Source organism: Myotis yumanensis, unplaced genomic scaffold (assembly GCF_028538775.1).
Source record: "Myotis yumanensis isolate MYYU_CA2020_CCGP unplaced genomic scaffold, mMyoYum1.0.hap1 SCAF_13, whole genome shotgun sequence".
NCBI lineage: Eukaryota > Metazoa > Chordata > Mammalia > Chiroptera > Vespertilionidae > Myotis > Myotis yumanensis.
In genome coordinates this window covers 11,004,977-11,149,155 of record NW_027223764.1, presented here as the reverse complement: position 1 = coordinate 11,149,155, position 144,179 = coordinate 11,004,977, and the positions used below count along the sequence as shown (strand labels likewise).

Sequence of the window (144,179 nt, the reverse complement as noted above, 5' to 3'; positions counted from 1 at the left end):
AAAGTCAACACACCAGTGAACGAGGCTAAAGAAACTACAACTCAGGAGAGAAAACTTGAGAACTGGCAAGTGCTAGCAAGAAAGAACAGGGAAGAAATATTCATGAGGCTATTAGGGAAACAGATAAGTAGCTATCTCCTATTAGGGATGGTACTTCAAAGCTGAGTGGCATCAAAGGAGAGCGATGAATAGGATCAATGAAAGCTGTGGGTTTCAATTATTTATCAGCATAGTGAAAAATGAAATTTTGGGGATTCAATGCCTTCAGTATATTCTAAATAAACTGCTCCTGCCCAACTAATTAGTAAATTAAAAGACTGGGTGTTAATTATTCGCCTTTATACTGCTTTACCTAGTCACAGTACAACCGAGGGGTGATTATCTCCTACTTGTTAATTGGCTATTAACAGCAGGAAGTAATTGCCTTGGAAATTATTCCCTGGAAAGTACTTACGGTCTAATGTTGAGAAATGTATCTGTACACACGTTTGCATATGAGCCAGGGTATAGCTAAAAGATGCTGATACCTCCTCATACTAAAAGGCATCAGTCTTTCTCATCTAATTGCTCACATCCATTCTTCTGAAACCAGGTGCAAGACTGCTCCATGGTCAGAGAGGCTTCCGTAAGCAGGGCCAAAACATGGTCACTGTTATCTGATTTAACTCCATTTAGTTTATTAGCTACTCAAGTCTATTGTTTACATTTGTATTAGAAGGTTCATGACTGATTTTTATTAAGGGAAAAAATACATGGGCACGCATTCATCTTAATGCACACTTCGATGAGATTGTGCAGATCTAGACACCCACACTTTTAATCACATGGTGCCATTTCCAGAAGGTTCCATGATACCACTTCCCTTCTAGACCCATTCCCCAGAAGCTACCACTAGTTTCCATTTTGACAGTTTTACCTGATCTTGAACTTGATATAAATAAAGTCATGCAATATGTATTATTTCACATCTAATTGCTTGTATCTATAAGACTATGACTACTTTTTGATTTAGTCCTTTTGGAGAAATAGCCAAAGAAGAGTTAGCATTTCCATTAGAAATAGGACTAACGCAGGGAAGCTTATGCTTTGCTTTGGGGACCTTGGGCTCTGAGAAGCATGCATATGTTGACTCCTGAAGCCGGGGTGGGGGGACAGTGGCACTGCCCTGGCTGAGTGTCTGGTAGCTCAAGGGGATTGTGAGACTGGCCTGACAATAGAATCCTTGTCTTTGCTTAGACCCAATGTCATCAGTGAATCCCTAAACACAGGACGCATGGTTTTACCTTCAGAGCTGCCTTTGAAATTCCTGGCATTCCCCACAGCTATGTCTCAAACTTTAGTGAGCATCAGAATCACCCGGAGAAGTGGATAAACCACCGATTATGGGGTCCAAGTCCCAGAGTGTTTGATTCCATGGGTCAGGAGCTTATATTTCTAACAAGCTCTCTCGGTAATGCTGGAGACTATGCTTAAAGGCCCACTGCTCTAGAGCATCACTCAGGACTGAGGAAACTGTTACTTATGTTCCCAAAGACTTACGGGACCTTTGGTCCTGTCCAAAACACCCAAGAAGATATGTGGCCAAGCCAAAAGGTCCTTGATATTTGGTTCTGGCCAAACTGTCCACACTTAGAAAATGTCCCTTGGACTTAAAGAGCCTTAATGTTTATTGCTACTTTTTGTTTGCAGAATACAGAAAAATACTATCATGTTTTATTGGATCAATAATGGTATTGTGACTGTATCGTCAATAATAACCCTCCTTGCCTTGGTAGACTAGCTGGTAATGGAGCACAGGGTTAGGTAAATGGCTCAAGGTTCAAATCATGTGCAAGAGCAGGTCTTACATTGACTATGAACCAAATGTCACTGTGGATGTTGTGGAAGGACTAAGTGTCCGCTCACCTACTGAAGATATCATCTACCACAGCAAGCTCACTCTTCAGGAGAAACAAAGCCAGACGTTATTCAAAGCCATGAAAAAAGATTTCATGTAGTAGCTACTGAAGAGGGGAAAGAAATGAGCTCCATTCTGATTTGCACAGAGGCAACTGGGTATTTTAAGGAGAGACTGAGGGAGTAGGGAGAGGCAGCTTGTAGGGGCTCCAGTAGAGTCAGAAAACTAAAAAATTACAAAAAGCTGGTCAGTGTGCACGTGGGTAGGCCAGTTGTGTCTGCTAGCTGGCAATTATCTTAGGATTATGTCCTCCCACAGAGGCCGAGACAGAGGCCCAGTCCTCCCAGATGATTATAGTGACAAGAAATGGCTTTCAGATCCTTGAGAAAGACACTCCTGAGTTGTAGAAGATGCATGCATATCACAAAGGGACAGAGAAGGAGTCACAATTGTAAGTAAATGTGGTCTAAAACAGGAAGTGAGGGCCTGTCATCGGGTGTTGGCTGGCCACATGGTCCCTGTTGCCAAGTAGCCTGAAAGCTGCCATAGCCAATATGTAAATAAATATCCTGGACTATATTTCAATAAAACTTTATTTTACAAAACAAGATGGCAGGCTGGATTTAGCCCAAAGGATACAGTTTGCCCACCTCTGATTTATAGGGTAGGGATAATGATATTAACAACTTGGATATTTCTTGCTGCTTAATAAAACAGAAAGCAGAATGGCTTAAAATAATAGAAATTATTTTTCACAATTCAACAAGTCAGAAATTCAGTCTGGGTTCAAACTGGCAGTTCTTCTCCTCCAGGTGGCCTCAGCTGAGATCACTCAGCTGCATTTAGCCAGCAGCTAGACTGGGGGGAGGAGGGGGGTGTACATATCCCCTCTAGCCTAGTGTCCCTCCATGTGGCCAATCTCTCTCTCTCTCCATTGGTATCTCATCACTCATTTGTCCAGCCTGAGCTTCTTTTTTTTATTTTATATATTTTTATTAAGAGGAAGGGAGAGAGAGATAGAAATATTAATGATGAAAGAGAATTATTGATCGGCTGCCTCCTACACACCCCCTACTAAGGATCAAGCTGTACCCAGGCATGTGCCCTGACCAGGAACCAAACCATGACCTCCTGGCTCATAGGTCGACACTCAACCACTGAGCTATGCCAGCTGGGCCAGCCTGAGCTTCTTGACATGGTGACTGGCTTTCCCAGAGAGAACATGGACACTGACAGCTTCTTACAGGACAAGGCCTGGAAATGGCACAGCATTGTTCTGCCACATTCTCTTAGCCAAAGCAATTCACAAGGCCATATTAGGTTCAAGAGCAGGAATAAGAGCCACATATGTGTGAGACGGGGGAAGAGTTTTTGGCAGCCATCTTTTGAGAGGATGCAGCTGGCTGAGAGGTTAAAAGGAGCTCATAAGAGGCAAAATCTTTAGCACATACAATGGGTCAGTACCACTCCACTAACACGGCAGAGTCCCAGTGGTGGGCAAGCTCCTGAGTCACCCTCATTCTTACCAAGATGACAGCAGCAATTTCTGGTCTCCCTGCTTCCACGTTGTTTCTACTTTCCCCACTGAGTCTGTGAAAAAATCGAGTCAGGTGATGCCACACTCACTTCAAACCTTCTAGGGCTTCCCATGATACTTAAAATAAAGAGCAAACTTCTTTCCTTGCCCTGATTTCACCCTGGCCCTCTCCACAGACCCATTTCCTCTACTTTTCCCATCACTCACCCTACTCTGGCTGCCCTGATCTCTACAGTTCCATGAAATGACAACCATGCTCCTGCCTCGGGGCTTTTGCACTTGCTGTGTCCCTTTGGGGGGGTACCCTTTCTTCACAAATACAGGTGGCTCAATCCCTTAATCCTCTCAGGTGGCTGTTCAAATATTACCTCATCAGAGAAGCCTTCCTGGCCCATTCTATCTCTGTAAAAGGGGATGTGCCATCAGTCTCCAGCCACTTAACCTCGGGTTACTATTTCATCACAGTTATTATCACAGCCTGACCTACTATGTATGTATTAATTGATTTGTTATTGTCTCTCCCACTTGCAATAAGCTTCAGGTGGACAGGGATTTTGTGTGTTCACCTTTGAACCTTCAGCACCTAGTGATTAGCATGTAGAATGAGCTCAATATATGTTTGAGTCAGAGAGGAAAGGAAGGAAGTGAGGGAGGAAGGAGGACGGAGGAAGCTTTGAATGTGTACCACCGCCTTAGGTTCTACATCAGTTGATTGCATATATTTCTAGAAACTTGACTAAAGAATGTGGTGACTTTCATCAGGCAATTTCCTTCATCTCCTCGCATGGTATGATTCATTTATAGACACCTTCTTTATTGGGCTGCAAATTCTGCTTCACTTCGACCCCAGGCAGGCTTGCGAGAACTGAATGTATTCTTAAAAGCTACTCTGTGCCAGTTCCACCAAATGCAGTGTTTCAAAGAGTACTTCTGGCCACTTGTCTTGTTTTCCCGTTTCTAGGATTAGTTATGGTCAAGATGAAAGCAATCTGCTAATAAATCTTTTCAAAGGCACTTTAATTGAGATGCTCATGTTCAGATTTTTTAGCCTCAAAACAAAATGCTCAAGGGAAGTCATGTTAGAGGAGCTGAAATAAGATCTAGGGCTTTGTTTTTAATAAACACACTGCCAACAGCCAGGCAGTGGTGAAATGAAGATTTTTGTTTAACGAAGTGGGAGATAGAGAGAGAAGGCTAAAAGCATGATTTGGTATCTGTCAGAACTTGAATTCTGGCCTCAGTATTTCCGAGGTCTGTGGCCTTAACTATGCTGCTTAAGCTTTGTTTTTTAACATATAAAATAGGGATCATAACTGTCAACCTCATAGGATTGTAAACAAGTTCATGAATATGAAATACTTAGCACAGTGCCCGTCAGTATTTGGGGTCTAGTTAACATGGAGCCACATTACTATCGTTAAAACCAGACCATCTAAAACCCTAAGGTGACATTTTCTAATAAACTGCATGGTCCATGTTTAGGATAAGAGAGCTGGTTTCCAACCAATTAGATGAATGGGAAGGCAATGCAGGGGAAAGTTGCTGGGACCATCCAAAATTGGGAAGATGTGTAAGTATGAATGAAACCTTTGTGGAAAGAACCAGCTCCTCCACAACACAGCACAGCATTGCTACCGTGCAAGGAAGTGGCAGAACTGGGGGAAACTGGAGGAAGATCCTTTTGATAGAGAATCTCACAGAGGTTCCAGAAACCAGAGACCACAGCATTCCCACCCTCCCCAGGAGCCATGACCATCCCTGATCTGAAGCTTTGTGAACAGAAGACAAACTCAGCAGACAGTGTCGAAGTCAGAAAATCAAGGCTCTCTGCGAACTTGGGCCAAGCTTTAACTTTCAAAGGAAACTGTCTATCACAGCTCATCGGAAACGTTGGGCCAATGGCTTACTCTACAGAAGCTGGCCTGAGATGAGAGGAAACAAGGCCTTCTCTCATTCTTGAACCCAAAACAAGCCTTTTCACATTTCAGAACAAAACCTAATCTAAGTTGATGGGCAAAGAAGCTGGCAACGGCACACCAGGCCTTTTCTTTTCCACCATTAACTTTGAGTTCCCCAAGGAGGCTCTCTCTACCAAAGCTCGAGAGGAAAATCTCCATTGTCTTTGACTCTGAGTATAAAACAAAGCTGGAGAGCCAGTTCCTGACTTCTCTTTTCAACTGTTGATTCACTGTAATGATGAGTTCAGACACCCTCAGGCAAACAGGAAATGAGGATATATTGTCAGGGTTTTAAATTGTTATTTGCCCCCTAGAGCAATAAGTACACAGCAAGGGACTCCAGTGAAAGCAAGAACATGGCAAAGCACACTAAACCTAGAATCAGAAAACACCCTTCATTTTCTAGCAACATACTCACAATTGAGCCTTTGAAAGTTCACAGCCCTGAATCTTCTAATTCTATTTTTTTTTTTTTTTTACTTTTCAATGAAGATTTTTTTAAGTGACTGCTAAATATAGAATTTTATGCCTTTTACATAAATAAAAACATAAAAAGTGGTCCTTTGTAAAGACTACATGACCAAATAAAGGCTAGGGTGGGCTTACTTCTCAAGGCAGAGGCAGTGGGTCAAAAATGAATGAACCAGGCCTGAAAGTACGGTTAGACTCCCTCTTGGTAGAGGTGGCTATTCCAGGCTAAAAACCAGGGGCTGCATCCAGGCCATGGTGTGTGGTTCACCATTAATAAGTACAGCACATGAGGCTAAATTATAGATGGTGGGGGACTTGAGTGTCAGGCCAAAGAATCCAGGCTGGCCAGCATGGGTGCCCACGAAGGGCTTGAGGAGGAAAGTGATAGCAAGATCTCCATGTCAATAACCACACCAAATTGCTACCATTCATGACTTCTTACTATTTACCAGCCCTGTGCTATATCGTATCATTAAACCCTACAGCAACATTCTGAGTTGGATTCTCTCATTGTCCCCAAATTTAAAGAGGAAAAAAACTAAAGCAAATTGTTTAATTTGCCTAAGGTCATACAACTGGTTAGAGGTGAGGCTTCAGTTTGGACCCACATCTCTCTGACTCCCCAGCCAGGTTCTTAACCACACACCCATTACGGGGCACTGGCACAAGAGAATCTCACAGAGGTTCCTGAAACCAGAGACCACAGCATTCCCACCTTCCCCAGGAGCCATGACCATCCCGGATCTAAAGCATTGTGAACAGAAGACAAACTCACCAGTAGGATGATCAGCAGAGTAAAGCTCATTTAACATTCCAGAAGAAAGGAGAAAGTATCCTGGTAGAAATTGGCCAGAAGTACAGGATGAATGGGGAGTAGATGCTGAGGGTGAGGAAGTCTGTGGATTCTATTCCAAGAGTCAATAGACAGGACTTAGGGATCAAACTAGAGCAGGAAAGAACAGGATCTGGAGATGGAGTTGACAGAACCAAAGACAAAGGACCCTTGGCGGGAGAGCAGGAGCAGAGGGCAAAAGAGAACCAGAGCTTCTCACAGGAAGTGGGAAAGGCTGGACTGTGGGAGAAGAGTGGTCAATCAAGGAAGGAAGGTGTGTGTCTACACATGAGGTTTCCATAATCATCCCCTCTCTTCAAAGGCAAGATGAATGATGGAAACAGTATGCATCTGAAGTATAAAGCCTCTGGTGTAAACTGAGGTCCACCACACGCCATCTGATGTCATCTAGATCATCCTTCCATTCCTGACTCTCACTGTCCTCATCTGTAAACAAGTGTGGTGACCCATCTCCCAGAGGGCTTATGTAAACATTAAATGAAATGATGCATAAAAAGCACTGGCCCAGGGTTAGGTTTTAATAAGTCTTCAATAAATATTCATCCCTTCCCTTCTTCCTCTTTAAATTAAGAAATCAGAATTCTTTAATGAAGTAGAATTGGGAACATGTTATTTTAAAAGTTAATGGCAAAATTTCTTTTAAGCGGAAACTATTATTTAGGAAAACCTTTTTTATATTGATTTGAGAGACAGAGAAACATTGATTTGTTGTCCCACTTATTTATGCATTCATTGGTTGATTCCTGTATGTGCTCTGACTGAGGCAACATCGATGTATCAGGACGACGCTCTAATCTACTGAGCTACCCGGCCAAGGTGAAAACGATCTTGCAGGGCCACTCTGGATGTGAAAAGATGGGTTCTAGGCATGATATGGAAGATAAAGGAGGTAAAAAGTAGTTAGATCAGCAGACTAAAGTTTATTTAACATTCCAAAAGAAAGGAGAGAGTATCCTGGTAGAAATTGACATGAATTGGTCCTCAAGAAAAGGAAGGAGGGCCCAGCAAAATTCAGGGAGACTAGAAAATTGAGCAGGAAAGACAGCCTGTGAGATGTTCCTGGCAGTGAGAAAGGACTAAGGGAAATTTACAAACCAGAAAAAACTAATAAATTATTCAAGTTTTCTTTCAGGGCTGTGTGCTGACTCCTCCTCAGTAAAAGTCTACTGTATCTGCTATCATGAGTTGGGGATGATTTAGCAAAATTTTTAAAAGGGTTTGTGGCACATGTAGGTATACATAGGAGAAAACAGAAATGAAAGTCAAACGAGGTAAACCTAGGTCAAGATCAAGAATTATTCAGTGACAACCATAAATTGGAAAGAGAAATGAGAAAGAAATCATAAGCCTCCTAGTGTTCATAAAAATATTAAAATTGAACCTGGGCTTTCACCACATATGAGAGTGGAAGGCAAGACTTTTTTTATTTGTTTTTAAATGTCCAAAGACAGGATGACCCCATAAGTTCTCAGGACGTGGATTCCTAGACAGCTCATACTTGAATTATTTATGTAACCCATATATCAACTGTGGCTCCTTGTCTCTCAACGATCAAATTGAACTTGACTTGAACTCTACTTCCTGAGCATGAGAGTCCAAAAAGCAACTGCACCCCTTTCTGTGAATTCCGAGCCTAATTTCCTCAGGGTCTCTCTATCCCTGCTCCTTTGTCAACACCTCCCATCTCTGTTTTTCTCCCTATTTATTCTTATGAAAATGTCCTCTTGAGCTGAGCATCTCTGAGTCTAACCACTTCACTGCATAGTGATGTTCCCACCATACTAAGACTATTGTTCACAAATGCTCCCCCTCACTGCCTCAGCTCTGAGATGTGAGGCCACCTTGCTTCTCTATGGAGACCAGGTTCCCAAGATGTCCTGCCCCAGCTGATGTAAGCAAGAATTTATACTTTTAGGACACCCTGTATAAAAGTTTGATTTAAGAGTACTATTATATTTGGATTTATCTACTTATTTATTTTTGTTTGGGTTTTTTTTTAGTTTGACACAGAGAATCAGGCCAGGAGAACATGCTAATAAGAAGTGGAACCATGAGAATAGCTCTTATGATTCCAAAAATTTTCTCCCAAGCCCATCTGAGACTTCTCAGCGTCTCTCTCTCTCTCTCTCTCTCTCTCTCTCTCTCTCTCACACACACACACACACACACACACACACACACACACACACACACAAGCCCACTAGTTTGTCCCTAACTGAAACACGGGACAGCCAGGGCTACTGGACGTGTGTGCATCACTCTGACCAATGGCACCAGCCTGAGCTCTCCAGTTATGTGGTCAGCAGAGGTGACATCCAGGACAAAGGCAAGACAATGGACGCAAAAGAAGACTCAGGAGCAAATTCATGTTTGTTCCTCTCTGCTCATGGTCATCTTATTCCCCGACTGTGAGTTGCTATGTGCTTGGCCAGCCCTTCTCCTGACATAATTCAAAGGGTTATCTGTTGCCTGTAGAATGAGTAGGGCTTGAAGAGAACTCACAGTCCTCCACTTCCCACTTCCGGTCACACTCATAGAATCTATAGTCTGCCTCTGCCTCTTCCAGGCCACGTGGTTCTGGGTGAGCCTTGCCTTTTGAGGTTGTTTTCTCATCAATAAAAGCTGGGAGTTGGTGGGAGACACCTAAAGTTCATCCCAGTTTTAACATCTTAGGACCATGATCTCAATGTTCACAAGCCAAATGTTGAAACTTCTGTGTCCCCAGATGGGAGGAAGCACTCTGTTACAATTACTTAGTAATTTGTCTAGAAATTTCTCAAAGAAAGGAGGCATTAAATTCTTCTTGGATCAAGTATTCCCAACACAAATGCACGTGTGTGCACACACACCTGCCCTTTGGTACTCAGTTTTGCATTTCAAATATGTACCCTTTTGAGGTTCTTAAGGTTTTGTCTCCTTCATATATATATGTGTGTGTGTGTGTGTGTGTGTGTGTGTGTGTGTGTGTGTGTGTGTGTATATATATATATATATATATATATATATAAATAAACATATATATATATGAAATTCCTCAACTTCTGAGATAACAGTGACACTTACTAGCATTTTCTATGTGCCAGGGGGGGCACTGTCCTACATGCTTTTCATATATTAACTCAGTAATGCTCACAGCAGACCTATGAGAAAGGCATCTCCCCAAATGGATCCTGGCAAAATGCTTGATGGACAATCAAGATGGACAGAGATGCCCTTGACCATGCTGCAGAGAGTCGTCTAGCTCTGTTTTGGCTGCTTGGGGTGCCTCCCTCTGGAAAAGGGAGGCTGGGAAGAGAGCCTGAGCTCTGCATTCTTGCAACCCCACGCTTCCCACACTGCCACCCACCTCTGCACCTAACATCACCTCCAACCAGTTGCAGGCTGCCACTCTGGCTTAGGAGCACCTGCCTCTGAGCTGATCTGTCCTCTGGGTGCATATCTGTCAGTTACAAAGGTTGAGAGCAGAGCTCAGGGGATTGCAAGCAGGAAGCTGGACCTCATGGGCCGCACCAGAGAGAGCACGCAGAGCTCACAACTGCGATCACATAGAGAGGTTAGATAAGGCTAAAGGGAAACAAATCACCACTTCCCTAGCAATGCCTCTTTGCACTTCCTTTTTCATAAGCTTATTAGATAGTTTATCTGTTTCCACTGCCTTAACTCTTTTTCATCTCATCTATCCCATCTCCCAAACTTTCCACAGGAAAGAAGGGTGTCTTCATTGTTTTCCTTAGAATAAATAAACCTTCCCATCTCAGTGACTCATTCCCATCATTACCAGAAGCATTTCTTAAGTGTCTCATGGTGATTTGCCCCCAGAATTAGGAGAATTCTAGAGACCAGACGGTAGCCTCTTACATTTACAGGTAGAATTAAGTGTTTATATGTGTATGTTCCTATCACTTTGTTCCTCCCGCCTCTGGGAGGCTTTTTTCAAACTTCCTCCCATTTTCCGAGCAGACTTATTCCTTCTCTCTGCTATATACATACCCCCATTATTTATGGCAAATATTTGTTTGCACATCTGTTTCCCCTCAAGTTAGATTTCCCGGTAGCAGGAACTATTTGTAAAATACATCTTTGAAATCCTAGGCCTTGGCATAGTTTATGACACTTAGAAGGTACTCAGTAAATGTTTATGAATGAATGAATGAATGAATGAATGTCTATCCTTTACATAATTCTGTAATACACATTATGTCAACAGAAGTGCCTGAACAGTTTCCACTGTTCCAGATGACACTAGTGTGCCCCATCCCTTGTATCCAAGATTTAGGGACCTTTCTTTCCTTCAAGTCATTTTTTGTGTGTGCAATGTCTTTACTTTTCACCATGGTTGTCAATGGTTTATTGGGCATAGTGCTTATCCTGCTGCTGATGAAGTCATCACTGCCTGCATAGTACATTTTACAGATGGTGCAAGGCTATGTTTTCCCCAAAGTATGCCCCCTTCCCACCTGATCCTTTCCAACACCAAAATACTTCTCCAACCAAGTTGGAATTGACATAAGAATTTCCAGAGCAGAGATTGCTAGAAGCTCTCTCATCCATCCACCCAACATACACAAACACACAATTTCAGAGGACCACTCTTGCAAGACCAGAAGTCACTTTCTTGAAAGTCACTTTTATTTATCATGAATTAAATGCACAGATTGGTTTTGTAGGTCTTGACAAACAGAGACCCACTGTGGACAAATGGTGAGCCCAAAGAGCCCTTTGTAGAGAGAAACAGGACCCCTATCTTGGAAGTGAACCTGACCTTGATCCCAGAGCATTTTGTCATTTCCATCTCTGCTCAGATTTTTCACACATTTCCCAGGGTTCCTTTAGTTGCCTCCAGAGCCTGAAATCAAATCTGCCTGCCACACAAGAGGGGCACAGCTACCTCACCCTCTGATGTCTGCAGCAAATCACATTGCAATCTCTTCTGAAAGGGTCTTCCAGGCTTCTCAGAATTGTGCACAGAGTCTTGTCTTTCTGTGTTGAAAAAAACCCATTTCAAGCGAAAGCAGGTACTGTGCCTAAAGACTGAAATGGTTTCACATCTCATCTTACTGGAAACAAGTGAAAGAGTTGTAGATCTCCCTTGTAAAATGCCCAATTCAACGCCTTTCTCTGCTTTCAAGGGCAGCCTCATAGGATTCTTCATGTGTGGATCATATTTCCTGCCATGAGGAGGCCCCCACATCTAGCCAGGCCCCTTCACAATAGATGAGTTGCGTTTTTATGTTTTGAATGAATTGGCACACGTATTTTTCAAAATGCCCAATATGCTACACACGATTCCCATTTTACAGATGAATAAACTAAGGTTTTGATACTCCCCTCCCTGCAAGGTTCTACAAATAGTTAGAGCAGAACCAAGTCTTGAATGCAGGCTGTGCACCCCAGCATCAGTATTCTTTCTTTCCACTGCTCCACACCCAGAGGTTTGGCATCCAGGATCTCCCTGAAGATCATGACTTGTTCCTTTTCTGGCAAATTCTCTCCTTACTGCCAGATGACACCTTAAGCAACTAGGATGTCAGGTCAGTTTTGACATATGTTATTTCCCTTAGGAACAAGCCTCTAGGATCTGATTAGCCACTAAGTTCTCACCAAGGGTCGGGTATTTGTCCAGACCCTGTGCTTCTAGCAGAAAGAAAGATAAATTCCTCTCTTAACAGAGCTTCTACTCGGCCTCCTGTTAGATGGACCTCATTCATAACATCAGGACTAAAGAGTAGACTTGCAATCATTTTCTTTATTTAATATACACTAACTTACATAGCAATGTCTAGGTGCTCCATGCTATGATAAGCACTTCACAAATAGCAGTCCATTTAATTATTATGACAACCCCATGAAGCAGATGCTGTTGTTGTTTTCATTTTATAGATGAGGCAACTGGGTTGTAGAGCAGAGAATAACTCACCCCGAATGACAGCTTTAAGGGGCAGGACCAGGCTGCTAAGTCGTGCATTAACCTCTTTGCTGTGCTGCCTGTGACAGCTGGGGGCTGATCAGAGAGCATTCTGAACAGCACAGCTTCAGAGTAGCATTCCTGCCAGCCATGACTGTCACCATCAGAATTTGAATGTGGACAGCACTTTGCATGACTTGATGTGATGGAAAGTCACTGCCATGACTGATGTTGCCCAAGCTTGTGGCCAGCGGCTCATCTTACTCAGCATTTGCTAAAAGTCAGGTGCTATGCCAAGAATTCTTTGTGGAAACTCCAATTTAATACTAACAATCTCTGTAGGAATATTTGTCTGGATGAATACACCACCTCCATTGCAGTGCCTGGGACCATGTAGTAAAGTCTGACGGTGATGTGTGAGCAGAAGTGATGGGTGTGACTTCCAGGGGATAAAATAGAGGGCATGCGCCCTTTCCCTCCTCTTTCCCTTCACCTGTGGCAGAAATGCAAACTCAGTGGCTGGTCATTTGATCGTGGAAATGAAGGCAAGGTTGACAGAGGAACAAGATGGTAGAAGCTCATTTTTCAGTGTTGCCAAGCCACCATATCTGGATCCCCTACCCCGTACTGTCACCTGAGAGACAACTGTAATACTCATCTTGTTTAACCCACTGTATTTGGGACCAGCAGTCAAGCCTGTGTTTTCAAAACTGTGCCAAAGATCTCTCAGCCACAAGCAGAGGAGCTAGGACTTAGACTCAGGTTGTTTCCTATTTACCTTGACCTAGAAATCTTTCTGTCCCATATTGGACAGTTATTTGTGCTGACAGGGTCAACGTTATAGTCATGGCATGATTCATACCTTAGAAGAGAAGGGCACACAGAGGTGGCATCCTTTCTTTCTAGCCCACTACCCTCCTCCTTTCCGTACTTGGCTCTCTCATGCCCTGTCCTTACCACCAGCTGTGCTAGGAAGGGGCAGTTCTCTAAGCTAAGATTGTACCTAGCTAGGTTACTGGCATCTGTGAAGGGTTAAGAGGCCCTAGCAGGGCTTGATTTCAAACACCACTATAAGGTACAGGTTCTCCAAGAATCTGAAATTTTCCAAACTTTGGGTGAGACACTTCGCATAAATCTTCGTGGAAATTTGCAAGTTTTAATTTTGAGTTTGAGCATTGCTTCTATTACATGCAAGCAAAATAAAAGACAAATAATTGTATCCTAGAGCTGCCCCAAGATACTTCAAAGGTTAAAAAAAATGAAAATAAAAACTGATGAATGAATGAGAAAATGTTTGTGACATGATGTAAAAAGATCAAACCCAAAATAACTAAATTCATGGTGAGGGTGATGACTCAGTTTCAACTAGCCAACATCACCCAACATATTAAATACAAATAAAACTAAAAACTCAATAAAATTCAACTAAAATAAAATGCAATCCTTTAATGTGTACTACAGCTTTCTAGGAGCTATAAAAGGGTTTATACAAAGTTTTGTTTTTACATGTATTTAACTAGCTGTATTGTGAAAATAATTAAGTCAGCATTGGAGGTCATCAAGTTTGAGAAATCTAATATTTCAGGTCAACCATGTAACACAGCAGCTGTGACTGTTCTCGTTGTTGCCTTGGAAATGTCTACATCACATGACCGAACGTTAGCCTTGGAACATCAATATCCTCCTCCCAGAGATACTCAGCAGACATACATCCGCCTCATTGCTAAATGGAAGCATTCAAGTCACTGCTCTTGGACCACTCGTGGGCAGTGCCCATCTGTGGCTTTCCAGACTTTCTCGTTCCAAGTAATTTGACATGAGAATAAACATCTTGTTTCATCCTTTTCAGTTAGGTATGAAATTGTTTCCTCTGGTAATTAACATGTGGGACATAAAAGGAAATTAACTGATGACTCGCAAACATCGATTCACCGCATTCAATCAATCTTCCTTCCAGAAAGCAAGCTATTGCCATTACCTTGGGACTCATTTTTGCTGGTGTTTGGTGACTCTGTTTGAATGGATTAGGCCAATTAAATGAATTCAAGAACACAATCCTACCAAGCCTACAAATCTATGCTAATCAAATTGAAGTCACAGATTGGTTTCCCAGGCCTGAAACGAATAAGAAATAGGTGGAACAAGAACTAAAAAAAATGATACAAAGTGGCTAGAATCTCAGATAAATCTGAAAAAGGCATATTGCCTGGCCAGCATAGCTCAGTGGGTAAGCATCAACCTATGAATCAGGAGGTCACGGTTCAATTCCCGGTCAGGACAAATGTCCAGATTGCGGACTCAATTCCCAGTGTGGGGTGTGTAGGAGGCAGCCAATCAATGACTTTCCTTTCTCTCATCATTGGTGTTTCTGTCTCTCTCTCCCTCTCCCTTCCTCTTTGAAACCAATAAAAATATATTGTTTTAAATGAAACAAACATACTGACTTTCTTCTCTGCGTCCCCTATATACCAGCATAGCTATACTACATTACACACACACACATACTGCATTTCTAGTATAGAAAGTAAGCCATTCACAAGCTGGTTTAATATATTTTCTGTAAAGTTTTATATAAAAGCAAAACACTTGTTTCAAAAGCAATATAAAGCCATTAAAAACAACAATAAGCAAAAATAGATAGGCAAGATATTAAATTTTTAAGTACCCATGATTTTAACCATCCAGAGCAAACAGCTGCCAGCACTGCAGTGTGCATAAGCACCAAGAATGAAGAAATGATCTGGAAAAATATACCCCAACCAGAGCATAGCACACGTTGGTGCATCTCCTGGGAGAGGAAGCCACAGGACCAGCCCTGGTGTCCCCACACACAGCCAGGTTTACTCAGGACCTGGGCATGGGGGAGCATTAAGTAATTTCACTTAAAGCATGATGCTTACATTGAAAACAATGCTTATAATAAGAGGTGGGACTCATTTCTAAAGGAATAAATTCATTCAATAAGAATAAAAAGTTTGACAAGCACTACACTGTTTTCATGTGGGTAGACAAATTATGGGTATTCTATAGTTTCTTCTTTGGGCACCTTTGTGTTTGCTAATTTTTTTTAAAAAAAAATCCTGAAATGAGTCAGTACCACATTTATAGAGAAAAATAATAAAACAGTAACTCTATCAAAAAGTAAAATTAATGACCCTTGCCCTCTCCCATCACCTGTTGACAGATTGGGACTAGCTCATGTTGAGGTTGGTTAGCAGCCAGGATTCACCATGAACTTGACCCTTGCTCCCACAGTCCACACACTATCCACAGGCAGAATTCCTGATAACCGTGGGTCTCTCCTCACCAGCATCAGGAATCTGGGGCAGCTTTCTGAGGCCCACTTGTCCATCAGGTTTGGCCCAAAGAATCCCATCAGACTGTGTCGGAAAATATAATAAAAACAGGGCTGTTTGCCACAAATCACATGGTTGTAACTGTATGTTGTAATTTCCCTGAGAAGGGAAAGACATTTATTGAATGTGTACCATGTGTTCTATTACTTTCTCACTTTGTTCTCACCACAATCCTGCTGCACCTGTCCTATTGTTCAGATGGGGGAAATTAAAGCTCAGAGAGGTTAAGAAACGTGCCCACAGTCACACAGCTAAGGCAGGAACAGGATTGACATCCAGGTATGTCTGACTCCAGACCTGGGGTCCCTGTACTATCCCCACAGGAGAGCCTTGTCCCAGAGATGAGTATTCCCCCACCTGCCTTCTCTTTCACTTGTCCTGTCTCCCTCTTCCCTGTTCATTTTAAAAAGCAGCTTGCCCTTGCCTTTCTCCCCAAGATGTGTTTTTTTTTTTACCAACATCTTTTAAGCAAGTGTGGGTGTCCTCAAAGATTTCCAATATCAATGAAGTAAGGAGGTGTCTTCTCACCTTTCACTGTTCTGATTTCCAATAAATGCTTCTGGTTTATTGAGACAAGACCAAAACAATAGCCTAGCCGGCATGGCTCAGTGGTTGAGCATGGACTTATGAACCAGGAGGTCACTGTTCCATTCCAAGTCAAGGCGCATGCTAAGGTTGCAGGCTTGACCCTCAGTAGATGGTGTGCAGGAGGCAGCCAATCAATGATTCTCTCTCATCATTAATATTTCTATCTTTCCCTCCCTCCCTCTTCCTTCCTCTCTGAAATCAATTTTTAAAAACTGTTAAAAAAAAAAAAAAAAAGAATAGACACCCATATTCACTCAAAACCTCAGATTCAATTCCATAATCACCTCGTCACTAGGGTCTCCTCTCCCCCCCCCCCCCCAACAATGATACATCTACTTGCTTTTTAATTTTCAAATCCCATTCTATTTCAGTTCATCATTTTTTCTTTGCCTCCATCTATCTTCAGAATTTGTCTCCCGCCCATTGAATTGCTTTAAAAAATATTCATTTTTAATCTGCCCTGTAACTGTCCTCTTAAGATAGCAACCAATAATTGCATTCTTTTGTTAAATGTGATCTGCTACTTAGAATAAGCTTCTGATCAGACAGGGTCCTCAGAACATTATAACTAATCTACAGACAATGTAATAGCAGAAACGGCGACGCTCTCATTTCTAAATGCTGTTTCATTAATAAGATTCGCATCTCAAGTCCGTGACATTCTCAGCTCTACTTTACAGGCTAAACAAATAAAATTCTAAATCATGCTGAAGACAGGGGCAGCTTTAAACATGAGCATCTGTTGGAAATATGAGATGTTCATCAGGCAGCCCTGAGATCCTGGCAAGTGACATTTTACATCTTTTTTATTTATTTATTTTATTTTATGTAAATAGAGTCAGTAAACAATACTATATCCTAAATGCGCATCAGAAGGCATGGGTTTGGCCCTACCAGGTTTGGCTCAGTGGCTAGAGCATCGGCCTGCAGAATGAAGGGTCCCTGGTTTGATTCCGGCCGAGGGCACCTGCCTCAGTTGCGGGCTCGATCCCCGGTGGGGGGGTGCAGGAAGCAGCTGATCAATGATTCTCTCTCATCATTGATGTTTCTATCAATCTCTCTCTCTTCCTCTCTGAAATCAATAAAAATATATTTTTTTTAAAAAAAGAAGAAGAAGGCATGGGTTTGCACCATTAGGCAAAGCCCATAAGGAGTTTGTTTTTCCTGGCAGGACAAATAAAACGCATGTCTTCTTCCTAATTTGATGCCTTATGGAAATAACACACCTGAAAAGTATCTCTTGCTTAAACAGAACACAAGATGTTTGTTCTAGATCCTTCTTTACATTTTTTTTTTAATCAGAGGTAAAAGGGCGGGGGGAAACTACCAAGAGGGAGTATAGGAAAAGGGGAAATGGCCAGAAATCAGCCTATATTTCAAAGGTAGAGAAAGTCATTTCAGGGACTGGGGGAAGCGACCCTGCTGATTCTGGTCCCATCACTTGGAAATCACCTGGGGTCGTCGGACTCTACCATGCAGGTATCCAGGTAAATTAGGGAGCTTGCCACTTCAAGGGTGGTTCAGGATGCCTATTTGCAGGGCTGGGCTAGGGCCAGTGTCCTATAGCATCTCATGCTGGCTCCCAAGAGTTACTGGTTGAATTTTTATGAATTTTGAGAATTGGTTGACATCCCATTGCTAGCTTAAAGTCAGCCATGAGGGTGGAGGTAGGGGGATATTTACAAAGAAAGCAGCAAATACAACAAACCAGGACTTTTTCCCTCCAGGGAACCCATTGTCCAGCCTTCACCTGCACACCATGGCTTCTTTCTCAGTCTCCCTGTGGCTGACCTTGGCATATGCCCAGGCCTGGGAGCATTACCAAAGCACATTCACAGTGAAAGAAGAAAAGTAGTTGCCACCTTCCAGAAGCTTCCCGCTAACTGAGACACAAAGCTGAATAAACAAACACAGGGCACACCTCGATGCTTTCTAGAGGAGTCAGGCTAAAGCAGGCCCGCCCAGCAGACTTCTCCTGGGAACCAGAGTTTTCTAATTCCTCAGCCCTTGCCTGTCCCCACTCTGCCCGGAAACAAAAGGGTTGGCCCTCAGAGAGGCAGCATGTTCTGAGGTCCCAAGACATCATTCTCACCCACTAGGGAGTTTCTCACAGGCCCCACACTCTAGGCCAGGGGTGGGCAACCCCTGGCACGTGTGCCAAACATGGCACGCCAGTAACTTTTGCTGGCACGCGAAACCCTCTCATAATCTTCCATTTACAATTTTTTTCTTAATATCAACTTTTTTATTTTTCAGATAAATTCAGTGTAGGTGTATCTTAGATAAATAAATAATTTTACATAACATGTATACATTAAAAAATAAATGTATTTTTCATCATCATATACTGTGTTTTTGTCGCTCGAATGAATTTTATTATTTCTTCAAGGTTCTTCACATACTTAAGAGATATCAAGTAGGCGTAACATGTTCTCAAAAAATTAGGGTTGGCACGCAGAAGAATTTTGAGTCAGAGATTTTGCTGGTTTTGGCATGCACTCACAAAAAGGTTGCCTACCTCTTCCCTAGGCCCTGGTTTTTCTGTTAGATCCTGGTCTTCTCTGCACCCTCTGCAAAGCAGACTCTGGCCTCCTTGGGCCACTCACCAACCATGCCAGTCCCATTCATGGCATGCCCAGAGGAGTGGCCACGCGAAGGAAGTGAGCAACAGGAACCCACCCCTTTTGGCCACCACTGTATACTCAATACCTAGCACAGTGCTGGGTATTTAGTAGGTGCACAGTACTCTTTGACTAAATAAATAAACTCAATAGGTAAATCTCTGATATTCTACTCATTGCTCACATCAGAAAATCTTGGTTAGGAAGAGTAATTTAAGAAACTCAAGACATCAAGAAACTTGGATTCTAGATGAGTCTTGGCAATTAACTTGCTTGTATGTAAGTCCCCTGATTTCTTTGGACTTTCATCTCTTTCATCTGGTTTCTAGTTTTTTTATACTGGCTCCCCCGCTAAATAGCAGACAGATCTTGGCAAACTGTTTAACCTTTCTGAGCCTCAATTTCTCCATCTTTAAATAACGATAACACAACCTTTTAGACTCTCATGTGGAGGTTAAAAGATATGTGCAGCATATAGAGGAATGAACATATAGAATGTAGCATCTAGAATGAGTTTATAGCTTCCCTTTCTCTTCTCTAGGCTGAAGAGTTCATGATTCCACTAGACCCATGGTCGGCAAACTGCGGCTCGCGAGCCACATGCGGCTCTTTGGCCCCTTGAGTGTGGCTCTTCCTAAGCCTTAGGAGTACCCTAATTAAGTTAACAATGCACCTACCGATATAGTTTAAGTTTAAAAATTTTGGCTCTCAAAAAAAATTTCAATCATTGTACTGTTGATATTTGGCTCTGTTGACTAATGAGTTTGCCAACCACTGCACTAGACCAAATCAAATATTTCTGTGAATAAGCAGGATGAATTGGGCTTCAAAATGTTTCCCTGGATAGTGACTTGGGACAGGCTGACATGGAAACCTATTTCTTTATTCCACTTCAAATACTACTCATAAGAACATAAGGATCTTCCTCTAAACTTAAAAAGAAAAACTCAAGTTTAAACTCTAGGTCCCCACCTGACAGCCTCTTGCATCAGATAGGATGCCTTTAGCTGCAAATAACAGACAACCCACATGAACATCACTAACACGATAGAGATGTATTAACTCCCCAATAAATGTCTAGTAGTAAGGCCATCACAGAGTTGGCTAATTTTGCAGATAACACAATACAACAGCCAGATTTCTCATCTCTTCTTACAGCAGGTTCTCTTAGGAAAAGCGGGACTAATTTTACTCCTGGTCCAAGATGGTGCTGCAGTTCCATGCATCTTGGGACCACTTCTTCTGCACACATCTCTTTTGAAGAGCAAATAAATTTCCCCAAGAGTCTCCCAGCAAAATTATCCTTTTGTCTCATTGACCAGCACTTATACCAATCATTATCAAGAAAATGGGACCATTATTATTGGCTTAGGCCTATCCAAATTTATCCAAGTCGCTTGATGGAGGGTGGAACAAAACCAGAGCTCTACCAGTATGAAACACGGGGACAATAGGTGTTGGATTGGCAATACATACCATCTGGTGAACAATACCCACTTCTAACCTCCCCCACAACACACACACACACACACACACACACACAGCTGCTACACGGACTATCTAAATCATGTGATAGTTTGACCTAGTATTATTGTTATCAACAAAAGCAGAGATGAAATTGATACTTGTTGAGCATCTACTATGTGCTGACCCATAAGCTAAAGCTATTTACAATCCTAATTTCCATAAAACCCTATGAAACAGGGTTGACACCCATTTTATGAATGACAAAACTGAGTCATACAGTGGCCAAAGCAGAAAGATTTGACTGACTCCAAATATCATAATCTTTCTACTATACCAGACTATCTCATGAATGAGAAGCTAGGAGTGATGAGTACAGTTTCTTTGGACCAATTGCCATAGAAAGGGCAGGTGCTCAGCTCCCGGCTCACTTGCCCTAAGCTGACTCTGAATCCTGCCAATATATTGAGTTATTTTTTTACAGTAAGGGTTAAAAGCTTCGTGAGCCACATATTGCTTCTGCCCTTTCTTCTCTGGTTGCTATTTTGGAGTTTTCTTCTATCCATGCCATTTTTAATATATTCTTCTGTCTTGCTAATGATAGGAAACTTGCTGCTCCATGGTTCCATAAAACATTATCTCATTATCCCATTTTGCCTCTCACTGCAAAGCACTTTGTACACTGAAAGTGGTGTAAGAAAAAAAATTAATTTAATTTAATTAATGGAGAGTGTCATGACTGCTCCGTTATGACTCCGATGCATTTGTAACGGGGGTTGTATGCATCCAAGCTTGTCTTTTATTCTGTCGTTTTTCCTCCCACCTGCACCCACCAACCTTTCCCAGGAAGGATGAAGTAATTCTAAGTAGCCTGCTTTAAAGAATGATTGTCCCCCGCAACCTGGAAAACCCCAAATGTAAAACATGACTTTATACGGCCAATCAACAAACTGCAGAGCCATCAGCTGCTTCTGCCATCTCCCTAAGAGATATAAATGCCTGGCTGAATACATCACGTTATAATTCATAATAATGCACAAGATTACCCATGTGAATAACAAGCTCTCCTAGTCCTTCAGTATTCAAAACAATGTTTCATAAAGTTGTTAACCCTTCCAAAGTGTTCACTTCCCCTTTCCTACAAAGTCTACTCATTTTTCCAGATGTTTCTCAAGTGCCGCCTTTCAAAAGAAGTCTTCTCCATTGATTCAAGCCCACGGCATTCTCCTGCCTCTAAGCTCATTTATTCATGGGTTCACAAAGTACTGACTGAGCAGTGAGAAATGCACAGCTCCGGTCTAGGCAATGAAGGTACCACCGAGAAAAAGACAAGTTGGTCCCTTCCCTCCTGGAGCACATTGTACCTGTACCACACAATTCACTCTCAACTAATGGTTCCCACCACCAAAAAGGAAAAAATTAAAATGGCTCTGGAGAAGGTAGATGTCCCTTGACCAGTTTAACATAGTCTAAGACTTACAATACTAATCTTATTTTAATTTCTATATGTGAAACCATTCCCATATTAGGTCATGCTGGCACCCCTATAAGGTTGCCCTAGATATTTGCACTCCATTTTTTTATATTCCTTCAGGTGACCTTGCATTTCCTAATTCAGTTAGCTCTAGGTCTCAGCTTTCCTAGATCCCCCGATTCTCTGCTTTGACTTCATGACTGAACACCATCTCAGGTCAAATATCCATTGAGTAGCTGCTATGCATCAGGTATTGTGCTTAGTGTCCTATGGACACAATGTCTAATTTTCACAACACCTTACAAAGGTGATGATGCTATTTCTGTTTTATAGAGGAGGAGACTGAGGCTCATCAAAATAAGGAATTTATCCCCAGGTCAGTCCACTCCTAGGTGGCAGCATCAGGATTTGAACCCATATCTGTGGTGCTAGCCATCTATTATTCCTCATAACCTCAATCTCTGCCTACTTATTCACATGCACAAGAAAAATAATCCCCCTATAACCTTCTCATAAGATAGCTATGATTATCAGTTGAGATTTTTTAATAGAAGGGGTGCTAATAACTCCTTCCTCCTACCTTCTGAGTTCTAACCAGTAGAGATAAATAGCCAAAGCCAAATGGATATCAATGGTTCAGCTTTGTTAACCACCATCTGATAACTAGGTCCCCTAGTAAAGAGGCATTGCAGAATGTGACTTGGACCCAAGGCCAAAAGGGTGATTCCCACTAATGCCCCTCCCTAAATCTAGGTAGGGATCTGGCTATGGCAAACTCTGCAAATATATCTGAGTTTATGTCAAAGGCAACATCAGCCTTTCTCTAAAACCCAGACAGCAGAAGAATGAGAACCTGAGAGAATTAGAGATGGACGTGGTTACCTGTTCAATGCAGGGACTATGCACTCTGAGGGAAAATTTTTTCTCTACAATCAGCTGGACACTCATTCTCCCTTCAGGAAATGAATGGGGAGTAGAGAACATTCCCCCTTCAGTACTTTCCTGTCATTTGGAAGGAAGCAGAAACCTGCTCCAATAGAACCATGAGTAGAGAAAATTAGAGTTCCTCACAATCAAAGATGGAAATGCCATAAGAATGCCATAATGGCTGTCATTTTCATATCACTTTTTCATGACCACTCCTATTACACTTTATACAGTTTTATATTTTATTGCTAAATAATTAGCTATTTTTTTATCTGACTCTCCTATCAGACTAAATTTCTTCACAAAAATATTTTTTTTATTTAACTTGAAATACCCATGTCTAATACCAACCCTATAGCATAGTAGGCATGAAATAAGTGCCTGTTCAGTCAATAAGTGAATGGATCGGATTGGTATATGAACACCAAAATTCCATGGAATGAATCATCTTTCAATTATAAAGCATATCCATAGTGAAGCATCATTTTGCATTTTTTTCATCTTCTCTGTTTACCTGTCTGCAAACAGGTTAAACTAGATCCATAACTGTGTCCTTAAATCATTTTTTAATTCCCTATCTATGTGATGGGTTCCTGGCTCACAAAATTTGCTATTTATTTAATTATGCCTTTAGTCAAAAAAGAAAAGGAATTTAAGAGAACATACAATATAGTAAAATAAAAATCTATTAAAATTAAGTAAGAAAAATGAGGCAAAGCCACCAATGATTTTTTTTCCTTTACATATAATATTTTTATGGGGAGTGTTCATCTCTCTACTTTAGTGTCAAAATAGCATGGCGAACAACTTTTCAAGAACATTTCACAATTTATTCATAAACAACCCAACAACTTCTCAAAATAAGCTCAGGCAATGTTGACAGAGGCTGGTAGTAAGGTAACATAATTCAGCCTTGGTAGCTATTAGCAAGTCTAGCAGACTTCACAGGGATTCTCTGAAGACACCAGACAGAGATGTTCTTAAAAATAAAACAGCTTTTAGTCTGAAAGCATTAAAAAAAAAAGAAGAGGAGGAAGAGAAGCCAAAGGTCAAGGCTGCAGTGGGTCGATAAAAGCACTGTTCTCTTGAAGATACCCTCTTCCCTCAAGAGGCACTTCCTGTTCCAGATTTCCACGGAAGAACAGATGTCTTGGCAGTTATTAATGAACTTAGAGAGTCTGTGTGGGTTGGTTTATTTGTTTTCTTTGCCAACAGGTCCAGAACTGGAACTCATAATGATGCTACTTAGATCACACCCCAGTGGGCAATCCCAGTTGAGAAACCCGGAAATGTAAAAGAAGCCAGATGAGGCTTCTGACGCAAAGAGAGGCCTGAATATTGTGTTTGCTACAGATTGTTTTCATAGTACACGAAGGAAGAAGAAAGAATCAAATCCCATAAAATCTTTTCAACTTTTATTGAACTTCCTAAAAAGTTGACTAAGAACAAGGTATCACTAGGGCATTAAACACACACACACACACACACACACACACACACACACACACACACAACAGCTAGGAAACATTTTGGAATTTGCTTGCTTCTACCACTTATTTTTTGGAAAATGAGAGAAGGCAATTCAACTGCAGCCAGGACAATGATGTCAGCACCCTTAGGAAGCCCTGATTTGTGGATTTCCTTTTGAAACACTAAGCAACACGTTCTGTTCAAGAGAGCAAGGGGCAAAATTCTACTTATTGTCTTCTGCTCATGGAATACTCTGCCTTCTCCAGCTGTGATACTTCTTCACAACAATCAGGCAGCATCTAAAGTCCATTCAGCTCATTACATCAGTGGCCCTCAACAAAACAAATGGCTGGAGCACTGCAATGGGAAGTTCACTGAACCTGGAGCCAAAGTCCTGGGAGCCAGTCCACAGGTCACAATGACCTAGACCAGTGATGGCGAACCTTTTGAGCTCAGCGTGTCAGCATTTTGAAAAACCCTAACTTAACTCTGGTGCCGTGTCACATATAGAAATTTTTTGATCTTTGCAACCATAGTAAAACAAAGACTTATATTTTGAAATTTATTTTATATATTTTAAATGCCATTTAACAAAGAAAAATCAACCAAAAAAATGAGTTCGCGTGTCACCTCTGACACGCGTGTCATAGGTTCGCCATCACTGTCCTAGACCCTCATTTCCTCATCTTTTAAATAAATTAAACATTTCTATGTATGACCAAAAAAACATTGACAAGGTCAAATAGGATGATGTATGACAATGATCCTCAACTTGGCTACTTTGTCCCTCAGGGGACATTTAGCAATGTCCAAAGACATTTTCAGTTGTCACAACTGGTGGGTGGAGAGGTCAGGGATGCTGCTAACCTTCTGCAATGCACAAAACAGCCCCAACCACAAAGAATTATTCGGCCTCAAAATGTCAATCGATATCACAATGGAAAAACCCTGATGTATGTCAAGGACTATAAAGGCACAATGATTTTATTGGTTAGCATTGCATTAAGCCAAAGTAACAGGAGTGGGTGAGATAGTAAAATATTTGTTTTTATCACACAATAAGTAGTTAGGATGTAAGCAGGTCAAGACCCATGCAGTTGCTCAAGAGAGTCATCAAAGACTCATTTATCTCTATATTCCTGCTCTACTACTTTAGCATCTGGCTTTTGCCCACGTGGTTGTGAGATAGCTGCTATAGTTCAAGTCATTGCATCCACATTCAAAATAGGCACCCAAGTAAGGGAGGTATGTGAAGGATCTGTGCCTATTCTGGGAATCAGCAAGAACCTTCAGCTCATCTCTCATTGGTCAGAATTATATCACATGGCACCCCTTAAGTGCAAGGGAGTCTGGGTACGCCTTTTATTTGGGTAGATTACCTACTCAAACAAAGTCTATTGGTAATAGAGAAAGCAAGATTAGCTGTTGAGTAGGCAACTGAAATGTCTGCTGCAAAAATTATCATCTCCATCTTCATCATCATAATGGAGAAGGAAGCTAATGAGATGGTTAAAACAGCAGGAGTTGGTCAAGAAGATGTAGATTCATATTCCTAGTTCCACTATTCCCTCTCTGTTTAGTGCAGTGGTTCTCAACCTTCCTAATGCCGCGACCCTTAATATAGTTCCTCATGTTGTGGTGACCCCCAACCATAAAATTATTTTTGTTGCTACTTCATAACTGTAATTTTGCTACTGTTATGAATCGTAATGTAAATATCTGATATGCAGGATGTATTTTCATTGTTACAAATTGAACATAATTAAAGCATAGTGATTAATCACAAAAACAATATGTCATGATATATGTGTTTTCCAATGGTCCTAGGTGACCCCTGTGAAAGGGTTGTTCGCCCCCCAAAGGGGTCGCAACCCACAGGTTGAGAACCGCGGGTCTAGTGAGTTGTTTAATTTCCAATCCCTGGGTACCACTCCTAGAAAATAGAGGTAACAAAAAGACATATATGAATAGAGTATTTTAAAGATTTAATAATTAATGTAAAATGTTCTCATTCATTGATAAATGGTGTGTATCTACCATCATCATTTAAGCACAGTGATTGGCTAACTCTGAGACACCAAATCACTCTTTAGTTTCCAATCTCTCTCTGTACTGCAATCTGAGGGACCCAATCTTGTCTTCCCTCTGAATTGTGGAGACCCAGCATTCAGGTCATAAAATAAATTTTAAAAGGGAGCAATACTTTAGTTATTAACTCAAAGAAATCAATACACAAATAAAATGGGAAATATCTGTAATATATATAAAGCCAGCCACCAGAACGCTGGAATGACTGGAATGACTGGTTGCTATGATGCCCACTGCAACAGCCAGCGAACTGGACTGATCCGGGCTGGGGCTAGCCGGCCAACCTCCCATGGCCCCTCCCCCTTGCCAGCCCCACTCCCAATTGGCCAACCCCCTCTTGGCCCCTCCCCCATGGCCGGCCTGGCCCAGATTGGACCCCGATCAGGGCAGGCTGGCCGGCCAACCTCCCGCTGTCTCCTCCTCCTGACAGGCCTGGCCCCGATCCTCCCTGATTGGGGCCGGACCGGCCAGACACCTGTGCATGAATTCATGCACTGGACCTCTAGTTAACAATAAAAAATATATTTTTTAAAAAGTACACAAATGACATCAGTGTTGCAGAGGTTAGACTTGGTACTTGTGTGATCTAACAGTCTGACCTATTGAATGTTCTGTCTGTGTTTGCAAAAATGTCAATGCAGGAATATTGTCAGAGGGACAATACATTGTCTCATAGTTTACCTAAGTGAAGCTCTTCATGTTTCATCATTAGCACTTCATTAACTGTATCTATTTACCAAATTATTGTTCACAAGAACATTTGGATTGATTAACATTTACAGTTTATTTTAAACTCAAACTAGAAGCAATTATCAAGAACTGTATAAAACCAACCCCAAGTTGAGTCATCATTAGGAACTTACAAGCATCGGAAGACTCAAGACTGGAATATGTGCAAAGGGGAGGCAGCAGATCTTTCAAAAGCATGCTGGAAGAGCAATGTTTCCAAAATATGACTCCCTCTCACAAGAGCCTACAATGGCTTTCTGTAATCCACAAAATCAAGCAACAGCTCTTTTTTCTATACCTTGGTTCTATCCCAACCACTAGGAATACTTGCAGGGGCTGGAGCCATTCATTCTTTTGTGTTCCTGTGATTGTGTCCTGCATTAACGAGTATATCTTGTTTACGAATCCACCAACAGAGCCCCTGATGTCATTTCTCATTACCTCAGGATGTTCTCCAATCACTCAAATCCCTTTCCTTTCTCCTCTGCACAACCTGGCCAGTTCCTACCTCTGTGTCTTTACTTCTAAAGCTGCCCTGCCTTAAATGCCCTCTCCTTTCACTCTAATTCCTACCAATTTATCAAGACCCAGCAAAAGGACCACTTGGCTCTACCATTAACCTTCATTCCCTCATTTCCCTCTCATTAATCTGTTTCTTCTCTGTCCTCTCATAGCACCAGTAGCTACAATACATGATTAAGCACTCGATGACTTGCCAACTTACAGTATAGGGCTGTCTAATTGTTTCAGCACATATGTTCTGTCTGTGAGTAGATTATAAAGGCTTCAAGGCTATAGCCCAAATAGTCTACATCTTTGCTAGTCCCAGAGAGAGGAGCATGGTCTGCATTATAGGCGCTCAAACATTTCCTCCTCCAATGCTAACCTAGGAAATCCAATCAATAAATACTTATTGTGCACCTGCTGGAGACAAAGCCCTTCTCCCTGACCATTTCATTTCCTTGTTTACAGAAAAGCACCACAAGTGAAAATTCAAATGAGCCTGAGATTAGGAAGACTTGGCCAATATTAATGCTCATGAATATTTAGCAGGGATGGCTCATTCACTGGGCTTAGAGCGGTCTCCCTTATAGTCACAGAGCTCAAATAACTGCTGGCATTTAATTGTGCTCATCCAGTAGTAACTAAGCTGCAGAGTTGTGTGAGCTGACAAGTTCAATATGATGGAGAGTAATGGTTTTCGAACCGAGCCTCAGACAATTCTTGGGTCCTTCCAAGGCAATTTAGAGGCTGCCTGGGGGACATAGGGGAGACTAGCAAGTGGTGATGTGATCCTCCATCCCCAAATCAACTCGGGCAGCTCTGTTCAGAAAGCTTCATATATTGGGCTTTGCTTGAGAAAAATGTTCTGTTACTAAGAATATGTTTAAAAAAGAAGAAAATCCCTGTAGACAAAAGACGGCTTGGAATCAGAAGACAAGATCTTTCCCAGGCTCAGCCAATTATTGCCCGTGGGAAACTAGACACACTGTAATTTTTTTCTGAACCTTCAGGTAGAAATATGGCTTCCACCAAACACACTGGGCTGTTGTGAGGACTAAATGAGGCAACAGAGTATGAAAGCCCAAGGCACAGAGAAGGCACTTAAAAATATTTTACAGGAGAAGAGAGCAACCTCATTATCATCTAGGGTGTGGACATTTGCTGCAATTCTGGTCTTCAGACCAGGTGGGGAATAAGAGACCCCATAAATGCACTCAGAGCAGGGGGCACACCATGGTCAGGCTCACCTGGCAACTCTTCCAGCCTCCAAATCCCTGGACCAGAAATACGCTGCCATGGTCAGACATCCATTTTCTGTTTCCATGGCACTATGGCCTTTTCCATCACTCTACGTCAGTAATTGATTATGTGTACAATTGTTTAATGTCTATCTCTGGTGAGTTCACATCTGTCTTGTTCAGGGCCAGACTCTGACATCTGTACATACCTAGTATTGAATAGCCCTGAATGTGTCTTGCTGAAAAGCACTAAATAATTCAAGTCAGGATACCCCTATGGTGACACTGGCGACCTAAAAAGTATATAAGACAGGATTCCCTGACATTAAAAGGCTTTCTAGCTCCTGAGAATGACACAGATGGATGTGGTTGCTATTGTTAAAATCCATGCCATCCAGAGGAATAAAAGCAGATTTCTATCTATAGCTGTTATCTCATGAAATGAAAAATCGCTGGACTGATTTTCCACAAATTTGTAGGGCCTTTCTGGGACAATCTGACTTAAAACACAGGCTATACCTATACATGAAATTCACTCTGAATTTCATAGCCGAAATGGAGATGCAATAAAAGGACTTTTCATCCAGAAATATAAGCCATAAATATTAAGATGCTGTGGAAAGAGAAATGTCCTAAATAAAGGTCGCCTGGGTGAATGCCCTGAATTGCACATGGTGCTATATAAATGAGCTGCTTCTCACAAAGGCAGCTCTGCTCGCTGAGTCATGATGAGTCCTATCAGGAATTGATTATTTCATGATGGTTATTGCTTCTCAAGCAAGGCCAGATATCAGAACTAGCTATGACTCTTCCTCATAGCTACAGTTGAGCACCATCTATCTATCTCTCATTCTCAGAACACCCCTCCGGGCTAGGTATTATTGTGCCTATTGTATGGTTGAGTTAAATCAGGATCTGAGAAGTTTGTTGTCCCAATGACAACTCAGGAAGTAGTTCAGTTGGTAGTTGAACCCCAAACTCTCTGACTCCAAAGCCCTAGGTCTTGTATTAGGTCATTTTTGCTTCTGGGAAACGAGGGAACTGGAACCTGAGACTTTGCAATTTTGCACCAGACACATTCCAGGCACTGGAGCATTACCTATGGGATCTAGAGCTGGAGGCCTAAGAGTCCAGATCTGGGCTTTGATAGCTTCAATTACTGCATGGGAGCCAAGATTGGCAATAAATACGTAAGTAAATAAGCAATGCCTCTCCTAGGAAAGCACATCAGTGACCAATCGTTACAAGTTTTGAAGGAACTCAAGACATATTCTACAATAAGTAAAAAAAAAAAAAAAATAGCTCTTCTGGAGTAAAGAGATGACTGGAGGAAGCCATGGAATTTCTGTAGAACTCAATCTGTCTGCTTCTGGCCCAAAGCACACTCCTCTCTCCCTCTGACCTTCCCCCCATCCTCAGAAGGAACCACGATCCTGAATTGTTGCAAATGTTTCCTGTGCTTTTTAAGTTTCAGCACTTATATTTGCCAAGAAATCCATGTTTTTCTGACAGATTGAAGCCTTGGCAAATTTTATGCAGAAGGAAAAAGTGAGGCCCAGGTAGATGGTTTTAGAGGAGTAGCCTTTACTGTCATGGTTAAAATAGACTATTTTCAGTCACACATGTTTTCAATGGTACATTTACCCACACCCTTTATTAGGAAGTGACAGGAGAACGTTCTCACCCAGATAAAACAATTAGCAAACAGCAAGACATGGCAGTTAGAACTTCCAATACATAAGCCAGGAAGAGGGAATCGCTGAAACAGTGAAGGAAATTCCAAAATGATGGAATCTGTACATACGTGTGTGTGCATGTGTGACTTGTCAGTTGGATTATACATATTTACAATAAGGAGAACACTGGCTATTGAGCTAACAAAAAAATTTAACTACTGAGAGATAAAGTGGAGGGGAAATCTCATGGTGAGACAGTAATTCGCTATCTTCATTAGTAGGAAGTCAATAGATAATATCTAATATTGACAAATCAAAAAATAACAGTGTATATGCATGAAAGTGGTTGGGGGTGAAACCAGTAGAGAACTAAAGAAGAAAGAAGTGGGACATGGGACTGCCTCTTTGTTATAAATCTTGCACCCAAAAGGTGGAATTGGCTAATCTGCAGTGCCCTGAGTTCCTAATTGGGTGTTCTGGACACTATTTTGTAAAATGAGTTGAATTTGAATTCTAAATGTCTTACAGGGATCCCTCTTGCTCAAATATAAACCCTCTTGCCTCATCTTTTATGGGAGGAAACAGCTTGTTCTTCCATAGTTGTGCTCAGGGCTGAAATCACACATAGCCCACATTGGAGCTGATTGGACTCCCACATGATTATTTACAAGTTCCAGTTTTCAGGGTCCCCGCTGGAGCAGAGGTTGGAAGTAGGTTTGTATCATAAAAGGAAATAAAACCCATGTAGAGTTGCCTTCGTGGAGCAGACCTGAATAATTAAGAAAGTTAAGCTACTTCTTTGAAAAATAAATCAAAAACTCCTTTTTCTGTCTCATTCAGCCCTCAGTCCTCAAAGGGACCCTGTGGAATTTCCTTGACCATTATGAAGGAGGGAATACTCGCAGGACCAAAAGAGGTTCATGTCCTGGCTAATTTTATTTCAAATGGAAAATTTTCTCTTTAATGATGGAACACAGGAATGCTGGCATCTCGCAGCTCTCGGCCTCTCGCCTGCCCATGTCCTCACTGCAGCGTAGTGCTTCATTCTTTCCCCACCTGCAGGTCCACTGACCTCCACGTGATGTCTTTCATCTCCCTACCTGTCCCCCTCACCTGTTCCCACTTCTCTTTCCAAGGTGGGCACCCCTGGAAAGCACAGAGATTCTCTCCTACCCTGCAAACTGATTCCCTTGGGGAACAGTTGGTTTGATTGGGGTATAGAGTAGGCTTTGTAAGGAGGCAAGAGAATGGATGTGCGGGGCATGCACGCATGCTCTCACACTCGGGTACCCAGCTTTCATCTTGATAATGAAGATGCATGCAGTAGACGGGAACAAGTATTTCACTGATGTTCCCTTTGGTAGTGATGGAGGTGCTCAAAACGCCAACCCCAATGTGCAGGGGTCTGGACTAACTGGGAGTGTGGGTGGCCTCCTATAGGAAGGAGGGAGTCCTCAGCAAAGCCCTGGTGGCTGAGACACATGCCTGCTACCCTCAGACCCCTTGAAAGTCCCCCCAAAATAACAGAAATCCAGCATCTGGTTTCAGGAACCTTTGGCTTAATTTTAAAGCATAGAGAACTTCTTCCAGCACAATTCTGGCTCAGATGCAGGAAAACACACAGCATGAAACGTGTGGAGCATTGTCCTTATTTCCTCTTCGAATGTATAAAAAACAACCTTATGGACACCTAGGCTTCTGGCATAAATCATCTCTCGCCCCACTCCATACCCTCATCCAGCCGCCTCTCCAAAAGATAAACTATGTGTCACCAGAATGCATTTTATTAGCCTATGACGGCTAATTAAATCACCGAATTTCGACACTGTACTTTCCAAGGTTTGATGGGTTTCAAAAATATTGATTGTATGAGGCTAAATGACCCAAAAATATTAGCCTTCTTAGGAGAGTTCATCCCAATGACGCCTGTGGGAGATACATCAGCATCCAGACTGGGAGCTTGGACAGAGAATGCTCACCAGACCTTGCAGATTCTACTCAGCAACTGTTTCTTGGGTGAGTGCACTGTGCTGGACACTCAGGCTTCAGAGAAAACTGGTACAAACCTCACTCAGGGTCACCTCAGAGCAACCACTGTCTTGTAACAAACCTATACGCCAGAGAAAAATGAAATAAAGACTCCTAAAAGTCTCAGAGCCCAGGGGCATGACAAGGAGAGAGCAAGCAGCTCAGCCTGGCAGAGGGAGCCTGGGGCATGGAAGGCTGCTCTCGTCATCATAACAGCCTTGGCAATCCATGATACTTCCAAGAACTCGGGTGTGAAGAGAAGGTGTGCCAGGCAAGGCATGATGGAGGCAAAGGCGCCGGGATGAGTGAACTTGACCCACAGGGAAAGGCAAGCTCTCTGAAGCAGACCGCTCCATAAGAGTCAACGAGTGAGGTTACATCGTTGGTAGGGTCTCAGCAGCTTAGTAACTCCAGGAGGCTGGGAAAAAGGCGGATGAGTCTGGAATTAGAGAGCCTCCCATGCCAGGATTAGACACAGGAGCTTCTCTGAAGCTAATGGAGGCCACACAGGTTTGTGAGTTGAGCTGCATCCTAGGGTGGGCTGTTTAGAAGGTCGCAGCCCCAGAGGAAGGAGGAACTGAAGGCAGAGGCAAGAAAAGGAAGAACTAGAGCTCAGCTTGCAGGCCATGATAGGAGGGAAAGCAAACTCCACCCTCCATTCCTTAAGGAACAAGGAAGTAAAGAGCTTTACTAACTAGACCTGGGATGGGCATTGATCAAATGCTAGCTGTTCAACCCCCTCATTTTACAGATTAAGAAGTCAAAGGTCACATGAACTGCCAGAGGCAGCACAGGACCAGGATTATGTTCTCCAGGTTCCCAAACCCCACATTTCTCAAAGGAGTGCCAGGAGAGCTCATGGGCACCTTCTTCTGGCCCTCACTTTTAGGGAAAGAAAAGACATGAGGCCCTCACAGGATGGGGTTTTAGGCTAAACCCTCTCTGGCACCAATGTCCTAAGAGCTTAGAGCAGCAGATGGAGCTCAGTGTGGTCTTCAGAACAACAGCAGCAACAGCATCACCAAGGATCGTGTTAGAAATGCAAGTTCTCAGGCATCACCCAGACCTACTGAGTCAAATATTCTATGAGTGGGGCCCCTTCATCTGTGTCTTAACAAGCCTGGCAAGAAAACTGCTGCCTATTAAGGGGACTGCACTGGGAGCATTAAAAAATCAGATGCTTACTCCCCAGTCCAAAGGGTTTGATTGGGCCTGACCTAGATGGGACCTGGGCATCTGTATTTTAAAAGTTCCCAAGGTGCCCAGTTGGAGTGGCTCAGTTGGTTGAGCATCATCCTGTGCGCTGAAAGCTTGCCAGTTCGATTCCTGGTCAGGGTACATACCTGGGTTGTGGGTTTGACCCCTAGTCGGGGAGCATATGGAAGGCAACTGATCAATGTTTGATATCTCTCCCTCCCCCCACCCCCCCCCCCCACCCCCATCTAAGCATGTACTTGGGTGAGGATTTAAAAAATAAAAGTCCCCAAGGTGATTCTAACAGTGAGCTACAATTGAGAGGCACGGCCTTGGGGTGCAAAGTCCTGCTGTTTCGCTTCCAGACAGAGCTACACTTGCTTTCTCCTCCCCTCCTCGCCCCCTTGTCTTGCTTCCCTGCACGTGGGTGGCTCCTTCCGCACTTAATCTGTATGTTCAGCCTCTGCAGGACTGACTGGGCAGGCCTGTCAAAAGCTTATGTTCAAAGGCTCCCTGAACATCAAGCTTCTTGTTACTCACAGTGTTTTTGCATTAGTTACGCTTGTTAATATCATCATCAAATCAAATCAGGAGATTTCACAGGCTTGCCGTGAAATTGTATCCGGACGTCTGCAGCTCTAGCTGAAGTCCTAATTAGGCGAAGTCACATATGCTATCTGTGAGGAATGCATGCACTTTGCAAGGAAAGGACCTGCCGGTGCTAAAATAGAAAGAAGAGGCAGGAAGAACCAACAGACTAAGACACTGGAACCTGGGCTCTGTCCACGCACCGTGTTCCTGCTGTTCATGGAAGTCCACTTAAAACCACCTGTTTGGGTTGGACCCAAATCTAATCAATCAGGGCCAACGGACCTATTGGGACTGAAACTATGTCTCATCTGTCCCTTCAAAACAGTGGTTCTTATCATGAGGATATTTTTAATGACAAAATACTCCTCAGAGCCCCACCTACTGATAATTACACTTTTAACTTTGTTGGGTTGAGAAAATCCACAAAGAAAACTACACTGAATTTATTACCCTTATAAACAAATTCGTATAACTGTTGGATTGAGGAAATCCACAAAGAAAACTACTCTGAATTAATGACTCTTATAAATAAATTTGTATTGTCCTTATCTCATGACTCTGAAGGTTCCCACCTGTGTACTCAACATTTAATTACTCAGCCTAGGAGCAATGCTTGAGGCCTAATGGATTGCAGGGTCTCACTCAGGGTCACCTCAGAGTAACCACTGTCTTGTAAGCAGGGACCCCTTCACAGGAGTAGAGACGATGGGAAATGAGCAGCTGTTTCCTGTCAGCTTTTTGTACATAAATGTCACAATTCTCTTGCATCTACCACCAACCCCAGACCTAGAGCTGTTCGACCATCACCGGGCTGCCCTGTGGTGTCTAGAAAACCTTGATTACTGTCTACATTTTTCTGAACCACTCCTTCTTGAAAAATAAATCTGATCTATTTGAATTAATTGCAATTCCTTGAGAGAAAGAACCAAATAATTCAAGGTTGGCTCTTTTTTAGGGGGTAGGGTGGGGATGACTTGAGCCTCCATCTGCAAGTCTAGGTCACGCCATCACTCTCCCAACCCATTACCAGCCCCCTAAGGACCTCCCCGCCTCTTCCAGTCTCATGTCCTCCTCAAATCAGAATGAACATTCTAAAATGCAAGTCTGATATCATGCTTTCCAGTTCCCTACCAGCCTTGGGAAAATCCAAATTCTTGAACTTAATATAAAAGGTGCTTCATGAGCTGGCTCCTCCTCATCTCTCATCCTCTGCTTAGGACATTGTCTTGTGGCACAAGCTGGATCCTACCTAACCACTCTCGGTTCCCTGCGTTTATCACCGTCAGCTTTCCCCCACCCCCCTTTACCTGGCCAAATCTTGCTCCTTTTCATGCCTCATCCAAGCCATCTGCTCCCCAAGGAAGGGCCCTGACCACTATTGGTCTGGATTAGGTTTCCCTCCTAGATGCTCCCATTGCTCTTTATCATTCCCCAATCATAGCACTTAATCATATCATGTTGTATGTGCTTACTTTCAATGGATCCTAGAATGTATGATAGAGTACGAAGAAAGGAAAAATTGACTCAAGTAAGTTGTGCTCATGCATGAGGTGTAGACACTACTGTCCCCAGATAACTGTCTCCTTCTTGGCTGGCTCTTTGGGATGTGTCTACAACAAATGCCGAAGACACCAGGACACACAAAGGCACTTCCATCCCATTCCCTCAGCTCACCCAGTTCCCATTCTTCCCGTCATTTGGGCAGGATATGACCAGCCTGGCCAGTCTTCAGGGATCGAGGAACTTGAGCTGTCCCAGATGTCAGGAGAAGTTAAAGGAATGTTTGGTTATGGTTCTCCTTTAAGGGTTTGGGACCCGGAGGCCTCCCATGAATTCCTAGAACCCAACAGCTTCCACCAAGGGGGGAGAACAATCTTTGCAGAATAACACAGATCTCATATTGGCATGAAAGGGAAAAGACTGGATGAGTCTGTGACATTGGCCCTTTCCAGGATCCTTCTTGATATTAAAACAGAACATTTCTATGGACAGTCCAAAATAGCACACGTTGAAGAGAACCATCGTCCTCTGGCAATCTAAATAAAGCCTTGATAACTGTGCGATCCCCTCATTATGCTTGATTCACGGTGCTTCAGGAAGATTCACATGCCATTTTCAGAAGCTCTGAATCACCTAAAGCTGTGGTCAGCAAACCGCGGCTCTTTGGCCCCTCGAGTGTGGCTCTTCCACAAAATACCACGTGTGGGCGCGCACGTACAGTGCGACTGAAACTTCGTGGCCCATGCACAGAAGTCTGTATTTTGTGGAAGAGCCGGTATTTTGTGGAAGAGCCACACTGAAGGGGCCAAAGAGCCGCGGTTTGCCGAGCCGCAGTTTGCCGACCACTGAAAAGGAATGTCCCAGACAACAAACATGTCTTCCTTTATTTTCAAACAAAGAAAAAAATGTATAGAACTGTTTCCATTGGAAAATAAAATGTGCTTATTATACATATTCAAAAATATAGATAAGCATTCATAAAAAATAAATGCAACTCAAATTTCAACACCCAGAAGTACTAGTGTTACTTTTTAAAAAAAAACAACAAGCCAAGATGAACTTGGTTCATTTCCTCCAAACATGGGCTCTCTGCAACCTTTTCAGAAGCAATCTGAACCCCACACTGGAGATGTGCCCTGTCGGGAGAATCGAACCTGAAACCCTTCAGTGCACAGGATGATGCCCAGCCAACTGACCCACACCAGCCAGGGCTGATATGAGGACATTTAATTCGAGAGTTTTCTTAAGCCTTCCAGCTGCTCCAAAGGTCTTTTGCTGCTTACTTCCTGTGTCTTAGCTGCATCTGGATAGTCCGCCTCCCCAGGTTCGTGACCTTCAGCTAAGTGAAGCCGCATTGTTTTAGAGTATCTGTAAACTGCTCTTTAGTGATGTCAGCCAAGGGGAAAGATGCCATCCTGAGATAAACACCTTGCCTAGAAGAGGCCATGCAATAGACAAGTGAAACTGACCTTTCCTGTGCATTGCCCAAAGTCCTCTAGGAACCGTGTGCACTCCAGCCCTAGAGAGGCTACAGCCCATCTATTTTCTGTCAAATTGGATTTACAGAGCTCGTCCTGTAAGCCCAGGACCGTGCTAGGGACTATAGAGAGGATAAGCCACGCTTTTGTTTTTCCTCTGGGAGCATTTATAGTCTCTTTTAATGACAAGATGTTTATATTAAAAGCTCTGAACCCCCAAACTTCAATTCCCCACCCTACTGATGTTCACACACACTTGCGTTCACAAACAAACCTGACCCACCTTCTGGAGAAGCAGATGAGTCAGTTCAGCGGCTCCCTGAAAATAATTCAAGGGCTTGGAAAATGACGAATTGTGTGCAGAAATGGGTCCTCGGGGCTACAGAACCAAGGCATGAGGAAGCGAAGCAAAGCTGGAGAGCATCCTTCTTCCTCTAAAGATAAGGATGACATTGTCAGGTCAGGATGCAGACACACAGCTGAGTAAAGCCGGGAGCTCCCGGGGCCATCGGACAGCGTGGTGATGATACCACCTCCTGCCACAAAGGTGCTCAGAGGCTCTTTACAAACTCTTTAAAGGTTTTTTTATTTTTAATCCCTGCTGTCTCCATGCAAGTGGGGACTGGTATTCCCATCTCTGTAGTAGAGATCATGAGAGTCCAACAAGACTGGAAGCAAAAACTGGACACGCCACCAACATGCACATTTTGACCCAGCCCCCTCTTCTTCCTCCAAACTCTGGCTCTACTTCACACTTATCGCCTGCGCCAGCCAAGACAGTCGGTGCTCACCACATTCTCCATGTGCCCCAATTCCAGCAAATAAACGATTGTTTCGCTTGATGCTGAAAGCTCAGCTTCTGTACAGCAAGTGAGAGCGTGTCTGGGCTGCAAGAGCCAATAGCCTGGACCTGACACATCCCCACTCCCACCCCCACCCCGCTGCCCTAGGGGCCCCCACCTCCGGGAACTGGGACAGACTCGCCTCCAGAGCTAAGACCTGCCTCTGTCTTCCTATTTCCTAGAGCTGGGAGGAAAGGCCTGACGTTCGTCCACCCGCCTGCCTATAGCTCGTCTTTCTCACAGAGGCACACAGTGGGAGGCTGAAACTCTCCCTGCTGTCACTGGTCACCACACCCTGCAAAGGAGTTGCAGACCCAGCCTTACCACAAATCTGTCCTTCAGAATAATGACTGGTGCCCATTACCACACATGCACAAGGCCCTGAGCCAAGAGCTTCACAAGCTCTGCAATCACATTATTACAGCTGAGGGAACAGGGACAGAGACATGCAGCGACCTGCCCATGATCACATCGCTAATGTTTCAGTCATTGCAGAGTTACAGGAACTCCTGAAAATGTAAGCTAGGCTCAGGTAGGTATTGCTTTCTCCCCCGTGGCTACGTTCCTTCTGCTTTTGCCATCAACGGCAGATTGATGTTTCTGGATGTTTCTAGGCATCAGTTTCTGCATGTCGCTTGTCTGTAGTCCAGCAGGTTGGCTCTGGCCAATCCATAGGTTAGAAGCAGAGTTCATAGTGAAACCAGAGTATATAAAACTCTTGAGTCGTAGCCTTGGCATTCACACAACATCACTCTTCCCATGTGCTGCTGACTGGAGCAGGTCAAAGGCTAGCCCATATTCATGGGGTAGGAAAACAGATTCTACCCCCTAAAGGGAGAAGCAAAGATCCATTGCAGAGGCATGGACTGGAGGAAGGCCATGAATCTCCCTCAGCTGAAAGTAATGGCACTGATGGGAGCCTGGCAGCGTGGACTCGAGCCCTGAACTCCGTCCACCACATAGTCAAGTAGCTCCTCCCACGCCCGGAGATCTAGGGTCTGTGGTTCTGGTTTGACTCCCCAAGGATTTTCCATCCAAGTTAAACTTCCAGGTGTTAGGCAAACATATGTTCATTGATGCATTAATAAACAATAATTTACACCTCAGGGAGCTTCTGAGCAGTGACATATTCAGTAGGGTGATGGCTATGGGGTCAGAGTTCCTTACAACCAGCACTTATCAAAAACAACAACGGTAATAAGCATTGGGAAAGGACTGGTATAGACCTAAACACAAACCCCAAAGGCCACGGGAAGGAGCATGCTCTGCTTTCACCACACGGGGGCAGCACAGAGTCCCCTCCTCAAGCATCAATTGCTCTCCTGCTTCTTGACTGCTTTGGTCCCTAGTTGGTGGCACAGAACACCAATGTCCACCTGCAAGATCGTTCCCAAGAAGGCCTTGTCCATTTGGCCTTCCCTCCTTCAACAAGGAGGCAGCCTGGGATAAAGCAGTGTTCCTCTCAGCAACTCCATTCTGCCCATCTGAGTCCTGGTGACTGCTGAGGTGAACTTCCCCCTCGGTCTAAACACATTCTCTTGCAGAGACCTACATTGTCCCAAAGGTCAAGTTCACAGGGATTCATGTGGCCACACGGTCATCAATAATTCCACAGGCCTCTGCATATTTCTCCCTTAAACCTTGTACAGTTTATAGCTACATCTGCACATGATGATTTTGTCAATATCTCCCTGCTATTTCTACAAGGGTCTATGTCTGTGTGTCTCCCTCATTGTATCCTAGCTAACATATAACATTCAAGAAAATAATATTGAGAGCTTACCACGTGTCAGGTGCTGTGCTGGGTCCTAAGGCTATACGGTAGGCTGGGACCCATCCCTAATGTCAAGTTGCTCATAGCCAACTTCAGATGATCCTGTCCTCATAATTAGCCAAGGACGTGGATGCTGACTCAGAGAGTCCTTCTCTGGTCTCCCTGCACCGGCCTCAGAGGGGCCTCTAGGTCTGGCCCCAGCACTAACGCCAAAGACAGCAGGGCCCTGGGAGAAAGGAGCGCTTGGAAGTCATCACACTAGGCGAGAGCCAAGATTAATAAAACACATTGAATTGCTCTCCTAAATGATAACATTTTTGATTCTCAAGTGGGAGAGAAATTGGACGTTAAGAGTCTCATTTGTCCTCTTCTGTTTTGAGCTGTGAGGCGGCTTCCAGATCCTCATAATCAAAGGGCACCGTCCACTTCCCACACAAATATGGTCTCAGGAAACCGAACCATCAAGATAAAGATTTACATATTTGTCTTTGAAATTGAGAATTTTAAAACTTCCTCTTCAAAAACAAGAATTGTCATGAATTAGTATAAAGAATTAGAAACCTCCCTAGCTGGTTTGGCTCAGTGGCTAGAGTGTCGGCCTATGGACTGAAGGGTCCCATGTTCAATTCTAGTCAAGGGCACATGCCCAGGTTGCAGGCTCAATCCTCAATAGAAGGCTTGCAGTAGGCAGCCAATCAATGATTCTCTCTCATCATTGATGTTTCTATTTCTCTCTCCCTCTGCTTTCCTCTCTAAAATAAATAAAAATATATTTTTAAACTATTTTTTAAAAAAAGAATTAGAGACCTAACACATGATTAGTTATTAACTTGGGGGGGGGGGGGGAGATATTCTACCATTATTATAACTAACACTGCATTTTTTCTTTAGTTAATATCTCTAGTTCTCTCTCTATATATATTTCTCTCTTTCTCCATATATGTCCATTTTATTGAAATATAATTCACACCTTGTCTCGGTCTTCAGTTAGTTGGAATGTTATCCCATACACCAAAAGGTTGTGGGTTCAATTCCCAGTCATTACTCCAAGCTGCAACTCATGCCTAGACTCCCTCAGTCACCTTGATCCCACCCCAATGACCTTCTAACAATTCCTGGAATATACTAATCTCATCACTTCCTCAGAGTTCATTCACATACTGTTCCCTCCAGCTAATAATGTGATCTTCACATGATTGGCTCCTTTCCATTTTTCAGAACTTTGACGGCATGTCCTTAGAGGACTCTTCTTGACCTCTATTGAAAGCAATATTGTCCTTTAATATTGTCCCTCTAACCATCCTACTTGTTTTCTCCTCCTTCTCCCCTTCTCCCTGCCTCCTTCTTCCTCTTCTCCATCAACATAACTAACATTCATTGGTTATTTCTTCTGTGTTGGATGGAACTCTATAGTCACTTCAGGGTTTATCTCATTTAATCCAATACCAACTCTTGGTACCAGTCGGGAATCTTGATTTCACACAATAGAAATCAAGCCCATTTAAGCAGAAAATACATGTATTGAAAGGGTACAGGGTAACTCACAAAATCATGGGGACACCTGGAACCAGGCAAGACTGAATGAGCAGAACCCCAGCCAGGACCCGGCTAAGAACAACCCTCACTACTGCTGGACATGGGCCACCACTGTGGGCAGCCCTGGACCTGGATACACTCCCGCTGCCTCAGTTAACTCGGAGTGTTCTTGCACCTTTGAGGCACTTCCTCACTCAGGTCAAAGTCTTGGACGAAGCATCCATTCTCCAACCTCAGACCAAGGCCCTTCCCAAGCTGCCCCGGGGCGGGATGTCATCTGACTACATCAGCTTCCATGACTGGTGATAAGGCTGCCCAGTGAGATGCACGGTGGGTGGTTCCCACAGCATTCGAGGGAGCTTCCGATGCTGCCCAGCCCTAAGAGTGGTGAGTCCCCACACTCGTTGAGTCAGTCAGAACATTCAAGTCACAGTTTTTAAAAGTCCTTGCCAATACCAATGCCACCTCACTCAAAAACAAATATTGAAAGACCATCCCTTTGAAGAGGGGGCAAATTATGAGACCAAATTATGAACCCACACTTTTCTGTTTCCTTCTGCTGATGAGGGTGAGGGGAGAAGTGTCCCCGATGGATGCCTGCAGCTAGAGTTTCCCAGGAATTTGTGGTTTCTGGCCGCAGAGCCAGATGCTGAGCCTTACTAATATTATTTTTTAATTAAATTAAATATTTACTGTTGAAAATATTACATGTGTCCCTTTTCCCCCCATTGACTGCTTCTAGCCCACGCCCACTTCCCACCCCAGGCCTTCACCACCCTATTGTCTGTGTCCATGGGTTATGCATATATGCACACAAGTTCTTTGGTTAATCTCGTCCCACTCACCCACCCTGCCCCACCTTCCCTCTGAGATTCCACAGTCTGTTCCATGCTTCCATGTCTCTGGATCTATTTTGTTCACTAGATTCCACATATGAGATCCTATGGTACTTGTCTTTCTCTGACTGGCTTATTTCGCTTAGCATAATGCTCTCCAGGTCTTCCTAGTCCTGCTCCACGAAGTGTGGTCCCGGATCCAGCAGCAGCATCACCGGGGAGCTTGTTAGTCACACGGGCCCCACTGCAGCCCTCCTGGATCAGAACCTGCATGTTAGCAAGAGCCCCAGTGACTCCCGTCCACATGAAAATTTAACATGGGCTGTTCTTGCACGGTGATTCTCACACTAGCTCGCACATTGGAATCACAAACTACTGATGCCTTATCCCAGGGCCAGAGATTTTGTTGTAACTGTTGCTAAGTGTGGTCTGGTCATCAAAGTTTTTGAAAAGTTCCCCAGACAACTCTTTTCATTAAAAGCCAAGGTCAAGAACTACTTAGGAAGGTACGATTAAATCCAATGCAGTATACCCTTGGACTAAACAGATGTTCTTATGAAAACTGTGTCAACCCACGGAGTCATTTCTCAACCTCTCCCTGCTCCGGACCCGCTAACGGTCCACTCCTAGAGAAGTAACTTTAGGAGCCAAAGGGCACTGCTTGGACCTGCCCCTCTGAGCTCCTCACTCTAGCTCTGGGTGGTTTAATTTTTTCCCTAAAGCATCCAATTCACAAAGGCAGTCAAAAGGACCCCAGAGATCATGGGGTCCAACCCCCTCATCTTACAGATGAGGAAACTGAGGCACACGGAGAGGAACTGAGTCTTCCAGCATAACTGAGGGTCGGAACTCCAACCTTCCGATTTCCAGGCAGTGCATTTCGGCCACACACTCTGCCTCTCCAGTGAAGATGAGCAGAGGATGTTTGATGCGCACATGGTCAAAAGTTCATCACCAGCGTGGTTATTAATAACAATGAGATTAAAAGCTTCAAGGCCAACTCAGTGCCGGTGGCTCCCAGGAAAGCCATCTTTTCGGTCTGTTCTCATCTAATTATGGGTAGGTACAGTAATTGGAAACAGGCGATATCCGATGGGCAGGGTTGCAGGAAATGGAAACCTCTCATACAGTTCTGCCTGGGAAAAGTCAGCCCCCACTATCCCCTGCAGCTGGGACGCGCTCAGATTTGCCCAGGGGAAAAGGAATAAAGGGAGTGGGAAAAACGGGCTTAAAAGACAAGATCACCAAGGTCTGGGAGAATTATGGTCCCCCCAGGAAAGCCATGTGCTGGGCTCCTGTGCTGGGGGGCGGGGGGCGGGGGTTGGGACTCTGGGCTGTGTCAGCTTCCTGGGGACTGTTACTATGTCAGGGGTAATGCACACCCCTGCTGGCTGTGGTTTGTGATCTTGAAATTACACTGACTAGGTACTAGGTGCTGAACTAAGTACTGCTGATATGGCCCCACTGACTCCTGGCATCCATTCCATGAGGTAGGTGCGCCCCCTCTCCTTTGAATAGAGGAAGAAACTGAGGCTTAAAGTGCCTGGATCTCTTGTCCACAGTCCCACAGAGGAGGAGGAGCCAGGATCGGGGTTCAAGTCCATTGGAGGCCAGAGCTCTCGCATCCATTATGCTCCACGGTCTGTCCCTTGTGGTTGCACAGCCTCCGTTCCTCGTCCAGACCAGCCTGGTCCTCGCAGGGGGAGGGAAGCAGGAGCACCAGGCTCCCGGGAGCTGAGGGGCAGACTGAGCAGAGGACAATGGACGTGGAAGGGAGAAAAGGACACACACGGAGTGAGCAGGAACGGTTGTGTCTCTCCAATGCTCTCCGAGCGCCAGCCATGTGGGTTCAACAGACCCAGGAGCTGCCAACCCAGGCATCTGCCGCAGGCCATGGTCGCTGCCATGAGGCCGAGGGACCACCGCCACCGTCTGCGCCATCTGGCCTTCCGGTGGCAGAGATCGGCCGTCCTCGGCTGTGTGTGAGCTGAACAAGTCTCCAGTGGGTACCACTTAACAGGCCCGTGGCTCGGCGTTTCCGAGCTGGATTACTCGCAGCCCCAGGCTCGGGAGCCAGGCTTTGGGCAGAGTTGCAGGTGGTTTCCCGTGGCTGCCATCAGCCGAGTTAGGAGGACCGATCTTCTGCAGCCGGTCATTTTCCCACCTGTGCCCACCAGCAGGGCTGCCAGCGCTGGGGGGCTGATTTCCAATCCATCTCTTTCTCCCTGCCCCTGTCTCTCTCTCTCTCTGCATTTTTATTCCAAAGCCAACTTTCTCATCAGTTCAAAACTCCATACTCCATTTTGTTCCCTTTTCTATTTTTTAAAATATATTTCTTTATTGATTTCAGAGAGGAAGGGAGAGGGAGAAATGGAAACATCGATGAGAGAGAATCATTGATCGGCTGCCTCCTGCACGCCCCCTACTGAAGATCAAGCCCACAACCCAGGTATGTGCCCTTGGCCAGAATTGAACCTGGGACCCTTCAGTCGGCAGGCTGACACTCTATCCACTGAGCCAAGCCGGCTAGGGCATTGTTCCCTTTTTAAAAAATATATATATTGTTTTTATTTATTTCAGAGAGGAAGGGAGAGGGAGAGGGAGATAGAAACATCAATGATGAGAGAGGAGCATTGATTGGCTGCCTCCCGCATGCCCCCCACTGGGAATAGAGGTCAGGCATGTGCCCTGACTGGAATTGAACCTGGGACCCTTCAGTCCAAAGGCAGATGCTCTATCCACTGAGTCAAACCATCTAAGGCCATTTTGTTCCCATTTTTAAGTCCAATGGGGTTGGGAGATAAACAGAAGACCCTGTGCCCAGGTGTGACTGCCAGGACATGAAGTGACAAAAATACACAGAAAACATTCATCTGTCCCACCCTCCTGCGGGCGGGGGCGGGGGGGGGGGGCGTGTCCCTGTGTGTTTGGGACATTACTCAATTAGACCCACGCATGCAGGCCCCACCTGCGTCCCTGGAAGGAGTCGGAATTTTATCCCAAGGGCAATGGAAAGCCATCGACAGTTTCAGCAGAGAACTGATATGATTGGAGAGACTTCCATCTAAAAAGCATCACCCCTTGCCCAGCCAATATGGCTCAGTGGTTGAGCATCAACCTATGAACCAGAAGGTCAGGGTTCGATTCCAGTCAGGGCACATGCCCGAGTTGTGGGCTCAATCCCCAGTAGGGGGTGTGCAGGAGGCAGCTGATCAATGATTCTCTCTGATCATTGATGTTTCTCTCTCTCTCTCCCTTCCTCTCTGAAATCAATAAAAATGTATATCAACAAAATAAAAAGCATCACCCCTCTTAAAGTTGTTTGTGAAACGTGGACTATATGGGAGTCAAGGTGTCGGGGACCAGTAAAAGGCTTCTTTGAGGAGCCGGGAGGTGGAGGGGCCTGGGCTGAGAGGGTGGCCACGGCGATGGTGAGCAGAGGGGCATTCAGATGCGCAAGGGAGAAAGCCCCCAGGCCTCGGAGGTGGGTTGCAGGAGGAGGAGAGATATTGCACGAGGACAACTGTCAGGTTCCCCACCTGAGCAGGTGGGTGGGGATGGGCTCCAGGTCCTCCCAGCTCTGAGATGCTACACGTCTGTAAGTGAGGGAGGCTATGGGGATGCGGCACATGGGGTAAGTTCCAAAAAGAATCATCTAAACCGCAGGTACTCACACCACCCCTGCCTGTGCATGCCTCGGTCAACCTTAATCAGGCGCCATCTGTGTGCACAGCACAAAGCCAGGATTTTAGGCCTCACCTGATGGGATGGGCAGTCTCATGAGACATCAGGAAGGTGAGTGAGGTACCAGCCCTCCCCTGTGTCCACGCTGCTCTGCTGCCGCCACCCCATCGTCTCAGGGCCCCAGACAGAAAGAATCAAAGGGCAGCGAGGGGAGGCAGAGGCTGTGGAAGGACAGCGTGACCCACCACATCGGCTATGGCTGTGGGAAAGCTAGGAAGATTTGAAAAGTTCCACTTTAAAATAAAATAGAACTGACACACTTATTTTCATTAAGTAAAAGCTGGGTCAGATCGAGAGATTCGATCGCCAACCTGGCAGAGAGCATGGGGGGTTCTCCACTTGGATTTTGTTGTCTTTCTAAGAGAGACCTGGGGGAGGCATGAACCTTCCCTTCTTCCTGCTGCTCACGCAGGACCCCAGCTGCGGAGCCCATCCTGCAGGACCAGCTGGGCCCCGGGCGACCCACCTCCTCACCCGTTCCCTGTCTCCCTGGGCACCACCAGCACCCGACCCAGCAGCTGGCCAGGAGCTGACATCCAGTAGTCACGCAGGTCCAGTGGATGTGATGAGCTCCCATGAGTGCAGGGCCCAGCTAGGCCTGAAGGGCAGACAAAAGGACATGACAAATATGCCACAGACAGATTCTCTTTCCCAGGAAACTCACCATCCAGGGGGGAGGCCAGAGGCACCCCCAGGCTTCTGGGCAAGCAGACCTGAGTACACACACTGGGGCAGCTTGGGGAGCCCCTCTGATGTTCATCACGGCAGGCCAAGGTCCCAGGGCTCTGGCTAGGGGTCTGCAGTCCCCGGAGCTGCCACATCTGAGCAGCACATGGGAGGGGGGGGTGCAGGGGGTGTGGGGCACCAGTTCCAGGCACTACAGTATTTCTGAGGTTCTGAGACACCCCAAAGGTCTCCCACTATCAGCAACGTGGAAGCGGTCACCGCCCTCCAGGCGCACCGAGGCTGCAGGCGCCCTCTAGTGGATGGAAGGGCCCTGTGCCCTGGGCTCCACCTGGAGCCTCCAGCTTTCCGACCTGCTTTCCTGTACCCAGAGGGAGGATTAGTTCCAGAGAGGCACCCCTTCCAGGGCAAAGCTGTGGAGCACAGGACACTGCCTTCCAGCTTCAGCATCCCTCCCCTCGCCCCTCCTCAGCATCTCCCCAGCTCCAGCCACAGAGTTACACGTTCCCCCTAGGCCCTTGCCAACTTGCTCCATGGAGCTCAGCTTCACTAAGGCACACACGTCACACTGTAAATAAGACTCGTATCCTTGTCAGGAGGGAGTCAGCCCCCAGCTGGCAAAGCCCAGTTAGGAGAGATGTGCCCATGTGACTGAGGCTCCCAGGAGGCTTCTGGGCGGCATGGGGGGCGGGGGGGGGGGGGGGGGGGGGCATCCATTCTCCCCTTCTGCAGGGCACACCCAACTGTAGGACTCCTGAAACCCTTGGCACCCCACTTGCCAGAGGAGACGTAGGCAGAGGGACCAGCAGGGGAGGAAGAGGGATCGGCTCTCCCTGCTTCAGCAATAGCAGCGGGGGCCACACGGGCTTAAAGTCCCGGGCACCGAGCAAAGGAGGACACCACGGCCTGCCCTGGCCCTGTCAGTCACCCTCTGCCACCATTGCAGCACCCCAACGTGCTCCTAAGACAGCTGGTGGCAGGCAGCGAGGGGCCTGCCTCACCCATTGGTACCTATATTTCCAATAGTATCAAAGCTTTACGTATGTTTGCCAAAGGGAGGCCACGCCAGAAAATTCTTTTCAGTGACGCTTTGGTCAATCAAGCATAGTCCCTGCCCTCAAGGAGCTTTGAGTACATCAATCAAATGTGAAATCAATGGTCCACGCCCACCCTGCCCCTCCCGTGCCCACACAGAGCAGGCTGCTCAAGCTGTCACTTTGCCACTGGACTTGGTATTTAACGTAACTCTGGCCCCCATCCCTTTGTGATAAGGAACACCTGCCTGTCCATCTCCAGTACGTACCCAATCCACCCACTCCCCTCCCTGTCCCAGGTGCTACCACTCTCTCTGCACTGCAGCTGCATTGCTTCCCCTTCCCGCCAGGCCACTGTGCACACCCTTTAAAACGCTGGTGCCTCCATGGCGTCGCTTCCCTGGCTTCCCTGCCTGTGCTCTGGGCCCTCTTGGCTCAGCTGCTGAGTCCTAGCCTCCCGCCAGCTCCTCTCCCATCCAGTAGGGGGAGAGACTCTCCCTGTCCCCCTGTAGGAAGGACCCATACTCCCTGGCCCCTCCCCAAAGCTGGCTCTTTCTCAGCCTTCACCTTCCTGGGAGAAGACTGCCCCAGCCCACATCCCACAGTCACACCCTACAGCCACCCCCCCAACACACACACACACACACACACACACACACACACACACACCTCCACGAGGCTCCGCTGCTGCCCCCATCACAGTCAGCACTCGGTGCACACTCCTGTCTGCTTCTTGGACCTGTCCCACAACCTAGAACGGGAGCTGCCTGAGAGGCAAGTGTCAGTACTGTTCATTGAGGTACCTCCAGCCCCTTGCTGCATACAATCGGCACTCAATGAATACTGCAATGAATGAATAAAAAAGTTCATGGAATGAGAGCTCAACAGAAGGAACAGTCGCCTCCAGGTGACTCAAGGCCAAAGGTGGTGGTGAACTGCAGCAGCAAAGGCACAGAGGAGGGGAGGGGGGCGTCTGAGAAGCCCCGAGGGATTGGGTTTGACGGAGATGAACAGCGACGGAAAAGAAAGGACAGGGCATCATGGAGGCCTCAGGGGGACACTAACAGAGGGGCAGGAAGGCTCATGGAAGATGGATTGTAAGGCAGAGGTGGGTAGGGGGACCAGAGAGGAGCTCACCCAGACTTCCCAGGGAGATGAAGATGAAGAAGACAGGAGACCTGGCCCCACGGCTGCCCCTTAATTCTCAGCTTCCCCACTTCTTCTCTTCTCTTCCCTTCCCTTCCCTCACTTGGAGGATCCATCCTGAGGTCTCATTTGTCCGCGAGAAGCCCCACTGTTAAGGAGCACCCCAAGGCCCTCCTGGGAAGCACACTTCAGTCCCCTGGTCTGGGCCTAGAAGCCCTTGGTGGAGTTATGGCGCCACCTCGTGGACAGAGCTGGAATGCGCGGCGTGGCCACACCCTGCACCCTGGGGCAGGTGGGCCAGATTCAAGCAAATTCGCCTCTGAAACTTCCCGGCGCCCAGAAGGCTGAAGAGGCCGGGGAAGCACAAAGCACTCTTCTGAACCCAGCTTCCCCCATCCCCACGGTGGCTCGCACAGCGTCAGTCAGAGAATTCCAGAAACCCTGGCCAAGGGAGCCAGTGGGCGGGGAGGCAGAAAAAGCAGAGGGCGCGGCCGAAACTTTCTGAGTTACCGGGAAAGACAGACTCCTAACAGAGCAAACATGGATAAAGCATCTACTATGTGCCGGGCTTGGTGCGAAGTGTTTCGTGGAGGTTCATGATGTCATTGTATCCCTACTATGTGGGGGCAGCTAATCAAGAAACAGAGGGACAAGGTGGCTTGGCTGGCGAGTGCAGAGCCGGGATCTGAACAGGCGGCCTCCGCCAGATTCTAGGCTGAATCACAAGCAAAAACCATCGCAGTTGCACGGTTAACCCGAAAGACCCCGGACTCCTGCGCGGGACCCTACCTGTCCAAACTCTGGTCCGTTGGCAGTTTGGGGAGCTGTACCCTAAGAAAGTCATGGAAATGGACTCACCCTTGACCTCTGGGGCGCAGCCTTCTTTTCGGCATCCCGAGGCCCCAGTCGTGGATCCGTTCATCCAGCACCTCCATGCCCGCCGGGCTGCCCCTCCCACAGCAGCTGCGGCCACTTCCCAGATTGCACGCTGAGGCAGTGCAGGTCCCGGAGGCGGGCTTTAAATAATGGGGGTAATCAGGAAGCCCCGCCTAGGCCCTAGGGCAGTGGTTCTCAACCTTGGCTGCATATTAGAATCACCTGGGAATCTTTTTTAAATCCTGATTTCTGGGCCTCATCCTCCGGAAATTCTATTTCTTTGTTCCTAATGTTGTGGCCCCACCCCATAACAAAGAAACAGAATTTCCGGAGGATGAGGCCCAGAAATCAGGATTTAAAAAAGATTCCCAGGTGATTCTAATGTGCAGCCAAGGTTGAGAACCACTGGCCTAGGGCATTTCCTGCCCCCCGATTTCTCCCTCCACCCCCATCCCTATCCCACTACAAATGTGGTGACTGTGGCCCTGCTGATACCATTCCGGTCACAGGATTTCAGATTTAGAAATGATTCATTCATCGCATTGGAGAGAAGTATATACCCCCTGACCCGTCAGAAGGGCCAGGACTGCAGCCTGGGTGTGCAGGGTGGTGTCTCCCTTGTTTTCCCACAAGACACAGCGGCTTCTCCAGCCCAGTGAACACAATAGAAGTATTCAAAGCAAGCCCAACCGAAGCCTGCCCTGCGCTCAGAGCACCTTCCAAAGTAGCTCCACCTGCAGACTCTGTTTCAATGTGTTCAGTTCTCTCTTCCAGACCTGGACCCACCAGGGTTGCTGAGGGCCCCCACCGAGCATTTGTAAAACACGGTGTTAAAGATCAAGTCTAAAGGCCAGCCCCCAGCCCCCAGCAGCTTTAGGACCACCACCAAGTGGTCAGCATGGGGCTGGCACACAGAGTAATAAAAATATTATCATATGGTTGGGTCTTAAACTGGCCCTCGTCCACAGAGTAAGGAGAGAAGGAGGGAAGAAGCCACCACTCCAGGTGGGCAGGTGGCAGTCTTACTAAGCAAGGGTCTTACCCACCAGGCTGGACCTGGGCAACCACAAGACAAGCAGATGTCTGCACCCTCTTGGCAGAATCATAAAAGTCGACGTAGAGGCCTTAACTTGGCTCTTCGGTCACCTGCACAGTCCAGATGGTCTCAACACCACCTTCCCGTCTCAAGGCTGTGTCCTTGAAGCAGCTGCTAGTGCAGGAATCATGGGCGGAGCATGCATCCCAAGGCCAGGGATGGGGAAGGAGCCCCCCTTTGCAGGATCCTGATCTTTGGTCAACCAGAGGTCTTGTCCTCCCGATGACGCCCTCAACACATGGCTATTCGCTGCTGAGTTTTGGCTTTAACAAACATGCAACAAATGGTAGCAAATTCTAGCCATCTTCAACCTCAAAGGCACAGTTTCAGAGGGCTTCTGCAAACTGCATGTCACCTTGGTGAGCATGGTTGTCCTCTGTATCTATGAGAACCATCTCACAATGAATCCTTGAAGAAGAAATTGGGTGGGATGAAGGGAAAGAATCCTTACATGATCCACTCCACCACCACCCCACCCTGTCCTGACAAGACATATTACACACTGCCCTGCCCCCAGGCCTCTGTCAATTGACCCAGAGCTTGGAAAGCCCCAGAAATAAGTGTGTCACCTTGGCCTAGAGCAAGTCTGGACTCTGCCTTAGCAGACGTCTTCAGCCAGCCACGTCACCCTGAGCCTCAGTTTCATCCTTGGTAAGAGGGGGCTGAGAGCACCTGCCCCATGATGCTTAGCACCGCGCCTCACTCACTACACACAAACACCTCCTAGGTGGGAGCACGCCTAGCACGTTGTTTTCCTGGAGCCAATGAACTTCCTTCCAGATGCACAACATGATGTAATTTTCCATGTTCCACACCAACACATGGATGATCTCTACTTCACTGGACGGGAGCTAAACATTCTGTTTTTTTATTTGTTCACATTCCATTTGGTTGGTGGTCATGGGACTGAAAGTCAAACATTGGTGCTCCTGTCCGAGACGGACTGTGGGAGCAGGGGATTTTCTCTTCTGTAAACTTGAGGGCTGGATCCTCAGTGACTCCTAATTTTACTTTCAGAGCGAAAATTTGTCCTAAATAGGAAATAGTGACAACCAAATACCGGACGGTTGCAACCCTTTCACACATGCCAAATGCTTTCATTCTGCCTGATTTCTTCAATAATCCGCTGTGAGGCCATCTCCATGCAACACAGGGGAGAACTGTGTTCACTGAGGTGGCGTGACTAGCTCAGGGTCTTCTTCCTACACGTGCACAAGGGAGTCAGGTTCAACCCTAGGTTTGCTGCTCCCCGAACTCCTTGCTCTTTCTGTTATACTCCTTTTATTTAAAATAACAAAAACGGATTGGAAAGGCTATATAAAACTCACACACAGAAAACTTGAACTAGACTTTCTTTTCATAGACCGAGTGCTGGGAAGCACCCAGATGACAAGTCACACATTCAGGAGGCTGTGCTGCCAGCTGGAGAGATGGCTAAGCAATGAACAGGTCCTAGACCACAGAGTCCCAGTGTAAGAGCATCTGGATGTTCATCGAGGGGTCCAAGCACCGTTGCCTTAAAGCTCAATTCAGTCAAGTGACCTTGGTGGCTTTAATTTTTCTCTGAGAAGCCGCCAGTTTGGAAAAGACATTTGTCACCCCTCCCCCTCCCTTGTTTCCACTTCCTGAATACACAGTGCAGAGCTGCGAGCCTCCCGTTTTTGCCAAGGAAATGTGTCTAGAGCAGGGGTTCTCGAACTTGGTGTGCATTGGAATCACTGGGGGCTTATTAAGGCAGATTGCTGGGCACTGGGGTGGGGCCCGGAGTATCTGCTTTTGCAACAAGTCCCCAGGTACAGCTGATGCTGCTGGTCTGTCAATCATGCTTGAGGTCCACCGAGAGACCAGTCAATCCCTCCTCGAGATGCTCATGGTGACTGTTCTACCTTCTTACGAGGAGACAGGCAGCTGTCTTCCCACCCCCCATGCACACCTAGAGTCACACAAGTGGGGGTGTTTTGCTCACCATTGCAACAACGAAGAAATGATGAAGTGTGTGAATGTGGCCTCAAATCTTCCCAAGGCACCAGAGGAGGTGCACATTGTGGGGGTCCGTGAAGGGGAGACATTCGGGGGGAACATCTGGGCTGTTTCTCTGCTGTCTCCCAATACGAGCCAAGATGGGCCCAGAAGCAGCAGTTAGATGTTTATAAACATTCCTTACAGGTAAATTTGAAGATGGTTCAAGTTCTCAGGTGATAAACACGAGGGTGTATGTGTATATATGCATGTATGTGTGTGTTTGCATACATATCATCTATTATCCAAACCTAGCCCGCTTTGAGAGCAAAGGGACCATTGCAGGCAGACAAGGATGTAAGTGTAGGATCAGCCCACTTATAAAGACCCCAGAGAGAAGCAAGAGAAGGTACCTATGTCGGTTCTTGCTTTATGCAGCCATCTCACGTCTACTGAGTTCTGTATCTCAGCTTTGTAAGTCAAGGGCCTTCAGCAGGTGTTTGAGGGAAGGCTCTTCTCCCTCTAATTTTCAACTAACCTGCAATATGAAGGGGCAAGGCATTTTCCCAGAAGGCCGGAAGCTGATTTTGCTCACTCATTTATTCTAATCCCGTGGAGTCATAAGCAGCTTTTACACTGGTACCAAGCCCACGGACAGGGGCAATCCTGGCTTGTTTTGACATAGGCTTTCCTGGACATGGGCAAGGCATTGAGCTGGGCATCAAAGGCCGACTCGGATGCCCATTGGTGGTTAAACATCACCCAGGGACCTCCATAAAGCCTTGCTTCAGACTTCAGCCCAGATGAGCATGTCAGCCTTCCCCCACCAGTGGATTGCCCCTGGAAGGGGTGCCGTGAGCCGATCCCTCCTTAACCTTTCTCCTGGGCCAGAAGGCAGGAACTGGCAGCGAAGACAGAAATGGCCCAGATAAGCAGTTTACATGATCCATATAGTTTGTTGTACCGATATGTAAACATATGGGGGTGTTCATATTAAACAAAATACAAATTTTAGACAAAATTTTACTTAAAAAAAAAGAGAATCCAGCACCACCACCAGGACCGTCTTGTAAAGGAGAGGAGGTGAGGAAGAGTTGGAGATGAAAGTGGTCTGGACGTCACGGCTGTTGAGACAACAGGCAAGAAAACACCCTTTTGTCAAGAAGAAACATTAGAATTTTACTAGGCACATGAGTACCAGGCAGACTGCAAGGTGTTAGGAAGGGGAAGGACTAAATTAGTGAGTACAGGACTAAACACTAGACTAGGCTTCAAAATTAGTATCTACTTAAAGAAAGTGGCCCTAGTCGGTTTTGCTCAGTGGGTAGAGCGCTGGCCTGCAGACCTAAGGGTCCCAAGTTCAAATCCAGTCAAGGGCAGGGACCTCGGTTGCAGGCTCCCCCAGGGCCCGGTTTCCTACTAGTAGTTGGGGCGCATGCAGGAAGCAACCAATCCATGTGTTTCTCTCACATCGATATTTGTCTTTCCCTTTCCTTTTCACTCTCTCTAAAAATCAATGGAAAAATATCCTCGGGTGAGGATTAAAAATAATAATAATAGAGTGGTCATAAAAGTTAGAATTTTGGTATAAGGGAAGGTCATGTTTGGGGACAGCAATAGAGTTGCTAAAGCAAAAAAAAAAAAAAATGAGTGAGTGGGCCAAAGGGTGAAGGCATAGTCACGGTAATGAAATCCCAGAGGAAGTCAGAGGGGTTCGAGTCCAAAGTTCAGGGAGAGAGGCTGGCAGAGAGCCATGCGGTGGTCTCGGGTGTTAGGCTGCCAGGCACCCAAAGGTCACAGGCAGCATCACTGGGCACGTGTTGACCACCCCTGCCAGGGGGCGCTCACTTGAGAGAAGGCCGCATCTGAGTGCTTTATAAGGATCCACAGAAAACAGTGCTTTAATATCATGCTTGCCTTAAACTAATATTTTTGAGCAATTATTACGAATTAGTAGGAAACCCCAAACACTTCAGTACATATTTTCATAAACTTTATAAAACTATGACAGAAGCACCGAGTTTTTAAAGACACCCAAAGAACGTATCAATGTGACATGAACATTCATCTTCTAAGGGGAGCAACAGCTGAGACGTAGCTATATACCTACCTCCCCGGTGCTTGATTACCGTTCCAGAGCTCTGAGTTGGTAATAAACCACTCACTGAAGGCTTGTAAATTTATGTAAGAGTAAGAGAGCTTCTTCTAACGCATTTTAATAAAGTTCTGTGTGAAGTCAAACGAGAACAACTGTTTGTATAATGAATTACATGTAGGGGACTTTTAACTACAAATGCAAGACATCAAGAATATATATATATATATTTGGTTTATTAAAACAAAACTACAATTCTGTGCTTCTTACAATACATTATTAACAGGCATAAAAATCAATTAATGTTTCCAAATAAGTGTTGCTCACAAAATCACACAGTGTTATTTCACAGTGAGAGTAATTCCTTTTACAATTCAATGTTTCTCTGTACAACAGGCACATAGTTTAATACCTTCCCTCAGGGCATTTCTGAGCTTCAGGTGTTTAGAAAGAAAGTCAAAAGTCTCTTTCAAATGCAATCATTAGTTTGTATTAAACTAAAATGCCAGATGCCAAGTCTCCAGTCCCTAAAAAGAGTGTTTTAAAAAAGCAGATTTACATCCAAATTAAGTTTTATAAACTTCGGTCATAGGTTCTGTCACTTCTAAACACTAGAACTATCTGTGGATAAAAATCTACATTCAATTGTGCAATTTTTTTTTCTTCTAAATCTGAATGAAAATCTTACCCCAGTTAATCGCTGTGTTAATTTCGCTACTTTCAGTGAAAAACCCAGGACCGCTGACGGCTGATCTTCCCATCGAAGGACAGGGCCTGACCACCTGTCTTAGTTTTCTGTGCTGATGGTCAATAGGGGAGGAAATAGCCACTAAATGTAATACCTGACACCAAGTTCATGCTCAATGCCAGTCAGTTACTGTTGTATCTCCTTAAAGAACTGCCCACCCTAGTGTTTCCCAAAATGTTTTCCAGGGGGAACCAGTGAGCGGTTCACAGATGTCCTGATGGGGAAAGGGTCCTGGGGTCCTGCGTTCGGAGATGCTGGTTAAAAAGGCTGCGTCCTCGCAGAACCTGCGCCTTCACTGCGCTGAGTGCACAGGGAGTTCCCGGAAAAGAGGACCCACGGCCAAACTTGCTTTCCCAGGGACACCTTCTTCTGCAGAACACCCGGAGAACAACGGGAACCCCACAGCTGAGCCTGCATTCCCAGCCTTTCCCAGGTATTCCCTTGGCTCGACCGCACAAGGGAGGCTCATGGTATTTCTGTTGCTAGTCCCACACATTCCACTCTAGTTCTTTCTCTTTGTTTTTCTTAAAATGTAAGAGATCAAAAAGTCCCTCCCTTCTTCTGAATGACTTGGGACAGTCTCGTTTTGAAAAAGTGCAGTTTCATATTGTTTATTATTGGGTTTTTTTTTGTTTTGTAACTTGACTCACAGCCTTTCCCTGGAGGGCATGCATTTCAGGTTCAGAGAAATGCAGAGTAAACTGTAATAAATTATTTGCAAGCACCTAGTTTGTTTAATCGTACATGGTCGCCATCTGCTTCTGGGAAACAATGAGAATAAATCTAAGCAAAACCGGAAACCTTACTGTGATGATGTGGGTGTTCTCGCAACGAGGCCCTGAAGAATGGGTTGTGCTAAACAACATGAGGGTCAGCTTGCCTGGGTGAGCGTAACTTTGGTTGAGATTTTTCTTCCTTAAAAAGGGTTTGAAGCACCAGTTAATTACAAAAAAGCATGCATATTTATTCTCACCGAGCTGAGTGGCAAGGGAGCTAGTGAACCATACATTGCATTCCCCAAAGCATCTGATGAGATTCCTAGAAATTGAACCAACCGAGAGGGAAAACAGAACCAGAGAGGCTGAAGCCGTGGTCCCTGCTCGGGCTGGCCCAGTAGCGGCTTTAGCAGAATCACAAGCAGGGCAGCACCGTCAGCCACTAGGAAGTCTGCCAAATGTGACATTCTGGAGAAGCAAGAGGCGGTCTGAGTAACCTTGATCGCTAATGGAGGGGATGAATGCAGGAGTCTAGCGACACGTTTGCTGGCCCACATAGGGAGCACCCAAGGGGATAACTACGCCTCCCCGTGTGTTCCCCCAGACGCAGAACGCACAGTTAGTAAAACAGAAGCCACAAGGTGAAGCCCACACTCCACCCCGGAGCGGACAACACTGACGGTAGCTGAATGGTACACGAGTTCCTACCAAGAAAGGATGTTCGAAATGGAGAGTGGAGGTCGCAGCAGCACAACCTTATTGCTATGAGTTCCAAATGAGATATTTCATTCAAAGTGAAATATTAGTCAGTACCCTTCCCTCTCCCAAACACAGAATATTCATGAGATACGATTAGTGTTTAAAATCCAAGCTTATGAAAGCACAAACTTCATTCTCAGTACTTCTATATTAAATTCAAAGCCGATATGCAATATTCATTAGCAGAGTCCCTCATCCCATAATACCTTGGAGAGGAGGAACAATGAGCTGTGAGAAAATGTTTTAATAACACATCTTTAAGAAATCACCAGAAATTACCAAAATTAATGAACACTTATGCTCCCCACTCACAAAAAGGCACCTCTGTTATGAACAGACAAGTTTTCATGATTTGCTGCTACGCGGCATCAGGGTTGAGGCATATAACCCGTTAAATGTTTAAAGAACCTTGATTTTGCCTCACAGCTAAAGACCCATAAATGTCTCCAACCATTCACCAGGCATCAGGCCACCACGAAAGCCACACGGGTGGCACACTGCCCTCCCCAAGTGGGGACCAGACCCCCAACCAGGCTCATGCACACACTGTGTGCAGCACAGGGAGCCCTGCGCCGGCAGCCTCAGCCAGAGCCCTTTCTGCCAACAACTCTCGCAGGCCGAGCCAACCATGCCGGCACAGCTGCTACACCGTTGGAGGATCTCCAAGAAACAGCTGTACCTGTGAGAGGAGGGACCATCTGAGGGGTGGTGGGGGGAGGACACAGCTATGAAACGGAAGTCATTCCTAAATACTTGCTGGTCATTTAAACGCAGTGGTACATTTTCATCTGAGCAAAAGTTGTCAAAGTCAGTTTTCTGGCCAAGTTCACCTTGAATCCTGCCAGCCAAAGGTACTTCCTGGTGTCAGATATGTGACCATGTTATCTCTATCCCTGACCTAATCCAACATTGTGTTTTCATGTAGCTCTGAAAACACGTCCTCAATCTGACCAGCACAGGGATACCTGGGTGTGATGCACACCTGCCCATTCTTTCGTAAAGCACTTTGGGTTGACAATTATTTTTAAAGGAAGATTAACAGTTAATCAGAAAATATACCAATGAATTCCCCGACAGCATTAAGTATCACACAAGATTCAGTTCTAGAATACTAGTACAACTACATTTTTTTCGTCCTTCACAGTAATTAGTCCTTAACAGTTATACTTAAAATGTAAATCTTTAATAAACTCGGAAATCTTTTCTGAGATTTCATTTTGTCATCTACTGATTAGGAACTGCAAGCGGAGGCTGGGGGCCCCCAGAGCGTCATCTGCAGGCCGCTGTGCGCCTCAGTCGGGATGGTCACAGGCCCACGGAGGGGAGAAGGCACTTGCTTTCCAGGAGGCCACGTCAGGGCAGGGCAGGCCTGGCCACAGGACGCACCTCCCACCTGGAGCCATAAAGGGCTGAGCCCACCCGGGGCTCGTGCACGCCCTTCACCTGCCGGCCGCTTGTCATTACAGCACCACAAAGCTCAGAAGATATTCCAGGAGTTTCTGCCGGTTGCACTGAGGTAGGAAAGTGCTGCTGAGTTCCAAAATAGACACTCTCTTTTGTTTGGTCTCTTTGAAAACCTAGAGAGAAAGTTTCAATTAAATGCAAACAACAACAAAAAAAGGACATTTCCGTCACCAGCCCTGACTGGTGTCCGGAAGCAGTAAGACGTGGTATCCTGCCTCCTCCCTTTACGCACAAGCTCTGCCCTTGTCTGCGAGCGGGGCGGGGTGGTGGGTGCAGGTGTGGTGCTGGTTTCGGGGAGGGCAGCCCGTGCACTCGCCTCTAACATTTATGGTGGAATAAAGCCACAGACAGTCCCTGACAAAGCCCCCTGGTACCTCCGTGGAACCCAGCGCCACGTGATACGAGAAAGTAAAGCACGGCTGAGGCTTCTTCTAGCAATACTTATAGCAAAACACAGCGAAATCGGCCAGAACATGGGGCGCCATCAACACCCCTGCCCAGCAGCCCGAGCATCTGGAGACACAGGGACACATTCTATGCAAACAGGTTTGGAATGAAGGTGAAAACCAGTAAAACTCTGGAACTTTCAAAGAAATCTGCACTGGCGGGCCGCGCCTTCAACATGCTCCACCCGTCCCCAAAACGGCCTTCAGGGCTAATCCAGCAGGAACGGCTCCGCTCAGGGTCGACCCAACCCAAAGGGGGTTCAAACAGACTGGGTCTAAAGGGGAAGAGGACGGAGGTTAACACATGCTTTTCTACCGCAGGGGTGGGCACTTACCCCAATATCCTTAAACATTTTCACAGCATTCTTCACGAGACAGTATGTGGCACTCTCAGCTGTAGAGAAAGAGTGAGACCCCGTCAAATGTTCAGGCCCAGCAAAACCCATATCCACAGTGAGAGGGGCGGAGGCCAGAGCATCAGAGCGAGTCAGCAGCGGGGCAGCTCCATCTCTGCTGCCGGTGACCTGTGAGGTCTGGAATGATCTGCTGTTTCTTTAAACCGACTTTGCCATCTTTTAAGGAAAAAAAGGGGGGTGGGGAGAAGAATAAGGAAAAAGAGAGAGGCGGGAAAGGGAGGAAAGGAGACAGGAAGGGAAGGAGAGAGGAGGAAGGAAGGAAGGGGGGGAGGAAGGGAAGGAGAAATACTTAAACATCTGCCTTGAAGGGGTTTTGTGAGAATCAAAGGAGACGTGCAGAAATCCCTTTAAACGGCACAGGTGATTCCTGCAGCAGCGGGGCCAGGAAGAGAACAAGCTGGAGGTCAGAAGGTCCAACCCAGGTCTGCCCATTAGCCAGCTATGTGGCCTGGGTGGCTGCCTCATCTAGAAAGTGACCGATCTAGATCGGATCTATATATCTCTCTAGGTAGAGCTCTACCTCTAGGTCCCTCTGTCTCTAGAAATTCCTATTCACAGTAGTTTCGGTTCTAAACCCTACATGTATAAAATGCTACCCCTACCCCAATCACACCTCTTACACAACAGACAATGCCGAGTGCCAGCCAGAAGGTGGAGCAACTGAGCAGGCCCAGCTGGTGGGAGTGCCAACTGGCCCAAGTGGGCAGCATTTGGCAGGACCCACTAAAGCTGAACCTACACACCCTGTGACCAGGCAACTCTGCTCCTGGATATGCACCCAACCTGATGCGAAACACGTCCACCCAAAGACATGTGTGTGCAAACCTGTGCTGAGCAGCACTATTCCCAGGGGCTCTGAACTGCCAACAGCCCAAATATCCATCAACAGCAGAATGAATGAATAAAATGCGCTAAATATTCATACAATGGGCGACTATAAAGCAACAAGAATAAACAAACAACTACATGCAACAACATGCAGGAACCTCACAAATGATGGGACTATAGAGTGAGAGGTCAGGATAATTTTGCAATTTCCCCCCCTATAATTAGCATTCCTGTAATCCAAGAAGTCAGAGATTTAAAAGAAGCCAAACTAGTGGCCTGCGTACCATAGGCAGCAACATTTCTTTCTGTTCTCGTTATGAGGTATTTGTGCAGCCTCTGCAGGTACTCTGGCTCCGGGACAGGCCCGCTGAAGTTATGGATGAACATGGCAGCGGAGCTGTAGGCCTCCAGCAACGGGCCCAGCAGCCTCTGCAGGAAGGTGATGAACTGCTGGTGCTCCTTGGATTGGCTCACCTGTGCAGGAGCGGAGACAAGGCATGAGGAGGGACATGAGCGACGGCAGGCTGACAGGGGACCCTCCCGGGAGAACCAGTGACTGAGAAGATGCTCTCACAGTCACTGCACAGAGCCGCCTGCCGCTCATGCGCACAGGGAGAGCCTCTGTGGGGAATGACTCTCAGTGCTGAAATGCGCTCTTTTTTGCAGTCATTGACTTTTACAGGACTTGAGATTTGCGTTCATTGAACAGCTGCCTAGAAGGAATTGTGGTACTTGAATAGCATAATGATGACACACTGTCATTACTGAAAGTAGCTGGCCCTGAGGTTTGTCTCTACAGGATTGGAAACCTGACTCAACAGTCACTCAAGGGCACAAAAAGGTCACATGACAAGACCACAAGATCATCTCTGTCCTCCCCAGTCCCCACTTCCTGGCACCCCGCGTTGGCCTGCAGCCCACAGGCCAGCGAGGACGGGTGATGGTGAGGCTCTCCCTGTCCCCCAAGACATCGCATGTTCAGATAAGCCGCTCTGCTGTGTGGCAGCAAGATCATCGGCCCATCTTGAAACTAATAAAACCCCAAAGGGAAAAGCTTCTGTCATTTGGAATCTCCAGAAGCCATACCTCCTGACTGTGTGTGTGTGGCGAACTAGGCGTGTCATCCCACTGCAGAGAAAGTATCCACTTAGGGTATTCAGAAAAGATGGGTCACTATTACTAATCTCTAAAATTACAAATTAGACAAAATTGATTTTTCTAAATGAGGGACAATCAAACTTCTAAAAATCCAAATTTTCTCCTCTGATAGGATTTGTTTTCATTGAAGGCAAACAGCTGATGTAGAACATTCAGAAGGGATGGCAAGACTGAGATGGCTCAAAAGGAGCAGCCAGGCCAAGGACAGCTGGGTGTTATTCTCTCCCACAGCTGGTGGGGTACCCCCTTGCTTGGTGATTGAACATTAAAGCGCCTCTTTAGGGGCGAGTGCGGGTGGGCACAGGTCTGAACCTGCTTGTTCTGTGCGAGGTCATGAACGGGGCCATCCAGGACATTCACCTTCCTCCATGTCTGCCCTTGTTTCCTCTTCTATTCAATTATACTCAAGCTGAACAATTTCAGGTATTAATTCAACAGCTCGAGAGCCTTTATTCTCTAGGCAGAAAGCACCACGCTGCATTGTGGGTACTTTGGCTAAGAATAAGTTACCACGGTCCCAGTTTATCAGCCTCATTAGCTAGTGGCAACATGAACCTCAAGTCATCACTGTAAAGTCGTCCGGAATTCTTCCCCAAAGTACCTTCAGGTAGCAGTCTCGCTGCTCCTCACCGAAATCACTGTCTTCGTCTTCTTCATCGCTTCTCCAGGACAAAGGTTCGGGAAGCTTCTTGTCCCACTGCTGCTCAGCAAGACCAGGGCTGACATCTTCCTGGTCATCTTGCTATGCCAGGGGACGAGCAAGAGTCAGCAAATAGGCACAGGCACACGCCACTGCCAGCTGGACCCACCACGGCAGTTTCTCTCATTCCCTCTCCACTCTTCTCTGCCCACCACTTGCAAGGTCCATCCACCTCCCTCTCCAAACTCAGGATCACTCGGGAGAGAGCGAGGAAAGAACAAAGGAAAGAAGGGGGAAAGCTACCAAACACATCAAATAAAAATATCGTCACCTCTTCTAATTTGATATCTTCTTTTCCAGGCCATACTCACTCTACTGAATTTACCAACATTAAAACAAAATCTCAAAAGAGAAAAATGCTATGTGCAAGCTACAAGCACACTGAGAGTAAAACATCTCATCTTAGAACAACTTCAGGATCTGGAATTGTCAGGATATGTTTTAGACAACACCAGTTACACAGAAGGAACCAAAATGTCACACAATCCTGGAGACATTTACTCTCCCCACGCTGATTTTTCTCGTCTGTTCACCTGGATTTGACTACAGATCCAATGTAATTATTAGTTAAAATAATTGGTTGTAATATTGGTTAAAGTAGTTGGTGGAAAGGACAGGAGCAAGAAACTAAACTAAACAAAGGCAAACAAAGGTGAGCGATAGATTCCCCTTACCTCTGCGACCGTGAGAATGCCGTACTGGAGGAACCTCCCCACTGTTTCATGGCAGACTTGGTAAAACGTCTGGCAGGGCTGGAAAGAAGAGACATTTCAAGGTCAACGTCACGATCCTATACTTCTTTTAGTAAAAACAGAAAAACACCGTACAAAGTAGCTGCCAAATATTTCCATGACATGACCTACCTCACTGCACTGGGCAAGTCCTAAGATTTCCGATGCCCGCCCTCCTGAGAAATATGGGTGGTCACGGGCAAAGCCACAGAAGAGGCCTGGTTCTCCGGACTGGCAGAGCACACAGTGTGGCAGCACCCAGAAAGGGTGCTCCCAAGCTCAGCCTCCCCCCTACCTCAAGGGAAGCAGTCCTTAGAGGGGCCACTTGTCACACCCCACCACCTGTTCTTCTTTACAAGACAATTTCTCTGCAAAAGCTCTCAAATCTTTGTGTAGATACTGTACACAAAGGTGGTGGATGAGGAAACACAATGTTCAATATTCAGAAAAGACCCAGGAAAAGGATAAAGGCAAACTTGAGAGCCTATTTACCCTCTCCCTTCCCACTCCGCCCCCCAGGGCTGAGGCAAAAGAGATTCCCCAACAGGCCCAGCAACATGACTCCTGTGAAGAAGCCAGTGGAGGAGGGCCCTCAGCACACACGTGCTCACAGACGTCCCAAGTGCAGGACAGTAGACTTTAGATAGAATATGAGTTCTACCTGTTGATGACTTTGAGGAAAGAGCACTCTCTACTGCTTAACACGCATGCCTCGTTATGAACGTCTGCAAGTGCATGGACATAACATGCGAGCTCATCAGGGCTGCTGGGCCTCAGTCTCCCCGTTTGTAAAGTGAGGATGGGGCTGAGCAGATGATTTTAAGACTGTTTCTGACTCTTATCGTCTGTGGTTCCATCATCCATGAGTGAGCATGTTAATTATTTACAAATCTCTGACCCAGTGCCTTATGCAAAATAAGAGCTCGGTAACCTTGGATCTGACTGATGCAGAATGCTGAGCAGTTGCCCAACACACCTCACGGGGGCACAAAGCGGTCACTGGAGCAGTGACCCCAACACCCACATCCACACAGTAAACAACATATTAGTCTGGAGTAGAATGTAAAGCCTCAGTAACAGAGAAAGACAAAGTTGGTTTATATTTTCATAAAAATGCTCAAGAAAAAGAGAACAGGCAAAGAGTTGTTACTTACGAGAGAGATGGTGCCCTCGTTAGACAGCAGGTAGCACAGGCTGGCTGCCTTCCGCACCAGCTGCTCCTGGCTGATCAGGGTGGGGACCCCACCGGCAGGCGCGCCTGCACCCTTCTTGTTCAGGACTGCGTAAAGGCTGCAGGCTGAGGAGATGAAAGCATCGATGAAGCTGCAGCCTCAGAGCTCCAAGGAAAACCTCAACTGGCTCGGATAGCTTGGACTACCTTAACAGCTGCTACATCAAAAATAATTACCTGCATTTCAGGGTGAATTTAAATAATCCCCTCAGGACTTACTTCTCATGTGTCCATGTGATCCCAACTCCACCCAAGGCCTTCCTCCGGGGGCCGTCCCCTCTGCTCTCTTTCTCCCTGCGGCCCTGATCACAACTGAGCCCCACCACTCACATCACCGCCACGTGTCTGTCTCCTCTCCCTCAGTCTTTCAGCTTCTGGACAGCAAGGCACCTTACCTCTCTCCCTCAATCATAAGTGTAATACTATGCCGTCATTCATGAGCTACTTACTGAATAATAGATGCAAAAATAAGCTATAAACAGTGATACAGCAGATTATATTCTTATTTGAAGTTTAAAAATAGAGCAACACGTTCCCTCAAACAGGGGTTATCATCCAAACTGAAGTAGACCCCAGGGTGTTTTAGGCCCTTGTATTTTTCTATGAAAATGTTCCAGGGCCCACCATACCTATGATGGCCTCCATGATAAAGACGTGCAGGACGCCGTTGCTGTAGAAGTTAAGTTCAAAGACTGATGGGACAGTTGTGCTGGGAGTAATAAAAAACTCATCGTTCCTGCTGGTGTGGGTGATTGTGACGCAATTTCCCAGCAGCTGTATGGCATGTATGACCACATCTTCGGAATTTCCCGAGAACCCCAGGTCAAAATCACGGGCAAGCACTTCCTCCTTCATCACAAAGAAGTCCTCCACCAATGTGGAGAGATCGATTCCCTAGAGAAACACACAGAAAGGTCTCAGGACAGGGAAAACTACTTCCCAAAAGGCTGAGAGGCCGTTCAGAGCATTTTTTCTTGCCTTGGCTTTCCTGCAGCTCCATGTCAGCACATACAGAAAAAGGGTCACACCACCAATCCAGAGAAAGTAAAAAAAAAAAAACTGATTAAAAATCTGATCCCCCAGAATGTCAAGAAATTGATATTCCACATCCAGAGAGCACTCTAGCCACACATGTGCTATGAGCACATAAGATCACGGAGAGCAGAAGCCACCATCTGAAAGTAAGAAGTGCTTATTTTTAGCAAGAATTTCCCCATTAAATACCTATCTGACAAATATTTATTGGGTACCCATAGATACTGGCACTATATTTGGTGAGAACGTGACCAGTCCCATCTTAGCATTAGTGCATTGTAGAAAGGTGGAACGTGCGCTTTTTAAAAAATCAAATAGCTAAACACAAATCCAATAGCTAGGAAGCCATTTGTTATCTGCATGTCAATTAAAATATGCCTTATTTACATTAACTATACCAAAGTATGTCTTACTATTACTGTATCTATAATAATAAAAGCATAATATGCTAATTAGACCAGATGTCCTTCCGGATGAAGCCGCAGCAGATGGAGGCTGAGGCTGAGGCAGAGCCGCCCAAGGCAGCGGCGGCAGTGGGGAACCCCTTGCACGAATTTCGTGCATCAGGCCTCTAGTGTGTGTGTGTGTGTATAATATATATATCTGTATTTGTTATATATGTACATATATGTATATATACACATGTATACATATATATGTATATATACACATGTATACATATATATGTATATATACATACACATATATATAAAAATCACAGTCTCTTGAGTTTTTTTCATGTAGATTTTGTCATTGGATTTGTAAGCTCCTGTGGGCAGGGTCCTTAGCTTATATTACTGTTTGTCTCACAGTCCTCGCCAGGAGTGGGCCAAATCTATCAGTGAATCGGGTCTGAGCAGCTGACTGAGCATTCTCACACTTAGTCTTTAGCTGCAGGTGACGCGGTGGACATACCTGCCTGTGTCTGTAGAGGAGCAGGCAGGCCACGATGTGTGTTGACATAATGGCACAGGATTTGCTAGCAGCTGAAAGGCAAGCACAGAGCTTTAGTTGCACTTTTTAAAAAATATACACAGCTGGAACTTTAAAAGTACCTATATCTTAAATAGGAGTATTTAAAACTATAAAAGTCCTCTACCACATTCCCCATAAAGGTGATTTATCAAAAGGAAGTTACATTATACTGTGTTCTAGGCCATTAGAGATCACTATTTGTCATATAACAGAATTCAGTCTAAGGTAGGTGCACCTTCAATTGAGGACAATGGAGTTTAGTTACTGAATGACCTAGAGACACCTGTATGGGAATACCAAGACCCAAAGGCTGGGCCTGTTCTCCGAGCTCTACAGCACTTCCTACTGCTATTTCTTGACTTGTCCCAGGCGGCAGTCTACTGTAACTGTACTTGTATACTCCTCCCACAGGACTGGAAGTCAGAAAATCTGGGCTCAAAACCTAACTTCTACACTGATTAATTTCACTACTTGGGGGAAATTAACTAAATTCCCAAGCCTCAGCTTCCTCAGGGGTAAAATGAGAGTACCGCCTAGTCCATGGGCTGTGTTAGAATGAAATGGACGGCCTGCCACAGGACCCACAGTGATGCTGCTCAACGTATCGTCACCTCTTCTTTCAACCTGGCCCAGAGGTAGGTCAGAGGTGGGGAAGAAGGGGACATCAATACACTTGAAATGACTCTAGTCCATATACAATACGCTGAGTTTGTAGAAAATTATAATCATATAAATCAAATATGAGAACGTCTGTGGAATAATCTGAACTAGACACGATTGGGGGTTTTTCTGAGATGATAATGAATTCAGGAATACTTCACTCACAGCTGATATTGTCTCCAGTGTTTAAAAAAAATAAAAAAAAACAGTATCCAGTACTATATTTATAGCCATCAAAAAGAATGTTTATAAAGAGTTTTTTAAAAACATAAATGTATATTTGTGTTACAAGTGGAAGAGAGCACAAGACAAAACTGTCAGAAGGATTTTTAGAGACCAGACAACAACACCGCTGGTTACTCGGACAGTGGGTTTTGTCTTTATTTTCCAACTCCCCAGCAATAAGGATGTATTATTTTAGCATCCAGAACCCAAGCACAGGAGACACATCAGATGTGCCTGAGAAAGAACGCTCTGTCCGGCACAAGGCAGCACTGGAAGCGGAAGGAGCCAGAAGAGGCGTGGAAACTCCACCAACGTTGGCAGGAAGTGCTGAGATTCGGAGCTGAGCGGGGATGTGCGACAGGAAGTGGAGACAAGAGCCTACCCCAGCTGCATACCAAGGGACTGGGACGCTGCCCCAGGACTCTAAAGCCACCTCTACCACATGACAGGACACTGCAATCTGGACTTGAGGTAGACTGGCTCTGCACTCACCGCACTCCGCTCTGGATCCCTCCCACATACAGTGTTTGTGTACAACTACCCCCTGAGAATAGCACAGGCTCTGTAGGTGCTGAACCACTAGCTCCTCAATCTGTGTCCCCACAGCTAAAGCAAACTCTACACAGAACGGCCCCTCGATATTTGCTGAATAATCATGGGGTCAGAGGGGGAAGGGACATGCAACTATAAACCTAGATGCTGCACTACAAGTTAGTTCAAGGAAACACATTCATGAGCAAAAGAGGTAACAAATCACTGTGGCAATACTGTGTTATTAAAGCATGAGCACCCACTAATCACCGGGCACTATGTGAGATGTTTTACTCGACTACCCCAAATCCCCACCACATCACCTTCCGGCTAATAACACATCTATCAGCACCTGTGGATCAGGTACTGGAACTAGAAGTGGAACCAAAGCACAGCAGATGCCCGAACCCATACGGTCTGCCCTGCACCACGCCGATCTGAACCGCAAACCACAGAGACTATTGTTCTACTCACTGAAGAGGATGTGCTCAGCCAGATTCGCGATCAGTCTTCTCCGGAACGACTCCTTTGTCTCACTGCTGGACTCTTCAGGGGACGGCTCGGCACCTTCAGCAGCAGCATCATTGGGTCTGAAAAGTTTCCTTAAAAATTAGACTTCTGCAATCCCACTCTTTCACAGAGCAAATTATGATGGCCTAAGGTATGAATGTATAACACACTGTAAATTACTACATATTCTAAATTTAAACCACAAGTAGATTATTTCTATAGGTTGTTTTTTTCCATGGTATACTCTACTATGCCAAATACACTCTCTTGGAGGAAATACATTATTTAGTTATAACTAAACAGTCTACTGATACATCATTTCCAAACCCACTGGCTGAAAAGAAAATGCGTAAAGCAAGATGCCTCATTTTAAAACATTTAGAAAAATGTGACTTGAACACATTAAAGGAAGGGCTTACTCTCCAAATTCACTAACACATTAAAGGACTGGTTTAATATTCAAATCCTCGAAGTTACAACTCATTCTGGATTCTGAAAAATTCACACAGAAAAAACTCATACACTGCACGTATGTACAATGTGTATAATCTAAGCTACTATCAAAAAGAATTCAGTTCAGCCTTAACCGGTTTGGCCCAGTGGATAGAGCGTCGGCCTGCGGACTGAAAGATCCCAGGATCGAATACGGTCAAGGGCATGTACCTTGGTTGCGAGCACATCCCCACTAGGGGGTATATAGGAGGCAGCTGATCGATGTTTCTCTCTCATCGATGTTTCTAACTCTCTAACCCTCTCCCTTCCTCTCTGTAAAAAATCAATAAAATATATTTTTAAAAAAGAAAAAAAGAATTCAGTTCAAACATTTAAAGGCATACAAATCAAATGAGAACTCCTACCTGATTCACAAAATCAAATAGATTTTAGAATGCAAATAAATCAAAACACCCCAAACTATGAAAGCACATCACTTCACCACCCCCTATACGACCAAGAGAAAAGTTACTCAAGATCGGAAGTGAAAACAAGAACATGCATGTTCTCATTCCAGTTAACCTATTTTTCTTTCCAATGTGAGACATAACAGATATCTGACAGTTTAGTCAGTATAAAAAATTCCCCCACACCTCACCTTGAAGGAAGTATAGCTGGTAGCAAGGCTTGTTCCAGAGACAGTGGGGCAGACACAGGTTTCTGACTCTGGTTTTCTAAATATTCCTGGAGGGGAAAAAACGAACATTTACTCTCATTGTCTCACTTATATAAACATATACAAAATATACTCAATCTTCAAAAAGTAAAAAGAGAGTTGTTTCATCAAATCAGCTACGCTACAGAAAACTACTTCTTATATCCTAAACCATCTTCAGGAGCCCAGAATGACCCATAGGATGCTGTCAAACACGAAATCTAAGAACTGAAAATACGAAGAACAGGATGATTCTGAAGCAAAATCATTTATAAATTAAAGGAGATTTAACTTTTCTCACATCTTAAATAAATTATTTGACATTCCCAATATTATTACTGGTAACCGACATAATTATGCTTTATAAAGGAAATCTGACAACCTGAGGGTCACATAATATTCAAAAGAACTTCAACTCAAAAGCAAATCATAATAAGAGAGATAAGCTGTGCAATTTTTTTTTTTTAATAGTAAGAATGATGGGGTTCTTAAGAATTGGAAGCATTAAGGTCAGAAAACATCTAGCACAGCAATTAGAGTCTTTTAGAATAAAACCAGGAAGTGGAACTGCAGGAGCAGGACTCTGTCCCTGACACCCTGGGTTCCCAACTCCATCACCCATTCTTCTCTCTCTCTTTAACCAATTGGAAAATCTTAGGAATTTACAGTGCCAGGACCTCAGGGACCCGGCAGTCCCAGGCTTCCCACGAGGAGAGCCCCACCCCTCAGAACACGAGGGACCTGGATCCCACTCGGTTAATCAGAGCATCATCCTAGTGTGACTAGGACCCAGCTTTTAAGAGTTGTGTTTTGAAAAACTTCCCCTAAAGGCAATTTAAAAACACGATGTAAAATATCGATATATATTATAAAACAATATGCAAAAGTCATGAATTTAAAAAAATAGCAATAAATGTTGAACCCGATGTCTCCCAAAGATCGATATTTACTGTCCTTTGTTAGCAGGTGTACTTTGGTGGAAAAATTTAGGAAATGCTATTCTTGACATAGTCCTCATTTTCCAAGAGAAGAAACTGAGGAGACAGAAGCAGGACTAGAGGCAGGACCAGGGCCCAGACCTGACCCCGAGCTACCCCAATGCTTTAAAACAGCTTCATTCACACTCACCTTTAAGGAAAATGGCTGTGCAAAATCCACTCTGACACACCCATAGTTTTTCCGTAACATTCTGATGACGCCTCTGGCTACGCTCCACAGGCTCTCGTTCTTCTTAGGTTTTCCCTATATTCCGATTTTGAAAGAATGACATGGGAAGAAATAAAGCTCACACATATGCAAACATTCTGTTACCCAAAGAATAAAGCGTCTTATTTCTTTTGTTTTTCATGGTTCATATTGAAAAAAAAACAACAGTGAATGAACACGGGAAATAAGTATTCATTGACCGAGACCTGTCAGAGAATATTTAGAATTCATAGAGTCTACAACCTGTGGGTCTCGACCCCTTTGGAGGTCAAATGACCCTTTCACATGGGTCACCTAAGACCATCGGAAAACACATATGTAATTACATATTGTTTTTGTGATTAATCACTATGCTTTAATTATGTTCAATTTGTAACAATGAAATTGGGGGTCACCACAACATGAGGAACTATATTAAAGGGTCGCGGCATTAGGAAGGTTGAGAACCACAGGTCTATAGGATGTAATCGTGTCATCGGGAGAGGTGATTTGGTCAATGAAAAACCAAACACTAAAACTAATTCATTTAGCACACTATTTACAGCATTCACAAAAACACAACTGCGAACTAATGAAGGATAAAAATGACATAGGTTGAACAGTATTCTGCAGTTCTCAGATAAAAATAAGATGCCAAAGAGGTCACTTATTGGAAGCCTGATGATCACCAGAGTCCAAATACCTAGCATTAGGCAGCGAGTGTCAAATCCAGCCCCATGGTGGCCTTTAATCTGACTATTCATTCAGTGAACACTTAGTGAATATTTAATATGCATATGGCACAATGACGGCCAGATAATGGACACGGGACTCAGATATGACCTCATGAGACAGCGTGAGTGGAATACACATTCAGAACAGACACCTAACAAACTTGAGGGGGACTCACACAACAGGTACAGATAATAATCTGTGTCGATCACTTAACTTTTAAAGCCTCCAATTATCAAGGGTCCCTGAGCAGCAGACGTGTTCTGGGCAGCAGGCCCGAAATAAGCACCTTGCCCAAGACTTCCACACTAAATAAGAACAACACTAAATTCCTCTGGAACTCTCACAATGCCGGCAGGAATGGTACGTTGGTAGAAGCATTTTGGGAAACTGTTCGGCAGTATTTACGAAAGCCGAACATGTGTAGACTTTATGACCCAATTCCAAATTCTTAGATACATGCCCAACAGAATGCACATATGGTCATCAAGAGTATTGTGGAGAAATGATCAGTCAAAAACCAGAACCCAAACTGTTTTTCTACAATAGGATAAACTATGGCATATTCATGCACGGGATTACTATGAGAATAAACAAATTAAGCAAATGCAACAACATGGATGAATCACATAAACACCTGCCTGAGCAAAGGAAACCAGATACAAAAAGACCACACACTACATAATGCCATTTATTGAATTAAATAAGCAAAACTACTCTACTGCTTCAGAAGTCAAGGTAAGTGGTTACCCTTGAGGGGGCAGCAAAGAGGGGCATAGGGGGATTCCTAGGGTCCTGATAGTATTTTCTTGAGTTCAGTGCTGGTTACGGGGGGTGTTTACTTTGATAATTCAAGCTCCATCTTATGATTTGTGCATTCTTCTAGAACTCTTATACTTACTTCAGTAAGAAGCTTATAAAAAACATTACTGCCATCTCTCAAGTTAATTTATAGTTGCTTTGTCAACAGGATCCCACCAGTCCTTCTGGCTAAAGTTAAAAAAAATCTGCACATAAGCAGTAAGGTCCTGGGGGGAAGCCACACAACCCCTCCCCCCACCCAGCAGAGATGGCCACAGTGCCAAGTGTTCTCCCACTTCCCAATCCCATGACCACGGCCAGCACTGGCACATCTAGGCACGTCACCTCCCCCGGGTGCAGGTAAGCACCACATCAGCACCACCAGTCGGGCTGAGGCGGGAGACGGAAGCTACTCCCCACACCCACCCTGCCATGTTTCCTACAAAGCTTTAAAACTAGGTAATTCTAAAAGCAACAGACTTGAAAGCAAAGAGGAGTTGGGGTAGGCAGTCCTCTTACCAGCTGTTCGCCATTGTAGTGACCTTCGATGATACGATCGTAGGAGATGCCCACGGGTATTATCAAGATGTCGGGGATGGTATTGGTTGACAGAGTATCTACCACAACTGACAAGAGTCCTGCCCGAGCGCAGGAGGTTTTCCCACTCCTGGAGCGTGTGCCTTCCAGAAAGATCTCCAAGAACTGCTGCTGTCGAAGTAGTTCCACTATGTGCTGGGACATCAGGAGAAAGTCACACATGAGTTCAAGACTGCCCAACTTACAGAGGCTCAGCTAAGTTAGATCTTAGAAACAGAAAGCAAAAGCCTACGTAACTTCACTACCGACAGAACATTTCACTCACACAAGTAACAACAGGGCAGCTCCTTTACTGCTGTAGTTTGGTGATGATAAAAAGTAATCATCAAACCCATACCCAAGCAATAATCAATCAAATAATTACTCGGACAGCAGTCTCTCTTCTTCCATCTACTGTGGTAACGACCACAACGGCTTGGAGGCTAATTAGAGGTGAGACATACCCCGTGGAGCAGAGCTCTATAGAGAACATCCTTCCGTCCGTCTGGTGTTTCATCCAACCTCCGTCGTATGAAAAAGCCCCCAAGCTTATGGATCAAGGTACTAGAAATTCAAAAAGTTACAAAGAAAGCTCAAATCCCAAGTTACTTCCAAGCATTTGTCAGGTGACTATAAACCACATGCTGCTGGAGCCACTGACAGCGAACATGTGGACAGTTTCCCATTTTCCGGTCATTGCCGTTATTCGTCAGCCTTCAGAACCTCACTCCGTGTGCTGTGGCTCTATTACATCGGTTCCCAGCCAAATAAGCCTCTCTGACACATAACCTTGCACAGTTGATGCTACAGAGTTTCAGAGGATTATGAAATACTGCTGAATTTTAAAACCCTGCCCAGGCTCTCAAGACACTGACTGTTAGACCCTCCAAAATCTTCCTATGGCACATTTACTACAAAATGAATGTGATGTTACACAAGCTACTTTGCAGAAATTTCTCAAATAAATATTGTTCAGAGAGTGTTCTGTGAGACAAAGATACTTTTATCAAAGTGAAATGAAGTATAACCATCCTTTCAAATCACGAAACAGGAATCTGCTTCATATTCCTACTCACAGGAAAGAAACAATATTTTTCACAACCCCGGGTCTCTTTCTATAATACTGATTGATTTTTTATATGAACTTGAAATTTTCTAAAACTTAAGTCTTTCTTTCCAAATAGAGTGATATTCATATAAATATACATATATATATGGTATCTTTTATAGTCAGTATAAAAAGGCAGCAGTAAGATGCTCCTAGAGCTTAGTATCACTCTTTGAGAGTAAAACCCTGCAGAGTAAGTTCATATTGAATGTGATTAACCACCCATTAAAATAACTCACCCTGGAAAGTGGTTTGTGACAAAAGAAAGATGCTAATAAACAGGCCAAGTTATCTAGTTTGTCACGTCTGAAGGACTGATGGGCTAAGCAACGACTGGCATAGAGTTACATGACAGGACAGCCGAGTTATGAGAAGTTATCAGTGTTTAGTGAGCACTTCCAAGAGATCCAAGTTGAGAAACTGTAGAGCATGAGTACATGCGTTATTCTGATTACAAAAGAGGCAGACTGTTATGGGCAAGACTTCTCTAGAACCCAGACTTTGCTCTAAATCTATGGCTACCAGCAACTTTCTGATGACTTTCTTATTCCGCTCCCCAGCTTCCTCAGTAATGGGAAGAGGTGCCCAGGAACGTAAACTATTCTAGTCCCTGGAAAAGCATGACTGTCCTGGGGGGTCACATCACACTGTCTGATAGATTAGTGAGCTATCTGAAGGCGAGGTCTACAAATCTGTTCACTCCTGTGTACCGAATAGCTGAGTAAGCATCAGCTGACTTCATGAACGGATGGCTTCTCGTCCGTCGTCCATGTGAGTCTGGTTGGCCACAGAACTCTGAGCTAAGCAATTAGGAAGGAGCTCCTTGGACTGTGAGGCTGAGGAGCAGACTTCACAGCTTGCAAACCTGCCAGCCCACTTCCTTCTAGTCACTCTAAAGTGATCCTCTTACTCGCTACAACTCACAGAGCTGACCTTACAGGTATTTTAAGCTATGAAGTTTGAAACTGCAACTTCACTAACCAACAAAACCTACTCCTCACCAATTACCCATTGGTGATCAGCCGCCTTACCTACCAGTGGTAAACACCTGATTGTCTTCCTCCCACCTCCCCCTCTCTCCCCCTCTGTTGAGCCACTCATCTGGACTAGCATTTGCTCTTGTAAATTCAACTTAATAAACACTCTTTAAGTCGATGCCCTCCTCTCCAAAAGCATTACAGTGCTTTTAATTTAAGCCTTCGTTACCTTTTGCCTGAATATTGCAATAGAGTCAGAATTGCTCTTACTCCCTCTAATCCAGAAGGACTTTTCTAAGTGCAAATCTGACCATGTTATTTCTCAAGTACAGGATACACTCTAAACCCTTGGCTTATAAACCATTTTGACCTAGTCCTCACTACCTATGCAGTCACCACCTCCAGCCTGCAGCCCTCCAATGCATCCAACATTCCAACCCTACTGAATTGTCGGCCATAGCCTGAACAAATCATGCTTTTGCATTTCTGCCTTGTCACATACTATCTCCTCTGAATGGAATGCACTTCACTCTCCTGAAAACCTCTAAAATACACACTTTCATGTGATACTGTAGTGGTTACAGGTTTTTAGCCCTTCTAAAGTATAAGATGGACGTTAACAGGTATAGTTCTTCTTAACTACCTTTACACCACCGCCACCACCCCACCTCCCTACTGCCAGGCCTGATACAGTAATTTGCTGTCTTGTCTTTCTAATTGCCCTTTATCCATTTGGTAAATATTGCCCATAAAGTTTAGGCAGAGTTCACCAAGTATCCCATATAAAACACAGAAATAATGGTGATAGTTTTAATGCTTTTTTGTACATTTCAAAGTTTTCACAATGACCATGCATTACTTTTATAATGAAAATAAAAAAATTTCAATATCATGTCAAAAGGTACAAAAATTCAGAATATAATCCTTTTCATATCTTAAATTACAAAATAAGCTCATCTTACCTGAAGATGGGGATGTTGAGGTTATTGCCCGAAGCAATGTATGGTGCTTTGATGTTATGACAGAAGAGAATGAAGGTGAGCAGCAGATAGTCGATGTGGGATCTATGAACCGGTAGAAATATAAGCGGCAAATTCATCTGGTGAAAGGAAAATGCCAAATGTAATAAGTTCAAATGTCCAGTTCAATCATACTCTGCAATTTCATTGTTGGTTAGAGTCACTCAGACACTGGCTAATAATCTGTGACTCATTCTTTAAAAACATTTTCCAGTATTCTTTCCATTTAATATGTATCTAGCTAAAAACAACTACAAAAAAAATAATATATATAAGTACAAACAACTACTATTTTTTGTAGTTGTTTTTAGCTAAATATTAAATTGAAAGAATACTGGAAATATTATTGATATTAGAGAAGGAGAAAAGTAATCACGATTTCAAGTTGCACTCTGGCTGGTGTGGCTCAGTTAGTTGGGCATCATCCTGTGCACAGAAAGGTTGCCAGTTTGATTCCTGGTCAGGGCACATGCCTGGGTTTCAGGCTCAATCCCCACTAGCGGGGCATGCAGAAGGCAGCCAATCCATGTTTCACTCTCTCATTTATGTTTTTCTCTCTCCCTCTCCCTTCCACTCTCTCAAAATCAATTTTAAAAAAATTTAAAATAAAAGAGTTCAAGTTGAGCCCACATGTCTCTGAGAGCAGCTCTCATCATTAGGCAAGAGCACAGGTTTCGGAGTCAAGCCTGATGCAACCTGAAATCCCAGGCAAGCCACATATTCGCCGTGACTTGGAAAAATTTCTTACTCCATCTGAGCCTTTATTTCCTCATTTATAAAATAGGGATTGTTCTACCTAATATTCAGAATTATTGCAAGGTAATTACTAAAGGAATCCTGCATGCTGGCAGGTCCTCCGCTGCCCCACTGCCCCTCGCACACACAGCTCTGCAGTCATCGTCCTGGGGGAAATCTCCCAGATGGGTTGGGAAGCACAACAGTATGCAAGGGAACAATTTCAAAAGAATCATAAAATCACTCTTCAAACATGGAGAAGGTGGAATGACATAGTCCCATATTTCTTGCCTCGGTTGCAGCTTTAACCATCTCAAGTTGACCCTTGTGAATTTGAATGTTCCAAAAGAAGCTGTTGAACAGTTTTAGCAGCACCCATCCAGTCAGTCTGAAAGTAAAAACAAATTTAAACGTGTGTGTGTGTGTGTGTGTGTGTATACATAGTGCTTGTAAGTGACTCTGTGTGCCTGTGTATCTGAATTGTGGAATTCAATAGCTAACTTTACATATGTGGTACTTATAAAAGTATCGATTTATTATGGACTAAAATCTTACATTTCACCTAACATTTAGACCTTATAAGCAAATGGCCATGCGATTATTTCAGAGAGCAGAACAACAGAAAACCACTCCCTTTTAGACACGGGTATGTGAAACCTGGCTCACACCTAGTCTAGAAAGCAAGTATCAGAGAGAATGCAATGGCTGCTTCAATTAACAGAGGTGGAAGCACCTTAAAGCCAACCACCGTGCTACTTCCATAAAAGATGAATCTATAATAACAAAAGCGTAATATGCTAATTAGACCAGATGTCCTTCCAGACAAAGCCGGGGCTGCAAGGGACGCCCGGGTCCCGGGTGTCAGAGGGAAGCCGGTGCCAGCAGTCGGAGGAAGGAAGGCCTACTCTTGCACGAATTTTGTGCATCGAGCCTCTAATAAGAATATAAAGAGTTGGGTGTGACATCAGACTATGTTAAAGCATCTTGGACCCAGAGGAAGTCCCATGGTTCCACCCTGTTTTCTCATAACAGATGGTTCTCGTTGGAAACCTTCTGCCTTGCCTTTAATACCTGATCATTGCTGGTGAGACAGTGGCGACCATTTCTTCAAGGATCCTTTTGGCTCTCTTTCTCACTTTATTGATGGCTTTGGATTGCTGCTGAGCAGAGCCCTCAGGGTTTAATTCAGCAGCCACTTCTGCAATGGCATCTTGCACTCTGATTTGGAAGTGGAAAGACAGATAATGTATCTGATACTGTACTATATTCTGTACTTAGCATTTTGTAAACCATAGCTGTAAGTCACAAAACAAAATGTACCTCCTCTTTAATGTGTGGCAACATCTATATACATAAAATCCTAAGCGACCGTTCAACCATTAGCTATGACATGCACTGACTATCAGGGGGCAGACGCTTAATGCACAGGCATGGAAACATGGAACAGTCTGATGAATCTCAGAGGGAAGCGGGGAGGAGAGAAGATGGGAAGAGATTAACCAAAGATCTTATATGCATACCAGAGGCTCAGTGCATGGATTTGTGCACCAGCGGGGTCCCTCAGCCTGGCCTGCAGGGATCAGGCCAAAACCGGCTCTCCGACATCCCCTAAGGAGTCTTGGATTGCAAGAGGGCGCAGGCCAGGCTGAGGGACCCCATCGGTGCATGGATCTGTGCACTGGGCCTCTAATGAGATAATAAGCTCAAGTTTGAAGTGTTTTCTTTGGTTGTCTATTAAATATTAAGGCTATCATATTCCTAAAGAAATGAACCCCTCAGGACTCTGGAAAGCCTATTTAGGAATTTAATTCAAATTCACTGGGTAACAGCTATATGAGTTTGAATGTTCCAGCTGTGCTGGGGGAGACACAAAGCTGTACCCCCGCCCCCCAGAAGAGAAAAAAGGAAGATTACCCATTGAGGCATATGATTCAGAGGCATTCAAAACTCACTGTCAATTAACGTCTAATTTTACTTTTGAGGGCTTAATTATTCACATTAGTGTGACTCTATTAGAACCACATATAAAACTCTCTAGGAAGGATGCAAGAGGGACATAAATATTGAAGTTCAAAAAGGCAAAGCTCAAGACTAAAAGAGCACAGAACAATAAGCAGTGAGGTAAAGGGGAAGATTCTATCCAGTTTAATAAACCTCCCATACGACGTAGGGGAAAACGCATGAGGTTAAACCTCCTTACATCACTTCTGACATTTTAGTTACTAGTCAAAATACCTGCATAGAATAAAACATACTTGAAGGTTTTTACCTAGAAAACAGAGTATGTAATAATCCAAGGGAGTTTCAAATAACTGTTTTCTCCCACCATTGCTACCGATATTAGACTCCACACAGCCCCACAATTCATTAATATGAAAAGACCAACCCCACAGAACAGTGATGTGCCCTGAGTCCATTCTTTGAATAGCATTTATTTCAATCTGGCCAGGAACATTTTCACAAGTAATTGACATGATTATTTCATATCCATTATCAACTATTCATTCACTCATCATTCATTCATTCATTCATTCACTCATTCAATAAATATCTGAATACCTATTATGAGCCACACTGTTCAGGCCTTAACAACCACACCACAGAGCCTGCATTGCTGAGCATCTTTCAATCCACCCCTGTCTCCAGCTACCCAAATCCAGGGAGATGTGGAACATGGGCCACACCAACCATGTGGAGCAGAGACCAACCTTCTTCCACATCCCCATACTCTAATGCCTGATCTCCACATGATTCATTTCCCCACGCCACCTGAGCTCCAGCCAGTCTCTTCCATTTGCAAGCAAGCACCTCCACGAGCACAGACAGTATCTTGGTCTCCTCACTGGGTAACAGCTATGTGAGTTTGAATGTCCAGCTATGCTAACAATGACTTTCTAGTACATAAGTTTCTGCCTAAGTACACAATAATTGTTGGACAGACATATCAGACTTGCTTCTCTTTTGGCTACAAAATAGAAAATGCAATGTCTTAAACATTCATATTATAGAATACTTAACAAAAAATTTTGGAAGTTATGTGCACCACTGACTCCAACTTGCTTTCATGTGTTAGAAACCCATTCACTTGTTAACCCATAAAACAAGCCTGCCACTCTCTCGGGGCAGTGCCCACCAAAACCACCTGCTCTGTCTTCCTTGGTTTCCGTGTGGAGCTTAACATTTAACTTGGAAATGCAAACGTCTCTGGAGACAGAGTCCCAGAGGCACTAAAGGTTAATAAAGGAAATTACTTCCTGGCTCCCACTCCTGCCGCCCACCCAGGCCTCTCCCCTTTACCAAGGTGCCCCTGCCCTTACCGACTGCTGTTCAGTACGTTTTCTGTCACGTTGGTGGCAAACATGCCTTTATGGACGTCTCGCTCTTGGACAAAAAGCACGTAAGAAAGACGCCTTGCCAGCCATCCTCGGTGCCTGCGATTGGAAAAACCCTTTAGCAGAGAAGCACTCTAGGAACACTTAAAACAAGCTGCTGAAAGTACACAGTGGTCTCTCTCCTGTAAAAACAAGGTCTTGTTTCATCCATTACCGGGATTGGGCTTCTCCTGTAGCAAATTCTCCCTAGAAGTTCAGACAATTTTATTCCCGATTTTTTTCATGTGCTCTCAGATAAAATTTAAACTGGGAATTTGTGTATTAATGCCTAGATCGTGTTACTATGCCAAATAATAAACCAAATATATAAGCAAAAGAAACAGAAATATATTACTTTATTAATCCCATACAAAGAAGCAAATATTTAAGCTCTATATTGCTATACAGCTTATAGCTATAGCTATGGGCTATAAAAGATAATTTGGAAGTTTTCATACCACCCAGGGCTAATTTTTTGTTATTGCTGTTATAGTAATTCTTCTAAAGTTGTATTCTAGGCTCATGAAGCCAGAATTTCTTAGTCTTTAAAAACACACACACACAAAAACACACACACACATTCAACATACCTAAGGGATAGGACATATTCCTCGCAATGATTATGTATTATTTGGATGAGGGGTTGGGCACAGGTATCTCAGAATAAGAATGCTACAAACTCTCATTATGCATTGATTTGATACCATTCCTACTGAGTATATAAGGCCTCATTATCATTTCCTCCATAATGACATTGATGTAAATGGAAGATTTCAATTATAAATCCATCCATTCCGAAAAGAACCGAAGGGCCCTTGAGGGAGGAAAAGTCATCTGAGGGAGAACTGTTTATGAGGCACATGCTCCTCCAACTCTCTTTCTTTCTTCCTCCCTTCCTTCGTCTCAATTTTCTGGAAACTTGGCCCAGTATGTTAAGTATTTAATTCTAAACTCTTACTTCAATGAAAACTTTCAGAATTATTACTGGAATGTATAAAGTCTAACCTCTCTATGAAATCCCTTTTCAATAGACTAAAAGCTTTGTGTGTGTGTGTGTGTGTGTGTGTGTGTGTTCGCGTGCGCACATGCGTGTGCAAAACTGTTCAGACTTTGCTTCATGTAACACACAGAAGATTTAAATAGCCAACTCAACTGCACAGGCAGCTTATCACATTGAAAAGTTTCACTCTGCCTTGTCAATATAACTTTCTCTTAACTGCCTCCAACTAAGGGCAACAGATGGACCCCTTGGCTTTCTAGATTAAATGTGTACTTACATAAAGAAGAGACCCTATGAGATCTCTTTTCTTAGGATCTTAAACCAATGAACCAGGATCTCTCCTCGCACCTTTAAACTGGGGGGGGGGGGGGGGGGGGGGGGGCAAGAGGGATGGGGAGCGTGGGAATGAGAAAAAATATGTCCCCTGACTTCAGCTCTATTTGGAAAAAAAAATCTTAAATATACATGTCATGATCATTTATGATCTCATCATCAAAATATGAGCAGAAAGACTTAAAATTTGAGTATTTGACTTCCTGGCTCAGTTTTTCATAAAAATTCAAGTACTTCTTATCACCTGAGCTTACTGCTTCCCTACGACAGGCATTTACTCTTAGAATTAGAAGAACTGGTAGCATTTTTGGCTGCCGTTCCTCTCATGCCTCAAAGACATTCACACAACCTTTCCACCCTCCTTCCTTATCCCCTAGCCTAGATTCACATAAAACAAAGCCTCTTTTCTTTTCTCTCACTCTGCTGCCTAACAGCCTATCTCCACTTGCCTGGAATTTGGTATAAGAATTCTAAGTAAAGTCTTAAGCTAATAAATCAAAGAAAGTTTGCACATTGGAGGAAAATATATCCTAAAACTCTAGATTGGCTATACTTTTTTTTTAAGTATAAAATAGTTATTCTTTTTTTAAGTATAAAATAGTCATAATAGATCATAAGACATTAAAACCTATAAACCTCTCCTCAGACAAATCTTTATCACAATTGGAACACTTCAGATACAAACTCAATAAATGAGTAAGTCAGAGAAAGCTATAAATGATAGCTACATGCTCAAGAAAATATTTATTATGTAAGGACAGCAGTGGTAATAGTTATAGGTCTGTCAGGTGACTATATTGTTTCCAAATTTTAGATAAAACCTATGTCAGAAGCTCATATTCTATTAGCTCTCAAAAACATAATGAGATTCATCTTATAGTGCATTACTTATTATAGAGGTTTTTTGTGTTTTTTTGAGATGTATTAGAAGTAAAAGAAAGTTATTTTTACCTCGTGTGAGTTTCATTGATATAAATGACATTCCGCAAACCCAAAGATGGGATAGTGGGGTTGAAAAACTTATCCTATGTAAAACAAAATAAACAGAAACATAAATATACAATTGGATTGCTGGTAAAGAGCTCACATTACTAACACTTAATAACTTTCAAAATTCAAGCATAAAGTTAGACATTGCTTCAAAATCAAAATATTGAAGAAAAACTGTTTTACTGAAAAGTACCTTTTAGCCTTTAAAGAAGGTCACAAATTCAAAATTAATCCTTAACACCTTGCAAAGGAAACAGCGCCTCTCCCTTTCTTGCCTCCCACCCCTCCAACCCAAAACAGTTGAAGCTTCAGATAGCTCAAGTCATTGACAGAAATACTGGAGATTTCAGTGTTCCCAAAACTAGGAAACTAAAAAAAAAAAAAAAAAAAAAGCAAAATAGGAAAATTAGAATTTTTCCCCCACTGGAGCACCAATATATCATATGTTCCAAACTCAACAGGAGAATCACTACTAATTGTATTTGAAAACTGCCAAGTGAGCAGATACCTTCATATGTAAATGTGGACTTAATCTTTGATGATCAAGGGAGGTGATTCATGGCCAGTTTCCACAATGTGCCTAGGAGATGCTTTATATCTTGGTACTGACACTTTATGTATTAGGCTATAATCAATACTATTGGCTACATGCTCTGTCACTGAAATAAAACTGTGATTGTTCTGCAAATAAAATTACTAACAACAAAAAAACAACATGTAGTTATTATTAGACTACTATCTTAATAATCCTGACACATAAGAATTCTTATCCCCATTTTACAGACAGGAAAATTGAGGCTGGCAGAAGTTTAGGATTCAATCCTAGATCTTGCTCCAAAGAGTACAGTCTCTCTATTCCTTTAAAGTGCTTATTCCACTTAATGAGATAATGTGTGGTTAAAGGTCATTCTCTTTACATCATTGAGATAATCCAGAAATAACTGCTGAAAAGAAAAAGTCTATAACTTTATCAATTGGGACAAAAGGTACACTTTGCACAAATAAATGCTGAGAAAGCATAATGTACCCTCAATAAAACATGTAAAAGTACTAATTGAAATCGCTTTAGAGAAAAGGAAAATAGGACTTGAGAGAAAAAGTAGCAAATACAAAAAAATTACCATAAAAATATTGTCAACCAAAAACTATTTTAAGTAAACATGTAATGGAAGAATTTTAAGATCAAGTTCAGCTCCTATATTTAGGCACTCTAGTACCTAAAGTTCAGGTACTATGATTAAGCAAAAATCAATTATCTCTTATACTACTCACTTCCCCCCCCCCCCAAACCATCACCACCACCAAATAATTTCTTATACTCTCCTGACTTAATAACACATTAGAGTAAAGGTATTGTTTTGGTCTTTTAAGCATTCAAAATTAGAGTTATATGAGATGCTAAATTTTAAAAACTGAAAAGGCACATGATATTCTATTTAAATCTTTATGGCCTATTAATTTGAATGGCATTATTCCTGGTCTAGAAATTTCCATGATCCTTCAATGCTACCAAATTCTTGCAGCAAGACACCTGTGATTTGAAAGGAACAGTATTTATATTTAGACATTCTTGAATAGACCTAAATATCCTATATAATAAAAGCCTAATATGCAAATTGTCCCCTCTACTGGGAGTTTCACCAGGAGTTCGACCAGGGGGCAGGGCCAGCTGGCCAACCGCCCACAGCCCCTCCCCACAGCTGGCCCCACCCTGGCCAGTGGCAACAGCAGGCAGCCAGGAGGAAGGGAGACCCCGGCCAGCAGCCAGCAGCCTGCAGCCACTAGGGACCCTACTCATGCACAAATTTCGTGCACTGGGCCTCTAATTTAATATAAACTGCTTGGGTCCCACATGAGTGTCTCCTAGGTTAGTAAATCCCTTTATCCTAGACTCAGAATTCTACTTCCTGACAAGACATTCCTGAGTAGAAAATTCACACAGGTTATAAGCAACCTCTATAAATGACAGGCCCTTAAATGGCAGAATTTCTATGTCCTGATAACTGACCCATCTCAGACAGAGCTTAACATCCAGGTATACCTTTTAATAGGTAACTCTACTACTTTAGGACGTGGCCACATTAGATTCTACCATCCTGTGCTAACTAATCCCTCTGGCACAATGACATCAGAAGCATACCTCTCATCTGATCAACTCTTCTCAAATAAATGCTGAGAAATGACAGCCACACAGTAATGTAGAAGATTTTGCATGGCTTTGGTTGTTGTTTTTTTTCACCAAAATACAAACAACACGCCCATACACACTCTTTTTTAAGTCTTTACTTAAGCTTTTAATGACCATTCTTCACTATCACAGAGTCAACAGACACCCTTCCCCCATCAGCCCGAAATAGAAATGTAGCAAGAGTACAGCAAAGCCACAGGGCTGAAGAAGTTACATGAAGGTTCCCACAAACTCTTTGGAAGAGTTAACTTAAAGTAACATCTATTCGTCCCCTAAAGCCGTACCAAAATTACTAAAGAACCCAAATCTCTCCTAGCATCAACTATTGGACCAACGTTTAATGAATATATGAATGGAAAGAAAAATTGAGTCAACACCAATGAATGAAGTCTACCTGGTATTTGCCCAATACCAAATTCACACAAAGTTGGAGATCTATGCCAATATTTCAAGGGTTTATTAAAGGTCAACAAGCAATAGCATTCTTACCCAGCTCTGGGGCGTACAGGAATAACAACATCTTCCGACAAATGGCCTTTTCCGGCTCATTAGGCTTTCTTTCCATTTTAAGGTTGCAGATCTGAAGACAGTAGATCTGAAACCATATTCACCCTAATAAATATTAAGGAAAAACTGGTTACTAAATGGCAAGAAAATTATACTTGTTCACGTGATCTCTAAAACTAAGATATTTCAGATGGAAGAGAAACGGATAACATACTTTTCTTTGGGCAGTGGTATAATTATGTGTTTCTCACAGTGATTTTCATTCAAGGTACTCCCTCCATGATCAACACTTGGAACATGAGCAAAAGCTGAGCACCTAAGAATAGTAATAGCTGGCAAAAACTACGATTCGCTCACAGCAGAATTCAAGGTTTTAAAAGAAAGCTGGGAAAAAGTCAAACAGCTTCTGAAGGTATCAGAATGAATAAAATCAGACTCCTGGTTCCCATCAGTCAATCTTACTCTCTCTTAAAGTACACACTCCCACAAAAGAACTACCAAAGCCTTATATAGTAAGCAGGTTGTTACAATACAGCTTAAAATATTTTACTTTAAATAAAAGACAAGTACACTGACAGAACACTCCATTATCCTAACAAGAAATATTTTAAACATGCCATATTAGTTGAAAGAGGGAAAACAATACAAGATAATGTATGCCCTTTGGATTGGGTTCATACTAAAATTTATTTCCTATTTTTAATTTTTTTAAATAAACTTTATTTCCATCACAAAATTTATACTTGTTAGGTATAATTATGGAAAATCGATACTGAAACATTTGTAAGACCAGCTTTATAATAACAACACCCAAAATAACTACGAGTAGGTTTTTTCCCCTATGCAGAAGAATTTTGCTTTTTAACATAATGTCTGTAGTTAAATTTTTTACCCAATTTTTTCTTCCCAGTTATTGATATTAACTTGGCTCCAGCATTTCCACCTTCACAAACAACACTGAAATGAGCATTTTAGGTTGACAGCTTTTAATGCGCATCTTAAACTTACCCATTCCTCACTTGCATGCTTACAAGGGCCAACGCTGTATTCTGATGAACTTGGCAGGTAAGAAACATCTATCGTGTCAAGGGTCAGTGCAGATTCCTCCATGTCACAAAGTGTTACTCCTAAGTCATGTGCTATAGAAAATATATATATACCATTTCAATTAATGAAAAATCCAGACAGTAAATACCAGAACTCAAGTCTTACTTCTACATCAAGCATGTCAAACTCGTGGGCCGCAGGCCACATGCCTCCTTTATTTGCCCATGTTAGCCTTTGAGTTTGGCATGCTTGTTCTACATGATTTTGCTCCATCAGAGGATGTCAAATGAACTACTGGCAAACTTCCACCAGGTTCAGTCAAAGTGTAAAAGCGGACATGGATGTGTTTATATGAACTCAGTTAGGCAGCCTTGATTTAAAAACAATCCATCTTTGTAGTTTTAGACTTCCTAAACAAGACAGCTATGAATTTGTGAGAGTAAATAATAGTTTATTTCGAAGAATTATTTTGTTTGTGTTAATAATTGAATAGTTCCTGGGGGACAGGGGGGGAATATTTAACAAATTAAATATAAATTACATGTACACATATAAGGAGATCATTTTTTAAATGACATGCTGGGAATTTTAGGTCATACATACTATGCAGTAATGCAAAAGGGGTAAAGGCAATGTAGTCACCTAAAGTTTCCCACTTAAACTGAATTAAGCTCTTAATATTCTTGTGACACCTTAAATGAAATACTTGCTTTACAAAGCTCTAAAACCAAACCACCCTATTTGAAAAACCTGATTTACACGTTTTCATCCTTTTCAACAATACTTTTCTTTTTCCAACCCTATGGGGAAAATGTTCACAAGCACTGAATGACTGAACAAAACTGACATAGACAGTAATCTAAAATATAAAAACTTTCTAAAGTAACTTTGAAATTATTTTCAGATAACTTCTGGCTATTTGTTACCTGGACTTAATTTACTCCTTCAAAACCCTGAAAGCTCGTTTGCAGGTTAACAGGGCTCCCTGGAGGCCATGCTCTGGCTTCTGGATAATCCCCACATGGGTTTGCTGCGGTACCTGGTATCCTCTGCATAACTACTACGTGCGTCCTTAACAACTGAACACCATCTAACACGACGGGTGAGAGGAGAGACTAGCAAAGCAATGCACATGGCATGAAAGCTGTCCGGGTTTAGAAAACTTAGCTCTCAGTTTCAGGTGCAGGATGGGGGAGCCCTCGACAGGGGGAGCCCTTTGCTGCCTGAGAAAATGAAGAGGGCGAGGAGAGGAGGGAGAATCTGTGCCAATAGGAAGTCTACCCTTCGCTCCTCCCAGCCCACAGCGTTTATCCAAGGTCGAAAAGTTAAAGAAAAAAAAAAAATCCGGAGGTGCCAGACGACGGGGACTGTGGGCAGCCAACTGTGGGTTCCGAAAGGGGCAGCACGCAGCTCCGAAGTGAAACATACCCGCGTTCAACCCCCCCCGGGGGACGCTGGGCAAGCTGGTGAACTCCTGTGCCCTGGTGCCCTGCCTGGAAAATGTGCACTGTGATCGCTCCTACCTCCAGGACGGCCGGGAGGACTGGGAAAGGCACACCAAGCGCCTTGCACAGCGTCTGGCACAGCGAGCGCCCAGTCCACTCAGACAGTCAGTGGTCACCTGGGGTCGGACTGCCCCCAGCACCTGCCCCTCTGAGCGCCCGGGCTGCCCCGACGCCAAAGCCATGGCCCCCGCGTCGCATGCAGGGGCGTAGGGTACTGAGTCCACAGAGGAAGCCTGGCCGCCACCTGGTCTCCCGGAAGAGCACGACCCCGACCCCAACCCCGGCACGAGCCGGAACCCATTTCTCAGAGGGACCCCGGGAGCTCGGTGGGACAGGCCAGGGGGGCACACCTCCCCGGCCACTGGCGGGAGTCCCGCGGGCCCCAGCGCGGAGGGCGACCACGCACCTGTGCCGGCGCTCCCGGCCAGAGCAGCCTCCCGCAGCCCGCAGCCCGCAGCCCGCTCCCGCCCGGCGGCTCGCACTCGCAGCTCCGCGGGCGCAGGGGCTGCCGCTGCCGGCACTTCAAGCCTCCGCCGGCGCTCGCGGCAACGTCGCGCCCCGATGACGCAACGGCGCCTACGAGTGACGCGCGGCCGCGAGTCCGCCGGGCTGGGGCGGCGCGTGGCGTGGCGCCCAGCACGCGGAGCGTGGGGGCGAGTGTGTGCGCACTGGTGTGGGTCCCTGTGGCTGAGGGGGGTGTGCGCAAAGGTGTGTGTCCCTGTGGCTAGGGGGGTGTGCGCACTGGTGTGGGTCCCTTTGGCTAGGAGTGTGTGGCAAGTGTGTGTCCCTGTGGCTAGGAGCGTGTGCGCACAGATGTGGGTCCCTGTGGCTAGGAGTGTGTGCGCACAGGTGTGTGTCCCTGTTGCTAGGAGGGTGTGGCAAGTGTGGGTCCCTGTGGCTAGGAGGGTGTGGCAAGTGTGGGTCCCTATGGCTAGGAGGGTGTGCGCAGAGGTGTGTGTCCCTGTGGCTGAGGGGGGTGTGGGGATGTCCGAACCAGTGATTATTCTGCCCGTGCGCACTGAGCCACGTGAGCACGTGTGTACCTAAGTGTGCGTCGTGTCACCTGCTCATCTGGGATATGGGGTCACCTCCAGGCTGGGCTGGGAGTGTGCGTGCGCCTGTGTTTCTGTGTACATGCGTGGTCTGCCTGATGAGATCTGTTAAGATGATGTAGAATTTATTAGGGATGGGGCAGGTGGGGCTTGGGAATGGCCCCCTTGTGTAATTTCTGTAATAGTGGCCAAGTGCCTTTTCCTTAAAGGAAGAAAATGAGGAATTAAAAACAAAAAACGACTGGAAATTCTGAATCCAAGTTTGCCTACGTCCAGCCCTTCAAAGTACCAGCGGGCACAAAGAGGTTCTTTCACAGTGTGTGTCTCCCATAGACAAGGCCGGTGGGTATGCAGGGCATTCGGAAGTTAGAAGGGAAAAGACCTTTTACATACACTTAGGCAGCAAGCTCAAGCTGAACTAGCAGCTGGGAATACAAAGATGATTGAGAAATAACCCCTGCCCTCACACCTCTGCCACCAGTCCTCACCTCCTCTGCACACGTTGACCCTAATCCTCTCTTCAGAACAAATCTTTGTCCATGTCCACCCATCAAACCCTTCAGAGCTCTCTGACAGTCCAAATGCCTGAGCCCGGCAGGTGAGGTATTCACAGATAAGCTTCCACCTTTCCCCACTGTTCTCCAGCAGCAGTCCCTGACTGTCCCTAGCCACACCATGGATACTCATGCTCACAACTGGGCTCATGCCACCACTTTCCCCTAAATTCTGTTGCTCCTGAACTAGGTCTCCAAGGCTTCCTTAATCTCTCCAGCCCTCAATCATGATCCTCTCCTGTGAAGTCTCACAGATTTACTGTGGTACCACACCTTGGATCTTTATCTATGGTGTCATTCTTCTACAAGATAATAAACTCATCATTGGTGTCAGCGACTTGCCTCACTCTTAGGTAACACTAAGGTGCTTTATTGTATTACCCACTCAATAAATACTTGGTGAAGCTGAGGAACAAGAAGGAAAACGGGAATTCCTTATCTTGAACTTTCTACTTCTGTTTCTAAATTTATTCCAAAATGCAGGTGTGGACCTCTTGTTTTTGTTTGTTTGTTTATTTGTCTGTTGGTTAGTTTTTGTAGTAGCAACAAACTTTATTATTATTATTATTATTATTATTATTATGTTGATTTTAGAGAGAGAGGAAGGGAAAGAGAAAGAGAACACCGATGTGAGAAAGAAACCCACAACCTAGGGATGTACCCTGACTGGGAGTCCATGACCTTCCAGTGCATAGAACAGTGAGCCAAAAATGAAGGTGTGGCCCTTTTAAAAAACAATTCAAAACAGTAGGTGTGGTTATTCTTATATTTCTTAAAGTTAAAGACACTGTTTTTATCAACCCCATGTGCACCTTAGCTCCAAGCACACAACTAAGTACACAAGGACTGTGTTGACTAGATTACTGATACCTGACCAAAAACGGAAAAGAGAAAAAAAGGGGGGGGGGGGGGCGCACAGAGAAAAGCCTCAGGATTTGACTCACTGCTAAAGAGAAAGTAATGAGAAATGAAGCAGAGAAAACATTACAGGAATTAAAAGGCAAGCCAGAAGGAAAAATTAGATTGCCTTACATGAAGCTCGTCTGTAGGACTCTTTTGTAACACCGATTGCACAAGGGTTTGCTGCACTTGCGGAAGATGTGGATTGCAGATCTTCAGGTTATTTAATGAGAACAAGTGACACCCTTGGCAATCTGTCTTATCAACTGAACCACAATAACTTAAAGTAATCCAGTCCAGCCAGCCAAGATGGAGCAAGAAGGACTGGGATTACGCTCCTGCTAAGACAAATAAAATAAGCAAATAAACAAACAACAACAAAAACAGGCAAAATAAATAAAACAGGCAGCAGTGCAGGACACTCGTCCAGAAGGGAGGAGGAAGAAATGAGGTGAGCATCATGATTGGTTCAGCTTACCATTTAAAGCAGTGGTTCTCAAACTTCCTAATGCCGCAACCCTTTAACACAGTTCCTCATGTTGTGGTGACCCCCAATTTCATTGTTACAAATTGAACGTAATTAAAGCATAGTGATTAATCACAAAAACAATATGTAATTATATACGTGTTTTCCGATGGTCTTAGGCAACCCCTGTGAAAGGGTTGTTTGACTATCAAAGGGGTCGAGACCCACAGGTTGAGAACCGCTGGTTTAGAGAGAGTTGCCAGGCTGCTGTGCAGAGAAGGTGAATCCAAGACTAGGCAGACTCCCTGAGTTGAGACAGAAGTAGGAGACCAGGAAGCCAAAGCAGACGAAGCTGGGAGTAGACTACCAGAGAGAAGACAGCTATCCAGAGAAAGAGGGAGCTCTGGAAACCCGCAGAAGATCTTGTTCATCTTCACCTTATTAGCTCATGAATGTGAGGAAGGTACCCAAGGGCCAGGGAAAGAACCACCCATACAGAGAAAGAGAACAAACACCAGAGCTTGCATGAGGCAGGGAATTAATTCCTGTTCCCACAAGCCAGAGTGGGAAGTACAGAACAAAGTGGAAGAACAGAGTGATCATATAGGATAAGGAATGGGCCTGATCCTGGCACCCAGACTGGAAAACCTCATCATTGATGACTCAGTAGTGGGATAAAATTAGCCCTAGAGGAAATGCTGTTCTGGTCCTACCTAGCAAATCTTAAAGCCAGCCCCAAAAGGATCAAATCGTTTCTGAGAACAAAATGTGCCAAAACAAAGGACAAGAATACTTACAGGAAATCAAAATTATCCAGTACCCAACAGGGTGAAATTCACAATGCCTAACATCCAATAAAAATTTATTAGTTATGCCAAAAGGAAGCAGGAAAGAATAACCCATAATGAGGAGAAAAATCGAAAGAGTTGCAGAAATGATAGGATTAGTAGACAAAGACTTATTATTATAATCTATATGTCCAAGAAAGTAGAAGAAAGATTGAGCACATTAAGTAAAGATGTGGAAAATCTAAAACAAAACAAAACAAAAAAACCCCACAAACTATCTAGACATTATAAAACTACCATCTGAGATTTTAAGACACATAAACCCCACTTGTATGGGACTAACAATGGATTAAATATTACTGATAAAAACATTAAGGACCTGGAAACAGCGCAGCTATCCAAAATGAAACAGAGGGAATAAAAAAAAATGAAAGTAAAAATAAACAGTATCAGTGAAGTTAATAAACATGCAATTGGAGTCCCTGAGGTAAAAGAGGAATATGATAGGAGAGGTCAGGAGGAAAAGAAAAAAATATTTATAGAAATAATGGCTGAAAACTTGCCAAACTTAATAAAAACCATAAACTCACAAATCCAAGAAGCTTAACAAACTCTAAGTAGAAACATGAAGAAAGCCACACCAAAGAACATCACAATTACATTCCTTGAAACCAGTGGTAAAGTGAAAATCTTAAAAGCAGTCATAGTGGAGGGAGGATACATTACTGTGCAAAGGAACAAAAATAAGAATGGCATTAGACCCTGGCCAATGTGACTCAAAGGTTAAAGCATTGCCTGTGAACCAAAGGGTCTCGGGTTTGATTCCCGGTCAAGGGCATGTACTTGGGTTGGAGGTTCGATCCCTGGCCCAGTGGGGGTGCATGTGGGAGGCAACCTAGGATAAGGATTAACAAAGCAAAAGGAATGACATCAGACTTCTCATCTGAAAGTTGCAAACAAGTAGACAGTGAAGCAGCATCTTTAAAATACTAAAAAAAACAACAACTGTCAACCTAGAATTCTTTCCCCAAATATACATATTAAAAAAAAAAAGACAACATAAAGACGTATTCTGTCATACGAAAGCTGAAAGAATTCATGACTAGCAGACACTATAAGAAATGTTAAAAGAAAATCCTTCCGGTAGAAAGAAAATACAATCAAATGGAATGCTGGGTCTACACAAAGAAATTAAGATCTCAAGAACCCATACGTAGGTAAATAAAAGTTTTTCTTCCTTTAAAAACTCTTTTAAAAGATAACTGCTTAATGCAAAATTAAAAACAATATTTTATGGGGTTTATGACATAAGTAGAAATAAAATATAGACAACAACAGCAGAACATCCAGAAAGGGGGAAGTATTCAGTTGTAACATTCTTATACTAAGCATAAAGTGGCTTAATATACTTGAAGGTAAATTGTAATAAGATAAAATGCATACTCTAACTCCTAAAGCAGCTACTATAAAGCAAAATAAAGAGCTATAGCTAATACATCAACAAAGAAAATAAAGTAGAATCATTTTTTAAAAAATTCTTATGAATCTAAAAGAAAGCAGTAACCCTGGCTGGGTAGCTAAGTTGGTTAGAGTGTAGTCCTGATGTGCCAAGGTTGTGGGTTCAATCCCCAGTCAGGGCGCATACAGGAATCAACGAATGAATGCATGGATAGGTGGAACGACAAGTCAATGTTTCTCTCTCTGTTCCTCTATCTCTCTCTAAATAAATAAATGTAATAATAATAATAAAAGAAGGCAGTATATGAGGATTTTTAAAAAAAGAAAGAATAGATGGGAAACAGAGAAAACAGAAAGATGGTAGGTTTAAATTTAAGCATATAAATAATCACCCCAACTAAGAGGACCATTAAAAAAAGAGGATCATTTCATAATAATAAAGGAGTCTATCTATAAGAGGAAAACCAGTTCTAAACATTATGCATCTAAAGAGCTTCTGTATATGCAAATAAAAAACTGGCCTTAGCTGGTATGGCTCAGTGAATAGAGTGTCAGCCTGCAGACTGAAGGGTCCCAGGTTCAATTCCTGTCAAGTGCGCATGCCCGAATTGTGGGCTGGATCCCTAGTAGGAGGCATGTAGGAGGAAGCCAATCAATGATGCTCTCTCATCATGGATGTTTCTATCTATCTCTCCCTCTCCCTTACTCTCTGAAATCAATTATATATATATATAAAACTGGCAGAATTGCTAGGAGAAATAGAAAAATTAATTATTATTAACAGCAATTTGAATACCCCTCTCTCAGTAACTGACAGCAAGTAGGCAGAAAATCAATAAATATGTATAATACTATGAACCAATTTGGCCCAACTGACATTAAGAACCCTACACCACACACTGCACTCTAGGAACACTGCACCCAACCACAGGAGAGCATCTGTGTTTTTAAGAGCACGCGGACCACTTCCCAAGGCAGACCATATTCTGGACCATAAAGCAAGTCTCAGTAGGTTTAAAGAATTCAAATCATATAAAACATATATCCTGATCATTATAGAAATTAGAAATCAGTAACTTATGGGTATCCAGAAAATCCACCTATATTTGGAAATGAGCACACTTCTAAAAATAACATGTTTAAAGGAGAAATAGGGATGGAAATTAGAAAGTATTCTGAACTGAATGGTATTGAAAACACAACATCCACAGAGATGTGATGCAGAAACCGCCAGAAACCTGGCCTCCACAGGTAAAATATGGGATGAGCATGACATTGAAGATCAGTACAAAAGCCAGGGAAGGAATCTTCAGCCTTATTCCACATCTCTATCTGAAGAAGAAAACTCTTCCTGGAGTAAAACCCTGGGACTACAGTGTGTGTGGGAAAGTCTTCATGCATTATTTATCTCCTAATAGGCAAAACAGTTGTCACCCTGGAGACAAGCCATCTGAGTATCAGAAATATGGAGAGAAACCATATAAATGTAAGGAATGTGAGAGAGCTTCTGTTATTTCCAGTGTATTGGAAAACATAAAATAAATTGCAATGGAGAAAAATCCTATAAATGTAAGGAATGTGGGAACACTTGCATGTGGCTTCCAACCCTTCAGTTCTTCAACTTTGCTTCAAATGTGTGAAAGAACCCACATAGGAGAGAAGCCCTATCAGGAATAATGCAGTAAAGCATTCAGGTGTCCCCATCATCTTCAAAGACATGAAAGAAAGCTCTCACAGTGCAGAGAAACCCTATGGCTGCAAAGGGTGTGGGAAATCCTTCAGATCTTATTGTTCCATTCAAACACAGAGGCAGGGGTGTGGGAAAGCGCCTTCCCTGGAAGAAGCCCAGAAAAGAGCTTTCCAAAAAGAGGAAACTATACCTTCCAATGCTTGAGGGAGGACAGAGGTTGGCAGAGAGACCCGAACAGTGTGGGAGGGGGTGGAGGAAGAGGAAAGTGGCAGAGAGGAGAGTTGGGAAGCCAGATGGCCAGATAAAGCAGGGCTTTTTAAGCTATAGTAAGAAGTTTGGAAAATTAAAAATAAGGTTGTAGCATGTGTAGTAAATGTTGTGGAGGAATGTCCATTCCCTTTACCCTGTAAATATTAGAGCAGGGTGAATCGAAACAGAAGCCCAGACCTGTGGACATGGAGGAGTAGTGGGCAGTGACTCAGGAGCTATGATGTAGGCAGGAGTCTGCCTAGGACAGATTGGCAGCAGCAAAGAATCTAGGTAAGAGGGAAGTAAGCCATCGTATAAGCTACCAATTACTGAGCACTTATTATACTACTATGCCAGGTACTGTTCTAAGTACTTTATGGGCATGATCTCAAGCAATCCTCTGTACCAGCCCTGGCACAAATCGGAAAACATAACTCATGTCAGACAGTCCTAGTGGGACTACTTAGAAAGGTCTTGGGAGAGCTGAAAGAATGAAAGGGGATGATCAGGCAACCCAGAGATTAGCAACAACAGATCACTACCCTTCCCGGAGTAGTGGGTCACTACCATCCAGCAGGGCTGGAGTGACAACCCAGGTTGTTAACAGAGCCAGGAGTCAGAGCCACTGAGGTGACAGCTGGGACTAAGGAGAGAGGGGCCTCCCAGAAGGGGCTGAATGCACAGAACTGTCACTGCTGGAGACATCGCCTGAGAAAGAAGGATATACCCTCCCAGGCTTTTCCCTTTTTCTGCCTGCCAATCACCTGCCAGCCCCTCTGATTGGCTGAAGCAAACAACAAGGTAACCTAAAGTATGGGTTAGGCCACTCCCACCCCCCAAGACATAGAGAGGGTGAGGAAGGGTGGGGAGTAGACCTGAGAGTAAACAAGCAAAAGAGGGGCCCATCCTCCCAAAAGCTCCATGAACTAGGAACTATTATTGACCCCATTTTTCATATGGGAAAGTTGAGGCACAGGGAGAGGGACTGGTAGGGGAAAGACAGAACTCTAATTTGAATTCATATCTATCTGACTCTAGAGTCCAAACACATAACTGATATATGGCAGCTTAAGTGGGAGCCTGGTAGCTAGGACTGGGCCATCCAATTCCAGGCCCAAAAAGCATATATTAATGTGAAACTCCACTCTATGGAGTACTCATATGGGATACTGAGTTGCTCATTGGGACATCAGTGGATAATCCTGAGTCTTTTTAGCAGAATGTCTGAGGGCTCTGTCCTGGGTTCCAACCTTATTTTTCTCACATACTAGCTTTGTGACCCTCGGCAAGTTATTTAACCTGTCTGAGCCCAAATTATATCATTTTAATTTTTAAAATTTTATCTTTACTGTTGAAAGCATTACAGATAATGTCCTCCTCTGTTCCCCCATTGGTCCCCTGAGATTTGCTAATATCCACTTACTTATTGAATTATTTTGAGGTAAAAGGAATAAGGTATAAAAGATAATTAGCACAGTGCCTGCCACCTGGTGAGATTTACTAAATGATAGCTATTATAATTGATGTTAGTCTCTTCTTGCAGAGACTCTAAGAACAAAAGAGAGATCCCATGTCTTTGAGCTTGAATTCTGATAGAGAACTTGTCCTAAAATCTTTGGAAATCATATGCACCCTTAAAGTTACTTTCTTCAGGGAAGAGTGTTTCTGTATTAGTCAGGATGGGGCTAAGTTATGACACAGTAAGAAATGTCACATTGCCTTAAGGCAACAGTTTATTTCTTGTCTATGGTGCATATAAACTGCAGGTTATTAGGGACTCTGCTCATAAAGGTCACTATGGGGGGCCTCCCTTATGACTCTGGCTTCCTGCATTGTGGAGGCTGGTGACAGAAATACAGTGAACCCTCACTGGCTCTTAACCCATACATCCCTTCTATGCCCATTTCATTAGCTAAAGTGTCATATAAAGTAAGTGGGTGAAGAAGTCTAATCCTACCATGTGCCCCAAACAAGATAACTAAACATTCATGAACAACCCCAGTGAAACCTCAGTGAACCTTCTGGTTGGGCTGGATAAAGCCAAGGTCCCAATTGGGCATGAAGAGATGTAGTTACTTGTCACAGGCTAGACTACCCTACAGGATATCATAGAAGTTTGTTGTTGTCATGCCCAGCATTGCATCTCTGAAGACAACATGTCTTTTAGAAAAAAAATTTTATTCCTAAATATTGCTTAAGACCACTCCCCTGAAAATCATGGGTGGTTCTTGCAAGATACTGTCCAAGATGCTTTGTGGAGCTGAGATGCTGGCTGGAAACGAAGCATCTTGTCTCTGGAAGAGGGATCCTAACGTGGACTGGATTGCGTGTGCCTGGTCTTATCCAGAATCTTTCTACTGTTGTGTAACCTGGTATAAGATTATAGGGCGCTGATGGCTTGTTGAGCAAGTTCAAGGTCTTGGTGTTAAGGAGCAAGGCCTTTTCTCAGCTTTCACAACCCCATGCCCTCCTGGATTTTCCCCCACCTACTTTATGGTTTTTCTTGGCATCATTTTCTGGTTCAAGATCCTCTTTCATTTTTACTCCATCCTTTCTCCTTAGCAGACCAGGAACGTAGGAGTCATTCTTAACTTCTTCCCACATCCAATCCAACCCTAACTTCTAGAAATTTTACCTTCTTACTAGGTTTAAACCTTTATCATCCCTCTATCTCCACTTGCACTGACCTAATCCAGGCCACCACCATCTTACCTGGGAAGCATAACAACCCACCACCTGGAATCCTCATGTCTGCTTCCCACTCACCACCCTCACAAACATCCCACACCCTGGGCAGAATGAAGATTTAAAAATACAACACTTACTATGTCAAACACCCCCACGTCTCTGCCTGATCCCCATGTCAACTAATTAAAATCCTTTCAGTTATTCCAACTGACTGGTTTTAACCAAATATTTTCTGACAGTCATCATCATATTATTCTGTAAAATATTTGAAATTTTCCCAGCCAGTATGACTCAGTGGTTGAGCAACAATCTATGAACCAGGAGGTCACAGTTCAATTCCCAGTCAGGGCATATGCCCAGGTTGTGGGTTCGATCCCCATTGTGGGGACGTGCAGGAGGCAGCTGATCAATGTTTCTCTTTCATCACTGATGTTTCTATCTCTCTCTCCCTTTCCCTTCCTCTCTGAAATCAATAAAAAAATTTTTAAAAAGCCATTTGAAGTGTATTACAATGATGACATCCAACATGAAAGATATTGAATATTAGGTTTCCATAATCCAGGGTCACAGGGTCCAATCCCCTCATCTAACCCACTCTCTTATACAGCTGATTAGGTGAGTCATGGAGCCTGACCGTCACTCAGGGTGACTGTTATTCCACTCATTCCTGTTGCACATTAACTTCTGCGAAGATGGCAAAACATTTGCCCCTGTTATCAAATTATTTTAGTTACTTTTTCCAGAGGCTCTCAGTTCTGGTCCAGGGTTCCTACTTTGCCTCATAAATCACTGGACACATATGTAAATTTAACACATATACACGAATTGTAGAATTCCTAGTCACCACTGTAGGTACAGGTGGGATTAAATCAACCTTAATATCCATAATGTTGGCATTTCTCTAGTGGGCCTAAGCTGTCAGTCAAACATCCCCCGATGGCTCCTGGACTGCGGGAGGGCACAGGCCGGGCTGAGGGACCACTCCCCACCCCCAGTGCATGAATTTCGTGCACCGAGGCTTTGGTATAGGATGCTTTTAGAGCAGGGGTGGGCAACCCCTGGCACGTGTAAAACATGGCACACCAGTAACTTTTGCTGGCACGTGAAACCCTCTCTTATAATCTTCCATTTACAATTTTTTTCTTAATATCGACTTTTTTATTTTTCAGATAAATTCAGTGTAGGTGCATCTTAGATAAATAAATAATTTTACATAACAAGTTATCTTAAAGACCATAGACATGGATTAACAAGAGAGGGGAAGAGCAATTTCTATGCCCCTGCTTTAACTCTCCCTACCTTCCTAGATCCAACCAGTGTTTTGATTTCATCCACATACGCTTGTGAATCTTTGTTCTCAGTGATGAATTTTGTTAAGTCTCATAATAGGAGTAGCCTGATGGATGAAAGTAGTAGCTCGTGCATATCTCTGAAGGTCACGAAATATAAACCTGATGTAAAATCTCTGTCATTAGTGATGCAGCAGCAAAAGTCCCACTGATAATATTAAATGGAGTCATAAAGTTTTCTGTCGGACTATCAGTGTACATGTATACATTAAAAAAATAAATGTATTTTTCATCATCATATACTGTGTTTTTGTCGCTCGAATGAATTTTATTATTTCTTCAAGGTTCTTCACATACGTACACCTTAAGAGATATCAAGTAGGCATAACATGTTCTCAAAAAATCAGGGTTGGCACACAGAAGAATTTTGAGTCAGAGATTTCACTGGTTTTGGCACGCACTCACAAAAAGGTTGCCCACCCCTGTTTTAGAGGCTAGTCCATCTAGATTTCTAGGTCACCTGCTCCTTAACTATTTGGATAAATACAATCCAGGTAGAGGATGAATTACATCTGAAGTCCCATCAATTGGTCAAATCCTGGAATGACTCCATTTTAACTTCCCAGAGATAAGGCTTAGTTAAATCTACAGGGTTATGACATGCCTTCTGTACTGTGTGAATTTTTTAATGGTGATAAGAGTTATAATAATAAAATTATCTACTTGGTCAGTAACCCCATTTCATAAATCATAGTGACTCAGCCAAATTGTAATTAAGCAGAATAGTCTGCTCTCAGGGTGACCTGCTATCTGTTTCTATTTACAAAACCAGAGGCAGCACATGTAGGAATCCTGTTATTAATTAGGCCACTATGTTGTAATCATGGCCCCAAATGGACACATCCAAAATGATAATTATTCTGAACCATTCATTACAGCTTGACAAACTACATTATGCAGAACTATGAAGGGTCTTGGAATATTGCATGCAAAGTTAATCTATGGTTTGAATCTCTCTGTGCCTCATTTTCCTCATTTGTAAAACAAGGTTAATAACAATGCCTACTTTATAGGGTTGTTGTGAGGATTCAGGGTTCAAATATGTTAGGCGCTGGGACAGTACCTGGCGCATGATGGGCACTATACAATGTTTGTAGTTATCATAAAAGTTCCTAGGAAAATGTCTAGTTCTTGAAAAGGAAGGCTTTATTTGACCCATGTATCACTCACAGATCAGAATCAATAAATATGTTATTTTAGAAACTCAGGCTTCCCCGGATCCAACCCCAGCAAGTTTTTCTTTTCTAGTTACAGACTATACAGATGGTCCCAAACTTAGGACGGTTCAACTTACAATTTTTTGACTTTACGGTGCTGTGAAAATGATACTTATTCAGTTGAAACCATACTTTGAACGTTAAAGTTTGATCTTTTCCCCAGCTAGCGAGATGCTGTATGATACGTTCATGATACTGGGCACTGACTGGAAGCCACAGTCCCAATCAGGAGACCGCGAGGGTAACCAGCCAATACTCTACAGTGCACTGCATTGCCAGCATTTTCTGTTATGGTACTCTGAACAGGCTTAGGGTGGGCTAGGCTAAATGATGATGCTCAGTAGGTTAGGTGTATTAAATGTAATTTTGACTTAACCATAGGTTTATCAGAATGTAACCCCCTCACTTGGCAAGGAGCATCTATACTTTGATGTAGTCAGTAAAATCTTTTAAGCAGTACCTCCCAACAGGGAATCTGATGAAACTGTAGACTCTCTCCTGAGGGGGGGGGGGGGGGGGGGGGGAATGTGTATATAAAAGTTTACATTCCACTTCAGGGGCTTCAGAACGCCCCTTTGAGATCAGTCATGGACCCCAGATTAAGAATCATAGCTTGAGAGAATGACTTGGAAAATAGCCAAATTGGATCTTGTTCTTTTCACAGTGTCTAAAGCAAGAGGAGAAAGAAACACATATTTGCACATTGTAAAGGACGTACTCTTAGCCAGCTAAGTACTTTCCAGTAAAGGGTTTTGATGATGATGAAGGAGAGAAATGAAGAGGAGAATAAGAGGAGAAGGAGGAGTCCTTCAAAATGGATAAAGGTGGGTAAAGTGAAGGTGTACTTTTACCTGTGAGTGAGCCAAGTCAGCAGCAGCGCTTTGAAACTGGGAGTACTGTATGGCTCTTATTAGAGCAACCCGGGAGGCAGTTTGAGTAACTGATTGTATCTAAAGCTTCCTTTTAAACCTCATACAGGTAAAATATTATCAGTGGGCTCTTCACGCCTGTGCAAGGATTCAGGCACAAAAGAAATGTTAATGATGAGAACTGAGCTGTGAATTCTGAGTGACCCTAGGGACAAAATGATTATCTGGTGGTCTTATGTTGCTGGAAATTTATTAGAGTGTTTTAAGATTACATTAACTGATTTTCACCTTAAGTGCTCCGCCTGGAGAAGCATTAAAGGCTCCTGATAAGGAATGATTTCAGAGAAGTAATGACATCAGCCAGAAGATCTTTTGGGTGAGTCAGGGGTACTGTAAGGAGAAAAGCCCAAGTGAGGTGGCTGTGTCCAGCTGGGCGGTGTGATGGGCTTGCTGCAACCCAAAGCTGCCGTCTGACTAGGGCTCACCAGGCCCCCTCTCGTCACCTGTTCCCAACAGTCACCAGTGCCAGAGACCAAAGAGGAAGAATAATATATTTATAATAAAGATCATAGAATGAGGCCATGGACCCAGTTACATTTCTGCCCCATTATGGTCTCAGATTGCACCCCTGCCTCAAAGAGCCAAGTATCTTCTCAGGGTCTGCAAGTGTCGACCTGCTCTTACCCATGCTAACCCCTGCTCCCTCATCTTCTCTCTTCTCCCCTCCCTCACACTGCCTCCGTCTCCAAGCCCATCTCTCTGCTCTTGGACCATCCCAAGTTCATCCCAGGTGCAGAGCCTCTGCGTTTATTGGCCCCTCTGCCAGGAAGATTCCTTCCCTAGATAATTGCATGGCTGACTCAACTTTCTGTTCCCTGCCTTGTCGCTTTCTCCCATATCATTCTATTTTATTTGATTTATAGCACTTATCACTATCTGAAAACAATGTGTTGATTTGTTTTCTTCATCTTGTTGATATTCTGCCTTAGAATGTGAGCTCCCCCGAGAGTAGGCACCTTCTACATCTTGATCCCTGCTGTTGGCCCCAGGCACAAAGAAAGCAACTGATGTACATTTGTTGGATAAAATGATGAATGATCATCATAATAGCTGCTACTTATTGAGCATTTACTCTGTGACTGGCCAGAGCTGCAGGTTTTTATAAATATTATCTCACTGAATTCTCGCAGCATAGAGTATCTATCTCTTAGCCCCATGGTACAGATTAGGTTGCAGAGGGTTTATGCAGCTCTTTCAATATCAAAGCTAGCTTGCTGCAAGCTAGCAAGTAACGAGGGCCTGACTTGAACCCAGGCATGCTTGACTTCAACATTCCTGCTCAAAATGAAGAGGCAGCACACTTTTTCTAGAAAGTACCAGATAGTAAACATTTAAGGCTTTGCAGGCCATATGGTTCTACGTGTAGCAACCATACAACTCCACTGTGCTACAAAGCAACCATAGACAATACATAAACACATGGATATGGCTGTGTGCCAACACAACTTTATTTATAAAACATGTGGTGAGCAGGATGTGGCTCATGGGACATAATTTGCAGATCCCTCCTTCATGTCATTATTCTCTTTGCTATGCTTAAAGGATTAAAACAAACAAACAAAAACAAAAAACAACAAAAAAAGGAGAAGGGGAGTAAAAGAAGAGCATGAAAATGTGTGCTTGGTCATCAGCCCACTGACTGAAGGGTCCCAGGTTCGATTCTGGTCAAGGGCACATACCTCAGTTGTAGGCTCGGTCCCTGGCCCTGGTCAGAGTGTGTACAGTAAGCAACCAATTAATGTGTCTCTCTCACATCAATGTTTCTCTATCTCTGTCTCTCCCTCTCTCTTCCACGCTCTATAAAAAAAATCAATGGGAAAATATCCTCGGGTGAAGATTAACAACCACAAAAAAATGTGTGCTCGGTGCATGGTGAGCCCTCTTCAAATAAGAAAGACAGCAGGTGGATAAACTCAGCTTAAAAAGACAAAACCAGCTATAAGATTCTGATAGGAATTATGACTACTGAGTCAACTTCTTGACTGAATTATAACCGTCACTTAAGACTACAGTAGAGTTTAATTGAAATAAGGCATTCCGTTTTAACCTAGATTCCATTCATACAGAAATTATACATGATTTCACATGCCAACTCTTTTTTTAAGTATTTTTTAAAAATATATTTCTTTATTGATTTCAGAGAGGAATGGAGAAGGATAGAGAGATAGAAACATCAATGATGACAAAGAATCATTGATTGGCTGCCTCCTGCACACCCCCTACTGGGGATCAAACCCGCAACCCAGGCATGTGCCCTTGGCCAGAATGGAACCTGGGACCCTTCAGTCCACAGGCCGACGCTCTATCCACTGAGCCAAGCCGGCTAGGGCACATTCCAACTCTTAATCAGATCCACACAACCTTCCATCCCAAGCAGGCCCTAAATGGTCACTATTGAGGGACGAAGCACATCGAGTCACTCTGACCATTTAAACTCTTCCTCTTTCAAACTTTGAGCCTGCAAAGTTGTCTTTCCTTCTCAAGCAAACATATGAGCTATTGGCAAGAGGTGAAAGACAAGATAGGAATCACAGGGTGGAGAAATCTGTGCAGCCTCACTGGGAAGGTGACCCCTATTGGGTTCAGTTGTCCAGTCATTCCGAGTGGCTCTCGACACTGAATATCAGAACCAAAGCAAAAAAATCAGCTCCCAGTCCCTTGGGTTTGGGCTGGGAGGCAAAGGCTGAACTTTAGAAGGTGGGAGATGAGGGACAAAGGCAATGGTGTCTATTGTCCTTGTCTGTGCATAAGTGACAGGCTGGTGTGGGCTGGAGCCTTGTGGGGTGAGGCCTCCTCTTCTGGGCCATGAGAAACACTTTAGACAAAATGTTTACTTCTCTGTACCCTGAAGAAAGAGTCCTTTGGAAACAGCACATGATTCTTAAATCACAGGCACATTTTCCTTCTTTTGTTTGTAATTTTCTAAACACAGTCCTAAATGTTTGAGCAAGTGACAAAGATTAAACTTTTTTTGGGCTCTGAACCTTCTGCTAGCTCATCTATGCACTTGGACCATGCACTTACAAAATCCAGTTTTAGCAAAACCCTGCTAAGTCAGTTTTATCAGAACTCTAACCTTTGGCTTCCTCACCCTCTGTCATCCCCCGGGGGTGATGTCTGATCCCCTGGCCTGTCTTCAGCAAAAGTCCTGATAGGTCACATTAGCCAGAATCCCCTCTCCCCTAATGTCACCTCTTAGTAATTTTCCCTTCACTGACCTCCACACCCTGCTCCTTGACTATCTATTCCCATTTGTTCATGCTATATTTTGGACTTGAGCCCAATCTCTCTCCCCGACTATAAAATCCCACGGCAGTAGTCCCTACCCTATCATGATGGGTTTGATCCTCTTTCTTGGGTTCTCAAGGGGAAAGACCATGTGTTGGATGCCCACAGCAACTCCTGCACCATCTCCTCTAGGAGAACATCTTCATTTGGTAGCTTGACATGATGAGAGACATTGTGGAGCTCAGGGCACATGGAATAAAGTCTGTGCCTTACCATCTTTAACAAGTATGGATGAATATATTTTTCTTGAACACAGAAAAGCAGCCCCAGCATCTAGAACCAACATCTAGAGATGCAAGGTCTGTCCCAGCCTTGCCATTAGCCAGCGGTGATGTCCTGGGCTCCCCTTCCCCTGGCTTCCCCTTTCTGAGCCTGTTTTCTTATCAGTAATAGAATGAGTCGGTCTCACACCTTTCCATCCACCCAAACGCCCATCATTTTTCATCTTTTGGGGGGACTGTTTAATATCTGTGATATTTATTGTGGTTCACAGGTCCTGTTTAAGATAATTCACATGATTAATAAGAATGGATTTCTAATGAGCAGTTAGTATTTACCAGGATTGTCCATATGCTTTCCATGTGTCCTAGTACTTAATGCTCACAGGCTCCCTATGAGGAGGGACCCTGAGATCGCAGACTTTATAGATATGTCAGCTTAGGTTCAGGAAGGTGACACATTTTCCAAGGTCAGAGAGTAAGTGGCAGAGCTCTCTTTCCTCTCTCTCTCTCTCTCTCTCTCTCACACACACACACACACTTTCTTTTTAAGAACTACACTGTCTTCATATGCTCTGTAGCCCCTGGTCAATGTCTGACCCAAGAGGAAAATGCAAACTCAAACTTCCTGGCCCTGAACTCCATGGTGTCTCTCATCATGCCAGGCTACCAAATAGAGATGTTTTCCTAGAAGAGACGGTGCAGGAGTTGCAATGGACATCCAACGCATGGTCTTTCCCTTGAGAACCCAAGAAAGAGGATCAAACCCATGTTTCTCTCTCATCGATGTTTCTAACTCTCTATCTCTCTCCCTTTCTCTCTGTAAAAAATCAATAAAAATATATTTAAAAAAAAAAGGCTACCCTAAGCCAGGGCCTGGCATCTTTTCCTGCAGTCTCTATGCTGCATCTAAGTGGAAGCTGGAGATCTGGGTTAACACAGCTCTGAAGATTGACTTTTATCTTGAAATTTCAATGAAAAATTAAACATCCTGATAACACCGAGTACCACTAATGGCTTTTATTTCCATTGCAACTGCTTTCTGAGATGGATAAGTCCCCTTTAGCTTTTCATGAGTTTGGCCCAGAAATCGGATACTCAAGGCATTAAACATACAGGAGCCCGGGACGCCAAGAAAACAGTAGTGTCTATTTAAGGATTTGGCTGCCGCAGCCAGCTGAGTGTCTTGGGGAAGTGAGTGGAATTTGAATATATCAGCTCTGCCGCTCTGCTACAGGCCGGGAAATCAGACACTCAGAGAGACACCCCAGGGGCTCCCGCTTGGGTTTGGACATGGGTGTTAATCTTGGTGACAAGCGGTTTGTTGGGCAATGCTTCCCATACTTGGAGCTATCAGAGTGCAGTAAACTAAGGGATGCTAACTTTTTAATTCTTCCCAGCCATCATATTAAAATTAAACTAAGCATCAATTGGCAATCTAAAAACACCATCATTTAATAAAAGAAAGAATGCTTTAACATTTCAAGAAGCGGGAAGGACAGACTCTCAGAGCAAAGGGAAGTTCTTCAAATTGAATACAGATAGCCATAATAAAGACTTTACTGCTTTGGCTCAGTGGATAGAGCATCAGCCTGTGGACTGAAGGGTCCTGCATTCGATTCTGGTCAAGGGCACATTCCTTGGTCACAGGCTCAATCCCCAGCCTGGGGACTCGTACAGGAGGCAACCAGTCGATGTGTGTCTCTCACATTGGTATTTCTCTCTCTGTGTATCTTCTCTTCCCTTCCACTCTCTCTAAAAATCAATGGAAAAAAAAATATACTTGGGTGAGGATTGGCCAAAAAAAACACAACTTTACTACTTTGTCCTTAGTTCTTACATCCCCTTAGACTTGAAAGACCATCATAGACCAGCAACCATCTGCAGTCTGGAAGGTGGGTACTGTGAGTAGCCAGTGGAGTCTCCTGGGAAAGAATTAGGTTTGAGACCCAGAAGGTATTCTAGGATGAGGGGGTGGAACTGGGGGGGGGGGGGGGGGGAGAGGGGGGTAGAGAGGGGGACAGGGGTTACCCTGAGAATAAGCCTCTTTGCTCTCTGGTGGCACTTTCCACACTGTAATGCTACACTAAGTAACTTGTTTAATTACCTATCGCTTCCACTGGGTTTTGAGTTCCTTGAGAGTAATGCCTTGTTGCCCTGGAGTTCATTAGATGTGGGGCAGGGACGGCGGTGTAATAAGCAGCCATTCGTGGGAGTTGATGGAAAAGCACCAGGGACATACAGTGCTGCTTCACTAACCCATAAAAGCTGAATGAAGGGCACATTTTCTGTTATCTAATCCCATTTCTGGCTGGGGTAGTGGGGGAGGACCCACCTCCATCCTACCAGACAGACTCACCCTGAGCACCATCCCACAAGATAATTAAAATGTGCTCCAAGGAGAGTATGAGGGAGGTCCAGACTGCTGCTGCCCCAGGGGAGAGCCAGGAGACTGCTGAGCAGAGGCTCGGCTCCTCTCCCGGGGTTGTCTGGGCAGGAGCAGGGCTGGGGTGGGGAGCAGCCAGGCTCCTGGTCGCCTGCTGATTGATCCCCTTGATTTCCCATTGCCAACTCCGAAAAGAGCTCTCAGTCCCAAGGTTTTCAATTTTCCCAGGCCCTTGTTCCTCAGTCACTTTTTGGAACGGACTCAAAGAAAACATCATCCTCACTGTTAGCAGCCATCTTGGGGTGAAATTCCACAGCAACCACGCCTTCCCTGCAGAGAAAGTCCTCCCTGCAGGGAAATGGATGTTGCTTTCTTTCAAGACTCATTTTGGGTGGTTTTTTAGCTAACCTGGTTTCTGGCAGGATGTTGAAGCTAAACTTCCCACCAGCCCCAGAGGACTGGGTGGTGGCCAACTGCAAAGCTCACTGAGCAAGTGCACTGAGGCAGGGGGAGGACGGGCAGGAAGAAGGCGCCTGCCCCCACACGCTGCTTGAGAGCCCAGAAGTGATGATGGAGTGTTTTCATTAGCGCTGGCTCAGCATGCAACTGGGAGCCCCATAAATATCTCTGAAATGCTGCTCAACCAGCTCCATGGTGGTGGGGTTAGCAAGGGAGCTGAATGGTGAGCGTGGGCTTCCCACTGCAAATATCCTGTCATTTTCCCTCTTATGACCTGTTGGGGGGATTTGCCTTGGGTACAACTTGCTATTTAAAGTCTCTTTGGAAATGCTTTTGGTCTAATGTATTATTTATTGCATGGAATCTCTGTTCCTTTCTCAATCAATCCTCTCTGGTTCTCCCACCAAATAGAGGTTTTCAAATCCTGAGTTTATGTGAAAACAGTTGTGTGCCTTGAAGTATCGATCTTACTGCCTGTCTCCCCCCATGATTGCTCCCTTCAAAAATCACTGGCTAAAACACTGACGCCCCTGAGAGGGTCTACTGAGCACTGTGGCCAACGAGCAATAGGTAGGGATTGGCTAAAAGACATCTAAGGCCAGAGGGAGCCCCAGGTAGGGAAGAGAAGATGGAGAGTTGGAGACATAGGTCAAGGGGACAGGGTCTCCCCCAGGGGAAGGTGGGAGAGAATTGAAGATGCTAATATCACCATTCTTTCAGGAGCCTGAGGCTGACCATTGCCTCCTCATTCTCTTCATGCTTAGCCTTCTCATCACCTCCCAGGGCTTCTGGCTTTGTCTGGGAAAAATGCTAACAAGCTCTTCACAAGAGCTGTCACCAAAGCCCTGGCCAGCGAGCTCACAAAAGACACTGTGTGTAACGCAAAAGGAACATGGTGCTCCTGGTGAGAGGCCAGTGGGTGGGGGAGGGGCAGCCTTGGCCAGCCAAGGAAGACAATGGGCTCATCCCCAAATCCTCAGCTTCCTGTTCCCTCACAGCCTGCCTATTCTTTCTTTAAAAAATATATTTTATTGATTTTTTACAGAGAGGAAGGGAGAGGGATAGAGAGTTAGAAACATTGATGAGAGAGAAACATCGATCAGCTGCCTCCTGCACACGCCCCACTGGGGATGTGCCCGAAACCAAGGTACATGCCCTTGACCAGAATCGAACCTGGGACCCTTGCATCTGCAGGCCAACGCTCTATGCACTGAGCCAAACCGGTTAGGGCAGCCTGCCTATTCTTGAATTTCATTACCAGAGAATATTTCCTCAAGAGGGTTAATCATCCTAGACATGGATGAACTTGGGAGAGAAGGACACGGTGAACTTGTTTGCTGTCCCCAGTCCCTGGCTTAGGGATTTTCATGTTAGAGGTGATCCCAGGGGTATGAGGATGCTGGGCTCCAGCTGAAGAGCAGGAGGGAGGTGCTGGGAGAAAGGGATTCTGGGAGACAGAATTGGCCAGTTCTTCCTTTTGTCCTCTTTGAGTTTGAACCCAGCTTCTTTCCATCCATGGAGACAACTGGGGGAGAGCACTGGACAGGTAGCCAGGAGGCCTGTTCAATCTGGCTCTGTCGTGGTGTGAGTAGAGAGAATCATACGCACCAGAAATGAGCAACTCAGTTCTGGGAATCATTCAGTCCACCCCCCTCACTTTATGCTCACTGACTCTGAGTCCCAGGGAGCTGCAGGTGCTATGCCAGAGTTGCAGGTACTAAACCCCTACTGTGTTCTGGTCCCGGTGGCATATTAGATGTTTACAAGCTGCTGGTTCACCAAAGAGGTTTTTCTTCAGTAGCTCCCCACCCCGTCCCAATTAGGTCCTTTGTTCTTTTTCACGTCACAGATGGGAATGACCTATTAATTCTTATGATTTTTTTAATGCCTGTCACCCCCACCCCCATTCTACAAAGGCAGGGAGCTTTCTCTCATTCCCCAGTGCTTCACACACATTAGGCACAGAATCTCTTAAACTCAGAATCTCTAATTTCAAAGTAGCCCCATGAGAGAAGTATCATGCCCATTTACCAGATGAGAAAAGTGGGGCTTAGACAATTTAAATAACAAGTGGAGAAAGCAAAGTTCAGCAGTGGATCTAAATGCCCTTTCCCCCATGCTATACTTCAAACAAAGACAATCAGACTTGGGAAATTCCCTTTAACTGGGCATCTTGGATTAGGCTTTTTCAGCTGTGGTGCTATAGCATCAGATGCCCCAAGATAACTCCCCGAGAGAGGAAGAGAGGGGGAGTGTCACTCTAGGACTGAGAGCAGCTCAGACCTGGGTCCCAAGGCAGGTGCCTGGTCTTGCCAAGCCAGGTGCTAGTTGGGATCCAGGCAGGAAAGACGAGAAGCTGAAGACCACACAGCAGTGAGGGGTTCCCCATTTGGCAACTGGGGAAGCAAACAGAGAAACAGAAATATCTGCCTGGCGGGAATAGTAGAGGGGACCAATCACCAGGTGAGTCGATAGCTAAGGGTCTAGTATTTGGGAAGGGCAGGCTCTGAGCCCAGACACGTTGGAAATTGAATTTCAGCTCAAGCAGTTAACATCTTGGACACATTAATTACATTCTCTTAGCTTTAGTTCTTCTAAAACATAGGATGATGCTAACATCACTACCTCACAAGGAGGATAAATGAGATACACCAGGGAAAGCCCCCAGCATAGGGCCTGATCCACTGTGAGCCTCCAGCCAATGTGGTCTCCTCAAGTACTTCCTTCAAGGTTGAACCGAATTCCTGACTTGGAGCCCCTTTCCGGCTATAGGTAGGAGCCTATGTGTGGTTAAGCAGCTACAAAGGTAGGTGAGAGGACAACAGGGAAAACAGATCCTGATGGAGAGAACAGAACTGCAAACCTCCCAGGCCATCTGTGCCCACTTACTACCATATCCCCAAAATCTTGCTCACAACCTGTCCCATCGTTCCTGAGCAGTAGGCTCAGCTGAGTGAATGGGTCCAACAGAACAGGTGGGAGAGCCACCATGGTCTCCCCAAGAGCCTGACATCACTCATTTGTTCACCATGGACTCCTTCAGCACCAGAGAGGCCCCACAGCATAGTACTGAAAGCTTGGGCTCTGAAGTCCACCATTTACTGTTGCCTCTTAACTTAGTTTCCTTAGCTGTTAAGTGGGTTGATACTCACCTCACAGGCTTTGTGTGAAGGTTGAGATAATAAGTGTAAAGCACTCAGACCATGCCAGGCAGGTAGAAGATGCTCTACCAGAGTTAGCTATTATTCCCAGTAGGTCTGCTGGGAGTCAAACACTGCTGGGTTTTTAGGGGGCCTGGCTGGGAGCAGTTCCCTGCCTTCACAGACCTGCCAGTCTCATGGGAGGTGATGGATCAAGAAACAAGCCATTTTAAGACAATATTATTAATGGCCCAATAAGGCGAATTCCAGGGGACTTTAACCTCGTACCAGACAAAGTAACTTTACTCAGAGACCTGACTAATCTGTTGACTTGGCTAGACCAGGGGCCAGAGCAGGGCAGAGAGTGCTCCAAGCAGAAAGGTTAACGTGAAACAAGGTCGACCACGGTGGGTGGAAGAAAGAGTGTCCATAGGGCAGGACAGAGATGGAGAATGAGAAAGCAGACCAGAGAGACAAGCAGGACCCAGACCATCCATCCAGTCAATGGAAAAGGAAGGAAGTACTCCCAAAAGAAGCATCAGGTCCAAGAGGTATAATTCCCTGCATGGAGCTTGTCTTCCACCTCTTGACATGTCCCTTAAAATTATGAGGGGGAAGCAGGATTCACTTTAATGAACTCAGACTAATTACTCGGGAAATCCAATGGGGGCCTCAGCAGAGAAAACTCCCTAGGGAACCACAACATAGTCAGCAGGAAGAAGATCCTCCATCCCGTGCGGAAGCTGTGTGGGACAAGGCCTTGATAGCATCCCACCCAGCTAGTGAAACAGGTACCATTGGACACAAATACTGGAGGATTAAGACATTATGGATATAAATACAAGGAATTAAGACAACCACCAAGACTAGAAAAAGGAAATACAGTTGGCATGGTTATTTCTTCACCTAAAATGCATAGGGAGAAATCCATTTTAGGAATATATATATATATATATATATATGCCTAAGCGACCAGCCGGCCAGTTGGTATGATGCGCACTGACCACCAGGGTGCAGACACTCAACACAGGAGCTGCTGAGCGACAGCAACTTTGCAGAGTGCACTCTAGCACTCCAGGACTCCTAGGGGGATGTCGGACTGCTGGTTTCGGCCTGATCCCCACAGGCCAGGCTGAGGGACCCCACCGGTGCACGAATCCCCACGGGTGCACCAGGCCTCTAGTTTACCATAAAAGTATCCTTTTCCATTGAATGTCGAAACAAAACTATTTTCCTTGTTTTTATATCATACCCTTCCTTCCTCAGCCACCTGCAGCCAAACCTAACAACCAAAGAAGACAAATATGTCATCCTTTCATCTTTTACCTTCATTTCGGGTGGTCAGATTCCTGCTGGCCCTACAGGGCCTCAGCTTTCATCTGTGGTAAGAAAGTCCTTTGACATAGAGCATCCCAACCCAAACTCAGACAACACCACTGAGTTGGGAGTATGATGAGGTTGAGAACAGACAATGCACACCAAACACAGATCCCAAAGTGGGAAACAAAGCCTCACCAATGGTGCCCAGCCCCACTCTTTACTTCTCTACAGCCAGCATCACAAGGCTTGGTGCCACCAAGCAGAGCCTTTGAAAGCCATGTCCCGTTTGCAAATCAGGCTCGGTGATGTTTCAAGCTAAAGCAATTGGATTTCTCATAAAGGCTCCAAAACCCTCTGAAGACTTTGGGGTTCTGAGCCCGAGGGAAGGATGACAAGGAGGCCAAGAGAACAGCCATCAGGGAGCAAAAGCACGCAGATGTGAATGTTGCTCCATGATCCAAGCTCATGCCTCTTTCCAGCTGCAAATAACTCATGTCTTGGCTTAGTCTTTCCAAAGAATTCCAAGATTTTGAGTTCTCTTTTCTTCCACTTCCTTCCTCCACATTCTCTGCCTCTCCTGCTCTTCACTTTGCTGCCCCAGCCTCCCCTACCACGCTACCTCCATTTCTAATGTCATGATATCCTAAGAAACTGCCCCCCCCCCCCCCACACACAAATTTCAGTACCTGTATCCTTGCCTCTGTGGTGTCTGAGGAATTATTTCCAACCAGTTGCTTAGCAGAGCTGATGGAAACTCTGGAGAAGACAGCCCAGCCTGCGTGGGAGTGAATCAAAGGCTCCGCCGGGTGCCTGTTTGTATGGCCAGAGGCTGAAGGACTTTGGGTGCTCGGCAGTAACCTCAGAAAAATTCCCTAGGCAGCAGCAAACTCTCCCAGCAGAGTTTTGAAACACCCCAGCAGGAGGAAGCCTCTTTAATCAAATAATAACCAGCCAGAGATAAGGCCTCCAAGGCCGAGCTCTGCCAGCCAATCACTTGCTTCCTTCCGACTGCTAGGACAAACAGACCCGGGCTTCTGGAGTGAGTTTCAGGGCTTGTTACGATTTAATGATGCTATGGGTGCTGTCTTCTTGGCTGTGCCTGGTGGGGATTGTCTATCACAAGAGGGAAGCTCTGAGCTCAGGAATCTCATTCTCAGTGGAGGTGCCTGGCCCAGGGGCACCCAGCTCCTAGCCTGGAGGCTTCTGCACTGCCCAGAGTTCTGGCTGCTGCCTGGAAGCCAGGCCTGAGTCGGGCTGAGCAGGGCTGGGTCACCAGGGGGTGAGCACATTTGACACCTGAGGTGCAGCTCATTGACTGTAACCCTGAAGAGGTTGTGGACGCTGTAGTGACTTGCTCTCACATGTTGGAGATGCTTAACACACATTTCCTACGGGTCCTTAATTGGCAGTGACTTTGAACTTCTCTGCATTCTTCATCCTGTCCAGCCGCCCTCCCCTTCTAATGCTGTCAGAAGTATCACAAAAAGGGTGGGTTTGGGGGCTATGCAAGTCAATAATAATGGCCCTATGTTTCTAGTCCTGTGACTTAGAACATGCCACTTAGCTCCTTCCTCCTAAGTTGCTACAAGGATTAAAAAGAACTCTGGCAGGTCCCTGTGAGGTTCTTACAGGCCCTGGGGAGATGTAAACAAATGCTTGCATGGTCTGGATGTGTTAGAGGTCAAGATTTAAAGGAACTTAATGGAGAACCTTTTCATTATGTGAATAAGAGACATCCACAGAATCAATTTTAGGACATTCCATCACCCCCAAAAGAAAATCGCTCTCATTAGTAGTCATTCCCCATTCTCCACCATCCCCCACCTCTGCCAACTCGAGGCAACCACCAATCTGCTTTGTGTCTCCTGTGGATTTGCCCATTCTGGACAGGTCATGCAAATGGAATCATGTCCTGTGTGGCCTTTGTGACTTGCTTCTTTCACTTAGCACACTGTCTTCAAGGTTCACTTTATTCCTTTTTATTGCTGAATAATCTTCCATTGTATGAATATACCACAATTCGTTTATCCATCCATCCATCCATTGATGGAATTTTGGATCATTTCCATTTTTATTTTTGTTATAAAGAATGCTACTATGACCAACTGTGTACAAATGTCCACTCTTTTTTATATGCAAATTCATGACCCCAGCACAGGAAAACAAGAAGGAAACAAAGCAGGTGAGAGAATTAGCCTTTGAAGGGCTCCCCTCCAGCCAGGAGTTAGAATATCTCAGCAGTTAGCAAGTATGGGGTTTGCAGGTTTTCACGGTGCATGAAGCCCTGTTGGAAATTCCCTCTCATGTAATCCTCTCACCACCCTAGGCCTAAGGGAGGTATTCCTTTAATGGCCATTTTAAAGATGAGATCATAAGGAATAAGAAAGTTTGAATAACTTGACAAACGTCACTCAGCCAAGAATTGAAGCCAGAATTAAGTCCTATGTTCTTACCACTGCAGCTCTTCAATTCAAAAAAGGTTTTTATTCTTATCTTATATATTCAGCCTTAGTTTCTAAGATGCATAGTTCAAGGAGAGAAAAGAAGAAAGAAAAAAAAAAAGAGCTTTATTATAATTTATGGAGAAAATGGCAATGAGGGCAACAAATAGTTGTTATTGTCTGTATTTTTAAAAATTGTATGTGAGGCTCAGAAGGATTAAATATCTCATCTAAAGGCACAGAATTTATTGGGGATGTAATGTACAGCATGGAGAATATAGTCAATAATATTATAAAAACTATGCATGGTGCTAGGTGGGTACCAGAAATATCAGGGAAAATGCTTTGTAAAGTATATGATTGTCTAACCACTATGCTGCATACCTGAAACAAATACAAAAAATATTGAATGTAAACTGTAACTGAAAAATACGTTTTTTAAAAAAGATAAAGACACAGAGCTAGTAAAGCAGCCATTGATGATTCAAAGACAGATACATGATTCCCAAATGCTGGCTAGGTCGGTGTGCTTTCTTCCTAGCACCTAACTGAAAGCAGTAGAGGTCTTGGCTGTTCAGCCGGGAGGAAGGGTAACTCTGCAGGGGGCACTGAGGGTCAGAGTAGGTCTGGATGAAGAAGACCCCATACACAGCAGGGGGTGTGGAGGGGAATGGGGAACATAAGAGACTGCAGATGCAGAGAAAGGAAGGCTACAAAGAGAAGAGCAGGAAAGAAAACAGAAGATGGGGAGAGTTCTGTTGAAAGGCTGGCCAGCTTCCCAGATTGTCCCATGGCCAGGAATGTTTCATCCAAACCCTTGAGGTACTTTGATCAACAATATGAACAGTCGTTTGATAAACGATAGAAACAGATGTTCTGGTTGGAATGATGGGGAAAACATCGGCCAGGGGAGTGAGTGTGGTGACAGAGCCTTAGCTTCTCATCACCCATCCACCAACCAAAGAGCTCAGCCCTGGTGGAGCAGCACCTGAGAGGGATCTCCAGAAGCAGGAGGGGGCAAAGCTCTCCATGGGGAGAGATAAGGCCAAGCTGGCCAGGTGAGCACAGGTGATGGGCATGGCCACAGCTCACCTCTGAGGTGGAGATTCCGGTATAAAGTGGTCCTCACCTGAGAGTAGGTATCACAGACTAGACAGCAGGGACATGGGAACCAGCCAGGCATCTCATGGCTCCTGGATCTTGACTCATGGTTTCCTTGGGCCTGTTACAGAATTCAGTCCACAGCACTGCCAGAAAAAGTCAGTTAGAAAAGCTCTCTAAGAGTAGGAAGCAGTCTCAGGCTAGTTCCAGGCCCCTCGGGTCTCTGAGGTGTCTACAAGGTCCACCTCTGGAAAATGAAAAGGTGTCTTTAGGTCTGCTCTTGCCTCAGAGCACCCAGAGTATTGGGCACCAAGGGTGGTGCAAAGCAAGACAAGCACCTAGCAGTAGGTTCAACAGGGTGAAAAGAAAAACTATCTAGTGGCACTTGCCCTGGGCCAAGTCCTGGGTAGATGCTGTCCCTGTCACATTTTCTCACAAAAACTTGACAGGGTGGGGATATTTATACCCATTTCAGAGAATGAAAGAATAGAGCTGAGAGAGGTTAATTAACTTGCTTGAGCTCACACTGTTAATATGTATTGGAGCAGGGACTTCAGCCTAAGGCCACCTGACTCCAAAACTCATGATCTTTCTATTATTTCATGCTACTACTCATAAGAGAGTCTTAGATTCTTTTTTAAAAATATATTTTTATTGATTTTAGAGAGGGAGAGAGAGAGAGATAGAAACATCAGTGATGAGAGAGAATCATTGATCGGCTGCCTCCTGCACATCCCCCACTGGGGATCAAGCCCGCAACCCAGGCATGTGCCCTGACCAGGGAATCAAACTGGGACCTCCTGGTTCATAGGTTGACGCTAGATTCATTTTTTTTCCTGTCTTTCTGTCTCTCACAAGCTGCCACTTAATCCCATTATCCCTTCAGTGATTTTCCTTTTTTATGTTGTATGTGTTAATATGTAGCACATATGTATCGAGATCTATACTCATATATATCGGTGAGAACACATATCTGTGTACATGTATATGTGTGTCTCCTTGGTATTAGCTGCTTGTGTCCTGTTGCCTTTAGAGAAGTGTGCGAGTGGCTTTAGTTTTCATTTCCTTGGGGCTGTGTGAAAGATTGTCCTGAGATATTTGATTGATGGCAGTCTTCCTATTATACATCAGCTCCTGTGACCAGACAATCTCCCTACTGCAGTCATCTTCTGAGTACCTGGTCCCAGGATGGGTCTCTCATCCCACAGAAGAGCTGTACAACCTTCCATTAATGGAGACCCATTGATGGGGACCATGGATGTCCATGTCATTATCAAACCAAAACTGTCATGGATTTGAGCTTGATCTGCACTGCCCAAGGACAGAACACACACACACACACACACACACACACACACACACACACACACACACACACACTTGTCAATTGAGTGGGAAGACTGTCAAATATATCACAAATTCCAAAGCATCTTAGTACCAGCAGTTACTGTAAATACAAAAATGGACTGGGTGTAATTAATAGGGAATACTGGCAGCTGAGGTAAAATACTGGGTATATAGTCCATCTAAAAACATCTACCACTCCAGGCAAATGTACGCTCAGGCTTGTCAGATCTTGTTATCTTCAAGAGAAACCGGAAATATGGATTTTAATGTAAAATCTCAAAAATTTTAAAAAATTGGCAACTGTTCAAAGAATTTAAATACTGTTCAATGCAAAAACATCCACACAAATTTGCAAGAAAAAACTCAGCCCATGGGAATCCAATTTTTGTCCCCTAAAGTAGGCAAAATATGCATTTACATGCATTTACTTACTAACTTGTGCTCAGTGATCAAAGATTCTAAATCGTCTGTAAGGCCAGTCTCCCAAGTGGCTTGTGGGTTTCTCTCTCTTGTTCCCCAAGTTTGGAGACATTGAAGTGTGGTCAGAGGATCCCTGCACTAGAAATCTATAGGTACTCACTAAATACACAGACTTCTAGGCAATACCCCAGAAGCCCTGGGGACAGAACCCAGAAATCTGCATGTTAACAAGGTCCTCGCATAATTCTGAGGTGCAAGGTAAGACCATATAGCTCCTCACTGGTTTCTTCTTAGGAAGAGCTCCTCTCTTGCCTTCCATTCGAAAGATGATTTTCTGGTTGGGACAAGTGAGCTCGAATAAAGTGGGTAAAAATTTCCTTTTTGTGCCCATTGACTTCCTGCAAATCAAAACAAAGTGGGAAGTATCTATGCAAATTCAGAATCAGATGGATCTTCCTGTCACAAATGGTGACTATAATAAAAATTGAAATTTGAAAAAGGGAAATCGGAAAACTCACAGTACTGGGGGCTGTGACATAATAAGAAACATGTACTTGGTCTTTGGCCCCCTTTCCTGGCACACAGCTCCTAAAACCCTTGAATCTCCTGAGTGACAATTGTCTCTTTGTATGCTAATGAGATGACCAGTGCCTGGATGGGTCTGGTTGCCACTGGAACCAACCAGGGGATTAGAGGGCTGGAACTTTTAGCTGCACAACACCCTACCCCAGAGGTTGACTTGATCACTAATGGCCAATGATTTCATCAATCATGCCTAAGTAATGAAGCTTCCATTAAAAAAGAAAACTAACCAAAAGGATTTGGAGAGCTTCCTGGTTGCTGAACACATGAAGGTGCTGGGAAGGTGATGCTCCCAGAGAAGGCATGGAAGCTCCGAGCCCGTTCCCCATACCTTGCACACCCATGCATCTCTTCCATCTGGCTGTTCCTGAGTGTGTCCTTTATAATAAACTGGTAATCTAGTGAGCAAATGTTCTTTTCTCAGTTCTGTGAGACTCTCTAGCAAATTATTAAACTCCAGGAAGGGTTATGGGAACTCCCAACTTATAGCTGGTCAGTCAGAAGTACCAGAGGCCTGGACTTTCCATTGGCATCTGAATCAAGGGGCAGTCTTGTGGGACTGAGCCTTTAACCCGTAGATCAGATGCTAACACCAGCATCAGAATTGAATTGAACTGTAGGACACCTCGGCCTGGCCTGTGGGGATCAGGCCAAAACTGGTCCAGTACACGGATTCATCCAGGGCATGTCCGGCCCGTCTCGCCTAGTCCCGATGGGCCAGACCCCAGCAGCAAGCTAACTACTGGTCAGGGTGTCTGCCCCTGGTGGTCAGTGTGCATCATAGCAACTGGTCAGACGGTCAACCGAACCCTCGGACACTAAGCTTATTAGGCTTTTATTATATAGGATATTTTTACTTGCAAGTACTTTCTATGACTGGCTTAAATAATTATGGAGTTACTTTTTTCTCATATAACAAGGAGTCTTGAGATAGGCAGTTACTGGCACTGAATTAGTTACCCAATACCTTTCCACTCTTCTGACCTTATGTGTTGCCTTTATAGTCAGGGCAAGCAGTAACAACCCTCAAATCTCAGAGGTTTAAAATTTTCCCATACATGCCACAGGTCCATCACATATTTGTGGAAGACCTCTGCTCATTAACAGTTACTCAGAGACCTAGGGTGATAGATGACCCAGCTTGTTAAATGCTTCCACAGTTGCTGAGGCAGGAGAAAAAAAATGTTTGTGAAAGATGCACACAAAAAAGGATGTGAATTTTTCCCAGAACAGATACACAGAGTTCATTGGCCAATGTAGGTCACATGACCAAACCTATTTTCAAAGGGGGTGGGAAAAGACAATTCTATTAAATGCCCCCAAGAAGGACCATTGAAAATATTTGGCAAATAGCACTAATGACTACCACCTGACTTCATGCTTGCAACATGGCTGTCACCATTTCATACAACACATCCACATTCAAGAACAAGAACAGAGGAGAAGGAGTAAATAGGGACAGTGCCAGGCTTCTGTCCCTCTTATCAGCAAAAGCATTCCTAAAGACCCCCCCCCCCCCACATCACCTCCACCACGCCCCCCCGCCCCCATCAGATTTTCACTTACATCTCACCGGCCAGAACTCTATGACATGACATCCCATGGCTGGGAGGGAGGTTGGCCACAAGGAGTGCCTCACTTTTCTAGCCTCATAATGAATGGAATAAAAGGACTTCCTTCTACTGCTGCATTATGAATTTCAGAGCTTACCACACGTATGGAGCTAAATGAGTGGCTTTGCCCATTGTTTGTGCCTCACCATGAATACTAGCAGGATTCCAGTCACTAGGAGTCCCACACAAACCCACACATACTTGTATAGATTTGTTTTTTTAATGACTCATCAGTCTATAAGACCCCTCAATATCATAAGCCAGGGACCCACAAAGAACCTAGTACTTAATAGGTATGCAGTGAATGTGGAATGAGTGGAGCAGTGTGGAAGTGGGGAAGGCTGAAATGAAGCAGAACACCCAGCACATCTGCCCATCATAATGCCTAATGGGAACAGTCCAAATGAAGCAGAACCTCCAGCACACATTGTTCCTGACAATCTCAGACTGCTCCGTCACTCTCCATGGATTATTGCCCTTGCCATTGTTTAATACGTGCTTGCTTGTTCAGGTGTGCATGTTTGGTCTTCCCAGCTCAATCATGAGCTGCACTGTGGTCCGAGGCTTTTCCTACCCAACCCTTCCTCCCCTCTCCCCTTTCACAGGTCTCAGACCTGCATCATGGCCCAAGGCCTGCCTTCTTCTGCTCCCTCTGGCTTTATCTTTCAAAAGCATTTCCCCCAGTGAATCTCTCACATGACCACGCCTGTTTTAGCGACAGCTTCTTGGATGACCCCACACTGTTGAACATTTGAAATTCCTCATCTCCACTAATAACCATGGACTTCCATACTTACTTTCTTGCACATTAAAAAAAAAAATGATATCGACCTCTCAGTTTACATTTGAAGACTTGAAGTAAAATTCAACCTAGCCCAGCTGGCGTGGCTCAATGGTTGAGCATCAACCTATGGACCAGAAGGTCACGGTTCAATTTCCGGTCAGGACACATGCCCAGATTACAGGCTCAATCCCCAGTGTGGGGATTGCAGGAGGCAGCAAATCAATGATTCTCTCTCATCATTGATGTTTGCATCTCTCTCCCTTCCTCTCTGAAATCAATAAAATATATTTTAAAAAAATAAAAATAAAAGGAAGTTCATCAAATATATGGGAAAAATCACCAGGCCTGCAGTAAAGAAGTCAGGTTGTTTTCCTGAACCCATGTGATCTTAGGCACAGCACTTTTTTCTCTTGGAAGTTTTCATATCAGAAAAGGCAATTGGTGGCCCAAATGACCTCCAAATCTCTTTATGTGCAAACATCTACAGTCCTTTCTAATTCATTCAGCATCTCCCTCCTTTACTTCTGTGCCCTCCCCCACCCCTTTATAGAAAATGGCCACGATGTTCCCATATATGTGGTCTTTGCATAGAGGAGGATCCATTAAACCTGCACTTTTACTTCTTAAAGAAAATGAGTTTGAAGGATGAAGGTACATAACAGAGCTCAGTGGCTTCTCTATTCTATTCTTTCCAACTACCCTTGGAGCCCTTTCTCCTGCTCCAACCTCCTCTCTGGCACCTGCCCATCCTAGGACCCTACTATTGGCTGTCCTGGTTCTTCTCTTGCTCAAGTGACTCACCTGATTGACTATGAGGCCAAAGCCCAGTTATCTTCATCAATCACCAAAGGCTTTGGCTCTGGCTGTCTAGCCTCCCACAAGGCAGAGGCCAGTAAGACCATCCTCTCAAGTGACCTTTTTCCCCATCACACTGGTCCCTATGGCTAATGAAGATGGGTTGAGCCAGGCAATGAATACATGCGCTGAAGACATTCATTGACCATTTGACTCTCATCCTATTGCTGCAAGTGGACAGGCAGAAGTCAAGGTTCCCTCCCACACCCCTAACTATTGTCCAATTGGGAAGTATAAACAAGCTTGGATCAATATGTTCCAAAGGTTCATTGGGCAACCACACTGCCCTCTTCCCTCTTTGTCTGCTTGGCCATGAGGCTTCCTGCTGACCACTACCTGCTCAGACAGGCAAGAACACCAGCCCCTCAATTTAAAGGTCTGGAACACACCAAGAATAGTTAAACTAATTGACTACATCTCATTTGCAATCATGATGAGACAACATGAGCAGAATCATGGTCTTCTTGCTAATAATTTGCAGGTCTTTCTGAACACAACCTTTTTTTCAAAAGTGTTATTTGACCACTGGACTGAGCTATGTTGCTGGTAACATTAATTAAGTGATGGATAATGGGCAGCTAAAAATATCCATGAACCAAAGAATACAACAATGTCATTTTGACTGCTCTGCGTAGCTCTTTAAAAAACAAGCATTTTGATTGGTGTCTCCAGTTTCTTAGGATATATTCCTAGAAGTGGGATCACTGGGTCAAATGGGAGTTCCATTTTTAATTTTTTGAGGAAACTCAATACTGTTTTCCACAGTGGCTGCACTAGTCTGCATTCCCACCAGCAGTGCACTAGGGATCCCTTTTCTCCACATCCTCGACAACATTTGTTGTTTGTTGGTTTGTTGATGATAGCCATTCTGACAGGTGTGAGATGATAAGTCATTTTCATTTTAATTTGCATCTCTCAGATGATTAGTGAAGTGGAGCATTTTTTCACATGTCTCTTGGCCATCTGTTTGTCCACTTTGGACAAGTATCTATTTAGGTCCTTTGCCCATTTTTTAATTGAATTTTTTGTCTTCCTTTTGTTAAGTTGTATGAGTTCCTTATATACTTTGAAAATTAACTCCTTATCATATGTATCAGAGGCAAATATGTTCTCCTAGCTAAAATTGGAAACAGCCCACGCAGATGAGTGGATAAAAAAGCTGTGGTGCATTTACACAGTGGAATACTATGCATCGTAAAAAAGAAAGAACTCTTACCATTTGCAACAGCATGGATGGACCTGAAGAGTATTATGTTAAGCAAAACAGTCAGAGAAAGGTAAGTATCACATGACTTCATTTATATGTGGAATCTGTTGAGCAAAATAGATCCAGAGACATAGAAGCATGGAACAGACTCGTGAATTTCAGAGGGAAGGCGGAGGAGGGGAGATGGGTGAGGAGTGATTAACTGTAACCAAGAAATCAGGGAGTTAAAAATCAAACAACCAAAGCACTAATACTTACTATTTACCATACACAAAATACAGTGCTATGGGTTGATACACAAAAATCTGAAGTTTATCCCTGGACTTGGGGATGGTGAGTTGGTCACTGAAGGGGGTTTGAGGAAAGAAAAGTTATAAACCTACGTAAAAATAATTGAGTAAAAATAGCCAGATCTTATCTATTCCCACTGAATTGAACATGTGAAACAGGCACCTTGCAGGATTCGGCATATTACTGTTCACATGGTCCCATCAAGTTCTGAGATGAGCAAATAATTTTACATGGAGCATGAAGAGACAAAGGACAAATGTAAATCATCCTGAATTTTATAGAACATCATGCATCTTGAATCAATTAGGAGAGCATTCAGCTACAAGTGACAGAAAACTCACAAAGAGTGGTTTAAACAAGATGGGCATATGTTTCTCACTCAATATGAATTCCAAAGGTAGACAGCTCAGAGCTGAAGAAGTTATCATGAAAATCATCAACAGTTGCTACTATTTTTCTTCTATACTGTCCTCTGCTTGTGGATTTTGTCCTCGTGTTTTCAAAATGGTTGCTGCACCCCAGGCATCATGTCCGTATCCCAAGAAGAAGAAAAAAGAGAAATGTGAATAGCAAAAGTCTATCACAAGAAAGCTTCTGTGATATATATCTGCTTTCTTGTGATATCTGCTTTCATCTCATTGAGCAGAACAAATCACATGGCCACCCCCCAGCAGCAAGGGAAGCTGGGTATTTTTTACTTTCCAGGGTCCATAGTAGAGAAAGGCAAGGGAAAGGTGATTTAAATAAACTTCACTTGACCAATAGCATTTTCCATATACTTACCATGTAGTCTATGCATAAAATATACATGATTTAGAAATATGTATAAAATATTATATAAAATGTACTTGATTTTAAATGGTCATATTATAAGAGTCTGTTTTCCTATTTTCCCTGAATGTACAATGTGACCCTATTTTTACTTTTTTTTTAAAAAAGGGCTTTTAAATATAATCGTATTTTAAGAATATGTTTTTAAAGATAATTAGATATACATTTTCTAGTGATTATCTCTAGTGGAATTACAGGTATTTTTTGTTTCTCTGTGTTATTTTTTTGTTTATTTCATTTTGTTTTCTAGTTTTCTACAACAAAAATGTATGATTTTGTAATAAGCAAACAAAAATGTTTTTAAATAAGAATGTTCATGATTGTTTATGATGTCTTGTCAAATGAAAAAGCAATGTATATGACATGCTCCCAACTTTCATAATTATATATGAGAAGCAAATAATATATGTATGAGAGAAATAAAAGCCAGAAGAGTTGCCTCTGAGTACTAGGAATATAGATTGCTTTACTTTTCTTCCTTTTGTTATTTGTATTGTCCAAATTGATCACAGTAAAAAATGTTAAAAATGAACAGCAATCACAGGTTAAGCAGTTTTCCACCTGGACCTGGAGGAAAGATAGCTTTTGAGCATAAACCGAACAACAGGCTCTGAAAATAAAAATTGCAATGAAAGAAAAGGCATTCTTCTGAGGAACAGGCTTTGTTTGTTAAAACCAAAAAGGATTCAGGAAAATGCTCCTCTCGCTCCCTACGTCCTTTCCCCCAAAGCTGAGAAACATTAAACCCCCATAACATTCTTCAGAGGATTCTCCAATCTGAGGCTCCAAGCCCCATAGAGGGGTATTTGTTCCTTCCTGGTGAGTCAGCTGTGAAAAGTGGCTCATTGTTTTTCCAGAAAGTATGGCCCCTGGAAGGGCCTTTTCACAGCCTCCCTTCGTTCCAGGAGGTGGAAGAGTAGACAGACAGCTTGGTGGTTCCTTTCCCTCTCAGGTGGCCTAGTTCACATACAACCCAGCCACTTCCTTCCTCTTGTTTGTTTTCTGTTTCTTTCCAGTAAACACTCTCCTGGACTGTATGTGAACTAGGCCATCTACAAATCTCTGGGACTTGCAGAGTCAGAAGTTATAATCCTAAAGGTTTGGGAGATTAACAACCCTGTGAAAGGGTTCTCCTGGATCAATCTCAAAGAGAGCCAGCCCACGTCTTAGGCATTCATTCATTCATTCATTCATTCGTTCATTCTCTCACTTACCCATTTATTCAGCAGCAGTCCCTGGCCTGGGGATACAGTAAGAACTGCAGGCTAAATGCCGCCTTCAGAGAGCTTATACTTAGGGTACATGGAGGTGGGTAATCACAGAATAAGAAAGAAGGAAACATCAATAAATACTTTCAGAAAGTGGGCACATGGCATACAAGATATAAAGCAGGGTATGGTTCTAGAAAGTGGCAGAGGAGCAGGGTGAGTTGTCAGGAAAGGATGTTCCAGGAAGTGACATTTGGGCTGAGACTGGAATGATGGGAAGCAGGGAGCTGAGAGAAGCTGACACAGGTGTTGACAGGCAACAGCAGGAGAGGAGGTCTGAGCACTAGAAGCCGGGGTCTTAGAGGCCACAGGGAGCAGGACCAGTGGCCCTCAACAGGTCCTGGGGAACCAGAGCAAAGGGTGCAAGTGGCCATCCAGTCGTTAACAACTATTTTTCAGCCCTGCAGGATGGGAATACAGGGGATTTGATTAAAATCTTATTTTCCAGGAGCCAGAAACCACGCCTAACACAGTTATGACAAAGTCAGGGCTAAGTTTTGTGGCTCTGATTCTACACAAAGACATTTGAAGAAGGTGAGATCAGTGTGAGCAGAAGCAGTCACAGGACTTTATGGGGAAGAACGTCCAGACCTAGAAGAGGGGAAGGATCACAGCAGAAGGGCACAGGGTACGCTACCCACACACACTCCTTCCATTGCAAACAGGTTTAACCATGCGCAGCCCTTTCCCAACTTTGGTCTCAAAAACCTTCTCTAACTAGCGTTCCAGGTAGATGCCTCCAGTTAATCAGAGTTAGCACAAAAGGGGAAATACAGAGAGATGCAGGGGAGGGGAGTGATCTAGTCTAGCTCCAAACATCACTTTACCAGGGAGGATGCAGGAGGCTGGGGTAGGAACCTGGGGGAGGAGGTGCAAGGTACAGGATTAGGGTGGTGTCCAGTGGAAAGGAGATAAGTGGGTGGCTTGAGGCAATTTAGGACACAAAATTGCTCAAAAGCGGTGATTAGACGTGAGGATAGAAAAGAGAATCAAGAATAGGGTCTAGTTTCCTCACATGAGTCCCCAGATCCCCCCACTGACAAGAGAGAAATGAAAACTGGCAAGCCCAACCGAACTGTGCGTTCAGATCTAAAACACCCCCAGAAAGCCATCCGTGTCTGAAGTTTTGCCAAAAGAGGCCCCCGTCTTTCCTGAGAACTTGACACACCAGACAAGCAGCTGTTTCTCACTTCTGCTTTAGGTCTCAGCAAATTGTACACAAAGGCCACTACGTCCAGGGCAGCTCATTTGTCATGGAGCAGCAGCTCAACTTTTGAAAACTACTTGATATTTTAATTTGCCGGGGGCCATCTTTGTAAGATAATCCAAAGGCTCAGAGAGGCTGAGAATGTTGTTCAAGGACACACAGCAAGTTGGAAGAGAGTAGAGAGTTGGACCCAAACATTCCCAATTTATTAGACCACTTGCTACTCAGGCTCCAAACAGATGGAACATCTTAAGTTATGTCACCTGAGCAATGGTACCAAATGTAGGAGAAATGACATAGCTCTCACCTTCTAGGTGCTGCATCAGCACCTCTGGTCAACCCCCTTTCACGTTATAAACAAACATCAGGTTTTGGCCTGGGGTGCAGATGGGTGGGCAGTGATCCAGGACATCTATGTGCATCTCAACTCCTCCTGATTCTGGGCCCCCCTTTCTCCACTAGCTTCCATAACTAAGAGAAGGTGAAATGGGGCGTGGTCAGACTCTGAGACTTAACCTTTGAATAGCACCTTGCTTCTTCCATCCAGCTGTGAAGTGAGATAGCACCTCTGAGTTTCAAGGGTCATGATGGTTCTCCTCAGTAGGCACCTAAGCACCTACTGTGTGAAGGCGCTGCCATCAGCACAGCACACTTGTCTACATGCACTTCCCTTTATTCCTCTGAGAAGCACTTTATGCAGAACAGGAAAAAGAAAAAAAAATTTTAATTTGCCTTCTCCTGAACTCTCTGACCCTATTGGACCAACCTCCTTATGTGGGGCAAATTCAGAGGAGCTGAATTTCTGTGCAAAAGAAAATGATGAGACATCTAGAAATCTAGGGGCAGGATAGAGGCAAAGGGAGGGGAAAACCAGAGGCTCAGAGGCTGGGAAGTCTCTAGATAGGAAATCCCCTCTGGGGTTGAGCTCAGAAGGCAGACAGTGTATCTGATGAGCTGGGCCATACAGTGCCCCCATCTTCCTTCCTTCCTTCCTTCCTTCTTTCCTTCCTTCCTTCCTTCCTTCCTTCCTTCCCTCCTTCCTTCCTTCCCTCCTTCCTTCCTTCTTCCCTTCCTCCCTTCCTCCCTCCCTCCCTCCCTCCCTCCCTCCCTCCCTCCCTCTCTTCCTTCCTTCCTTCCTTCCTTCCTTCCTTCCTTCCTTCCTTCCTTCCTTCCTTCCTTCCTTCTCTCCTTCCTTTCTCTCTTCCTTCTAAAAATACAAAACAACTTCTAAAGTGTTCTGTGTGCTGGAACTATAATAGCAAACTCAACTCAACGAATCAAAATCTGTTTTCATTTACTGATGTGGTAGGAGACAGATGATTAAGAAGGACATCAAACGTAGGACGGACACGTGTTGGGAGGAAACCTAAGTTAGGGAAGGAGACCTATGGAGTGGGTAGTATATGAGAGGGGAATAGCAGTGGTGTTTGGGCAGGCTAGGGAAGGCTTCATGGAGGAGGTGAGTTTTCATAAAAAACTAAGGGAAATGGGGGACCTAGCCCTGCTGATATCTAGTAGAAGAGCATTCCAGGCAGAAAAAATAGAAAACACAAAGATTCTGGAATGGGAAGTTGCTCAGTGTGTTAGAAGCATCAAGTTGGCCATGGGGCTGGAGTGGAATGAGGAGGGGCTGAGTGTAGAAGCATGGTGGTGATCAGTGATTATCCAAAGTTCAAAACTGCTATGTTTTTGTGTTGAGGTTAGAAGAGGCTCAACCCATAGAGACAAGAGGGCCAGTGGGCTTTTGGGAGACATGTGCATTCTATCTCATCAACACTATAACACTATAGATAAAGACAGTGAGGCTCAGGGGACAGAAAGGAATTGTTCAAGATCGCAGGTTGGTAGAACCTGTATTTGATCCTGTGACTTTAGAGCAAGCCTCTGCTCTTCCCACTAAAAGGTGGGCAGTCAGGGGAAGGAGAAAGAGAGTCAGAAAACCTGTGAGCATTCGCATTCTCCTGCATAAGTGTGCAACACCTGGGAAGGTTGCCAGGCTCCTGATAGTTCTGGAGGCTGGAAGTCCAAGATCAAGGTGCCAGCAGATTCGATGTCAGGTGATGGTTCATAGACAGCCATCTTCTCACTGTGTCCTCACATGTGCAAGGGCCGGAGAGCTCTCTGGGCACTGATCCCATTCATGAGGACAGACCCCAGGCATCTTCTTACCCACTATGAAATCTGACCAAATCTCATTTCCTTCATCAACCAAGGGAGTCTGTGGGCCCACTGGTCCATACAGTCCCTTCCAACTACACATGACATTTCATCCATTTCATCACAAGGGAAGACTCGACAATGGTAAACACAGAGGCTTTGAATCCAGTCTTGTCTGAGCCTATAATCCTAGCTCTCCCACTCACCAGCCTAGACTACTAAACCTTCGTTTCTTCATCTGAAAAATGGGGATCATAGGAGTACTGCTTCACTGGACTGTTTTGAAAAATGAACATGATGATGCTTGCTAAGTGTCTCAAACACTCTTCCACAACTAGTAACACTTAGAAGTGACTTTTGGTGGGGAAGTCCTTGCAGAAGGTCCCAGAGGGGCAAGGAGCCCCTGAGTCAGGGGTGTGAGGCTAGGGGCAAGCAGGCACCAATCACAATGTAGACCTTCTCAAAGGTCTCCAGAAATATCCAGCCATACTCTGCTTTTAGAAAAAAAAAAAGTGATTTCATTTGGTTTTATTTCTGAAGGAGACTTTTCTCCTTGGATGTTTTCAAATCCCTGGACTTCACCAGGGAGGGCCCCCACTTCCCCTAGGCAGCAGGGTATCCAGACGGTGCCTCAGGATGGGGTCATGTCGTCTACAAGAATGAGAAGGTGACATTCTCACCACCCAGAGGAGCTTTCCCCAAGGACCACACACCTGTTGCTGAGCCGACTCAACATCTCCCTACTTCTTTCAACCACTGAAAACGGAGAAGCAGCCAGTATATAGGAGGCTCAAGACCAGCCAAGAGGCCTCGCTCTGCTCCCTCACCCCTCCTTCTGTGCCACCCCCACCGCTACTGCTTTTATAAATCCAAGCAATATCCCATCTTCCTTCCTTTCAGTTTCTCGTGTTTTCTTATAATACGGGAGGCTGTCTCAGAGGTTGGAAAATGGCCACTTTTAGCCTGAGCCTCCTCTGCCCTCCCACCCGCCCTTGAAAAAAAGCTTTTCTGTTAGAAGTTCAAAGCCAATGCAATCCTCCCTCTATTTTGGCCTTGAGAAGGAGGGGGCGGGGAGAGGGCTGGCTGAAGTGAGACAAGGGAGTCAGCCAAACCTGTCAAGGTCTCCCCCAGGTCCCCTCCTCGCTACCACCACCCTTGGAGATTAAAAGTGGACTTTTTGAAAAGCAGAGGAAAGCGACACAAAGCCTGGGAACAATGCTTTAACTGTTACAAGATCCCTCTACGAATATTGGGACAGGAGCCAGGTGATGCCAGAACCGAATGTTCTGTATATTCTCACACATCTCTTCCCCCAAAAGTATATCCATTAGCAAGGGAGCAGAAAAGCAGCCAAGGGTATTACTGTTCATTACACATCCTTGTCCACAGGCCAAGCTGGCCGAGAACCTGTTTGTCATGTAAAACACAAGGTTTCTGAGTTTGTATTTGTTAGCTTGCCTTCAGCAAGAACTAGCACAGACCCCTGGATAGACAGACTTATCAAAGCAGACCCAAGCACTACTTGCAAAATAATAAAATGTCAGCTTTACGAAGCATCTTCAGAGGATCTTTACTCCAAACCCTTCATTTTGCAAATGCGATGCCTGAGATTCAGACAGACGTGGCTTGCTCCAGGTCACACATGGACATGGTGACCAGGAGAGGGAGGTGGCTCCTCACCAATGGCTGTGATGAGACCCCAGAAAATCACAAGCAGCCCCCACCCCCACCACCAACCCGAGAGGGAGAGCTTTTAAAGAACTGGTTATTTTATCATTTGAAAAGAGCATTAAAAATTCAGAACTACATTGGATCCTTGCTATCCATGTTATCCCTTAGTATTTGTATGTTGAATTACAAATAGGAGAGGGAGCAACATGAGCTTTGGGGGGCTAGGACTCTGCAGTGCCTGATGCAGGCTTGCTCTCCACACCTCCCCAGACTCCCAAATCTTTATCTCAAACATCTGCCTTCTGCCCCCAAACACTCACATTCACAACCCACTGGGGTGGCACACACTGGCTTTCTGTGACATTTCCCCTGTCAGGAGGCTGCCCACAATAATCCCGTTGACCTTCAGCTGTGGAAAGCACTGGAAGGGGGAGGGCAGCGGAGAAGAGGAAGGCACGTGGGGATGCCTCCTGGTTGCCCAGAGAGGGAGGGGTTTAGAACTAATTCTGCACAGAGTGAAGGGGAGGTGGGGTCAAGATCCCTCATCCTCATGAATCACTTCTTCAAGGGCCTTATCTCCAAATAACGTCACATTCTGAAGTACTGGGGGTTAGCAAGTCAATATATCTTTCTTAGGGACACAATTCAACTCATAAAAGATGGCTAATAAGGACATCAAATCTAACAGGCTTGAAACCAAGCTCTGGATTTTCTTCCCAGCTCACTGTCCTTATGGTCTTCTCTCTGTTGGTAGGTGGCAACCCCATTCTTCTAATTTCAGAATGAAAAACCTGGCCGTTCCCCTTGAGTTCTCTCTGTCTCCCCAACACCCCTGCATCTCGTTCCTCACTATCTGCCCATGTAAGTGCTGATGGGATTCAACCAGGGTGGGGTATTCAGATTTTCACCAGAAGAGCACAAGTCAACATCCCTCCCATTCTGCAATGTCATCTGCAGTGGCAGCGCTTTAGCTTGTGTTGTGTTTAGGAGACTGTGTGTGTGTGTGTGTGTTTAATCATTTATTATTTTAAAATTATTATTGTTTTATTTAAAGCAGGCATTGCAAACACAATGCCCACAGAGTTCAGATGGAGAATACGAATGTGAGAAGCAGAAGCAGGTGGTGGCACACAGACAAATCCTGAGTGGTAGGGACTGCGGCATCTGGGGACTGTGTGACCTATCAGGGGACAGCAGCTGCTCTCACCACAGCTACCACCGCAGAAATGTGGGCACAGTGTTGCTAGAGCTTATCATGCTTCAGACTAAGTTAAAAGCGAAGTTGTGTAAAATCTCCCAATTTTCAAATGCTGGCTCAGATTCATAAAACCTGTGAAGGCCAAACAAGTCACACTGTCTGCTGATTGGATCAGCCCATGACCTGCCTGTTCTTGACCTCTGATCTTTGGTAAATAGTTACAAATTAGGGCAATAGGGGAAAATGACCCTGAAAAGAAAGTAGGAAAGGAGGGAGGGAACCCATACCAGCAGAGTGGAAATGCTTGAGCAAAAGCTGGTGTTCAGCCCTAGCTAGTTTTGCTCAGTGGACAGAGAGTTGGCCTGTGGACCGAAGGATCCAGGGTTCGATTCTGGTCAAGAACAGGGACCTTGGTTGCAGGCTCCCAGCCCTGGTCGGGGGCGTGGGGGGGCAACCAATCGATGTGTTTCCCTCACATCAGTGTTTCTCTCTGTCTCTCCCTTTCCCTTCCACTCTTTCTAAAAATCAATGGAAAAAATATCCTCAGGTTGAAAATTTAAAAAAAAAGCTGGTGTTCATCAATGAAAGACAATGGAGATACCGTGATTAGGCTACTAAAGGGATGGAGAAGGAAAGCAAACTGGAGCATGGATTGAGGGAGATCACTGAAGGACCCTTATACTGATGTTTGGGGGTTTGGTTTTATCCTGGAAATAATAGAGGGCCATGAAATATGTTTGAGCAAGGGAGTGACGGGCACTGGGCTGTAGATTTTACAAAATACAGTCTCGCCTACATGCATAAAACTATGTTCCTCCCTGTAAATAAGCCGGTAGACTGCAATCAGAGGAGGAGCATGGAGAACCGCTGCCGTTTTTATGGTCTTTGGACACTGAAAAACAAGCCCAAATCAGCCTCACCGACTCCCTCATTTGACTTTGTTCTTTTGTCCTAAAGCCACTTTCTTGTCACCCTCACTTGCAATGTGTAAAGCAGTCTCCAACCGGCCACCTTGAAGTTACTTAATATGGGTTCCCAAAGGCCTTGGACAATGAGGCCACTCCATGGGGGATGATGCTATCGGCGCCCTTGAAATCACAAACGTAGAAATACAGGGACTGCGCAGCAGGATAATGGTTTCAGTGTGTTCGGGAAAGGCGGCCCTGGCTGAAGTCATGGGCTTAAGTGATGTGGACGAGAGCATTGCGATTCCACTCAGGACAAGCTCAAGTGCAGAGGGCAGAGGCTGACATTTGCATTTTTTGCTTTTCCAGTGGCCATTTGATAGGGAACTTCTACTGGGCCCCAGTGAGAGATTCTGGTGAGTGTCTTAAGATCACCTTGCTGTTATCCTCTCCTCAGTCCTTTTCACCAGCTGGAAAATAAAGACTTCGCTGTGGGTCACCCCTCCCTGGATGGCAGTGAGGCTAAGTGAGGTGATTCTCTGAGGCACCAATTCTCCAGACTCCCCCTGGGAGATTAGAAGGATCAATTAGAAACAGAATCTTGAACTGCCTCTCTTACTCAACAGTCCGGGGATGAGGACACCCTTGGCAGTCACAGTTGAGTATTTGAGGTTTAAACTGTTCACAGGTGATCATGAAAATCAAAGGCATGGAATCATTTGTTCTTTCTGGTCACGTGAAGTTGAACTTTAAGTAGCAGGAGACTGGGTTATGGGATCCAGTTATTGATGGAGCCCAGTCAACAGGCCGAAGTACAATGCAGTTATTATCACCCACATACTAGTTCATGGAAAGTAGCAGGAAGTAAGCCTGAACCAGGAGTCAACTGCTGGTGATGTAGGGAAAGAAGTTTTATTGGGGAAATTATATTCTACACAAATGTCAGCAAATAGAGGGATACAACAAGGTCCTGATATCCATCCCTAGAGGTCACCAAGGCTCTGCTATGGTGCAATCAGAGAAGAAGGTGGGCAGGTACCAAAATTCCAAAGCAGTGGGCTCTCGATAATGATGTTTTTCAAATGAATAGCTCAAACACAGTAACACGACAAAAGAAAGGAAATAGAACATAGTCTTAGCGGTTACCTCAAAAGGATGTAAGTATGCATTTTACTCTGTTTCTTTAAGATTTTATAAACGTCCTAGCTATTCTGCAAGGAGCAAGTATTACCTCTATAGTAAGAGAAAATTTAAAAAACACAAAAGCAGAGGGAGAATGAAGGTAAGAAGCATTAAAGAAAGAGGTCCAAAGAGGATGAGCCTATGGAAATGTCTCATCCTAACCCCAGCCAAGCAAGCCACAGCTCAGTCATCACTCAAGGCCCAGCTCCACCTGCACATCCAATAAATTGTAGTCGGCACAACAGTAGAATCAGCCACAAGGCCAGCTTCACTATTAGAAATGGTGATCTCTAGCAGTGCCTTGCATGCATATGGGACTTTGTAGTTTTGAAAATGCTTTCACAACCTCTCCCTGTCTGTCTGTCTCTCTACTTAGTAGCAAGAGATGTCACAAAATGGATAGATGATAGATAGATAGATAGATAGATTTTGCATAATATCTTATATGTAATTACATACTTTGATATACAACTTCTAAATGTATGCCTCTCCTCTAGCCCTCATGACAACCTTAGAAGGAGCTTGGTGGAAATGAATAGTCAGAGAAGTAAAGCCATTTGCCCAAGGTTGCACAGTGTGGTAAGGGCAGAACCAGAACTGGATAGGAAGGGGCATGTATCTAAGTCCTTCTCAAGCCCAAGCCCTCTGTTTCTCCAAGGAACGATGATATTGTGCTGAGGTTATCTTGGAGTGTGCCCAGAGCTGCAAATGGCTGTCCTGTCAATTTTAACTATCTTGAAGTCCACTGGAAATGATCAATTTTCATAGCTTTTAAACCCAACTATAAGAGAACAGAGTTGTTTCAAACCAGAATTTGAAATGATGTAAATAGTCTAAGATACCTAACTAGTTAAGGTCGTAGGATACAAAGGTCAGGGCACAAACTCACAGAACTTTCTATTTGCAATACTTGAAAAAAATTTCAAGCCTGACTGTGTATATCTTGAGTCACTCAAAATCAAATTACTGGGCTACTCTGTTTTATTTTCTTTCAAAAGAAAAAAAAATGGCCCGGCTGGCGTGGCTCAGTGATTGAGCATTGACCTGTGAACCACCAGGTCATGGTTCTATTCCTGGTCAGGGCACATGCCCAGGTTGTAGGCTCAATCCTCAGTGTGGGCCATACAGGAGGAAGCCAATCAATGATTCTCTATCATCATTGATGCTTCTCTCTCTCTCTCCCTCTCCCTTTCTATCTGAAATCAATAAAAATACTTTTTTAAAAGAAAAAAAATTCATTGCTCTATATTCTCCCGTAAAGGATCTCAAGTTGTACATACATGAGCACCATTGTGGATGGTCCCAAAATATCAATAGTGTTATTTGGACCAACCTACTGGCTCACTGGGTCACTACCAGATAAAGCCCTTTGACTGTAAATTGTTAATGAGTTGGGGAAATATTTAGTGACCACAAAAATCACTAAATCAATTGACTCTGTAAAGACAGCCTATGAAGATAAAAGCAAATGGCAACAAAACCAGAAAGATATTTCATCTGTGTCCCAATAGTACAGGTGAAAGGTGGCAGGGGTGGACCTAAATTTATCCTGCCAGCTTAGGCCCTACGTGTTCTTCTGCTTTGATCTGATTTCCCAACACATGAGCAGACACAGGCTACTGAGACAGAGTTGGTGGATAAATGATCCCTTCAGATGAGATGTAAATGCAAAGTTGGTGCCAGAAAGACAGCACCTTGAGACTCTTGAAGCACCTAGACTCTTGCTGGGGAGTCCCTAGTCTATTCAGCAGAAGCCCTACAGGCTCAGATGAAAGGTGTGTTTCAAATGAAGGGAAATGAACCCCATAGAAGAAGCAGCCAGAGAAATCTAAAAATTTGAGAGAAGGTGATGAGATAATAGCAATAGCTACCACGTATTGAGCACTTGCTAGCTGCCTAGTACTTTATTTGCCTTTCCTCATTTAGTCTTTTTTTTTCTTCCTTTTTACCTCATTTAGTCTTTATAACAACCCTTGGAGGGAGGTGTTGGCATTACCACCTTTTTCCAATAAGGAAAGTGGGTGAAAGAGAGGTTAAGTATCCATAGACACACAGCTGGTCTGTCTCACTTTCCTGCTCCAGCTCCTAACAATCACACATGCCCTTCCGCCACTATGCCTTGTCCCCATCATTACTGAAACAATGACACCATACTTCTCAGCACTCACTGTATTTTCTGATGAGATATTGGTGATATTAAGAAATGCTATTTTTTATATTTGTAATGAAGTGTGTCTACCTTTGGAAACTCTGCATAACTCAGTCTACCAATATTTTCCAAAAGACTAATGAGTGGTGTTATAAATCCTGCATGAATAAGAGATCCATTAAAGTATAAGATAACCAGTTTGTATCTGGAGGAAAGGGAAACCAATATTCTCTTATAGGTAATCCATCTTGTATTCATCTTTTCACTTTCTAATCTCGGCAGATTAGACAAGGAATTGGTTCATGTATAGGCTGGTCAGCAACCATTGAGTTAGCTGGCCTGACAGAAGAGCTCTCTTAAGGTTGACCAGTAATCTACCGAGGGACTCAGCAGACAACAGAGTGGGCAGAATGTCTGCTCTGGGCATGAGAAGCGAACACAGCAACAATGTGCCAAGATTAATTGCTTTTGGCCAGAGAATCACCCAAATCCCTGCCAGTTCAGATAGCCACTAATACATTTAGCCCAGGACACCAAGTTCTTCTGTCCCCCAGCTTCTAGTCAAAGCCCACCTGAGACCTGAGACTTGCCTGCCTTGGTTCAGAAGGTCTGGCCCTTCTGAAATGTGTGAAGTTTTCCCACTGAACCCTATTCCCATGATCTGAGGCCTGCTCTTCAGATTTCAGCAGTGGAGAATAGAAAGGGGAGAATGAGTCCTTTTACTGTTTGCTCATTTGATGTCCCCCCACCCCCCCCGCCTCCACACACACACACACACACACACACACACACAGTCAGCTGCCATCAAAGAAACCCCCGCTGTCTACAGCTCTTCTGCTGGGCCAGGGCCCAGGAGGTGGCCACCAGTGGGCACTTCTAATGCAGATGGGACACAGGGAGAACCTTGCAATGCTGCCAAAAGAAACAGAGGTGGGAGTATGAGGTGGGAAAAAAGGGGGCTGCTGAGAATCTCAGCACTGCAAAAAGCATTTCCTGGACTGTAGTGCAAAATAATAGAGTGGGCAGGGGGACCTCAGCTCATCTATAACTCACCATTTCAATCTTTTATATGAACAACTGAGATTTTTTAAAATTTTATGTAACTTACCCTTAATCACACAGACATCCCATTTTTCAACTAGGTTGCTGCTTTAAATCCCTTTCTTATAGATAGATAATCTGCTGCCACCATTGCGCATAAGCAAGTTCTTCTTGGTAAACCACTGGATTGATTAAACAGAGCCCGTACATGAGTTCTGGAACCTTCTTTCACCCTTTCCCTGCCAACCAGCAGTGAAGAGGCTGGTGTTGGCATTCACTAAGGATGTGCAAAGGAGAGGATTCAAGAGCTGTATGGCATGTCCAAAGGCAATTTTTTTTCTATTCTCCCCTCCTCCCGTCCTGCCCTCTTGTCTCTCTCTTTCTCTCTGCTGAAACCTAAAAATTGTGGCTAAACCTAAAAATTTCCAGGGAGTAAGAGACCTAATCCTTGCTAGAATTCTATCAGGGAGGCAGTCATTCTTTAACAACCTGGAATCCATGTTTCTGAGCACAACCTTTTCTAAGGCTTACACACACAATGTTAGGACACGCTGGGACTCAGTGTATACTCTCAACTTGTTTCCACATAATTCTCTAATCTCCAGTCTTGAACCCAAGCCACGGTCTTTGTTTTTTATTCATTAAGGAGTCGGTTAGCAAATATTTGCTGAGCATTTATTAAAGAGATTCAGGCTGTGAATTGATAAGGTTAGAGTTGTGTTTTAGGAAGAGCCAGCAACCATCTGTCAATAATCTGCCTGATTGACTGAGGTCACGGAACATAGCTTGAGGCTATTATAGCAGTTTAGTTCGGATGTTGTGAGGAATGGTGACAGGAAAATACAGAACAATAGAATAGTGTAAGAAAGAGGTTAATAAGCAAATACAGTGTGGTGGCTTTAAAACCATACAACCATGGGTTAAATTCAAGCACCTGTCTTTACCCCAGCAAGTGACTTAATCTTCCCAAATTTCATTTTTCCAATTTGTAAAATAAGAATAATAAGCCCACTGTCCAATAGGTAGGTAGGTAGGTAGATAGATAGATAGTCAGACACATACACAATCTTGCAAAAGGTAGCTATATATATTTGATTGCTATCTGTTCACCAAAACCCATTTTCTCTACTCCCTGGGCAGACAGCTAAAGTTAAATATTGCCATATGACTGCATTCCTGCCAATGAACTGTAAATAGAGATGATGTTGCCATTTTAGGCCTGGCCTTTTCGGATTCCCCCATACTCTTTCTTTATCTGTTGGTTTAATAGGGAGACCTCTTAGGACTCAGAGGAGAATACAGACATAAGATGCAGGAAGCTCAACTCACTGGATAACCATAGGAAGACCACCTACTCCACAACTGGGAGTTCCTGTTAGAAACTTCACATGAATAAGAATTGAATGTCTGTCATACTAACCCACTAAGATTTAGGGCTTTATATCTACTTTTCTATTCTTGCACAGAATCTGATATCATAATTCCTCAATAAATGACTATTATGATTTTTTTGGTATTATGGGAAATACAAAGACCTACAAATTCTAGTTTAAGAAGATAAGATATACACATAGCAGCACAAACTAGATGTCACGTCCATGTGCAGACAACAGAAGTTCAAAGTTTCCAGATGTAGGGGAATCGGAGACAGTGTCACATAGAGGTAGCTTTGAGTTTGTCTTTAAAGAATGAGTATAAATCGTCTGGATATTGGAGACTCCATGTATTTATCAATATTTAAAAACTTCAGCAAGAACCCGGCATCATCCAGTATCTACCCCCCACCCTGGTCTGTAGGCCCTTACCCAATATTTCTTCATTGCTCATGTCTTCTACCAGTGATTGCCAATGCATTCTGGTTTCCATGCAATAGTCTTCAACCAGCTACAACCTTCTGGAATTACCTAATATCCACTCTCCATTCCCAGAAGCCTTAGCCCAAGAGAGAAAGGACCTCCAGCTTACTACTATTTTTGATACCTTTCCCCTTGATTTCATCCCAGCCCTGGGTTTGTGGCTTTAAGAAAATGGCTGGTAAATGAGACTGTAATTATGCATGTGTATTGCTGCAGTATTATTCTTGTTCCTACAGCTATTGATCAATTAATCAATTTTCATTACCATTTTCCTCTGGCTGTATAAGCAAAGAGTTTCATTTCAGAAACCAAAAGACTGATCAATTCAATGAAAGCATTTTGTTTTTTTAATCATTACCATGCAAAGAAAATGTACAACATAATGCACTACTCTAATTTCCTTCTACCAAACAATGAATTCTAGATGATATAATGGAAATTCTGCCATGGTTTATAACTTGCTTTAATCAGCACTCTTGTGTTTTAAGTCTTCCAAAAACAGTTGGGGTGCCTATTGTATATGAATAATAAAAACTACTTGTAACTTCCCAAGTTTTTCCAAAATGTTTAATGCCGACATTGTAATTCTCTAGGTTCAGAAATGCACAATGTATTCACTGAGACGCAAAGTAAACTGACAACTGTCACATCATTCTGCCAGTTTATTAAACAAATGAGGCCCACATATGGAAGGTCGGGGAGAACAGAAAAATCACACTATTCAGTATCTGCTACTTTGGTACATGAGATCCTCGGAAACTCATTTGTTCACCATGTCAAGCATGCATTTTGCAGAGTGAATGCTAATGGAGCTGCAGAATGTTGAAAGCACTCTCCTCCCAGACCCCAGGACACAATTTGATTCTTAGAGCAAAGGAGAAATATTGGCAGGTGCATACGCTGCAGTAATACAGAAACCCCTTTGATGCAATGTGGAAATGGCTCTCTCTTCAGAAACACTTAAACAATCGCATCACACCTGCCTTGGCTGGCCTCGCGCCAGTGGGTGTCATAGCGTGGTTGTCCGGATGATCATTCCACTGTTCAGCCGTTCAGTTGATTTGCATATTATGCTTTTATTATTGTAGATGATATTATAATAATATGCAATACATATGTATAATAATATATAATATATATATATTCAATTACTACTTGGTACATAACAGACATTCATTAAATATTTGGTGAACCAATGAATGAGCAAATGAATGAAAGAATAAATGAATGATACTCTGGGAAGTTTCAAGAACAGAACAAATTATTGCTTTAGACCAGCAATGAGATCTCTGATCTTGATATGAGGAGGAGCTATTTTTTATTCTCCAAACTTATGATGGAAGGTAAGCAGAGTGATGGGGAAACAGGCAAGGGTGGGGCTGATGGGTCCTTCTCTAGAGAAAGAGGGCAAGGCTTTATCCATACTTAGCGATTAGCCAGTTAAAACTCAGGATCTGCTGGAGGGCTGTTGATCTGCCACGGGCAATCTGGTTTTCTGAAATTGGTGGCTACACGCTCTGGAAAGGAATGGAAGAGGCAGACCTTCTTGCTCTGAATTTCTGAAGCACTGTCAGCAGAGGGTCTTTCTCTCTTCTCAGTTCTCCCTTCTAAAGCGTATTTTCTATGAGGGGGACACTGCTTTCTCTAGAGAACTGTTAATTCCTGGAGGAATAAGCCATTGAAGCCTGCATGGGGACACCCACTCATTTGCAAATTGGCAAACAGACTCTCCCACAAAGTACAAGAAGGCTTGATTCAGGGCATAGAGGAAACAATGAAGTCCATTTAACAAAGCCAACATTTAATGAACTCAAAACAATGCGCTTCAAAAAATAAGTTCATAGAGCAGCATTTTGAGCTTCAATGCAGGCCTTATTTGCTTTATTTTGAAAACACCATCTGTTCACTCAGTAAGAGTTTACTGGTTTGTTTGTCATCATAATTTTTCACCTACATAATTTCTGAGCAATGAATGAAAATGTTGACTGGAATTTTGCAAACGATAACCTTTCTGTGTCTGAGGCCAGCTTTCACAAATCATACAGGACCTGCCAATAGCATAGGTAGCTTCTATGGCCTGGCAATTCGCAAAAGAAAGATACAGGAGAGACAAGCTCACCTTTCAGATGAGTCTGCCATAAAAACCCCTTTTATGGGGCTCTTTCAAAATCCTGTGAAAACCTTCCCATCAGTTTTGTTCCTGTGTCTTATGGGGAAATAGCAATGGGCCTCCCAGGGAGATGTTGCTTTGGGATCTCTCCCAGTGCCCCCCTTCCCCCTTCATCTTCATCTCAGGAAGGGGGAAGAGTGTTGGCAAGCAGAGAGGGGATGGGGTCAGAGAGTGGAATGGTGGGTAATTACCAGGAAAAAAATAGGAGCCTCCTACCTTTTATCAGAGCAAGTATCAAATACTGTTTGGCCCAAGTACATTTTGTCCCATTCTGTTTCTTATGCAAATGCAACATCTAGAAACCAGCCTGCCACAAAAGTTGACTCTGCTTCCCGACTTCATTCAACTTGCCCTTGAAAGGAGTATCATGTACCTGATTGTTAGCTGGGTCCCCCCCTCCAAGAAATTGTAGGCGAGATTTTATCATTATCAGGCTTCTCTAGAAATCAAAAGCACCTGTCCTTTGTTAAGGTGGGCTTCTAAAGAGAGAAATAGTCCCATTAGCAAACACCCAGAGTTCATACGGGAACACTATTAACATCTCCAGCCCAAGAAGACCAACCTCAAACGAATCAACTTTAAGACACTCGTATTAAGCACTTACCTGTGCCCGGCACCATGCTAAGCAATTTACATCTATTATTCCATCAGGGCCTTGCAACAGCATAAGGGATAGGAAGCCTGTTTTACAGATTCGAAAACTAAAGGCTTGGCAAGGTCTAGTTACTAGCTTAAGAATTGTGACGGAGCTACGATTTCATAATTCCAGAACCTGTGCTCTCGGTTACATATGACATAATTCAGCACCGATGACAATAATGTATACTATCTAGCAGGGACCCATTCCTCATAGGCTCCCCTCTTTGGGTTTCTCAAACAGAATGAAGCATAAAATGAAAGTTTTCCCTCATGCCCTGACCCATAGAGGAAAATAAGCCATGTCTATGCAAACTGATTTACAATAGCCCCCCTTGTCCACGGTTTCCTTCCCCCAGGTTCCAGTTATCCACAATCAACCACATTCCAAAAATATTAAAGAGAAAATTCCAGAAACAATCCATAAATTTTAAATTTCACACCATTCTAAGTAGCATGATGAGATCTCATGCCATTCCACTCCATCCCACCATTGACATGAATCATCCTTTTGTCTAGAGCAGCGGTTCTCAACCTGTGTGTCTCGACCCCTTTGGGAGTTGAACAACCCTTTCACAGGGGTCGCCGAAGACCATCGGAAAACACTTATATAGTTACATATTGTTTTTGTGATTAATCACTATGCTTTAATTATGTTCAATTTGTAACAATGAAAATACATCCTGCATATCAGATATTTACATTACGATTCATAACAGTAGCAAAATTACAGTTGTGAAGTAGCAATGAAAATAATTTTATGGTTGGGGGTCACCACAACATGAGGAACTGTCTTAAAGGGTCGCGGCATTAGGAAAGTTGAGAACCACTGGCCTAGTGTATCCACACTGTATACACTCCCCGCCCATTAGTCACTTAGTAGCCATCTAGGTTATTGGATTGACTGTCCTCATATTGCAGTGCTTGTGTTCAAGTCACCCTTATTCTACTTAATAATGGCCCGAAAGTGGAGGCATAGTGATGATGGCAATTTGGATATACTAAAGAGAAGCTGTAAAGTGCTTACTTTAAGTGGAAAGGTACGAAAAGATGGGGAAAAAACATAGTATATACTGTATATTGTTCAGTACTAACCATGGTTTCGAGCATTCACTGAGGATGTAGGAACATATCCCCTGTGAATAAGAGGAGACCACTGTATATTTACTAGTAATATTCTGAGCAACACGATGTTATCGATAATATTGTATCCTTTTAGGAAAGGGGAAAATTAAGTCTCAGAGAAGCTTAGTAACTTGCCCCAAAACACACAGCTAGGAAGTGGTGGAGCTGGGCTTTTGATCCCAAGTCAACTACAGGGCTATCTGCCCAGTCTGACCCTAAACTGCCTCATAGTGTCTTGCAGGAGCCCATCAGATATTTCCACTGGGAGACAGGAAACACCTTTATTTTCACTGCAACCACTTCCATGAGTGAATTCTGTTGACCTGCCTGGGCCAAGCTGGCTGGAAAGAAGGACATATTGAAGATGTGTGAAAAGAATCTTCTTGAAATAGAAACATGTATCCCGACATACACAGAAGAGCAACACTAAATTATCGGTGATGAATAATTATTCATGTCAAATCAGAGGGGCATTCCTTATGCAACTAGGATGTGTAGGCTGCTGTACCTTGGCTTACTGGTTACTTCCTCTGTCAATCATGTTGATTCTTCCTTGTTCCCGCCTCTCCATCCCATGTTCTCAGCACAGACTTCCATCACTCTGTGCATTCCCCTACCCACCCAGTTCCTAGGTTCACTGACTTGCCTGCGTCTTTCCAGAACCTAGTCCAGTGCCTGGTATACTATAGAGGCTCAATAAATACCTTGTGTGTGTGTTGTTTTTTTAATGGAGGGAGGAAGAAGCTCAGAAATAGTGCTAAGCTCTGGAAGAGAGAAACTCGGAGAATTCACACATACGTTTTTGCTCGGGGAGCAAGGCCCCTAATGAACTATAGAGATCAGTGTAAATTTCTGATATTTCCAGAATAAATTCGATTCTAGGTAACAAATAAATTAATATGTTCCTTCCTTCTCCCCTCTACAGACTATTGGGTCTTTACCCATAAAATATAGTAATTGTGTGTGTGTGTGTTATACACTACAGATATAACTCATGTTACATAAATCTACAAGGGACATTTTGTGGTACTTTGAGGAAGAGAATAAAACTCAGGAATGAATATACATGTTGCCAGAAATTATTAGTTGTCTTCATGTAAACTATTTATTTATCTAGTACTTTACAGTTTACAGGAGCCTCTCATTATTGCTCTCTCACCCTGTCAGGTGAGCCCCGGGTTACAGCCTCCACTTACAGAGAAGGAAACTGAGTCACAGAAATTTTTAGTAGCTTGCCGTGTGGCCATTTCCTCAATCTTTACACACCGTCATGGTAAGACATACCATCAATTTAACCATAGGTTTTGAGGAAATATGAAAACTCTATCTCATTTGTATGCATATTACTTATAAGACACCTCCTAATGTTTCTGAGACATTAAATTATGTTGGCTTGGAGGGAAGGATGTGTATCTTAAAATAAAGGAAAGACAAGTAGCAAAACAATGACTTAGCCCAGTCTTCTGACTAAGTCATGGTGTACAGATCATTCTCAGCTACAGTATAAAGGTCTGCAAAGCAGGGTATTTTTCTATACTTTTTTTAAAAAGCTTTTTAATTGATTTTTTTTATTGAGAGGAAGGGAGAGGGAGAGAGAGAAAGAAACATCGATGTGAGAGTAATATATACATTGGCTGCCTCCTGCACCAGGACAGAGCCTGCAAATGGGGTACATGCCGAGACAGGGAATCGAACCAGCAACCTTTTGGTGCATGGAATGATGCCCAACCAACTGAGCTATATTGGCCAGGGCTCTTCACTTTTCACATCTTTCTCTCAAAAGGCTTAATGTAGTGGCTTCTGTACAATATGCTCTCAGTTGATTGATAAAACGGGCTGTTTCCTCTAAAAATAAAACAAACCCTGATTTTTCATTTTTAAATTTCTGGGTGCTAAAGTTCTCCAGACGACATATTTGGAAATTTCCCAGGAGCAGCATTTTATCTGTTGTTTTTTGGTGGGACCTTGTTTGGTGACTAAGGATTGATCGTAAGATTGCCTTTCGAAGTTCCTTCTGTGTCATTGCTCTGGGAATCTAACAAAACTTGAGAAGCCTAGAGATCTACAACCAAAAGTTACATTTCAGGATGAAGATCTAGGGCAGCAGTTCTCAACCTGTGGGTCGTGACCCCCTTGGCGGTCGAACGACCCTTTCACAGGGGTCGCCTAAGACCATCCTGCATATCAGATATTTACATGACGATTCATAACAGTAGCAACATTACAGTTATGAAGTAGCAATGAAAATAATTTTATGGTTGGGTCACAACATGAGGAACTGTACTTAAAGGGCCAGAAGGTTGAGAACCACTGATCTAGGGGAACTTCAGGATGAAACTGTATAAGTTCAGAGCTTATTAAAAAATATTATAGAAAAAAAACTGTACCATTTGCATTTGCACAAACAGCCTGCTTTTTGTTTATCAGGTTTAACACTGCTGAACTTGAGTCCTTTTAAGTTCAAAGTT

At 44.1% G+C, this 144,179-nt stretch overlaps 1 protein-coding gene across 4 annotated transcripts; it reads right to left on the bottom strand.

Moving 5' to 3' along the window:
• Positions 1-55,386: 55,386 nt before the first annotated feature.
• GPAM (glycerol-3-phosphate acyltransferase, mitochondrial) lies at positions 55,387-112,380 on the bottom strand. Of its 4 annotated transcripts, none has more exons than XM_070432292.1 (21): positions 112,361-112,380; positions 85,980-86,110; positions 84,954-85,076; positions 82,238-82,311; positions 79,900-80,013; positions 77,654-77,800; positions 76,874-76,970; positions 75,791-75,927; positions 73,208-73,307; positions 72,687-72,899; positions 70,578-70,691; positions 69,393-69,478; positions 68,267-68,382; positions 66,317-66,387; positions 64,996-65,260; positions 64,290-64,432; positions 63,079-63,156; positions 62,306-62,446; positions 60,831-61,020; positions 59,638-59,696; positions 55,387-58,969 (listed from the first exon to the last, which is right to left on the bottom strand). In XM_070432292.1, exons 2-21 carry the CDS (start codon positions 86,079-86,081, stop codon positions 58,853-58,855), a joined length of 2,487 nt encoding a protein of 828 aa, XP_070288393.1. In that variant the 5' UTR covers positions 86,082-86,110; positions 112,361-112,380; the 3' UTR covers positions 55,387-58,852. The 4 variants fall into 4 exon arrangements, with proteins under 4 accessions (XP_070288393.1, XP_070288395.1, XP_070288392.1 ...); XM_070432294.1 differs by lacking the exon at positions 112,361-112,380 and adding an exon at positions 87,930-88,049; XM_070432291.1 differs by lacking the exon at positions 112,361-112,380 and adding an exon at positions 87,058-87,112.
• Between the last annotated feature and the right edge of the window lie 31,799 nt (positions 112,381-144,179).

What these genes read in the sequence shown, in the direction of transcription:
- GPAM (XM_070432291.1), bottom strand. An exon ending in ATAGAGCTCTGCTCCACGGG is followed by an intron (nt 72,900 to 73,207) that starts GTATGTCTCACC and finishes CTGATGTCCCAG; the next exon opens with CACATAGTGGAACTACTTCG. An exon ending in CACAGCCATTTTCCTTAAAG is followed by an intron (nt 69,479 to 70,577) that starts GTGAGTGTGAAT and finishes TTTCCCCTCCAG; the next exon opens with GAATATTTAGAAAACCAGAG.